General features: G+C 46.4%; 1 long non-coding RNA gene across 1 annotated transcript; it reads left to right on the plus strand.

The window, feature by feature from the left end:
• The first annotated feature begins 39,404 nt into the window (after nt 1–39,404).
• Nucleotides 39,405–85,532, plus strand: LOC138581970 (uncharacterized). Its single transcript, XR_011304910.1, has 3 exons — nt 39,405–39,494; nt 39,845–40,065; nt 85,209–85,532. It is a non-coding gene; the product is annotated as an uncharacterized lncRNA (long non-coding RNA).
• Nucleotides 85,533–144,179: the final 58,647 nt, after the last annotated feature.

Raw genomic sequence — 144,179 nt, forward strand, 5'->3', positions numbered from 1 at the left:
TTGGGAAGAAAGAAAGGTGGGAGCCTGTGCGCTGCAAGAACCACTGAAGCCTGCAAAGAAGCGGGCAGTGGAGGACAGCCCATGCTTTGACTTCTGCATCTGGCAAGGTGCATGCATTCCCAGATTGCATCTGCCTCTTGGCCTCCTGGGTAATAAAGCTCTCCAGTCATGACGTTCTTCAAGCCGCCAAGGCAGGTGCCAGGATTGAGAACACTGTGTTGTTGGGGAGAGAAGCAGCAATTGTGGGGCGAGGGGCATGACACTCTGTCTCCTCTCATCAAGCTCTGCCTGCTTGCTCCAAACTCTTGCTATTATAACATGCCACCTCCATGACAACAATTCCGGGCTTATTTATTTATTTTTTTTAAATGGTATAGTTTAATTTTTAAACTTTTAATTTGTCTCAGTTTTGCAAAAGTTTTTCATTTCAGTTTGTAGTATGTTTGTCTAGTTTTAGTATTTCTTGAAGAAATTGGCATATCGTGAGGGTCAGTTTGTTCCGGATTTATATGTCGGTCTCCTCTCCTTCTGGTTGGAACTGCAAGTGAGGGTTTGCGCATGTGTACATCTGGGCTGGGCTTTGATTAGTAAAGGTGGCCTGGATCATATAGGCTGGAAGGGGATCAGGATCACCCTACATAAGGCCTGGTAGCCATCTTGGAATCAGTTCCGATTATTGTGGATAAACTGAGGTATTTGAACAGTCACCAGGCCAGTATAGTGCATGGGAGTTTTCGGCTTTTGGTGGTGTTATCTTTCCTTGGTTAGTGCTCAAAAGGGCCTATGCAGGGGGCTTCATCACAGGCATTAAAGGAAAGGTAAGGGAAATAAAGATAATAATTCACACAACACCCAGTGGGACACACAAGCAGTCACAGGGTGTTAGCAGTGCTGGATTTTCCATTAGGCCAAGTAGGCACCGGCCTATGGGCCTCACTCCTTTAAGGGGCCACGCGACAATGGATCAGAATAAAGCAATACAGAAAATTAAAACGGATTAGTTGATCATTTGCGATGTGGGTTGCAACATTTCGACTGCCTAGGGCCCTCCACGGGTTTAATCTGGCACTGGGTGTTAGGAATTCAAAAGTGAACATTCTTTTTTTTTAAAAATAATTTTTGGGAAGACACAAAGGGAAAAAGGAACAGCGGAAGCCGAGGGAAATCTTTTTTGGATGTTTCATATGAGGAAAAGGATAGGTAAAAAGGAAAGATGGCAAATGGGGGCCAAAAAGTAAATAAACAGAAAAAGAGGGCTATGAGGGAGCAAACAGGTGTCAAACCCAATGAACTGCCAAGAAAAATACCAACCTCCTCCAAATCCATCATAACTCCTCTAAAACACAAGTTGTGGGCTTGCACTGTAAACTCCTACTCATAGAGCCTATCAAGAAACAAAAAGAGAAGGTGACAATGAACTGATCCTTTTATGGGGCTCGAGCCTTCCAGACCACACAAATCTCATCACGCGGTCCGGCAACTCAGAGAGGACTACGGAGCAGAACCCCATCTGCCCGTACTCAAGGTACGGGTCGGGCCACCATAATTAGCAGCCCGTGACTCATGCAGAATCCCTGGGTATACTGGAACAATTAATACTCAGGGGGCGTATTTGGTTCGCCTAGCCTCAACTCTAAGAGCATAACTGCCCTAAAACATAACTTTAATATGGGCATCATTACAAGTTGGCCGGTGCAGTAATAACGTGCAGGTAATAATGTTTACCAGCACGTTACGAAACCGGCCAACTACGTGTGTGTCGTTGGGGTACCTGATTTCCCTCTTGCTAAGAGCTGGAGGAAATTCAGGTTCATTGCTGGCAAATATTGCTGGTAGTACCGGCACCGGTATTGCCAGTGCTGGTAATACTGGCCAATCCACTCATGGAGTCCAATGGGACTTCATGGAATGGGTATTTACAACCATTGACACCACTTGTAATCAGGCGGTAACAGCGTCGGACCAAGTCGCAGTAATGGTAATACAGGTATCTGGGTGGATTTACCACCCAGATACCACCAAACACGTAATGAGGCCCTATAGATAAAACAATGGGCCTCATTACGAATATGGCCGTACAGTGACAATGGCGCCTGTAGTGCCCATTTTGGAGCCTCGCAGGACACCATTGAGGTTTTTGAGCATTTCTATTTAAAGAAAGATAATGTGGAGTAAATACCTCCAGCAAAGTGCCCATCCTACCTTGCAATATGTTGTTGCGGTGGAAAAGTGGCACTGATTATGTTACTAAGACTTTTTTACCATACAGACGTACTCGTAATAAGGCCCACTGTATAATACACCATTTTTACATGGTGCACTCCCCACATCCCCACATCCCACGTCAGGTTTAGGAGTTGACTTGGTGCACTCACTCACTCACTCTGTTGTGGGGCTGGTTTGACAAACATCACAAAATAAAAAGACAGAGCAGACTGCATCCTGGCAAATGTAGTACTGTGATGACTGTGTAATGTGTGAAGGAGCAAATCTTCTGCCATGCATTCAGGTTACTGAGGCATCTGATGGCAAATCTTCATATGTTATGGGAGTATCTGATATGATATGATGAGTCATGGGGCACGCCTGTACAATAGGCGCAACATGTGAGACTGTCCCTAGCATACAAGGACATATCGAGCATGAGTGTATGGAAAGGATGAACATGTTAAGCAGATGGGTGTGTAGAGCGGACGAGCATGTAGAGCGGATGAGTGCGTAAATACAGAGAAGCGAGTAGAACGCAGGAGTGCGTAGAACTGATGAATGTACAGAGCGGATGAGCATGTAGAGCGGATGAGCATGTAGAGCGGATGAGTATGCAGAGCGGATGAGTATGTAGAGCGCATGACGGATGAGCATGTAGAGCGGATGAGCATGTAGAGCGGATGAGCATGTAGAGCGGATGAGTATGCAGAGCGGATGACGGATGAGCATGTAGAGTGGATGAGCATGTAGAGCGGATGAGTATGTAGAGCGCATGACGGATGAGCATGTAGAGTGGATGAGCATGTAGAGCGGATGAGTATGCAGAGCGGATGAGTTTGTAGAGCGCATGACGGATGAGCATGTAGAGTGGATGAGCATGTAGAGCGGATGAGTATGTAGAGCGCATGACGGATGAGCATGTAGAGTGGATGAGCATGTAGAGCGGATGAGTATGTAGAGCGCATGACGGATGAGCATGTAGAGTGGATGAGCATGTAGAGCGGATGAGTATGTAGAGCGCATGACGGATGAGCATGTAGAGTGGATGAGCATGTAGAGCGGATGAGTATGTAGAGCGCATGACGGATGAGCATGTAGAGTGGATGAGCATGTAGAGCGGATGAGTATGCAGAGCGGATGAGTATGTAGAGCGCATGACGGATGAGCATGTAGAGTGGATGAGCATGTAGAGCGGATGAGTATGTAGAGCGGATGAATATGTAGAGTGCATGAGTATGTAGAGCGCATGAGTATGTAGAGCGCATGAGTATATAGAGCGGATGAGTGTGGATAGCAGATGAGTACGGAAGTGCAGAGAGTGTGTAGATCGGATTAGCGGATGAGTGTAGAGAGCGGATGAGTGTAGAGAGCGGATGAGTGTAGAGAGCAGATGAGTGTAGAGAGCAGATGAGTGTAGCCAGCAAATTAATATAGAACCGGATTACTGCACATTAGCGAATGACTCTATAGAGCTGATGAGTGCATATTGCTGTTGATTGTGTGGAAAGCTCGAGGGCATAGAGCGGATGAGCGCATAGAGTGGATGAGTGCATAGAGCGGATGAGTGTGGGGAGCGGACGAGTTGAATGCGTGGAAAGCACAAGTGCATAGAGCGGATGAGTACATAGAGCAGATGAGTGAGGGGAGCAAATGAGCGCGGAGAGCGGATGAGCGCAGGGAGCGGATGAGCGCGGGAAGTGGTTGAGTGAGGCGAGCGAATGAGTGTGGGGAGCGGATGAGTTGAATGCGTGGAAAGCACGAGTGCATAGACCGGATGAGAGCATAGAGCGGATGAGTACATAGAGCGGGTGAGTACATAGCGCGGAGGAGTGAGGAGAGCAGATGAGTGCGGGGAGCAGATGTGTGTGGGGAGCAGATGTGTGTGGGGAGCGGATGAGTGTGGGGAGCGGAGGAGTGCGGAGTGTGGAGAGTGGAGGAGTGCGGTGAGCGGAGGAGTGTGGTGAGCGGAGGAGTGTGGTGAGCGGTGGAGTGTGGTGAGCGGGTGAGTGTGGTGAGTGGGTGAGTGTGGCGAGCGGGTGAGTGTGGCGAGCGGGTGAGTGCGGGGAGCAGGTGAGTGCAGGGAGCGGGTGAGTGTGGGGAGCGGGTGAGTGCGGGGAGCAGATGACTGCGTAGGGTGGGTGAATGCATAGAGCAGATGAGTGCGGGGAACGGATGGATGAGCAGAGCGGGATTGTTGAGCTGAGCGGAAGAATGTGTAGAGTGGAGGACTGCTTAGAACAGACTACTGGGTAGAGTCAACAATTATATAGAACAGACGAGTGCAAATGAGCGAATTCTAAAAGAGGGATGCGTAGAGGGGTTGAGTGCGTAGAGGGGATGCGTGCATAGAGGGGGTGAGTGCGTAGAGGGGGTGAGTGCCTAGATGGGATGAGTGCCTAGAGGGGATGAGTGCATCGAGCAGACCGGAGTGTGTAGGGCACACAGGGACACATGGAATGAATAAATGTGCATAGAACGGACTGGCGCGCATAGAATTGCGTGACGTACATAGTATGGTTTGGAATGCAGGGAACGTTTGAAAGAGCATATAACCAATCATATGACACCCCACGCTTACTCTCTTCTTTACATCACCACTCAACTAGAACACAGAGATACTATGACACCATTTGGTATAACTGTTCTCATACCAACATCTGCCGCTCACTCCCCATCATTCTAAGTAAACACTGCTCGTTACACCCCCCCCAGCCAGGCGTTCTCCTCAGGGCTAACGCAGCCACATTCGGTCTGGATAAATCCTGCCAGAACGAACATATACTCCTGATCCCTCAACCACCACACCCACCGCTAAGAAGCAGCTATTACACAAATACCGCACCAGCTGCACACATACCCGGTGCGCACACGCGCCTTTGACGCTCTCTACTCTCTCTACTGGCCTGAACTTCGGTTCCCAAGGGCGTTCAACCTACCAGCGCCTTCAGACCATACCAATGGTATATAAGGCGCTATATAAATGCAAAATAACAGAACATAACATAACATTGAGCTGCTTAGTATGTGACGAGAGGCTGGGAATGGGCATTGCCCTACTGCAACCGGGTGTATTTGTTGCACCTGGATAAGTGAGGCTGCACGTGCCATGTGATGGTACGGCCTCTTCATATACATGGCTGCACCTAGTATTCAGCGGCAGCACATCTGCATGTGAGGTTGTCTACACGTGGCTAAAGGTGACCATGCAAGACTACCAAAAGTATTAAATAGAGCCAGACCTATTGGCTTTGTCAGTGCTTGTTTTCTTGTGGGATCATAGTGCAACCCTCTGAGGCATCTTGTCTCGACCTGGGGCCAGGAAGTCCGAAAACGTTGTTAATTGCTCCTTCAACCCTTCCAAATGTTTCTGGAGTGCAGGGTTTCAGGTTGCCTCTGCTGGTTCAAGTGGTCTTCTGCACTACATGAGGGAAACATTACTTGTGGCAACTCTAGGGACTTCCACAACACTCCCTCCTCCTACATGACATATGGACATATCCAGGGCCGGTAATTAACCATACATTTTTGAATTTTTAAAATTTATTTTGTTATTGTCATATGCTTAACAAAACTTAACCTTTAACAAGTTCAACATAAAAACACATACGTTTACATTAACATCACAGTACGTTTTGTATTCAATTCATAATTAAATCACACCTAATATAGATCAATATGTCACATATTAGAGTCAATTATGTTATATTTAAAATGTCTTTAAGAAAGTGCATTGCTGCTGTGAGCCAGTCATTTTGTCCATAAGAACTCATAGCCCGTTGCCACACTATTCCAGCTCCACCAACAGTACATTTTTCCAGCAAATGGTCAAAGTAATGAAGACGCCTGTCATTTAGAACCTTGCAGTATAGCAAAAGAAGTTGAAAGGTCTTAACTTGGTCCTGCTTCAAACAATGGCGACAAAACCTTAAATCCTACGGTTGTTGGGAATCGATCTTGGACCCTTTGTTATGAATTGGTACAACAATGGACTCCTTCCAAATTGCCGTAAATGATGCTCTTGATAGGATTCTCTCAAAAGGAGTACTCAGAAGCCGAGCCCATAGTTTTGGATGGAGTTTAAGGGCTGCGTTAGAGAGTCCATCAGGTCCAGGGGCTATGGAGTATCTACTACACACAATGATGTGCTCAATGGCTTCCTCATTGAAGTCCAAGTGCCACATCACTTCCGGGAGGACCTCCTCCGGATTGACATTGCTAAATGCCTCTCTATAGACTTCAGAGTAGTGGGTCACCTAGTCTTGCTCACTTATAGTTTTAATTAAGTCAAGTGAGGCAAGGATGGCCACACCATTAATTGCCTGCCAGAAAGCATTGATGTTCCTAGACTCAATTAAGTATAGCATCCTAGACGCATCCTTCAATTCCATCTCATACTTATGAAGACGCAGCCAGCGCCTATATGCAATCTTCAAGGATTTCCGATCCTGGGGAGTGAGGTTTTTACATTTCTAAGCAACCTCCTTAGGTCCCTTTTTTCAGTTGGACAACAGGATCAAAGGAATGATTCCTGACCAGCTGTACCCTGCGCTTCGGGCACGGCATTTCTGTGTATATACCAGCCAATATGTCCCGGTATGGGGTTGTAAGGAGCTGCGACTCAAGTTCTCCCTTGCCACATAGTTTCCCTAGAGTGGAGTGAACCCTCTGCATATTCTTAGCATTCCAAACAATGCTTTTCTTCCCACAATTTATATTCAGAGCCGGGCTATAAGAACCAGTAGGAGTTACCTGCATTTCCCCACTCCTGCTTAATTTCTGGAGATTATGATCACTCAGGTCAGAGTGAGCAATTGATAGGGAGGATACATTTTGAAAGATCTCATGTGAGGCAAAGAAGTAGTCTATTATACTCCTGGCTTTTCCCCTATGCCAAGTATAGTTGGACGGGACATCTTACGTGACATTAACGTTCAAAATGCGCAAGCCCCAGGTATCCATCAGAGCTGCCCAAGACGCACCTCTCACCTCCACAGCAGTATTTTGCGTGTTACGTTCCCCTAGTTCACGGCAAGTTATACAGGATGCATCAAGGTCCCCACAGACTAAAAACTAAAAATGCAGTTACAGATCTTTTTTTCCTGCCAAGAGTATATAATCTCTTCGATGGAGTCAAAAAAGGCTTCCTGTTGGATTGCTCTCGAATGCTAGCATATATTAAGGACTATGGAGAAGCCCCTACCTGTAAAGAGGGAACTATCCCATTCCAATTCCTCAAAAGAACCAGGCATTGCGAAATTGGAAGCTGAGATTTCAGATCATTACAAATCCCAAAAAGCAGGCCTGAGGCCGGTCTCCCTTTCTCTCCTTTATAGGTGGCATTAAGCAAACATTCATAACAGTCTACTGATCGGAGAGTTCTCAACCATGATTCCTGAATACAGAACACATCCGCCTCAAATATTAGTGATCCTGTAGAGGAAAACAAATAGGCAAAGGCCCTAGAGTTCCAAGACACACATATAAGTCAGAGGAGACTCACGCGGGCTTGTACAAAACCGTGCGCAAGAAGACTTCCTCCAAGAAATCCTGCAAGGAGTGATCTCAGGTGAGAAGGGGGGAATTCTGTGACAGTTTGAGACGCCAAACGACCGAAGTTGAAACCAACATGGAACAGGCGGTTCAGGATCTCATGCGTGGCATGCACGAATTAACGACCACGGTGCAGAATTTAAAGGTGGAAAACGCTGCATTGAAACAACTGGTTTTGTCCCGCGATTCTGCCACAAAGGAAAGCGTGCTACTGGGTGGCATTGTAGACAAATACGATGGGTCTGCAAAAACCCTTTGTGGATTCCTTGACTCTTGTTTAGTCCACTTTACATTTAAGCCCTACTATTTTTCAACTCCCAGGGGGAAGGTGGGCTTTATAATTTCTCACCTCTCTGGGAATGCACTGACTTGGGCTACTCCTTTAGTCAATTATGGAGATGCCCTCCTGGATGATTACGATGGATTCATACAGGCCCTTAAGACCATGTTTGATCACCCAGAACAGGTCTATAGTGCCCAGGAACGTCTACTTGACTTTCGGCAAGGATCCCAGGACATGCTTACGTATGTCACACGATTCAAACAATTGGCCAAGGAAGCAGATTGGTCTTCAGAAGCAAGCTTTACTCTTTTCCGAAGGGGGCTAAATGAAGAGATAAAAGACGAATTAGCCAGAGTGGCTCGTCCAAGTTCATTCCAGGCCCTTATGGATCATGCCATGCAGATAGACTTTCGTATCCAAGAAAGGAAGGCAGAGAGGAAAAAGACCAAGATGCCTTTCCAGAAGGTTTCCCTTGAGAACTCATTGAAACCCGACTCTACTCCAGTCTCTGGTTGCCATCCAGATCCCATGCAAATAGGGGCCTTCCGTGGACCCATATCCCCGCAAGAAAGGATGAGAAGGATCCACACGGGCTTATGCATGTATTCTGCCTCGGATAAACACCTAGTTAAAGAATGTCCTCTAGCCCCTCCACGGCGTTTGGGAAACGCCAGCTCCTGATCCTAGATGGAGCAAGGCTTCGGGAGAGAGATGTTTTCTCCACATCTATTCCATCCTTGAACTCTCCTGGGCAGAACAATCTAGTGATTCTACAAGCCTTCCTGTCATCATCCATGAATGAGACCTACCCTATTTTGGCCTTGGTGGATTGTGGGGCTATGGCAATATTCATTGATCAAGATTGGGTCTTTAAACACCACATTCCATATGAAACACAAAGTATCATGCAACCTGTGGAGGCGATCAATGGAAGACCTCTCTCTTCAGGACCTATATCCTTGCAGACCAAAGAAATCCAACTCTCGATAAACCATCACCAAGAGTTGATCAAAGTTGACATCATCAAGTCAGCCCATTACCCCATGGTACTGGGTATGCCCTGGTTGCAGAAACACAATCCTTACATCAATTGGGCAGCAGGATCCTTGTTTCTTGGTTCTGAGTTTTGCATGTCTCACTGTCTATTCCCGGATTCCTCCTTGACAACCTCTGAAAGCACACCAACAGACCAGCAAGGCCCACTCATGGTTTCAAACGTCATACAAGTTCCTAGGGCCTATCAGGAATACGCTGATGGGTTTTCAACTGCTATAGTCCAGGCCCTACCCCCTCACAGACCTGAAGACTGCGCTATAGATACAGAACCTTCAGCAGTGATTCCCTTTGGGAGGATGTTCATTCTATCCGAACCGGAAAAATACTTGGTTACCAACCTTGAAAATGGCACCATAAGACCATCTAAATCTCCAGCTGGAGCTTCGTTGTTTTTTGTTCCCAAGGAAGACACTAAAGAGCTTAGACCTTGTCTTGCTTATCGTGGGTTGAATCAGTGAACCCTCAAGGACCGCTATCCCTTGCCTGTAATCTCTGATATCCTAGAATAGGTGAGAGGAGCTGTAATCTTCACAAAGTTGGATCTCAGAGGTGCCTACCATCTGATCCGTATCAGGGAAGGAGACGAATGGGAAACAGCCTTTAGAACACCCTTTGGTCACTTTGAGTACTTGGTCATGCCCTTCGGGCTTGCAAATGCCCCCACAGTCTTCCAACGCTTCATGGATAGGGTGTTTTCTGACATGTTGTTCCTCTTCATCATCGTTTACCTGGATGATATCTTGATTTACTCCAAGGATCCTCAAAAGCATGAAGAGCATGTAAAGGCAGTTTTGCAACAGCTACGTGAACACAAACTCTTAGCTAAACCAGAGAAATGCCTTTTTCATGTCACTTCTGTTCATTATCTAGGATTTGTCCTTAGTCCAGAAGGAATAGGAATGGACCATTCAAAGGTAAAAGCTATACTATCTTGGCCTGTTCCCACTTCTGTGAAACAGATTCAATCCTTCCTGGGGCTTGCCAATTTCTACCGGAAATTCATACCATCCTTTTCTGAGATAGTTCAACCGATCATTACATTATTGAAAAAAGATACCCCCTTCCTCTGGACCATAGACCAGGACAAGGCATTCCAACGATTAAAAACAAAGTTTACTCAAGCCTCTCTCCTTGCTCAACCCGATATTAATCAACCATTCCTAGTGGAGACGGATGCCTCTAACTACGCCATAGGAGCAGTGTTAAAGCAAGAATTTGAGGATAAATTAGAGCACCCCATTGCTTACCTCTCACGAACCCTGACTTCCAGCAAGACTCATTACTCCGTATTGGAAAAGGAACTGTTGGCCACCGTCAAGCCTTCACTGAATGGCGGCATCTACTTCTGGGAGCTAAACATCCTGTCCAGGTCCGTACGGATTATCGAAATCTTCAAGTTCTGCAATCTATGCAATGTAGGAATAGCCGTCAAGCCCGTTGGGCGATCTTCTTTGCCCAGTTCCAGTTCCACATCCATCATGTCCCCGGATCACAGAACATAATTGCTGACGCTCTATCTCAACGTCCTGATTAGATGACTTTTGAAGATCTGGCCTACCCAAAGATGTTTCCTCACACAATTTTTGTAGCTCAAGCAGTCAGTCTCCTGGAGGACATTCGAATGCAAACCCAGTCCTCTGAAATCGGGAAGGAATTCACAGGAACAAATTGATGGAGTCTAAGAACTAGAGACGGATATTTGTTCAATTACAATGATAATATTGATGGCCCAAAATGAAAACAGACATTCAACTGTACATTCAAGCCTGTGCAGTCTGCAATCAAAACAAACAGGATAACAAGAAACCGGCAGGTCTCCTTCTTCAACCTACAATACCTTCAAGGCCCTGGGAGTTCCTCGCTACAGACTTTATTGTGGAATTACCACCATCTAGGGGCTATACGACACTCATGGTCACCATTGCTTTATTCACCCACATGGCCCATTTTACACAATTGTACAAATTGCCATCTTCCTCAGAACTCGCTGGCATTTTCCTAGAACATATATTTCGCCTTCATGGACTCCCTTCCAAGATCATATCAGATCGAGGACCTCAATACATCTCTCAATTCTGGAAACATCTATGTCGTATTCTAGGAATCCAACGTGCTCTCTCATCGGGTTATCACCCACAGACTAACGGAGCTACGGAACGTGTAAACCAGACCCTGGAACAATACCTTCCATGTTTCACCACCAAGGTACAGGACGACTGGTCACTCCTTATACCCGTGGCTGAATTCGCTTACAACAACTCTGATCATTCGGCAGTCAAGACCTGCCCTTTTTATTGCAGCCAAGGATTCCACCCATCAGTTCTACCTTCCATTCTCCCACATCCCACACCTGTACCAACAGTTGACTCCTGGATTGAAACTCTCATCAATGTTCACAAGGAAGCCAAAGAACATTTAGAAAAGGCCCGAACACACACTAAGCGTTATGCGGATACCAAAAGAAGACCAGGGCCTCCTGATGCCGTCGGTGATCAGGTCTGGCTGTCCTCGAAACTACTGCCTCGACATTTACGACTCAACAAACTAGCCCCCCATTACTACGGACCTTTTTCCATAAAGGAAATCATAAACCCAGTCTTATTCCGGCTCAAGTTACCAGACTCCTGGAAGAAGATTCATCCAGTTTTTCACACTTCCTTATTAAACTTTACATCCAATTCCCTCAGAAATCCTGCAGACCCAACCCCGTGGTTGTGGACAATCAGCTGGAATATGAAATATCCAGAATATGCGACTCCAGGTTTAAACGGGGTCAACTTCAATATTTGATCGAGTGGAAAGGATATCCTCCGAGTGAAAGAACCTGGGAACCACTTTCTTATCTGAATACCCCCCCGATTGCTCAGAAGGTATCATCTCATACATCCGGGCAAACCTGGTGGAACATGTTTTCGGAGGAGGTATGCTGTCATGATCCACAGAACGGCCCCTTTTGGACTTCCTGGTCATTGTCACAACGGGGCTTGCACTCTTTGATACTCCCAACATGGCTGTCTAACGTGGTACGCCTTGCACCAGCTTCCACGTCAGACGTAGCACATTCTACAAATAGACCACGCCCCTGCCGCCCCGCACGTTTCAACGCTATCGCTGGTAGTGATTAGACGTGTGCTCAGTAGTTCACTGAACTATTCTCCTGTCCTTGGTTCCCGGACTCGCTAATTTCCCAATTCATTCCTCCCTCATCTCTTACCTTGTTTCCCGGATTTCGTGTACCTCCTTCGTGTACACTTCCTCGCATCCTGGACGTCCTGAGCATCCGAGTATCATGGAACGCTGAACGTTCAGAGGAGACTCGCGCAGGCTTGTACAAAACCCGATCTGTGCGCAAGAAGACTTCCTCCAAGAAATCCTGCAAGGAGCGATCTCAGGTGAGAAGTGGGAATTCCGTGACAGATATTATTCCAGAATTCCACCTGGACAATGTCTGCTGAAGTACGATGCTCCAAGGATGGAATTTTTGTCAGCATCGTCATGACATGCCCAGGGACCACTCTAAAACCAGTGTCAAAGATGAGACCACCTTTTTGTTCAACGGTGTAATCGTCTGCCCTTTATGGAGACTTTGGGCCTCATTACGAGTTTGGCGGCAGCCATGGAGTTATTAGCTCCATGGCTGCCGCCAAACCGGGCTCCTTTACCGGGTTCCTGCAATGAGGAATAACCAGGTTATTCCAACATTGGAGGACCCGGTCATTCCGTCTTGCAGGAACCATTCCCCATTCCCATTTGAGCCTCCACAGGGCTCAATGGGGATGGAGGTAACAACGGGCACATTATGAGTGCCCCGTTGTTACCTCCTTCTTCCCCTCGCGGGACCCGGAAAGCACATCTGGTTTTACCAGCCGTGCAATCCAGGTTCCCGCGATGGGAAGCTTGGAATCAGCCCTGTCGGAATGAAGGGGGCCGGTCCCGTACCGGCCACCTTCATTTCGACACTTCACGGGTCGTAATGAGGCCCTTTGTCTCCTTCTACCTTCCATAGTAATAAAGTCTGAGGCTTCCCCAATCCCACACTGACAGGCGCCCTTTCGGAGCAATTGGGAGGCACCTCCTCAGATTCTTGCATCAGGAGCTGGATGTAAATTGTACCACCACCAGTGGGCTCCTCCTGGGGGGGAGAGGTTGTTTCTCCAGGGCCCTGGCTCGTAGTTCTACTCACAGAAGAGTTACCAAAAGCTGTCACATGCAGGGCCTACGATTGCCGAGCCTTGTCATCATTACCGGCAGCAGCATGGGGGAGAGGAGCGTTGCCCCCATAAAGATCACCTGCCTGTCTCGATTCTGTCATTTTCTCTCCCATCAGTTCAACTGTCGAAGCAGAAGTCAAAGTTATCACAGATCTTTTCCTGTTCTCCCGCAATGGTCGCAATGGGTTCGTGCAAACCCATTTTTTTCCAGGTGATATAGAGCCATGGAGTTAATTATTCTTCCAAGGAATTGTTTGGAGCTTTTCCCTGCGTTCTTACTTATGCCCTTCTTGTTTGAGAATTTTTTTCAAAGCTACTGGTAGAGCATTAGGGGTGTCCTACTTTTCTTGAAGTTTCACTCCCATTGTTGACAGTTTTTTGGTTTTCTTAATACCCGGTAAACTAAGATTTGCAAAAGTTCTGGTTGCTCCCTTTCCTTCCTCAGTCGGTAAAGAATTATTCGGTACTACACCCCTTCCTTCGGCTAGCAGTTCTTCAGCGGTGCGAAGCACCTCCACCTCTATGAGGGAGGTCACCTGGATCATCACTCCCTCTGAATTTTCAAAGAAACTCATTGCCGCCTCACTTAATGGCTGTAAGCAGCAGCCTCTGATTTTAGGCATAAACTCATTTAAGCATTCCTCCAGCCTCAGTAGTATAGTAGGAAGTGTGAGCGTGGCCACTTTAGGTAGCCCCTGTGTTGAGGGAGTCAGCCCGGCAGAGGGTCCTGAGAAAGTCTTCGACCAATGTCATTTTTTCCATCAGAAGTGCCAGACTATTGTGTAACTATTGTCCCTAGTGACAACCAACTGATTGCAATTCCTGCTGATCACTTCCGGCAGAGGCCCCTTTGGTGGTTTCCACCATGATGACCTTCAGTTATGCTTTCCGCAATTGAACAATCTTGTGCACCACGTAAAATGTTATGTGGCAAGATCTCCGCTGTAGACGGTTCACACAGCACAGAGACCGGTATCGGGCAATCCAGTGCTGGTTGGAGTGACAGAAACACTGGCTCCTTGTCATTGGGTCCCGAACCAATGACTGAAGTCGACTGCTCAATTGGAACAGAGCGTCCCTCAGTTAGCTGATCAGGAGAGACGACAGCCACCTCAGATCCACAAGCTATTTTATTTAATTCCAGATGCGACACGAGCACTCCCAGCTTCGTCACAGAAGCCCAGTTCCGAATCAGTGATTTCCCTTACGATTTCTATGTTCTCATTCAAGAGAGCTGGGAATGAATCGTCTGTTACCCCTGGTGGGGGGGTTCACTGGTCACATGGTCCTGGCGTTCAGTTAAACCTTTCTCCCAGGCTGGGCCTAACCTAGGTATCCGTGACAGGTCAGGACTTTGCTCCAGATACTCTGGGTTCCCACAGCAACGGGACCTGACAAAATGAAAGGCCTGAGTCGCTACAGAGTCTGAAGGCAGACTCATTTTGCCAGGTACAGATGCTCCAGGAGGAAGTTTGGGAGTGGAAGAGTTTCCGGAAGCATGGAAGCGGACTAGTTTCAGTGCTGCAGACAGTTGCAAAAGTGGAGACCCAATCAAAATACGATTTAACCATACGTCCCTAACCCACATGGTAAAGCCTTATGCTAGGCCCAGGGGAAAGTGAACCTTCCGGCTGTAGCCGCAGGGTACACAGTTGGTATATTTCTTTTGTCACGTGTTAGGTTTACTTAGGTGAATGTACAGTGAGACTATTGATAGCAGCACATTGTCGATATTCACATATGAAAACTTCTCTCATGGTACCTGGTGAGCCTAGACCTTGCAGGCCAGTAGTAGATAAACAAGGTGTGTGTGGTAAAGGCTATTCGGTCACCCTGCTTTTATTTTTCAGCAAATTTTCCTTTGAGTGGGATATATGAATAAATAGTTTCTATTCCGATTAGAAAAACATCTATTTTTTAGTTTTATATATCCACAGGTCTTGTATTATTCCAAATATAAAAATCACATATACAAACAACAGCTTATTCATATCTACAAATACATTTGCAACATAAAGCCTTCAAAACAATATTTGTGACACATTAACAATGCATTTTGTGGACACATGGGTGAGACCCTTGTGTTCTTCAGTGTCTTATTTTATCAAATTCTGTCTGTGTTGTGGGGCCTGCCCCGGTTTTAGCAGTGCTGATAGTTGTTTCTATTATGAAATCGATAGTTTTCTAAGCGGAACAGAAACTATTTATTCATATATCCCACTCAAAGGAAGATTTGCTGAAAAATAAGAGGAGGGTGACAGAATAGCCTTAACCACACACACCTCGATATTCACATGTGGGCCCAGAGAGCACAATATGAATACTTCCATCAATGGGCGGACTGTGGCCAACATTTTAAGGGCTATGTAAATTAGACTCGGGTAATCACAAACAACGCAAACAATCTCTTCTGTTCAAAAGTTAATGCTTCCCACAAAATACGCGCATGGGTGGGACATTTGCGTGCATTCCATAGGAATCCAATGCATTTACTTCAGAATAAAAATCAGATGTTGGGGGAAATGCATTTGAATTATTATTCCACAGCGAATGGAGGCAATGAATTTAAAATGTACAATCCATGCCCCCTCTCCAGCAGAAAAATCAGTCAAAATGTGTTGGTTCATTATAAGCAGGAGCAGGATTCCTTAACATGTCTTTGAATTTTTCATTACGAAGCGCAAAAAGGTGGTTTGACTGATTTTGCCTGTTTTATAAATTTTGGGGGAACTTTGGGTGCAAATTATTATTTTTTTTTTTTTTTTTTTTTTTTTTGTTTTAATCAAACAAATGATTTTTACAAATACTTCTCCGTTTGTCGATGTGTCGAAGTTTTATGGGTTCACTGGGAATTTCAGCCAACTCGTGGCCCTTTGAGTTTGACATCTTATGTTGAGTTAGTTTCTATTTTGTTCAGAGCGAACTGCAGTATTTTAGTAGTCGCGATTTGCCAGGTTGATCTGTCTCCACTAATCATCCTTGACCACCAACATGGTTCGGACTCCAGCGTTAGGTCAGATGTGAAATGTTGCATGTAACTGGACCTGACTTTGCCAGTTTCTGTGCAGTTAAGGAGAAGATGCCTTACTGTTTCTTTTTCGTTTGGTATTTTGCAAAGTCTGCAGTCATTAGTAGCTGTTAAGCCTCTAATAAAATTGATCTCGTTCGTTGGAAGCAGGTTTAGCCTGGCTCGCAAAAGATAGTTTCTTGCTTGCTTGTTCGGAAATTTTTTTACGTAGCCCTTTAGGTCGTTCAATTTTTTTATGTTTGGAGGCAGATGGAGCGTTAGTTTGTTTTCTGAGGCTTTATCCAATGTCCGAATCCAATCAAGATCTTTCAATTTTCTTAGGATCCTTGATGGGTTAGACCGCAGTTCCTCTTCATTACTCTCGATTGATTCCAGTAGTGTCAGCATCCTTTTTTTCCAGCGCTGGAGCGGTTTGTTGGTGCCCTGGTCCAGCTCCCTCTTTATTAACTTAAACAAGAAGGGGCTCGTTGGCATCAGACATTTTCTGTATAGTCTTAGAGAGCTACATTCCACTGACCCTAACAGGGACAGTAAGCTCAGTTCCCTACGAATCGAGGCAACAGGCGTAGAGGAGGGCAGTCCCAGGACGGTTCTCCAGTAGTAGGCTTCGAGTTTGTGCCAGATAGTAATCGGAAGCTGTAACATAGCCTCCACTCCGTATGTAATAGAGGGCACAACTTTGGATTTATAGAAGTTCAAAGCTGGAATCATCGAGAATCGTCCAAATTTTCTATCGATTGCTTTGCCTTTTGTTGCTAGTTTTCTCATTTTTGAAAGGAGCGCTTCCTGCATAGCTAGGTCGTTTTTTGTACTATCCAGAATCACACCTAGATATTTAAAGCTCTGAACTTTTTCAATCGGGCACGAGTTGTAGTACCATTTATTGTTGTCAAATTTCTTCACTGTTCTTTCAAAAACAAGGATTTTTGTCTTTTCCTTGTTTACCTCTAAGTTATTTGTTGTCACGTAGGAGTCAAGATTATCCAGCTGACGTTGCAAGCCCACTGGAGTCTGATCTATCAAGATTAAATCATCCGCATAAAGGAGTCTGCTTATTTTTTGCGCCCCCAGTTTTGGTGGGAAGGATCTTACCATAGGTTCGGTTAGCTGAAAATCTCCAATGTAAGCCAGAAAGATTGCAGGTGCCAGGGGGCATCCTTGTTTAACTCCTCTGTTTGTCGCGATAGCTGTAGTGAGAGATCCTTTACAGTTTAAGCGAATTCTAACCTGTGTGTTCGTATGGAGGGCTTTGATGGGATCCAAGATTTCTTTTGGGCATGCCCAAGCTTCAAGTTTTTCCCATAAGAGTAGTCTATCGACCCTGTCGAAAGCTTGAGTAAAGTCAATGAACGCCAAGTATAGCCTGGAACCTCCTTCCATCATTCTACTTTTGAGAAGGCTCAGTGACAAGATGTTAACGGTTGCTCCCGTGTTCTTCTTGAATCCAGATTGAAAATGGTCGTTGCATGGGGCTTCGTTGGCCCAGGTTTGGAAACGTTTCAGAAGCAGGGAGCCATAGACCTTTCCAATAGGGTCTAATAGGGCTATTGGCCGATAGTTTGCAGGATTGTTTGGATCTCCTTTTTTGTAGATGGGGACTATGATGGCCGACGTCCATGAAGCGGGAATCGTTCTAGAATCCGAACATCTTGCAAAGACTTCGCTGAGGAATGTTGTCCAGGCCACCGGGTGAGCTTTCAGGTCAATGTTGGTGATGCCCTCTGGTCCCGGAGCTCTTGAGTTTTTTAGCGACATTATTAATTTACAAATTTCATCTTTGTCGTCCAGTCTGGCCCACCTGTACACATTTTCTGTGGAAGTGGTAGATTGTCTGTCCGATAGTGATTTAAAGGTTTTTTCTATATGGATTCTCCACGCACTTTCTCCTATTGTGTTTTGGATCTTTCTAGAAGGCATCGATGTTGTAGCGTTTAACAGGGACCAGAATTCTTTGGAGTTCTTTGAACATATAGATTTGATGATTGCCTCAGCGTCTTGTTGATGCATGTTCAGTCTATGGGTTCGAAGCCATGAGCGGTAAGTGATTTTTGCGGCACGTTTTAGACTTTCGGCTTCCACGGAGTTTTGTTTTGATGCGTTTCTCACAATTTTCCGATAGATCCTTCGCTTTTCGACTACTTGGGTGTCGTAATTGTGATTTTTTAACTTTGGTGTCAACTGGGTCTTGGTACTGGGCTTCTCGTATAGTGTAAGTAGGGGACCGTAATCGGTCTTATTGGGGCGTTTCCTAAATTTGAAAGTTTTGTAGTTATCCGTCAGCTCCTTGATGTTTTCTGCTGAAAGACGGAGTCTGTTTCCTTGTCTGTTCGTTTCCAGTTGATAGCCCAAGATCTCCACGGGTTCGGTAGAGGTTTCCCAGGTAACTGATAGCAAATTATGGTCACTGTGTTTCGTTTTAATTACCTCAAAGGTTGAGATCAGATCCAGAAAGGCTCTCGAGGTGAATATGTGATCAATTGTTGAGCTCGTTGCTCCATTTGTCCATGTTGCAGTGCGGTCCAAGTTAGGGAAGACCAGCTCAAGGTTATGCAATTTTCTAGAGTTCATTAAGTTCTGCCATAGCATTCCTCTCTGATCCGCAGGGGTGCAATTTCTTTTAAGTTTTTGCGAGGGAGTAGTTGAATTTAAGTCTCCACAGATTAGTAGATAAGAGATTTGGTAAGTAGCCAGGATATCGTCAATGGCCATTTCCATTTCCTTCATGTATGTTCCAGCTTCTATTTTATCCGGGTTCCAATAGGTGTTTACGATTGCCACCGGCGATGAGTGCGTTTCGTTACCGGTGACTGACTTGTGTGTCCATGTTAGGAGTACCGTCAGTAGAGACTGGTTTGCTGTTAGTGTTTTGTCCATCTTTAATCCATGGCCAATGCGGATTGCTGTCAATAGACCAGATGATGGGCGGCCCTTAATACTCTTTTTCGCCGGGGCTAATGTTATTTCATAGCCGTCAAGTCTCGGTGGTTTGGTGAGCCAGGTTTCTTGTAGGCACAGGATATCAAAATCGCCCAAGTTTACATCTCCTGAAACAGTTAGATGGCTAAAGCCTCTAGTATTCCATGATCCAAGTCTTATATTTGTTACTGTTGGTTGCAGCCGTTCCTCGTCGCCCTCAGAAGGGGGTCTTTGTTGCTATGAGGATTTCTTTTCTGTGAGGGCTTTTGGCAGCCATGCCCAGAACCTCGAAATAGGCGTAGATTTAGGTTTCAACTTTTCATCCCTGGCGCCAGGTTGCCTTTCTTCTCTAATGATTTTCCCCAAACCAGAGGAGAGTGGCTTCGTTTCCACCAATCGTTGTGTGTTTGTGTTGTTTGTTCTTAAACCAGATTTTTCCCCTTTTATCGTGCGGCTCTTTAAAGATGTTGGCTGATCATAGTAACTATGCCGGGGTCGTAGGATCTCAGAGGTCTGTCGTTCCACGCTCTCTGATTTGGACAGTTTTCTGCCTTCTTTCGGGATGGAGAGATCGTATCCAAGCCGGAGCAGCTCTTCAGCTTCGTTAATCAGGAGATTTTTTATGGTTTCTGAGGTGATGTAAAGATAAGTTTGTGCTCTGCCCTTTATATGGCTAGGTTCCACAATCTTCAGGTCGTCAGTTGTTATTGTTCTCAGATTGCGCACATGGTGGAGCAGAGTTAGCACTGATCTCCTGTTCAGAGTTATGTCGTCAAAGTTTTCTTTAATTTGCTTCAGCTTTATTTGCCATCGCCATTTTATTTTTAGTTTTTGATCTTTATGATATTTGTCTGTCTGCGAATGGTATCGCTGGTCTGAAGAATAGGGTTTTTTTGAGTGGGAATTGGGTGACGAGTTTCTTGTTTTTTTTTGTTGTTTTGATGAATGACTGGGTGAGTCTGTGCTATTATTTGACCATCGGACTTTCTTTGCTGGGCTTTCTAGCATAGGCGATCGTTGTCTTTTCCCTACGGACTGCTGGACTTTTCGAGGCTTATACTCCGTTCTAGCTCCTACGCTTTCTATCGTCTTTGTTCTTAGAATTTTTTTGCGACGTTCTTCGATTGTCAAGAAAGCTTCGGGACTTTGGGTTCTGTTCTTGGTGGAGGACGTCGCTTTTGGGCTGTCAGGATAAACTTCAAAAGTCACTTTTCGAACTGGTGATAGATCAGGGTCGCCTAAGGACGGTTGTCCGGAGTCTTCTAGGTGCTGAGATAGGTTCATTAGGCTTTCGTTTTCCATGAAATCAACCACCGTCTTCGGTGAGTGTGTGACTTGGTCTTGGACTTTGTTTAGGAGCAGCTTGGAACAATGGCTTTCTTGCAATCCCGGTCTTAATGGTTGAGGGTCAGATAGTTTCTTCTTAGTTCCATTAGTGGGTTCTTGCATCTTTTTTTCTCCTGAGCAATTTCTCTCTATTGCTAGTACTTTTGCTGGGTCAGGAGCCTTTTTTGTAAAGATTTTAAATGGCTCGGTCGTAATGGCAGGTTGCGAAGTGTTGTTTTCGTCTATAATAAGAAGAACTTCCGTGCTTCTGCAGTTTTCTGCTGCCGTTACACATTTTTTTGCTGCTAGTGTAGTCCTTGACTTGCAATCTGAAGTTAGATGGCTTGGAGTTGTCAGGTCAATTTGCGTTGATTTTTCGTGAGGTTTATCCTTTACTAGTTTGTTTGCCGGACAGCCATCGTTTAACAGAGGTGGTAGGGCTGCTGAAGAACGAGTGGATAAGTTGCTGTTCAGGATTTCTTCCAGCTGTTTTTCCCGGTCTGTTTGGGCCGTTACGTATCCTTCTAGATACGTCAGTTTTGTGAGTATCGTGGCCTGAAGTGACGTATGGTCTTTTAAGGTATCGTTCATGGACTCGTAGAGTTTTATGAAGGGAGCTAGCGCAATTGTGATGGCTGACATGATGGTTGTCATGTCGGGTTTTTTTGTCGGGGTCTCCTTTACTGCGAGTGATCCCTGGGTGGGGGTCTTCCTTGGTGTAAGAACGAAAGAGTTTGTCGTACTCGGCGGTTTTTGTTGCAAATTGTTCCAAGAGGTATCGAGTGAAAGGCCTCTATGCAGATGTCGCTGGTGCCTGACGTCCGGTCCTTCTTCTCGGCCTTCACATCTTATGTGCCCAGAGTGGTTAGAGGCTGGCATCATTATGGATAGGGAGCCAGAAGTGGAAAGGGGCTCAGTAGTCTCTCCTGCAGTTGCGCCTGCCGTCCCCCTATCCAGCAGATTTGATGGGTCCCGTCTCCTGCTGGGTGGTCTGGTCAGTAGGGAACTATTGGATGCTTGTCCAGCTGTAAAACTGGGGTCAGGTATTTTGAGGGCAGGTTCTGGAGGTGGTTTCGTTGTCGATGCCAAGGGGACATCCTCCCCAGTTTGTCTCCCGTCTCTCTCGTGTTTTGAGCTAGTCGTTAGCGTTTTGGTTTTTTTTTGGGGTTCACAAATATGTTCCCTGTTTTGAGCTTTTTCTACCACTACGGGCGAGGTTTCACTTTCCTGTTCTTGTGTGGGCGGGACTGTTTTCCCTCTATCCTGCAGTTCCTTCGGGTTTAGGCACACCACCGAAGGGATCTGCTGCTCTTTTGACCCCACGTTAATTGGCTCTTTTTGCAGAGCTTCCGGTGCTAGCGAGCTTTGGGAAGTTGATGGGGGATCAAATGCCGCTTGTCGTTCCATCCTCCTATATTTTGACAGGGGTGGGTAATCTTTAATGGCTTCTAATATTTCCAGATCAGTTATTTCAGTGTTGGAAGGAATGCGGCCAATACTAATGCCTTTAAAGAAGCTCATTAAAGTCGGCTGGGAGGGCGGGTTTTCGTTCTCTTTCCCCTTTTTCATGTTCATATCTTCGGTCTCTCTGCCGGTGCTTTCTTTGGGGGTATAGTTTGTCGCTGGGCGTCCCGGCCTTAGGCGGTACTTTTTGCCTCGAAAGATGTTAACTCCGTTCTGTATAGAGAGGCCAGATGCTCTTGGTCTTTTTTTTGCGTTACGTGCAACCGCCAGGCCAGTTTCGATTGTAGTCGGTGTTTTCGGGAGTCCAGCGTCCACGCCGACTCCTTGGCCTATCTCTCTCGACTGGCCCGACTCCTTTCCTTTCATAGCTGGGGCCAGGCGTACCTCCAGCGGCTCCATCTGCTCGACTCCCGTGTGGCCATGGATCTGTGCCTGTACGGCGATCGGGGGGGACGGGTCCTCCCGCCCCTCCCCTACTTCCACTATATCTCCCTCCAACGGCCGAGCCCCTTCGTCCCCTGCGTCAGTGTCCGATGTTGCAAGCATGGCACTTCCTGAGGTTTCCCGCGGACCAGCTAAACCGGGAACCACACCACCAGGCCACGCCGACTTGGACCCCCCTCCGGGAGTGTCTGGTAAGCGGGGCAATGTGTGGGGGTTTCCCAAGTTCGTGATGATTGATGTTGGCGTCTCCGTTGTTGGGATGCACGAGTTTGTTGTTGTTCTCGAGGGAGATTCGGAGCTCTTCCTTAGCTCGTTTTCGGTCTCGGCCAAGGGCATGGCCGTTGTTGATGGAGGATTTAGGTGAGGTTCAATTGGGAAAAAACCATTAGAGGGTTTAAGCATGTCATGCTTAAGGGGTCTTCCTCGTTTCCCTTTTGGGCTTTTTGCGCCTACAGTTCTTTTGGTGGCTGACGAGTCTTTAGGCAGCGGTTCGTCAGAGTCCCAGTTGGGACGTGTACTGCGCAGCCTGCGCTTCTCCTCAGTTGGGGGGGAGTTGACGGCGAACGCAGCTCCCGCAGCCTCGGCTGCCATGACTGCAGGACTGCCACTCGCCGCCACTCCGCGTCCGCTCCGCGTCCCGCGGGGGTTCTTGTAGGTAGGTTTAGGTGAGGCTCCTCCTCCAACAATGAGAGGCAGGGAGGACAGACTCTGCTTGCACAATAACCTGCAGGACTGCCACTCGCCGCCACTCCGCGTCCGCTCCGCGTCCCGCGGGGGTTCTTGTAGGTAGGTTTAGGTGAGGCTCCTCCTCCAACAATGAGAGGCAGGGAGGACAGACTCTGCTTGCACAATAACCTGCAGGACTGCCACTCGCCGCCACTCCGCGTCCGCTCCGCGTCCCGCGGGGGTTCTTGTAGGTAGGTTTAGGTGAGGCTCCTCCTCCAACAATGAGAGGCAGGGAGGACAGACTCTGCTTGCACAATAACCTGCAGGACTGCCACTCGCCGCCACTCCGCGTCCGCTCCGCGTCCCGCGGGGGTTCTTGTAGGTAGGTTTAGGTGAGGCTCCTCCTCCAACAATGAGAGGCAGGGAGGACAGACTCTGCTTGCACAATAACCTGCAGGACTGCCACTCGCCGCCACTCCGCAAATTATGACAATTATGACAATTGCATGGGGATAGCTTTGCGCAAATCAGTGAAAATGTAAGCTGTCACCTCCTTGCAAATTGTCCTTTTTTATAAAAAAATAGCCTCTAAATTCAGTAGATGTAAATGGATACACTAATGCTATATTTGCTTGGGCACACTTTGTACATACATAACTGCAAACATTGATGGTGTGAGGAAGTCGACCAACCGCATGGTAGGCATGTGCTAAAAAACATATTTTAATCACGTGGAATAATGGTAGACCAACCTCAGGAAAATGTATGAGGCTGATCCTCACACATTTTCCTATGCTCAAATGATGACAAAGCATAGGCCTCTAGGCTGAACAACGCCTACAAGAACCAAACACCCCTGTCACAGTTATTTGAAATTTGACAGCCGAGGAGTGCACACTGCCATATCCAGGAAGGGGGAGGACCAACCTACCCCCTGCCATGGTCAGCCTGATTAACTGTCAAAGGCTCAAAGGATCCGACTTGCTCTTTTGTTAGGCCCGGCAACTGGTGGCAGTGATTATCATTCCAACAGGGGGACTTCAAACAGCCCCACACAGGTCCTGGCTGCAGAGGATAACAAAGGAGGCAGGAAACCCAACAACCTTTCATGTGCAACTCTGTGACACTGAAGCCAGCTCCTGACTTTGACTATTGATGGCAGTGGACTGTCATGTCTCTGTTGTTTACAGTAGGCCACCACACTAGGGAGATCCCATTCATAAGGTATAAGAATGTGGTTTGCAGGAGCCAGAGAGTCTGTTCTCTCAGCAGCTTCACGGGGGACCTCCCACTTTAACAGGGACCACACAGGGAGGACCATTACCTGAGAGACTCTTTGAACACAACAGACAGGAAAATGGGTGGGACTGTGAGCGGTTGGAAATATGAGGCAGACAACATTGTGAAGATTTTTCAAAAGATGCCATTTTATTAACTCAAAAGGTTGGATAAACGCCTCACATTCCCTACTCTGATAAGGATTTCCCTGCCTAAAATAAACTAAAGGAAACACTCTAACAAAAGGTTTCTGTCCCTCACACTTGTACATCCAACAACTCAATAAGGTAAGATATACTGAAGCAAATCATAAGAGCTAGATCCACAATTAGATATGTGTCTCTCCTTATAATCTGGGTGAATTCCCCTTCAAGCAGGATTCTGTTTAACAGTTTCCAAAAAATAAGGAAATCCTGTCATGTAATACAATTCCAGTTCAGTTCCTCGATTTCCAGTTTGCCAACAAATGTTCCAACACAGTTCTGTTTTTTTCACCTTGACAGCAAAAGTTCCAATAGTCCAGCAGTGGTTTTTCCTCCATTCCCCTTGTGACAAAGAATGCAAAACACTTTCTTCTCTTATTGTGAACATATTTCTGCAACAGTTCATAAACACTTGTTTCAGCAGTTGTATCCGATTCTGCACCAGTTCACACAACTTGCTTCAGTAATGTCAGGATGACTTATCAACCAATCAAAATAATTATCTTCATAGTTTTCTTCAGATTTCTAACTACACCACAGCATGTCAGTGAATTTCACCTGGTCTACCCTCCTGCCAGGCCTACCACAAAGTCCTCTGCTCTTGTGTACTCTCCTGCCAGAACAGGGAAAACTACTACACCTTATTCTGAATTGGTGTACTCACCTGTCAGACTAAAATAAATGACTAGCTGCAAGCACTTCCGGGGTAAAGGTTACCCTCCAGCAAATTAGTAATGCCTCTTGCCTCACAACATCAAGTTATAAAAACCTTAAGGGGAAACAAGAACCCCACTGTTGCTGTCTGCTACACCTTTGTGATTGCCACACACAATGCAGGTTATTCTCCACTCCCTGTGAATATCAGAAGGGCAGCCTTCCTGACACTCTGGATTCCCCACTTCTGCGTTGTTCAAATGCTGACAATGATTATTTCCCTCTCCTACACCTTTGTGGCTTTGGTTATGTGGGTGTAAGCCAATCACTCTTCTGAACGTCTTTATATTTCGGCAATCGACTATACAACCATTCAGATTCTCATTTGCCCCTTCTTGGATTTGGCAATGGTTGTTCTCTCTCACTTGACTGGTTATAGTTCTCTTTTGGCTTTGTCAATGGTTGTTCTCTTTCACTTGCCTTGTTATAATTCTCTTTTATCTTTGGAAATGGTTGTTTAGCTTAGTTTCTCACCTCACTGCCCCACCTGTTGTTGTTTTCTAATGAAGCTGATATACATCCAATCACAACCTTCTGCTCAAGTGATTATATTCGTATTATTCCACTCGCTCTTTCTGCAGTCAGCTTGCTTCACCAAATAATGCTCATTCTGCTTTAGATCGATTCAGCATTCAAAATATGTTTCCACTTAAAACTAATTTTGCTGGAATTATTTCTATGTTTTAGTCACCCGGTCTTGGCAAGCAAATGGTTATTCAGCGCTCTGGGGTCACAAACTCTTAGTGAACTCACCGGGTCTGGTATGCGTGTTCCTTCGCTTCACTGCCTCCACGTCCTCTGTTGCTGCTTTCCCTTGCATTCTGGAATCCTCCACTTCCCAGCTTCCTGCGACTCTCTCCGGTAACAAGAGGAGCTCTCCTTGCTCCAGCAGCTCACCGGTGCTCGTCTGATCCTGGACCCCCACTGACATAGGGAAAGGTTTTCCAATGCTGGCATCTCTGCAGCACGACCTCTGGAGATATAGTCCTCAGGGAAAAAGCTGTCAACTATAACGCTTCCCGCTGCGCTTCCTCCCAAAGACCGACATCCACTCAATGCACCAAAATGGTCCCAGCGTCTCTGCTCTGTTTCTGCTTCCACATGGAGGTATTACAACAGCTCCATCATCTACTACTGCTCTGCTCTATTGCCTGCACCTGAGGAGGCCTTTCATGCCTCTCAGCCTCCCCCAGGTGTGAGTCATTACTACCAATAGGCTCCACTTTTGCAGTCTTGGGCCTCTACAACCATCTTCTTTGTCCCAGTACTTTGGAAAATGTGGTACTTGAAATCCATAACATGAAAATCTGTTTTTCTAATCGGTCTGACTTTATAATATGCCATTAAACGAGTAGAGTCTCAGGGAAAATTACAGAAGAGATGTTCCCATTCTTCCTGACCTTTTCTCTCCCCCCACATGTGATCCTCCCGCAGACCACCAACCCTAGGGTTAGGATCAGCAAGTGTGTGCCTTTCCCTGGCCACATCAGAGGTTTCCCAGGTCTGGGCTTCTGGGGGAATCATATCTGATTCATCACAGAACCCACAGCTCTTTCTGATGAAAGAAGGACTTTGCCATAATAGTTCTGGGGCACACTTTGTTCCTGTTTTCACCCCTTTACCTTTCCCGTTTCAAAGCACTCTGATTATGAACTCACGCATACAGAAGATTGGTGGCATGGACCCCAGGATTGGCTCAATAAGGTACGCTTAGCCTGCACCAATCACTGTGTCCCACTTGGCTTTAAAAGAGGGCTTCACAAGACGTAAGAAAGAAGAACTCAACTTTGGACCTTGGATGAAGGTATAGTCTGCCTCACATCTTCTGCCAGTGAAGGAAGGCCAGGATATCCAAATAGGGAAGCAAGATCCCTCCCCTAAATATCGCCCAGGGAACGGAGGTAGAAACAGAACTCAGAGGACCCTCCAGCTGCTCCAGAACCAGTACCCATCCAGCACACAGCCAGTCCTGCTTGACTCTGCAGCAAGCTCCCTGGACAGGGTGTGCCAGAAGATCTCTGAACCTACACCCAAGCAAAAGGCAGCTGCCTGTCAAATACTCCACAGCTGTGGGCTGTCCACCTTAAAGGACTATACAAGCCCTAAGAGGACATTTTCGAGCCAGTCCAGTTCCTCGATCCGCTACCGACAGCAATGCTGACCGTTATCAAGTCACAGTCGCTTAAAGACATATGAGACGTCTCAAACAGTGCTTCAGAACCGCTGACCAGCACTGAGACGATTCCTGACCCCCAGCCACCGTGTAGGCCAGCCTGCAGCCATTCATCTAGCTTTACTGGCCGAACTGTCTTGCTACCTGTTACCAGCAGCTTTCTCCCATCTCAAACTCTGTCACCGAAGCCTGCAAAGTGCACTGAAGCCAACTCAACCCTGTCGAGCACCAAGAACACCTACAGCAAAAGGTAGATTGTGGTTCTGTCCCCCTGGTCCTTCCCAGAAGGCCCCTAGAGAGACGTTTTAAGACTCTTTGCTTCCTTTTTGCTGAAGCCAAGAAACCTTAGCAAACTGTTGTGGCTCGTAACTATACTGACTAATCTCCTGTCAGTATCCAGAGTGCATCCCTTTTCCTTCTTTGAAACATCCTGGCCCCTGCATTCTTTACAGGGTGGGTTGTATTTGTTATTTTTTGTTAGACTGTTGTGATAATAAGAAAGTAGATATTTGTATACAACTATGTCTGGACACTCTTTTTATCATTGAGTAATAATTGTAGTTTTGCTGTGTTGCAACTAACCAACGATCCACAACCTTAAGAGGAGATAAGCCTGCGGTTCCATCCACGATACCAAACTTGGACAAGGAGGTTTATCATTTTAACTGTATGCTTGTTTAATCCAATCTGTTCAGATCCATTCTGGTGCATTAGAGGTGTGGGCTGATGGATGGTTTTGAAACCAATATTCACCCCTGGACCACTGGTGCCCCCTAAATTGATTCGTCACAGATGGGCTCATTTTCGAGTCCCTGCATAATTCAGCGACGGGGACCTGTACACTTGCACTTCAGAATCCACAGCTCCCTGTTCTGAATTTGCATGGCCGAGTGCAATGGTCTTGGGCAAAAGGTGGCGTATAATCGTGTTTGCCACATTTTGCACTCTGCCGTGCAAATGAAGTAAACAGCAGGCGCTGTTTGCAATGGTCACTGTGGAGTCCACCAGGCGTTTAGAAGCCGCCGGTCTCCATGGGTATACCCAGCATTTGCACCTGCATGAAAACCCTTGCAGGGGATAATGCTGAATTATTTGTACGGCAGAGAGAAAAGGAGCGGCGCAAATGCAAATTGCGTTCCTCACCTCCTCTAAACCTGCATGCAAATGGACATAGCATGAGCAGAACGCGTCACCAACATTATATAAGGCATATTCAAAAAGAATCCCTGAATGTATAAAAGCATGGGCACCCACTGGCCACATTGGATAGATGTGAGAGTTAGTGAATCCACACAGTCTAGAAACACACAGTGGACACAGGTCGTTTAATGGTTTATAGTCTCTTCGGGTGGTTCCATGTGTTAAAATCACGCCAAAAATTGTTCTGGATGCAAAATATTGCAGCAAAAAGGCAGTGGTTTTGCCATCGCAATCCATGTAAACGATGCGGGGGACACCCCCGCAATCCCTGGACCCATTATACCATGTAAAGGATTCGGGGGACACCCCCGCAACCCCTGGACCCATTATACCATTTAAGGGAAGCTGGGGACCCCCCTGCAACCCCTGCTCCCATCAAATGGTATAATGGTGTACACCTTTACCGGGTCAAACCCCTGCATTTTTGCCATGATTTTTTGCACAGGCGACATTTTTGCCGCAATGTTATCACTGCGTACCCTTCGGGTAATGTTAATGTTAATGGTATTTATATAGCGCACCGTCACCAAAAAGCAAGGGAAAATATACTAGATATACAGACTGGGCAAACATGCAAAACACGCCATGATTGCTATGTAATTGTTATAATTATTTTTTATAAAATCCCTTTCACTCTCTTGACACTTGAGAACTGGAGCTTCTCGGCGGAGACATGCCCTTCGCATGGGACAAGCCACTGAATTATTGAAAGATGAATAGCTGTGATATGAGGAGAAATGCTAAGATCTACAGTCCAATATGGGTTTATGCCTCGCTGCTGTTATTACGCCGTCGCCGAAATGAAGTCATGTTTTTCAGAAAGATACAAAAGTGAAAATGGTGTGGTTAAATCATGCACTGTAAACATTAAGAGTGAAATGGGATTAATTGGACAGAGGCACTGGGGGGAGGCTGGAGGCACACACTTGAGGTATGCAGCATACAACACACCAAGAAGTATTGCATTGGTATGACAAGTCGTAATTGTGTGGTCAGTTAAAGTAAAACACACAAGTGCACAAAATTACTCGAAATGACTATTGTGGCATAAGGTATTTTTACTCTGGTAAATAAACCAGGTCTATGCATAATCCGCCCTCCTTCGTCCCATGTGTGGTTTGTTCGGGTATTTCGAGTGTAAATCCGCTACCGTATTTAACACCCCCCCCCCCGTCGCAGGGTTTAATTGACACTCAAGGCGCACGCCCAGCCATCCACCACTCAGGGTTCCATCCAACATTCGTGACATCACTCTGGCGTACAAGCACTCACCCAGGCATGAGCTGCTGTAGGGAATGCTTTGTGGGCAGTGGCATTTGACGGGGTGTGTTCTTCTTTGCTGCTCCCCAAGGAAGAGGAAAAGGCTTCTTTTACTTTAATTAGGCGAACCTCCTCATGCATCGGGGTCAGTATCTTGGTGTCTTTGCATGTTGGTCAGTCTGGGCGTAAAAGGGCGTAAAAGCTCCCTCCTTCGCTGCTTCTCGCCTATCCTATCTCTGGAAGATGCTCTATCTCAGGTTCTGGCACACTCTCTTTTGAGAAGTCTCTAATTCAGTGGTCTGCAACCTTGGGCTGTCTCGATGTTTTGGACTACAACTCCCGTTACCCCTACCCAGCATAGTCAATGTTGAGGAATCATGGGAATTGTAGTTCAAAACACCTGGGGAGCCAACGGTTGTAGACCCTGCTCTGAGTGTAGCTTGTACTATCTCAAGACATGTTTCTTGGCCTACTAATCACAGCAAGGTCTTCAAGAGTGGACCTTTCCTACTAGTGACCTCTTGTATTCTAGTTTGTGGTGCTGCCGCCGCCAGAGCTGTGTCCCAGTGCCAGTAGCTGTTTTTCAGCATCGAGCCACAGAGGCGATAACCTCATTTCCACTTTGCACTCCCGTTTGGCTAGGGAGTTACATACAATCTGTGTGGATCTCTGGTTCCGATGATGGGCCCGAAGACCAACTGATATCTAGCTCATAGAAAATCCAGTAACAGCAACGCAGAAATAAACACATGCCACTCTCATAAAACGTGGGTGACTCATGAATAGTAGTAGGAGCTTTCTTGTGGGTCTGGAATACCACCATGCATTTGGGATTTGAGTGCACGCCCAGAATCATAATAGAAATAGAAGAAATACCATTTTAAGCAGGCACATCTGAGCTACAAGTAGTTATCTGGTAATTCCTTTCACAAGTGTGGGTGGTCTTCTGCACTACAACTGCAATACATGTTATTTCTAGCACAGCCCTACCCATCTAGGAAGAAAATTAAACAATTGTAGGATGCATTGTGGACTTGTCTCGATCTCACATTGCAACATCATATTGTTAGAACCTTCTGGCTCTGCCCCCGAACTTCCTGTCTCCTATGAAAGCAACTGACCGCGTGCATTCATGAGAGTGCTTTGGTCGAGTGGAGTTAGGCTGGGAGGCAGAGAGGCAGTGAGTTTGAGCTCAACTCAGTTCTGAGTTGTCCTTTGTGTGCTACTTGATTTATTTGATCTTGTTTAGATACATTAGTTCTGGTACGGTCTCCAGTATGAGTGTCATGCTTTGCCTATGGAAATTCTGGCACCAAAGGTGGCTCCACTAGTTTGCTATTACGTTTTCATCTGCGTTTTGCCAGCGGTCTAGTGGTTATTGAAGATGGCCACCACCAGTTACTCCTGGGTTTTCTGGCATGCAACCCGATGCGTTGCAACCCTGTCTTTCGCCGGGTAAGATGCTAGTTTTGTGTTATGCTTGCATTGCCTTCTTGCTCCCTTACGCTACTCACAGCTTGTGTTCACTCTCCCCAAGGCAGTCGGCTCTCCTGAAGCACTGTCACTTTCCTTCTGCCTTTGTGTGCTCCTTGTCAATGCGGCTTCCCAGGTGCCGCGTCTTATCTGCTTCCTCCCATCTTTCGCTCACTGCCATACCATTCTTGGTATCACAGCAGTTTTCCATTGGGCTCAGTGTGTTTCTGTCTACCTTTGTTTCCCATTACCTCACGGCTTCTCGCTCCTGGCTTAATTCTCTCATCGCTTCTTCTGCACAACAGTGCCGAATGACATACCCTGTCATAACGTAGGGTACTGGTATCATCACTTACCTCAGGAATACCCTACCAGAGGAATCAAGCTATCCAATAATCACACAACAAACTTCAGAAGCAAGGAGAAATCTCTTCTGGAACTTGACAACTTTCAGGGTTTTAGAGCCACAAGGCTTTTTCCCTGACTGGGGCTTGCTCCCCGGGGTCGCTCTTGTCTAGAGTTCCCTTACCCAGTCAAGTTGGCCTCCAGCGGAGCTCGCAAGGAAAAACGATAGGAAAGGAGAGGAATCAAAGAAATCACGTGGAAGAAAGAAGACGGAAACGCAGGAAAGTTCGACGGAGTAATAAGGTGAGGAGGAGTCGGGAGAGGATTCTTCAGTGCATGAGAATGAGTTACTCCTATACTCTCAAATCAGCCATGCTTTACTCAGTCATTAATGCACCTTAGGCAAAAGTAAGGGCTCTTAAATGTCCAAAACACACTTAAATCCACTGCTAAACCTTTTCCGACGTGATTGGCAACCAAATGTCTTGAACCACTTCAGATATGCAAGAGTTTTGTACGCCTAAGTCTGCACGGCTCTCAGTACCTGAACCGATACAGCAAGTGGACAAGGCATGGACTTAGCTTGGTGTGATTGTTGATGTTCTTGATGAAGTGTTGATTGACTTTGCACACTCTGTTGTTGCAGAATCCACTTTGATCAGCAGTCATCCTCTGTTGATCTCTTTACCTGTACCACAGTCTGTCCATGGCTCGTTCGTTGTCTCTAATGTGGACGTCATAATACATTCTAAAGAACATGCCAATGTATCCCCATTACACTCTTAGTTGGACACTTTGGCCCAACGCTTTATATCTACTCATTATCATTCTGAGAATGTTATAACCAAGGACTCTGTTATTAGTTCGCAAACGTCCATTTGACAACCTGCCCCTCTGTCTGTAATTGCTCTGTCATCACCTCAAATAGCACCCGCTGTTACTGTCGATGCGGCTTCTGAGAAGAAGTTAAAAGTTCGGATGCACATGGATGACACTATCGACATGCCACACCTATGCCCTACGTTGTCGCACTCACCAATTCTGTTCTCCAATGTGTCCTCTTCCTATTCATCTTCTCCTCTAGTCATTTCATTTGCCAATCCAACGCCACATAGAATTTCTTTACCAAATCATGGCTCTGCTCCTCGGCTTGAGGTTACCTTGGGGGCCATGAACACAGCACTGACGTTGTTAACTAAATGTATGAGACTTTGGATGGGAAAATAAATTAAAATAACAAGTTACTGTCCAAATTACTTGCACAGTACGAGGCTAAAACAAATTATTCTTTAAAAGGCCCAAGCTATGAACCAAACAAAAGATATTATTTCCAACCAGGCTATCTACACCATCGACCTAGCGACTCCGGTAGCTCAGAGGACATATAGAAAAAACTGTTTCGCGTAGCGACAATACACTCAAACAATCTGTTCAACCACATCGGCTAACTCTGACCCTTTAGTTTTCCAGGCAATGCTAGCCTCACCTGCCACTAGTGAGCGGGAAATGAGCCAAGATGTTATCTGCATGACAACGAAGGATCAAGTACAACCCGTGGATTATGCTAAGAAGTGCAACAGCGCTTTTGTCCAATATCGTGATGAGATGGTACAAGAGCTCACTTTGACCAAGAGGCAGAAGCCATTGAATTCTAAAGCTTCTTGTTTGCCCTTTAAGAAATTTACTAACAGTACTTCCTCTCTCCCGAATTCTCAAATGGTGAAATAAACCTAAAACCAGAAACCCCCTCCTAAATCGCCCCTGACTAGATCTCGTAATGCTATTCAGTCCTTAACATACCAGGCTACCCAAAGCCAGACAACTAGCAATCAAATAGCAAAAAAGGCTGTCAAGATGGCTGAAGCAAGAAAAGCTGTGACAAATGCAAAGCTAAATACCATGCCAAAACCTTTGACATATACAGCAAGTAGAATATCTGGAAAATAAAAATACTTCTTATGAGCCATCTTGTAATACTAAGACATGTGCTGTAGAAAATGAAGAAGCGGAGACATTGCTAATTCACTTAAAGATTTTGGGATACCAAATCATCCTTACCTTACACTAGAGCAAGAAAGAATAAAAACAGTTACATTTCTTACAACCCGCAAGTCTTTTGAAAATTCAAAGATGCAACTACCTACCCGGCCTAATATGCCTGAGACATCCCAAAATGGGGCATCCAGAAGTGTTAATCACAATCATACCCAGTTAGAAATGCTTCAGAAAAGTTCTATGTCCATTCAGGAAGCCTACCAAGTCATCATAAAATCATCACTCTCTGCAACTGATATGTAGAGGAGGTCGCTTCCAAGCGTACCCTTTAAACAGAGCCAGAATACTATGGATCTTTAGTGATATACAAACACTTGAAGGCCTATGCTCGGCAGACATAACTCAAGTTGAGATTATATATGATGGGCAATTCCTGTTTGCACCTGTTCGGACCAGGAGAACTCAGGACCCAATCCCCTGCTCAGACAGCAGGTAACCATGCACCAACATGTGTTTTCTCCTTCTGTCCCCACAGGCCAGCCCACCCTTCTGGTCCCCTTGTGATGTTCCCATGTGCTCCACCCCTTCTCGCACACAGGTCTTGCCTGTTTTGCTTGATTCTTCTACCCTGCTTCCATGCCCCCCTCCAGGCTACTTCTGTTGGAGTCTGTCTTGATACATTCTGGTTTCACCATCAGCGTCTTGTGGCCAGTGATGGATTTGACTTTCATGGACTTCATTGATTCAAGGTGTGTCACCCTTTCTCATGGTGGCCCTGAATTATGCTTTTCCCATCATCATTGTGTATCCAGGCTTGCAATATTATGTGTTACTAATAACTTCTGCAATTGTATTCGCTCTCCCCTCTTGCTTCTCCACGCCTTTTGACTGCTTACTCTCTGTTCTCTCCTCCTCTCCCTTTCTCCTTTTCCTTATCTCCTCCCCTCCTCCCCTTACTTTCTTCTATGCACTTACCCTATCAGAATTGTCCCTGGACCTGGTATGATAGCAACCTTGTCTGTCTCCTCCCCCCTTCTTTACTTGTCCCCACTCCTCCAGCACTATCTGAAATGTCGTCAGGCCTAGTACAATATTCACTTGTTTTGTTCATACCCTCCCTTTCTGCACCCCTCTCCCTCACCTTTTGTTTTCTCCGGCTCTATCAGAAATGTCACCAGGCCTAGTACGGTAGTTGCCTCTCTATTTCCATTTCCTTCCCACTCTCCCCCTCCCTCCCTTATCTATGTCTTAGCTCTTGCACTATCTGAAATGTCATCAGGCCGAGTATGATAGTTAATTTCACATCCTTACTGTTCATGACCTGTAAGAATGTCATTGTATTTTCCCTTGTTCCCTTCCTTGCTTTGATGCACTTTGAAACACATTAAACTATCATATCATATCATATCATGATGACCTAACACAAGCTAGATTGTGGATTAAGTCCAGTATAGTATTCAACACTATATGGAAAGCAAAAGCAGACCTCTTTCGTATTGACAAGATGATAAGAACCAAGTACGAATAGCAGATGCAGGGACAGGGCCAGTGAAAACATGCATAATCAATTGGTTAAAATAAGAGCTCCAGCTGGCAATCTTGCAATATTGAATCTTCATTGGAATCATGTTGGTATCTCTGAGTATACTTTTCACCAAGATTTGGAACAGATGTTTGAACTCACTGTTTTAGATCCTTCCATTTGCTTTACAATCTTGGCAGGTGATTTGAATATACATTGTTTTTCGGATCCTCCCCTTAAGATAGATGAAATGATACACAAGTGGCTGACTATGATGTCGGATAGATAACTAGTAATGTTAAATGGAGCTTTGAAAGGGGATATTCCTCCGAAACACACCTGGAGGAGGGCCAAACAAACCGCCCTTATTGATTAAATATTTTTTGACCTTAGCATGTTTAATATTATCCAAGATTTTCAAGTACTTTCACAATTGCACAGTGATCATGACTTACTGGCGATGACATGGTCCTGGGTAACCTCATCAGTTAGTTGCGAAAGCTGTATTCCTGTATTAGATATTTCAAGTGGTGGTAATAGATTTTGGTGGTCTCCGGCTAAACTGCCTGCATTTGAGCGGTCTCTCTGAGTAGACCCCTGAGACCTTAATTTGGAACTGGGTTTGTCTGATCGTCATTATGTAGTGGTTATGTCCATGTTTAAGTTGTATACAAAAGGCTAGAAATCAGGGTGAGAGATCTGTAGACAGCTGTCTAGTTTATAAGCTATTTTCTTTTGCCTCCAAAACGATTTTGCACAGATAAATAAAATTAAATATTTACATGACTTTCGATAAGCACAAAAGTATAAGGACAGACGTTTTTTTAACAAGGAAATACAGGTAAGTATCGACCTCTATTTTTGTCGAGGTAAAGTTTCCAAAGTGATGCCGGGGACGTAGGACCAAGAAGGTAAGTTGGAGGGGGCGGGTGGGAGGGAGGGATGCTTGTTGCATTCTGCTTCGCTCTGGCCGGGTTACTAAAAGACTTTAGTATGTGAAACAGTCTTATCTTATCCGGGTTGCTGGTGTGGTGGATACGTAGTTCATAGTTTTCAAACATAGCAGCAATAATGATTAGAAATTGTTTTATGGCAGAGGCAGGTAACTTGTATTTTGTAGCAAAATCTCTAAAACAAATGGGAGCATTTTATGAGAAAAATTGGTTACAATATTTAAAAATTGATTTACCTTTTACCTTAATGAGGGGGTTATGCCAGATAAGAGGAGAGGTAAAAGTATACATTTTGGTCAGGGATGGAAACATGTATAGTTTGAGATAAGAAGCAGATTGACAGATACAAGAAAGTTTTGCGAGTTTATTTTTGTTCTTAATGAGATAAATATCCGACAGGGGGATTGGGGAAGTCATAGCTATCTCCAGAAGTACCCAATTGGGTAAATATTCCGGTTCATCCTGAACAAACCACAACTGTACTTGTTTGATAACAAAGGCCATGTGATATTTTCTAAAGTCTGGAAAATTGACACCGCCCAAAGAGCGAGGTTTTTTTAATTTGCGAAGTGAAATTCTACGCCTTCCCTTCCTCCATAGAAATCCAATTAGGCAGGAATCTAGGGATTTAAAAAAGGAAATGGGAAGGGGAATAGGTAACATATATAGAAGATATAGAATGACGGGGAGATCATCATCTTAATGGATTCCAACCGACCCCACCAGGAGAGATATAGGGGTGACCATGAAGTTACAAGTTCCATGACTCTGGTGAGTATGATATCAATTTTTTTTCTCCGCATATCACGAACAGAGGTGGAAATATTGCTGCCAAGATATTTGATGCCTTGAGGGCACCATTTAATCCCTAAAGATAGCATATGATGAGGTGTGTAATGTATGTTAAGTGGAAGGATCTAAGATTAATCGATATTAAGTTTATAACCAGAGGCTTTAACAAAATTGGAGATTACCTGTAAAAGATGTGGGCCACTTTGCTCTAGGTTTTTCAGAAAAAGAAGGACATCATCCGAATAAGCTGCTGTTTTAAAATGCAGGTGCTTATATCGAACTCCTGATATATTATCGTTCTGTCTTATAGTTTCTAAAAAGGGTTCAAGGGCTAGAATAAAGAGAATTGGGGAAAGAGGGCAGCCTTGACGTGTTCCTCTAGAAAGAGGGAAAAAAGCAGCTAGTTGACCATTGATGAAAATTACAGATGTGGGCATTGAGTAAAGTATGTTAATCAGGGATTTAAAAAAGGGGGCAAAAACCATGCCATTTAGGAGTTCTAAATAAAAAATCCCACTCAACTCTATCAAAAGCCTTTTCGGCATATAGGGCAACTGCAGCATGGGGATCTTTGATTGTTGTATTAAGTCTTTGATGTCTAGAAAGAGTCTAATGTTGGAGGAGGAGATTCTACTCTTGATATATCCAGCCTGATCCTGTTTAATGAGATTTGGGAAAAAGGGGAGAAGTCTGTTGGCTAGGAGTTTCGCATAAATCTTACAGTCAGTGTTAATCAGGGAAATTGGGCAATAACTTTGAGGAAGTTCAGGGTCTTTATTGGGCTTTGGAAAAACAATAATCATAGCTTCAAGAAAAGATCCTTGCATTTTCCCTTCTGATAAGAAGTGAGAGTAAAGATCACTAAGTTTAGGAACTAATAGCTTGGAAAAATGGGAGTAGAAATCAGTAGGAGAGACATCAGGGCTGGGAGATTTGCCTTTCTTAAGAAGTTTGATGGCTTGAGAAATCTCAGCAGGGGTAATTGGAGCATTAAGAGATTCAAGATCTATCAGGGGGTAAGAGTTCCTATGTAGATTGTGCAGCAAATCCTCAATGGAGGGATTATTAGGAGAAGCTTCAGAAGTATATAACTTAAAGTAGAAATTTTAAATGATTCTGAGAATATACGTATCTGAATGCTTTCCATTTCCTAGATGATCTTGTATGGTTACAACTCTAGATTTTCTTTTTTGAATTTGAGGTAGGAGGCTAAAGATTTGCCTGCTTTATTGGAAAGTTGATATATTTTTGATTTATATCTGAGCATATTTGCACTGGAGTATTGAGTTACAATTTTATTACATTGGAATCTTAACTTTAAAACTTCTTTCAGCATTGAGGGGGAGCCAGTACTGTCAAAACAAATCTCCAGAGGTTTCAGTTGCTTGAGAATAGATTCAGACTCCTGCTTCAGTTTTTTTTCTTTTTTTTGGAAGCAAATGATATGATATGGCCTCTAAAAAGGCCTTATAGCGGTCCCAGTTGTTTGAAGTTGAAGTGTCTTGATTTATGTTTATGGCAAAGTAATTGTTATGTTGCTGGGTGATAAAGGGTGCAAATAAAACATCGTTCAGCAGGCTAGTATTAAGTCGCCATCTATTTGAGGGTTTAGGGTTACAGGGAAATTGTAATTGGATATGAACGGGAGCATGATCAGATATCGTAAATAGACTCTATTTGGGATTTGTGGAGAAGATTAGCAATGGAGTTGGGAATGAAAATGTAATCTAATCTTGAAAAGGATTTAAGGGGTGCTGAATAAAATGTGAAGTCAGAATCAGTGGGGTGAAGTAAACGCCATGTATCGCTACGGCCTAGTTCTGATATAAAATCAATGAATTGTTTATGAGAAGTATTGTCAATGTAGCAAACGGTAGAATTCCTATATATAAAGTGGTCTATGATTTGATTACAGTCGCCACAAACTATCAAATTATAGGGATTTATCTGGAGCATGTGATTTCTAAGGGACCTCTATCTATCTATCTATCTATCTATCTATCTATCTATCTATCTATCTAAGTTCTTGTATTGCGCCACTAACCCAAAGACCTCAGGGCGCACACAGGAGAAAGAGAAGGACAGACCACAGAATAACAGGAACAAATAAAAGAAACACATGACACAGTAGAACCAAAATAGAATCTAGCATTCACAAAAGGCCTCCAAAAATTAGGATCAGTAGATGTTGGACCATAAATGTTGAGTACGGAATATTCTATAGAGTCGATGAGTAGTTTGAGCAGGACCCATCTTCCTTTATCATCAGATTAATGAGATAGTATGTTACATTTGAGAGATTTATTGATTAAGGTAATAACACCATTTCTTTTTCCATATGCAGCGCTAGAGAATACCTGACCGGCCCAATGCATCTTGAGTTCAGCTGCTTCCTCGTTGGAAAGATGTGACTCTTGGATGCAGGCAATTGAAGGTTTCAATCTATTTAGATGTGATAGTATTTTTTGTCTTTTGATCTGATTATGTAATCCTTTAATGTTACAAGAAACTATATTCAGAGGCATGAGCGTGAAGTACTATATATATGAATCATTGGGTATTTATACGGAGAGAATCTATAGAAAGGCAATGTTATGTAGACAGAGGTAGATGGGGCAGTCCAAAACATTCTATTTCATTTTTGAAAGGGAGAGAGAATATTAAAACGTGTCTTTTTCTGTTTCTTCCCCTCCTTTTAAATGGAGAAGTTCAGCAGGAAAAGGACAACAAGAGAACAAATACCATTATATTATTTTCTTTTTCTCTTTTTCTCCTATTTACTAGTATTGTGGAGAAAAGCGATGCTCCCATGATTTTCAGTGGGCCACGTCCGTCCCTGCAGCCGCACAGCTGACTAGAAGCGCCGGCTGCGCGACATACGGGATGACGCAGCTTGAGGGCCCAGCCTCCCGGAAGATATCTTCAGGATGGGACGGTAGCCGGAACATTTCCAAGCTTCATCGATCTTCGGGACCCGAAGGCGGAAAACCGAGGACAGATAGTAGGTAAATTGACCATAAAACGGGTGGGTAAATGAAAGTTTATATATAATACACGTTCCAGCGGAACTCAAAGGCTAGGCTGCCATCCCTCTCGGCGCCAAACGGCACACATTACATTTAACCTTAATCAGGACAGGAGTGATCTGCAATAGGATTTCATCCCTTCAGATGGTGAAAGTGGAGTGTGCTGAATGGTAGACCGGCTGCGACTATGGCCAATGTGCCAGCAACAGTGATTTCAATACAGAGATCAAAGCCAATGAAACACTCCGGGGATTATTAAATTAGAAGCCCGGACCTCCGGATTTAAGAGTCTATTTAGTATAAATAAGCCATTCAACTCTACAATAGTTGCAGAGAATTAAAGTATGGTTCTGCAAAAATGCCAAACGATTTGCATCTGTGCTCCACAATGAACGCCAAAGCAGAATCAGCCGCACGAGATATTCATGATGGCCTGAAACCAATGATTTCCAATGGAAATCATTGGAAATTGCTTGTTGCACCGGTAAAACTCTGACGGATTCCATAGGAGATCATAATAAATGCTGCTGGCCATGCGTGCAGCATGAGGTGTAAAGAGGCGGCTGCACTCAGTGGTGCAGATCATAACAAATGCCTGGCGGGGACCTGTTTGCATGTACATTGAATGGTGTGGGTCTACTTGACCTAAAACATTTGACCTAATCACATTTGATCTAATTTATTTGACCTTTTTATTAGTCTAAAATGCGGGGGGAGACCCCCCATAACCCTTCTCCCCACTTTCCCTCAACCTAATCTATACCCTTACCCACCACATATATATATTTAATTACAAATGTTTTTAGGTCAATTATGCTAATACCCATTTAATTGCACACAATATACACTGTTAAATAAAACGAGCTCCATTAAAATAACATCACCACTGTTTTAGTGGAGATTACCTGCATACCCCATTGACAACCCCCTCGGCACCCTCTCCCCCACCTTTACCCACCCCTATACCATTTACCCCTCAACACACACATAACCTTTATTACCAATCGGAATTTGGCAAAGTAAATGACCACTTGCACTTCTGTAACTGTATAAGTTTTGGCATGCAGAAATGGGGCTATCTGTGTACCATATATACTTTGGACCTTTGTTGTTTGACCTCATTATAACCTGTAGTGATATAATCCCTGGGCGCCAGACTGAATTAAATGTGTTGCCTAACTTCTAGGAACAGGAAAATATCCCCCCTCCCAGTTGTTTTTTTATTACCAAAGCAGCAGGTGTGCTCTACAAAGTTACTTCTACAAAAAGTGTGCTCTACAAAAACACTCTTTGTCTTTCTAACTCTGTGGGACACATGTCTGTTGTTGATAGCTACACATCTACAGTTACATATGGAGACTAAGTGAGTGGTCATTATTGCTTAGATCAGGGGCCTGCACTACTCGCATCTCCAGATGTTTTGAACTACGACTCTCATGATCCCTCAACATTGGTTATGGCCAGTGCTTTAAGTGGGATTGGAAATCGAGGGGGGCCCTCGTTATGGGGCGTGGCCTATGGACACGCCCCCTAACAAGAGCCCTCCCTCGATTAAGGCAGGTGGCGTGGGGGGTGGAGGGGGTGGTTGGTATAAGTTGGAGCTGGGGCACACTGGCATTAATACCTTTGATGCGCCCAGGACGCATCAAAAGGTGTGACACCAGAGTGCCCCAGCTCACACGCAGCAGGCAGCCCTTTCATTCAAGGAGCCCGCTTTAACCAAGGGCTCCTTGAATGAAAGGTCTGTACTTGAAACATGAGGAGGGCTGGACTGCCCAGGCTCTCCTTTTGTTTTCGAGTAACTAGTCATCAGCCAGCATCATGCTGGGTGATGACTGGTTAGTTACTCGAAACAAAAGGAGAGCTGGGCAGTCCAGCCCTCCTCCTGTTTCGAGTACATAGACATCAGGCAGCCCGCACTGCAAGGTTACGCCTGCTGCTTGCAGGTGTCAGCACTTCAGTTTAAAAAAAAAGAAAAAGTATTACCTTTTCTTTTTTCTAAACCGAAGTGCTGACACCTGCAGGCAGCTCGTATAACCGTGCAGCCTCTACACGGGCTGCCTGAGGTGCCATCTGTCTGGGGCTAGTCGGGAGTGGGCCCCGGCAGGACTGCTTGGGCCCAGCCCACTTAAAGCCCTGGCTATGGCTGTTGTGAGCTGCAGTCCAAAACATCATCTGCAGAGGCAAAGGTTGCTGACCCCTGGCTTAGCTAAATGCCCCCCGAACCCCTAAACTACGGACCTCAACATTTTATTGGACCACAAACTGGTGGCAGGTCATTATAAAGTGCCTAGAAGCAAATCATCTTTGGCGTGGGCAAAATAGGCCATGTTACTATTTACCTTTTTCATATTGCTTTTTGGCACAAGAGTTGAACTGCTTATATTATTTCGGCTATTTCTACAGTTTTCTGTTCCATCGCGTATGTTTCTGATCACGTGTGCCTTGCACTGGGGATGTTATTGTCCTGAGGCCTATAAAATGGCCGCCGCCAAATGCTGTCATTCGCGATAGGGAAAGTTGGTCCTACCATTGTTTTAAATGTGTCCCCTCGGTCCTCAAAGGGGTTATTATCAGTTTGCCCGTGTTTTTACTGAGGCTTGATTTCTATTACCTTCGCATGTTCTGCCATTTACTGCTTCAATCCCTCTGATTAATGTTAGATAAGTGTCTGTCTTTCAGTTGACTTTTCCCAGCACGCTGTACTTTGTATAGCTAAATCATAATTGTGCTTTGCATATTTACACGCCTTCACTTCTCCTGGAGCTGTATCTGCTCTGATAAGGTGATAGGGTTTGTGTTGTTGTCACCGGAGGCTTGATTTGTTGTATCTGGGTTCTGGCTGTAGGTTTTATGAAGCAGAGCGTGATTGGTGATTATTCATTTCCGTTTGCGTAAGGCAGAAATATTTCATGGATGAGTCATTCCCCTCAACAGAATCTTTTTATTTATTTTTAGCAATATTGTTATCGGTTTTCAGTGTGTTTAGCTTTGTATTTTTTTCCTCGTAAATTTACACAATTATAGAATTGACTGTAATGGCCAGACCTTTTAGCTTAACCTGGAGGCGCCCAGTTCTATGACAGCAAAGTCACATACATGGTTGCATACGATATATGTAATTTATAAGGCGCCTATACACAAGTGTTTCAAGGCGCGACTAGGCAAGGGAGGGGGTACAGAGGGAAGACAGACAACAATCTCACTAGGCCAGGTGTCAATCAGATCGCACAAGTGCAAGGGAAGGGGGGGCGAGTGAAAGGGAGAGGGGAAAGTGCAGTGCATAGGATAATAATAACAAGATAAATCAAAGAACGGCCAACTGGTGGCAAGCGCAGGGTGAGTGCAGGCATAAGTGCGGGTGCATGTTGTACTATTGATGGCCAATGCAGCTTCTATCTTGAGGGGAAGTACTTTGGTTGAGCTGCTCTTCTGAGAATATGTTTGTTTCTCTCTTCCAGAACGCAGTCTGGATTTGCCATCCGCACGCATATATTTTGCACAGAGGCTTTTTTCCCGGCTTTGAAAATTGCCAGCTTCAAGATGTATCTTTAGGCTGTAGCTCGGCTTAAAGTAAACAAAAGTTCACGGAGGACATGTATATCGAACAAAAGTCGTTTTCACGAAGACTTGTCGAATTAACACCCAGCTTTGCTTGTGGCTAGAACCGAATACGCTCCTCGGTGCTCGGTGTTCCTGCCGGACTCTGCAGCGGCCATGAATGGTCGCTGAACATGTCATGCATTTTGGGCTGCTCTGGGTTTTGTTCACAGCTCCAGTCAAAGTGCCCTATCTCCTGACGAGTGTCAGGGAGCTCTGGGAATGTTCGGGAGCTCCAGAAAAGGGATAATTCATTTTCACTTTCACTTTGAGGATTTTGGTAGGTCTATACGAGCAAGGGTCTACAAAAGGAGGCCGCGACTTGTTGGTTTAGAGGGGTCTGGTTGTTTCTGGAGGAGGTTTATCATCTTTCTGGCCATTGCATTAGAATTTAGTGTTCTTTCTTCTCTTTTTTCGTCCTTTTGTCTCTTTCTGTGTCTAAGTCCCCTTGTTGTCTTTACGTTTTACCCGTACCCTCCTTTCCCTTTCAGGCACCCCAAAACGTTCAAAAAGAAAAAATACCTTTCTCTTTTATTTTGTATATGCCCTACTATGGTCTGTGCAACTTTTCCCATCTGTTACCCTTAACTTTTTAACCCCAAAAAAGAAAAAAAAACACAAAACAATTCTTTTTTTGTATTTCCATTTGTTTTTGAAACCGAAGAACCTTCCAATTTACGTGTGAAGCAAAGAGTCCTTTCTGTTCCAGTCCCCTTATTTTGTGTGTCCAACTTTTTTTATTGGCATTTTGATAACAGCAAAACATCAAACAACATCCTCCACCTTGCCCCTCCCCGTGCGTAAGGAAAAGCACTTTGTGATGCATGACAAGGCGACAATTAACTTAACTTCAGGGATATAATGGTGAACACTGCAATGATCTTCCACATATGACGAACAACAGTTCAAAGGTCACGGATTGTGCCCGCCAGAGGTCCGAGTTGCAGCCAGGCATCCGCTTAACACCCAATGTCCCCAGCTTCTCAGCACCACCCCACCCACCAATCCCTTGACCAAATATAGTTCTAGCAACCTGTCACCTCCTGAGATGAAGAACTACTAGCAGTATCCTGCAGTGGAGGAGTCTCAGCATCCCCAGCCTTTCATTCTTTAAGTAGGTATAGCGTGTATGCGTCCCACATGTGTCTGTCTTCCCAACGATTCCCTTGCAGAGCCCCCCATCTAGATTCCATATTGTTACAGTAGAAAATATCCTCTGCCCACTGAGAGACCTTGGGCCCATATTTCTTACCCCACCCCAAAGGCATTTTCCGTTTTGCCAAGATCAGAAGGAGACCAATCAGCTTCCTGGTCTCTCTAGGTATCTGTTTGGTGTGCCCCTGTAAAGCCAACACAGGATCCGGGGCGATCCGGCCCCCCACTATCTCCCCAACCACCTCAAAGACATGCTCCCAATAATTTTGCAGTTCCACGCATTCCCATGCCACGTGGGGTAAGTCAGCTCCTGCGTGTCTGCATCTGATGCAGGCCCCAGTGCATTGAGGGAAATATACCTTTAGCTGGGCCGGAGAATAATAATACTGATGCAAAAACCTGAAATGAATCAATTTAAATCTAGTGCAGATCGTCCCCTTCCTGGTCATATAACAGCAGTATCCCAACGCAGCAGCCGATGTCTCCCAGCCCAATATCCGCTCCCACACCTCCCGTGGTGACGCAGCAGCCACTGATCTGTTTTTCAGGACCATTGCTTACAACACCAATGTTACTCGCCGCCCCCCAGACCCTGTATCATCTTATCAAGCATGTCTGCCATGCAGGGTTGCTCAGGAAAAGATGAGAAGAGCCGCTGCAGCGTCGCCCGCATCCTGTAATACAGGAATATATCCAATGCGAACAGGGCCCCTCTCTCCTTCAATTGATCAGAAGTTACAAACCTCCCATTCGGGAACAGGTCACTGAATTTGAACACTTCCAACCTTTTCATCATATCTACAAACCCTTTTCATTGGACAAGGGGACATCTGGGATATACGTAACTGGGAGTTCCGGTGAGTATAATACCTCCTCTCTAGCTTTCCGTTCCAGAAGGGTCCAGGCCCTACAAGTCTGGTCCACCATGTTCCGAGCCTTGCATGGTTGGTTCGGCGCAGTGAGAACCACTGCACGTAACAGCTTGGAGACACAATAGATCTCTCTATATCCACTTGCCAGCGTTCGGCCAACATTCCCTACTAGTAACATAGAAAACTAGCCTGAGCCACTTTATAATATAGTTCAAAGTCCGGCAGGGCCAGACCCCCTTCCCGCAGGGGTGCCAACAATGTGTCCCAAGAGATCCTTGCTCGCTTACCAGCCCAAATAAAGCTTGTCATCGCTGAGCGGAGATCCCGAAAAGATTTCCTAGGAACTGCAATGGGCGCATGCGCATTAAGGAACATGTAAAGAAACCGGGGTAGAATGGTCTTCATAACCACTGAGAGTATGTCCAAGTAATTCCTACGGTACACCACCCCTTTCTCCCTGGCTATCGTGATCCCCAAATATCGCGTACAATTTAGTTCCCACTGGAATCCACATTTGTCTTGGAATTGAGCAGTCACCTCCGTTAGCAGGAATATGACTGATTTACTAGCATTCACTGTGAGCCCCGACAATTCCCCGAACAGCTGGACATCAGCCATGATCGGATCTAGATTAACCTCGGGATGACGAATGAATAGGACCATGTCATCCGCGTATAGAGAGATGACCACTCGGTGAGTATGTAGCTAGACTCCCCCATGCAGATGCAGTTCCCTTACCCGTTCAGCCCACGGATCTATTGCTCGGACAAAAAACAGGGGGATAGCGGACCACCATGGCGTGTTCCACGTTCAAGCGGTGTCAACTCTGTTGTCTGTCCATTCACCCTCAACTTGGCCATCAAACCTTTGTTTAACAGAGATACCAGGGAGATAAACAGTGCACCCAACCCCATCCATCACAGCACCGTGAACATGAACGGCCACTCAATGGAATCAAATTCCTTGGTGGCATCCAGTAGGGCCGCAATCGTCGGTTCACTGTTTGGTAGTGCCACCATCAGGCCGAACATTCTGTGCAGCCCAAACAATATCGACCGCCCTGGAATAAACCCTGCTTGATCAGCCCTGACCAAGGTAGGCATCAACGGCACCAGTATATCAGCCAGCACTCTGTCCAATATTTTATTGTCAAGTTTGATAAGTGATATCGGCCGATACGAGGAGCAATCTCCGGGAGGTTTGCTAGATTTTAACAGCACCACCACCACAGTTTCCCTGTGGGATTCTGGGAGTCGTCCCTCATCCACCGCCTGTTGATAAACTTGCAATAGATATGGAGCCAGTTTGGCCACATAGATTTTGTAAAATTCGGCTGTGAAGCAGTCCGCGCCGGGGGACTTCCCGCCCCGTAGTGACTTAATAACATTTACCACCACTGCCAAGGTCAATGGCTTGTTCAGCCACTTCGGTTGCTCGTCAGAGCACCAGTATAGGCCCACCTCATCCAGATATGCCTCGATATCCGCCTTTGTGGCCTGTGACTGGGTGGAATACAGGTGACTGTAGAATTTATGGAATTTGAGGACTATTTTTACGTCCTCAAATGGATCCACCCCCTTTTCGCCCGTGATTACTGTTATTCTGCTTTCCTGCCTACTCATTCGAGAAGCCTTAGCAAGCGACCTACCTAGGGCCTGGCATTCCCCATATTAGGGAGGAGCTACCCTGTCCCACAGGTATTTCACCTCCCTCTGGGCGAGAGCACGAAACTCCTGAAGTCTCTGCATTATTTCCCCTTGCTGAAATTTATTGGGTGTGGGGCAGCTTCCTGCAAGTTACGAATCTCCTCCTCTTTTTCAGCTAGTTCTTTCCGAATCCATCTAATGATGCCCAGTTCCTTGGCTATACATTCCCCCCATATCACTCATTTAAATCCTTCCCACAGAGTGCACACTGATGATACTGACCCCTCATTAACCCCAAAATACGAGTCTATAGCAGCCGTCAGTTCCTCCCTAAAAACAGCATCTGTAAGGACCTCACCCTTAAACCTCCAGGGAGGTCTCTTCCCAGCTCTCCCCCTCAGCAAGATGGTCAGCACCACAGGGGCATGAACCGAGAGGGTACGAGCCAGTATCTCCACATCCCTTGTCAACCCCAGCAGCGCATGGGATACCAAGAAATAATCCATGCGCGTGGCCGAATTGTGTGGCGCAGAGTGGTGGGTAAACTGGTTCTCTTCCGGATTTCTCACTCTCCAAACATCCTCCATCCCCCACACCACTAACATTCCCCGGTTCCAATCAGAGCTTCTACTGCCTTGGCGTGGGGCATTACCCGTCCAATCCTGGGATAGGTCCAAGACCGTATTAAAGTCTCCCACCCGCATTATCTCTCCCTTCCGGGAGACCCCCCAGTTGCCTCTCGATCCACAGTAGAGAATCTGTTGTGTCCTTGTTAGGACCATTGTAACAAATTAATGTATATATCTTCCCTTGAAATACTCCTTGTACTATTAATGCCCTACCTTCCCGATCTTTCAAAACCTTGGTCAGTCTAAACCCTACAGAGCTATGTACCATGATGGCCACACCCCTAGAATAAGAGGAGAAGGACGAAAAATACCTACGGCACCCCCAACTCCTGCCAAATTTAGATTCATTATCCACCGTCAGGTGGGTCTCCTGAAGAAAGACCACCCCACCTGATGGCGTCTCAAGTATTGTAAAACTTTCCTACATTTAGGTGGACTGTTAAGACCTCTGACGTTCCACACCATAAGATTAAGTGTCACCATCGAGAATAAGTCTATCGGAAGTGTTTAGGTCGCCTCTCGCCTGTCTATGTTCCAGTGTTATCCATGTCACTGTATCCCCTCCAACCACCCCTACCAACAAACCCCCAACTTGTCGGTGTCTCATCCCCCTCATCAACACCCCTTACACCCAGTGCGAAGCCAACAAATCCCCCTCCCCTTCAGAATACCCCCACATTCCAATCCAATAACAACCCCAACCATAAAGGCTTAACAAGCTCTCGCTTTGGGGGCGGTTAGAAGCCGACCCTCCCAGCACACAGTAAACATAATGTAACCAGAACCATCCACTGCTGTGGACTACGGCACCTACAGGTGAATAAGACTATACCATGAGCCCAGAGATATATCACATATCTTCGTCTCGGGAACCTGGGGATAGTGGCAACATATCTAGAAAGGAGCCAGCCTCCTCCAGGGATTGGAAGAAGATTGACTTACCATTGTGTACCACTCTCAGTTTGGCCTGGAACAACATAGCATACTTCATGCCCTTCTCTCTCAATCTCTTCTTAACGGCAATAAATGTTCTTCTAGGCGCTTGCACTTTGTCAGAAAAGTCAGGGAAAAACCTTATCACGTCTTCTTTGTAGCTGATCGTGCCTTTCTCCCTTGCTTTGCAGAGGACCGTGTCCCTGTCCCGATAATTTAACAGGCGGGCTATTAATGGGTGGGGCAGAGCCCCCAGAAATGTCCTACTACCACTCGGAATTCTGTGCGCCCTTTCCACAACAAAAAATGATGAGAAGCCCTCGGGGCCCAGCTCCACCCGAAGAATCTCCTCCACCAGCTCCTCCATGTTTTTCCGGTCCCATGACTCTGACAATCCCACGATCCTGATGTTGTTCCGTCTGGAACGCAATTCCAAATCCTCCTGTTTCTCCATGAGTTCCCTCAAAGCCCTCTTGACAGCAGTCATGTCTCTAGACGTGGAAGCCGCCTCATCCTCCACTCTTGAGACCCTACCCTGAGCCTCATCCAGTCTCTCCCCCTGCTTATCTAGCCTCACTTGCATATGATCCACTTTGCAAGTCAACAAATCTAGTTTCCCATCCAGGGACTGTATACCCGATTGCAGTTGCGTAAACATTGCCTTGATATCCTGAAAGGCCGAGGCATGATCCACAGGGAATGCTGAGGTTTGTGTCTCCTGGGCCTCCTCATCAGACTTGTTACCCTTCCCCTGTGGTGCCATTTCGAAGTTCAGTTTGGCCTGCTGTTTACCACTCTTGGCAGTTTTGGACATATTGAGCTATGTCTGCCGGGGGGGCCCTCAGTGGTACCGGGAAGGGACCAGGCGCTGCCGCCAAGTCCCAAGCTCGGCCCCCTGATCTCCTCAATCTCAAGACACCGTCTGTCCGCCACCCCAACGTCCTTCATCCCCTAGACAACAGGGCGCACTGCAGTGTCCAAACTTGTGGATGATTAGAGCAGCCCGTCTCCACCCGGGTGCGAGTTAACACCTGAGAGGCATCCCCTCCCAGTGATCAGCGTGGTCGTCTGCTCCAGGACCAAGTTCTCAACAAGGCCGCTCTGCCGCCACCATCCGGTGCTCCTGGTCGCGCAATCCACCAAGATGCACCATTGACCAACTACGTGCCTCTGTGGTACCTGCGAAAGGTGAGCCTCGACAACCCCCAAGGCTGATGCGGCCCACAATCCCCTCTACTTTATGTCCGCAGGCAGCGGGCCCCCTCCACCCATGAGGTCAGTGTGCTCCTCGAACATCACCGGACGCCAGGCTCACCCAGGAGGTCCAAGTGTCACCAAATCCTTTCAGACTATGCAGGCAATCAGGGGAACACAAGGAAGGGGATCATATCCGGTGGGGGGTCCTCCCCTGACCCCCCTGTGGACCCCAGTGGATCCCACGCAGGTCCCAGCTCCCTCAGTGCTTACGGGGCAGCTGCCAGCAACAGGGTCCTGCATCCAAGTGACTTATTGCGGGCTGCACGTGTTCTCCATCCAGGCTGAAGAGGAGTGCTGCACAACACTGCTGAATGACTTGCTGATGATGGCACACTGCTGGGCGCCTCCATCTCCAGTGGATGTCTTCTCCTCACTGCTGGTCAAGCTGCACTTCGCCAGCGTTCCAGCAGGCTGCCGCCCGCACTGTTCTAGAGGTGTGTGAGGCCGAGCCTGCCTCCAGATCCGACCCTGCACCTTGATTCGGAATTAAGCCATCTGAAAAAGAGCGTCGGGGCCACAGAGATTCCTTCCCCGTGGACCTCCGAGCCCGCCGCCCGCTCGTGGTCCGGTTTGAAGCACAGGTCCTCTCACACACTGATCCACAGCCACACCAGTATTGGGCAAGTTCCACGGTCCGGGGGCAACCACTTGGGCACACAGTTGTCCAGAACCCGCACGGCAGCCCCGAATGGGCCGTATCGCCAGGAGCCGCTGTTAAGATGGATTTCTGAACTCTGACCTGGAGGGGCAGAGGTTCAGAAGGCCAGCCTAGTTTCTTGGAACAGGGTAACCTCTGGACAAGCCAGACCAATCTGGGTAGCAATGGCGGCGGTCAAGACTAAGGGCCTCATTACACAGTAGGCGGTAAACCATGGTGCTATGGTGCTATTAGCTATTTGCCGCCGGTACCACACCGGTTCCACCATAGAGGAAAGAGGAATTACCACCCCATTCCAAGGGTGGCAGGGTGGAAATTCCCCCTTCCTCCATGGCTCTTCCCCATTCCCATTTTTGCCCCATAGGGCATAATGGGAATGGGGAAGGAGCTAATTACGGTACTGCAAATTGCGGTACCGTAATTATCACCAAGGTCCCTTTGCGGGTCCCGACTTTAACGGCTGGTCTACACCAGCCATTAAGGTCGGGTCCCGCAAAGGGACCTCGTAGTAAGGTGGTAGGGGTTTACCGGTACCGGTGCCCTTACCGGTACCGGTAAACCCTTACCACCTACCGTGTAATGAGGCCCTAAGTCTCAAGAGGGGTGAGGGTGACGGAAAGACCTCAATGAGCACACAAAGCAAGGACACTTACAAATTACTCCAGACAGGTGTTATATTAAAAATGTAGACACATTTATTACAAGGCCTTTGTAACATCGACCATAGCAAAGAATCACAATAATATTAAAGTAAACCAACATATCACAATCAATACAATATACATACAAGACCGCTGGGTCTAAGGAGTTAGGAGCACGCAATAAGTAGACCACCTAGATGGGGGAGGAAAACAGGCAGTGCAAGTAATCATTAGACCCAGTTCGACATCCGAAATACACCTAACTAGGAGGAAGTCCGAGCACTACAAAGAGAGGAGCCTTATGCTCAAAAGTACCTGCACGCGCTGGTGCCAATGGACAAAGGAGGGCCTCTTCAAGGATATCAGGCAGTTCAGGAAGGTGAATGACGCGATGCAGAACAAGTCCCCACTACTCATGCAAGGCCTCCACTGGTGGGCAGAGGCAGGGTGAGAGTGCGGGATAGAGTTGCTGTATCGCAACAGCGGTAGTAGAGAAACTGGCTCCTGCGTGAGGGGCCACCGGTTGGGGTATGGACTACTCACCTGTCCCCGACGCAAGCAGGCCCAGACTTCTCCAGTTCAGTTCACGTTGCTGGCAGGTTCAGCTGTGATGATCAGGATGTCTCGACACCGTGTAGATTCTGCGTAGCAGGATGCAGGGTAGAGGGTGTCCCAAATGCAGCGGACGTGCACAGGTTGTTACCACAGCAGGGCAACACAGCAACCGCGTTTACTCTGATCCGAGCGCACTCGTCTCACTTCAGACCTGGCAATGCCAAGTGTATGCATTCGGTGTGAGGGTGCCGTGGACGCAGAGCAAGCAGTAGACCAAGTTTCGAGGGCTTCCCGAAATGGCAGCGGTGACAGAGTAAAGAGTCCTCCGTAAACTGGTCGCCCACTGGTTGGCCCAGGGACACTTCCGAAGAGGCTTACTTGCAGGGTTTGATGAAGGTGCCGGGAATAGTTGATCCCACTATTCCAATGGGTCGAAGCGCATTCGCAGACCTTCTAGGACGATCATATGCAGAGGGGTCTCGCAGGACGACAGCAGTTCAGGGTGCCAAACCTTCAGCGGGTCACCAGCGGTTCCTCGACTCAGCTTCTTGTTGCAGGATACTTGGCTTCTTATCCCTTGTTCGGTGTGAACTCAGGAGATCAATATGGTAGTGGTGTTTTCAGCCTCCTCTTATCCAAAGTTCCCTTCGCGCCAAAACGGAGAGGGCCCATTGGGAGATCTGCTCGCACTCACACCATATGTGGACCTATCACAGACCACGGTGGTCCCAGGCATTCAAGACAATCTAGACTCTCTGGCACCCAGGATGTCTATTGGGAACAGAGATCCCAGCCCACATTCTGGAGGCACACAGAAGGCATGCAGAAGCCCGCGAAAGCGTTGTGTTTTGCGGGAAAGTGCATGACCAAATAAGGACTGCCCGGGTCGGCTCAACCTGGGTAAAGGTGAAGGGGCAAGACGGTCAGCGGACAGGACAAAGAACCTCGTGGAATGGCCATTTTGGAGCCAGGCCACTCATTTGTGGCAAGCGCGGTAAGCGCGGATAACATGGCGAAAAAGGGTTCAAAACACAAGAGAAACGATAGCTGCCACCAGTCCCATCCGTGACACACTTGCACATTTCATAATAAGTCCAGTGAGAGTTTCTAGGGCCTTTGGAATGACTAGAGACCCAAGAGAGCGGTAATGTAAGTTACGGTGCACTCTTGTTTCATGTTGCTCAAAAGCTGCAACATGAGGAAAGTACTAAGGGAAACGAAGTCTCCCAGTACTGACTGTCTTAAGGGCATGTCAGTTTCCCCAGAAGAATTGAGCGAAAGCCCAGAGGAGTGCGGCGGAAGGCTGCGCTTCTCTGGCAAAGTCTAGATCAGGGTGCAAAACAACAGCAAAAAAGTTTGGGGGTTGCCACATGGAGGGAAAATTACATACAATTATGAAATTTTTCCTAACAGCCACTGCAGCCCTTCCCCCACCCGGCAGCAGCCCACAGTCCCTTCCAGCTTCCCGCTGCACACAGAGATTTGGGCTTCCCAAGCTCCGATTTTTAGAAAGAAACCACCCACCGCGTCCAGGCACCTTCCGCACTCCGGTACCAACGTCTCTTCGCCAATGGAGGTCTGGACAACGTCCGATTTGTGACCGGATTTCTGTGTCCTCTGGAGCTCTACGGGCTCGTGGCCATTTTGGTCGGGCTCGCTAGCGCCCCCGTGTCCAAGAACTCTTTGTGAAATAATTTGTTCTCCATACCAAGGTTCTGAAACCTGTGGCCCGCCAGGTGCTTTGGACTACGACTCCCATGATCACTCACTATTGACTATGCTGGCTATGTCTATGGCTAATGGCAGTTGTAGTCCAAAACATCTGGAGTGCCAAAGTTGGCAGACCCCTATCTTTACCAGGCAAAGTGAAATCATGAAGCGGTGGAGGGGTTTCGAGGATGTTGACATGTCAAGGGATGAGAATGCTGATTTCCAGGTCTTTGAGGAAATCGATATACCAGCCAGAGTAGACATTTTCTACAGTGGTAGAGTCATCGGGGGCACCTCCGAAGAGAAGAGCATGTGGGGCTGATCATGGGTTTGCCACGGTCACTAAGGAATGTTATGTGGGAGGATGCAGGACTAGCAAAGACAGGGGGTTTGTCACTGTCCAAGGAGACAGTGAAGGGGGAGTTGTGGAGGCAGGTCCCCCTCATGCCAGAGGTGCTGGGTATGACTGAGTACTGCTGGCAGGCAATATTTCACTTAACGCAGGAGAGCAGAATTGTTGTTATGAATCTACGAGTACTTGGACAATGCCTTAACCATTTTTGAAGATGGAGAGATGGTGGAGGTGGTGCAGCAGAGGTGTTTGGTCGCCCAAGACAAGAGAATGCCGAAGTGCAGGTGGTAGTGCAGGGGAAGATGGGATAGCAAGGCATGGAGGAGACGTTGGTTGCCTACCATATGTCTCGAGGAAGAGGAAGACACGGAGGTTTCTGCATCTGTACCTGTTCTTTCAGAAGGGACAAGGGTGGCACAGGCATCCCTTGTCAAATTTCAGGTGGTACAGGGGTCATTCCAACCCTGGACTGGATTGTGCCTAACTTGTCATGGGCCTGGGAGCAGCTTAAAGTGCCAAAGTGGAAGACAGTGAAGGGAAAAGAAGGCATAGTGAGATGCAACCTATTCAAGACACTTGTGAATTAGGATACACTAAGGAAGTGTTTCTTCGTTGTGATTGTGGCAAAGCACACGCTCATGGAAATGAAACATGGTCTGAAACAGAGGCGTTGCTGGGGGGGCTTAGGGAACTATAGCCCCAGGTCTTTTGGTTGTAGCCCTGGGTAGAATCTCATGGTCTACAACCAAATGCTAGCTATCCCTGAGCCCTGACAATCCTGACATTAGCGTAGCCCCAGAACCTTTCCAGACATAGCAACACCTCTGGTCTGAAATTACCTAATGTTGGAAAGTCAACTTCCATTGAACTCTCTTCCATAGTATGCTCTAAGGGTAGAGAGAGCAAAGAGGGAGTGTCCCCAGGCATACCGATCGCTTGTCCCAAAACACTGGTACAGGGTCCTCCCAGTCCTCCAGTATTCCCGGCCTGCCCAAACATCTCTACCTTCCCTGAAAACTATGCCAGTGGCATCATCAACCAGCAGGGCCTTGTTCCCAACAGCAGCCGCACTACCACTGCAGCTTGTTGTTCTTGGTAAACCTGTGGGTGTGCTGCTATCAGACAAGAACGGAGGAATGAAAGATGTATCATGCTGCCATGCACATCCTGTATTGCCTACATGGCCATTAGGCGGGGGAGCTGAAACACCCAGGCATGGCCGATGCCATTGAGGGGCTCGTACTCTAGCACCACCCTACTCTCTTGTTGCTGACTGATTGGGCATTGGGCGGGAGAGAAGAAATGAGCAAGTGAAGTGACTGCCCTCTTTGCTGGAATAATATTCCCATAAATGTTGGGGAAGTGGCTCTTTAGGTGAGCACAAGAGTCACCATAAGTTGCAGAATCTGCTTGGATACACCATGTCTCTAGTAATGAAAATGGACATAAATCACAGATAAAGCAGTTAATTGGATTGTAATCAGCTAATTCAGATCAAAATGAAATTAATGGATGAAATGTTGGCCTACCTCATTTTGATTTTTGAACTTAAATTGCTGGGGCTCTCCCAACACACGCAGATGGCTGTAATTCAATGAATTGTGTCCTATCTGCTCTTACTGTGCATGTTTACATTCGTCATCTGCATCCTGCACAGCTCAGCTAGACAGGAAAGAGTCCCTGGCTTTGTTCAATCATATGTCATGGATGGGAGAAAGGACAATGCGTATCTGACATCATATGGAAATCAAGGTGAACATTACAAGGGATACACGAATCAGAATTCAAACAGACTTGTTAACTATGCTATTAATACTACTTCAACATCGTTTTCAGCTATTTCAGCAAATATGACATTTTGTTGTCATTGATGGACAAGTGGCGATGGTGTGGCTAATTCGAAATAGAGCAACTGTTTAGATCGTTGCAATTATGGAAAGCACAAATAAGCATGTAGTGCTATTTGTAGAACACGAAAATGTGCCACAGCAAATTAGTGAATTTCAATGAGACATGACACGTGTTTTTGATTGTTGTGCTAGCAGGGACTGTAGTAGACACACAATGTCAATTCTGTTGCTCCTGCAACACAGGAAGAACTTTAAAAAGGGCCAGTGGCACTACTGTGTGGACAGCTGAAAGGTGGCTCTATGTTCATTAATGTGGTTGTAAAATAGCAGAAGCTGGACCCAAAAACATTACAATAGTAGCACAGATGGTAATGCTATCTAAAAGTAGCCAATCACGGCCACTTCAGTCAGCCACTAGAGCTCTGGGACAACACAAGAATCATTTGAGTTCTGGGACAACACAATCATTTTCATGGGTGTGGTGTGAATTCTCACCTCCTCCACCTACTTGCGCGAAGATAGTAGGCTACCAGCGATTGGGGTGGATGGGCTGCTACCAGAAGTTCCTGCGGTGATAGATTCATGGTGATGGAGGCCCCCTACTTGCCAAAAAGTGTGGCATTTCCTGAGCTCATCAAGGAAAGGCCAACTCCGGAAGAATGGACTAAAACATCCACGATGCACCATACCCTGATGAGCGAGTCTGCAATTTCCCCTCTTGGTCCAGGTATGGGACTGAAAAAGGATCCACATTCTAAGTGCATGCCCAGAATCTCAGCTAGATGAGAGCCCCTAAGATAGACTCAACAAGTATGCAGTATCTACCCAATAGGAGAGGGAGACAGAGAGGCTATCAGTCCAAGACTGCGAGACAGCTGTCTCTGTGAAACACTCGCCTGTCAAACCAAACGATCCACCGAGCGAAGGTGAGAGTAGAGGACACGCTTTCACAGGAACACTCAACAAAAACGCAGAATCGCAGGGGCCCGCTATTTGTCTCGGGAGGATAGCTCAGGGGCAACAAGCTCACCTTGGAAGCAAGACAACACGGAGCACCACAGGTTCGATCCCCGGGTGCACGTTTAGAAACCTCTGGGTATTAAGCACGTTATAAATAACCTATATTATCATATCAGTCACAATACCCTGTAACGGCAACCCAAGGATGACTCTGGCCTGGATAAAGAATATCTGGCTCACAAGTACCCTGTGCTGAGCACCTGCGGGTGGCAGGGTAAGCCCAGATGGGATTGTACACAAAATCTGAGGACATTTTTTATAAGCCAAGGCCTATGTTGAAATAGCCATGACAACCCCTGATCACAGACTACCAGATCCTGATTCCTTCTTACAGGAGGAAGCTGCATGACTGGGCTAAGTTGGAAGAGTCAAAGAAGGTCTCATTGCAAACTGCACTCATACAAGGGAGGATGTTCCTCCAAGGTCTTGACAGGGATCTAATGTGAGGGCCTTTTGTTGGTCGTCTCTTTGATCCACTGAGAGGTCAGAGGGAGGAGATAGTACATTTTAGTGCAAGGGGTGCATCTCAGTCGTCAGATACCAGGAATAGCATCCCGAGCTGGGAAGAGTCCACACAGCCAAGTCATAACGAGGACCGTGAGAAAGGACTGAAGAGGCTGCCGAGACAGCCTGAGAACAGCCAGACTGAGTACCACTCTGAGAGTCTTTCTATGGAGAGTATGATATGATGTGATATGATAGGTTATTTATAACGCGCTTAATACCCAGAGTTTTCTAAGCACGGACCCGGGGATCGAACCAGTGTTGCTCTGTGTCGTCTTGCTTCTAAGGCTTGCACGTTGCCGCTGAACTATCCTCTCCAAGGTACTCCCTCTAGTACAGCATGGAGGGGCCAATCTGATCTGCATCAGTAACTTGTTCCAGGGATAGCAGCAGAAAAAAGGGAAGTGTTTCTGCCCATCCTGTACCCCTAACAGCCTACCCCCACATATTCTGGGACAGGTACAATGTACTATTCTATACTCCAGTCATAGAATATTTGTGGAAAGGGTTTGATTTTCTTTGGAGTGCACATTTCCCACGTGACTATTACAGGATACCCTAGAAATTACAGGAGGTTCTTTTAAATGGAGTAATACCATAGACAATCCCATGAGCACAGGGCTTGTAGCTGGCGTTCTGAATGTCATAGGTGTGAGGAACCATGAATTAGACGCAGACAGAGAGGACTCATGGTGATTATTATACACTTTAATTTTAAAAAATAAATATGGTTTGGGAAATGCTTCTCTGTGCCTAATCTAGGAGCTATTTGCCTACCTCAACAAAAAACTCGCCTGTGTCAAGATGTCCAAAGCATAAAATCCTACCCTATCCCTCTCATTCTAAACACACGTTTTAAGGGTATTGTCTTTGTCGTGAAAAGTGCACAAATGTTCAAGTTCAATAAAAAGGTTTGAATCCACCCAAAGCCCAAATGGATAATGCACCACCATAACAAAATGTCAAAAGAATAACCAAGTTCTTGGTAGCCCAAGAGGATAACCCACTCCTCTTGCAATCCACTTCAGGGTAAACGACTCCATTATCCAGGTCCTTTCCACATTCAATGCAATGCAAAATCCCAACAGCATGAATCTTCCTTGGGATTCTCGGTCCCAGACCTACAAAACACCTGGCATACTCTCCTGCCAGGTACTCTCATATAGTTCCTTTACTTTCGAGATCTGCGGACATATACTTTCTCCCCAAGTTCCTCTTATCACTGGTATATTTGTATCTCTCCAAATATTGGCATTATGAAAATCAGTTTGTGAAGTAAGCTGTAGGAAATGTGCCTCCCGTTCCAATTAGGGAAGCTCTCTCCAGCTTCCTCCCGGTTACTGACCTTCCACTGTGGGCTCACCGGCTTTATGATGGCTTTCATGTCTTCTCTGACCCCACTAGAGTCCACCTCTGCTTCTGCTCTTTCTCTCCACTTTGGGCAGCACGTCTCTGCAGCAGATGGTGGTCTGCGCGTCGCTCCGGCTTCCCCTGCCAATGCAAATCTCCTCCTTTGCCTCGCGTCCCGCTTCAGCATCCCTCCTGCCTGTGAGAAAGCATCTCCAGTCCAGATGCTGCCTTCCCCTTTCTTCATACAACTTCTCTGCCTCGCTCATCTCCTCCTGGATTTGGAGCCTGAGCTGGGAAGTCTTCTCCATGATTCTCCAGTATCTCTTTGCTCGCCTGTCCACCTGCTTCCACGGCTGTGACTAGCCGGTTGGATCTCTCTGTTGCTCTCAGCTGTTCCATCTTTGAACTCCCAGTCCAAGGAAGGGAGTTGCCCAGAGCCAATCAGCTTCTTCCAAACACTAGACTGCTCCTTCTGTTCCAGCCTACTAATCTTCATTTGGGTAGTCCTCTTTCTCGTCTCAGTCTTTGTCATCCTGTTTGCTATAGAATATTGAAAGATACTGTCACCAGGCTATGCGGGTTGTTGAAGGGAATTATCACAGTATGTCATCAAGGCATGAGAAATGGAGGATATATCCCTGAAAGGGGAATGTGGATACCATGTCTCAACTGATGCTGCTTGTCCCTTCCCCTGAGCATTGCCTCACCCCATGTGATCCTCACTTGCATAGCCACCACCAGGGTCAGGATGAGATAGCTGCTGCCATCCTCTTGCCACATGAGGAGAAGCTATCTCTGGGAAAGTGGTGATGAAATAATCAGATTCATCACATATGGTTAACCTCATCCCATCGCAGATTTCTTGCTTTTCTGGCAAACATGGTATCCACTCCCTGCTCTTTATGGCTGGATACATGGAGTGCCGCACACTTTGGAATCACTGGATCACCTTTACGCCTGCATATTTCTAAGCATTGAACGTCATGTTGCACATACAACTGATCCTGAGGCTTGAGTCCTCTTATTGATGGAGACTTTGAGGTGTCACAGTAAAGTTGGCTATGAATTGGCAGAACCTGAAGTGACTTGAGCCAGTAACGTTTATTATAATGAATGATTATTTCACAATGTATTCGTTTGAGAGAATTGTAAGCTGCTCTTTGTTCCTGAATACCCAGCCATATGTCAAAGAAATACGTTATATATGAAATAAGGAATGTGGACGCTGAGTCTCTCAGAATATTGTTAAACTGATGATATTGATAGAAATCAAGAAACACACCTAAGTACTGTGCAGTTTTTAGTTTTATCTCATTGTTGCTTCATTTCCATAGAGTTGCATAAACATGAATACAAAGAATAAAAAGTATCAAGTGAAATAAAACATCAGATTGTTATGATGGATCAAATGTTAATGAATCGTGTTGATTATATGACAGCATTTTGAAAGGGCCTGTGAGCCACCTTCATCTGGATAGATTTGCATAGCCTTAAAGAGGGTGAAGAGAGAAATGTCTCTGATCCCATCGATATTGTGCCAACACATGTTTCGATTGGGGTCTTTATCAAGGCCAACAATTTATACTTGTATTGATTGTTATATTGTGGCTTCAAATAGTGATGGATATCCTATTTCAATTGTACATCCATGATTCATTTTTTTTTCTCTTTAGTTACTATAATGGGAACGAAAGAAAGAACGAGAACCCTAATAAAAACGATCATAAATTAAATTCTGAAGTATAATATTCTGCCAAATAATACGCTCCACCTATAATTAGCGCAATCTTACTGTACTAATCTGTAAATTACATATGTTGCCGGTGTTGGTACCTCAAATTCCTCTAAAGATTTCCCAAATTTCAAGATCCATAAGAACTTAATATTTTACTCTGAGTTGCTCGCATTACGGAAATTAGAGATTTCCCTTGTCAGAAAAGATTATGAAATCTCATAAATAATGATCTTAACCTTGCATCTGGAAATTTTTCTAAGTATCTCGGCAATTGGCCACATCTTTTTTTTTCCCTTGCAACATCGCAATATATTTTAGAATTCCCCAGGTTTGAGCACAAAGTAATCCAATCCCTTTCCCACAGTAGTTTCATAACTACTGAGGGGTTTCTACAAGTTGTTGGTAAGTACAGCATACCTCTTCTAATATAGATTTACCCTTATTAGCCCAGTAAAACACAATCCCTCAGGTTTTACTTACCAGCAGATCATTTAAAGTGCACAATAGGGATTCGGGAGGGGGATTAATCACTTTCTTACAAAGAAGTATCATTGTGCATACCATACAAATTTCCAGAGATAGCAGGCCAAGCTCATACCGAATGGCCACAAGTGACACACAGTTTGGTATACAGTTTCTTCTATCCCATCCATGTAATAACATTGTCTTAAGCTGTATGTCAATTTTGGGACCACTTTCATTGTATAGCATTTAATTATGCATTTAATTATGCAAAAAAGACCCTCCCGTACTTTCTGTTGATCTTCTTAATTTTTGGGATAAAACAATCTATTTTTAGTTGTAATCATTTTTGTATGTCACAGTTTTTCTGTTTACTATCAATGTTCCCAGGTACTTGACATTCTCAACTATTTCGATAGATGTATTCTTTAGTGTCCATGTAAATCTCATCTTCTTCCTAATACGTGAGAACCTCATGTTTTAGAATTATTAATTCTAAGCTTGTTGGCTATTGCATAATATTGTAGAGCTGCTTACATCTCCTGCAAACCCCTTTGGGTATAATCTAGCAATAGGATATTGTCCACGTAGGCTAGCCATTTAATTCTTCTTTCCCCCAGTAGTGGTGGGACAAGTGCGTGATTCTCTATGGCTTCACCTAAATCCGATATGTAGATGTTAAAAACACAGGGGGCCAGTACGCACCCCTGTCTCAACCCATTGTCTATGGGAATCATTTCTGATAAGTCCCCTGCCAAATCCAAACTCACTTGCATAAATTGGTTCCAATGTAGATGGACTAGAATGTTTAACAAACCTGAAGAAAACCCCCCATTATCCCATTTAGCTCTCAGCCTCTGCCGATTAACAAGGTCAAAGGCATTAGTAAAATCAGTAATACCTGCATAGAGATCTGAGGTATCCGGTCTAGTATATACATTTTGGAATTTGCTGGGAATCAATGAGTTAAGAGATGTACAAACCATTTTCCTGAAACCAGTTTGGTTTATACGAAGACGCCCAGACTTCACTGCTCAGTTTTCTACTCCTTTTTCAAATTAGGGAGTAGAAGATTTTACTCTCGACATCTAACAATGCGACTGGGCGCTAATTAGTTGGATCCAAACGGTTTCCTTTTCTTTTGTAAAGTAACAGTTAAATGCTGAATTAAATAAATAAACAGGGGCTGTACCCAGCATATAGTCCATGGGTTTAGTGTAGTCTTTTCCTCTCTCCCTTTCTCCCACAAGGGGAAATGGTGTGCCTTCTCAGAAAAAGAAGCAATTTTAAGAAGACATTATTATATAAATTGTATTCACATTGTAAACCTACATTTCTAATGTTAATTTCTAATGATTACTTCCAGTATATAATGACATCATAAAGGTACACTAGTCATACTGAGCAAAGTACATGATCAAAACCTAGAATCTCCATATTATCATTTTCTGCTACAAATCTATGTTTCACCAATATATCTGTGATACAGCTGCTGTATGCTTGTTTCACTAGCTTCTTAATTTACACAGGGATTGGAGCAATTATATTCGAACTGTATGCGTGTACCACAAAAAAAGTTAAAGGGCACATTTGAACAAAAAGAATGTGTAAGGGTAACCTCACATGGCGCCCTCACTTGCCGAAAAATGATGAAAATAATGTCACTCTCTATATGGTTAAGCTATGCATGCAATTGTGTGTTTTAGTGTAAACGATGACTCACCGATAACACTAATACACATGTTTTAAAGCGATGTGTGCCCAAAACGAAAAAAATATCCTGTTTAATTTGAATGCACAGTTGGATCAAAAACGTATTTTTTAAAATGTTATTTATTTATTTATTTATTTATTTATTCATTTATAGAATTCATTAAGCGCAGCGGTCGCCCTAGCTGAAAGACCAAAAGTAGCCAGCAAAAAACAGGATCAAATCTTATTTAGAAAGGTCGGGTTTCAGGGATCGGCAAAAGGAGAGGTGATTAGCTATCGAGCGAAGGGAGCATGGGAGAGAGTTCCAGAGCTTTACTGCAGCGACAGAGAACGCTCGACTGCCTATCCAGGAATATTTTATCGGGGGGGGGGGCCTGACTTGTTAGCGAAGATTGAGAGCGAAGAGCTCTCGGGGCGGGTGGACATAGGCACAGAATTGTTGATGTTGATGAGAATTGGAGATGTTCAGCCCCCAGTTTGTAAAAAGCTCTATGGACAATGCACAGAGATTTGAACACCAGCACACTTCTATGTATTACTATATTGTGTTGCTAATCCAGTGACTTTTTTTTTTTAAAGTTCCAGGCGATGTCTAGTCTAGCTTCAATGCAACGATTGCCAATGAAGATTGCAAGCCCTGTCGTGCTCCGCCCAGCCCCCCCTGACCTCTCTCTCCCAACCCCCACCGGCACCTCCTCTACCCCACTCTCTCCTTTTGGTTGCAGCCGGAACACCGCCGGTTCCTTTTCTCCACTCCCGCCACTGCATGTGGCCCAGCTGCCCTCTCGTGGCCAGTCCTTGCACGTGCATGAGGGCGGCTAGGCTGTGGGCGTGCTCACCATTCAGTTTGGACCTAATAAGGGCCCCCATCCTGGGAAGTCAAGAGAGTTGCGTGAAAGCAAACACCAGAGTTTCATGAGACAATATGTGAATTAGCACCTGCATAAAGCACACAGCTCAGCTCTAAGTAGGTGGGAAATATTCGCCTTTACTAATGCTCACATTTGCAAAATGCTTGTAAGCGTCTGAAACCAAATATGCACGTGTGTTAAGTGCTCAATGTATAGAACGCAATTTCGATTCTCCCCCTATTTTGCACTGCACAGGCTGCATAAAACACATAACCTTCCAAAGAGGTATGAGGGAAGTGTGAGGGTGTGACTTGCTAAGCGGAAGCAGGTGTGTTGGCCTAATTGCCATATTTGTTCTTGCTCCCAACAGGTTTGCGTTCTTCTGTAGCATTACAGCCCGACAGAGTGGATAGGGCTGTAACAGGCGTTATTGGCCCAGGGCGAAGCAGTCAGTAACGGCCTCGTAGAACAGGCTAATGAAAGCGGCAGTAATTAGAATTCATCTTTGTTATGCCTTGTTTAGATGGCATGAACGGATGAAACGAGAATGAAAGAAACAGACATCCGGCTGTCTCTAAGCCGGCACTTCCCCTTTCAGTGACATGAAATACAATCAGAGTAGAAGGGAAAACATGTGTCCTCATTTCTTATGTTACCTTTCGCATGTTGTAATATGCGTGCAGACTGCTTTTCCTGATAAATCACAGGTCTGTTTCATTTGCACTGAAACTGAGGTGGCGGCTGGGTCAGGGTAGGCAGAAGCCTAGTGCAACATGTGACAAGGTGTTGCCGCCGGGGAATTCCAATAGTCTGAGGGATTCATGGAATATTTGCCCAGTTCAAAGTGAATTTGCACCGCTGAAAAGTGACTTTGCACTGCCGACACAAACCCTGATTCATGGAAACGTGCAAAGTGTATTTTTGCAGTGCAAAGTCTGGGCAACGTCATTGTATAGTCATTTTTGCAGTTCAAAAGGACATTGCACTGACTTTCCACTGCAGAAATACACTTTGCACAGTTCCATGAATCAGGGTTTGTGTTGACAGTGCAAAGCCACTTTTCAACTGTCACTTTGAACCGTGCAAACATTCCATGATTTGAGCCCTGAGGCTCTTATTACAACTTTACACTTGCACAGGCACATGAATGGATAAATCCTCTGCATGGAAGGGTGACTATGGACATAAAGAATCGAGGAATGTAACAGAAAAAAGTTGGGGAACATCGCTCCAGACCGTTCCCGCTCACTTCAATCACTGTGTTTCATAGATGCTAATCTCCAGTGGTGGAAATGGAAAAAATGCAAGGGGGGATGCCACAAGGACCATGGTGGCGGTGGAGTTTGGAGGTAGGGGCAGAGTGCCGAGGGGGCGGAGTTGTGAGGAGGCAGAGTTGACAGTTGGATTCCACTCAAAAGAAATGTTCAAAATAATATTTAATAAATTGTGCAATTTCTTTCATGCTGCTTCTTTCCAAACTCCACACTTTACATCAATTCCACTTTAAATCACTTCCATGGCAGTTGTGCACCCAAATTCCTGTTGGTAATCCAGTGCTTTTTTTGTACATTAAGGGAGCCATCGACACTCTCTATGATATGATATCGTGGGATGTATTAACCCACTCTGCTATACTATGCGGCATCGCTCTGCTATCTATGGTGCAAGAAACAGCAAAAATGGTGGCAAAACTTTTGTGTGTGCCAAAACCTCCAAAACCGCGTTTTTCAACACACAAAAAGATGGCTGCACAACCTGCCACACATGATGCATGTGTAGTGGAAAAGAGCACACGCTGCAGAAAAAGTGCCAGTGGGCTCCATGACAAATAAACATAGAGTGCAGAGGGAGCAGCAGCGCTTTGCAAGTGAAACTCCAGAATTTGCCTGTAAATGACATTTACTTTGCTGCCAAAACTCCAAAATTCCTGTACATAACACTTCTCAACACTCAAAATCTTGGTTGGCGCTAAAATCCATTTAACCTAAGGAAGCACTGTGAATATACAAAGTCCTGAAATGTTAAGAGCAAAACCTCCTCAGCAAAACTGGATTGCCTGTGAATGACAGTTCCTGTCAAAAATCTGAGTGCATCACACCTGCTAATGCGAATGACAGTTTCTGTCAAATGGGCTCTCCTGATTAAGCTTTAAAGTTATTTAAACTAAAAGTCTGCTGGATTAGCAAATATAAAAGGAGTGTTGCTGAAAGAAACACAGATTTCAGTGTTTTTGATCCCACAGGTTTAAATCTAAGGAAGTAATTTATCTATGCCATTTGATGGAACACATTTGTTTTCTGCTGGATTTTAAATCATGAAATTAAGAATAAATTAGCCTGGCTGTGTCTGCAAGAAGTGGAAAAACAGGTTTCCCCCAAAGGGAGGGCATTCCTCTCAGCAGATACTCACTGAATATGTTAATTGTGGGGTAGGACAGACTTTTGTCTGCAGCCAGAGGCTGAACAATGGCAGATTCTCCAGGGCAGAAAATGAGCATGTGAAGAGGTCGTAAACTTGGCTTGCAGAATGTTCCCAAAGGTGGGGGTTACTCCTTGAGGTCCAGGGAGAGACAAACGGTGGACCATTTGCTGCTAAGAACATATAATGAACATTGTTTTGGAGAATCATAGCTTGTTATCAGAAATAGGGAAAAATGTCAAAAGGGCAGAATTGTCAGTCTAATTTTTGACACTACATTTCAAAATGTGGTGGAACTGCGCAGCATATTCTGAACAGGAATGGCGATATATGTCATTTTATGGAAACTGTATTTATGCTAGAGTTGTTAAACTTTACACACACATCCCTATGATAAACACACATATTTGTAGAAATTTGGAGAAAGTTTGAAAATTGTTTTCATGAAGAAATTGACAAAATGCTGCAAAAAGGCGAAACAAGGTCTCACAGCTGCATGATTTTGATGAACAGATACTCCATAAAATATGGAATCCTTGTATGTAATTTTCATAGAGGTTACAAATGTATAAATATATATTTAGGACAAAATTCAATTTTGATACTAGTGGCGAGGGGAGGTTTCTAAGGACTGTAAAAGCCAGATCAAACTCAGGAGATGAGTCTCCTGCAGCAAAAAACTGGCCCAATATTTCCAATCTAGGAAGGAAGCAGAGAGAGTCAATGAGGCTCTCTGTGAAAAGAATGAAAGGCTCCACAAACAGATAGCTGTGCAGGAGCAAATCATTGAGACCAGTAATGCCTTAATAGAGGAGCAAAAAGGTCAGATTTTGGCATGTCATCAGGGAATAGGGGCTGAAAGAGATGAGGTAAGATGGGAAAGAGAAACCCCTGAGCATACCCTCAGGACCCCTGTCATCAGGGACTTTAATCCCTTCAGTTCCATGAACTCTGCCACCATCATGTCCATTGGCTCATATGAACCAAGGACCACTGGGATGGCAGACTTCTGCACAATGAGAAATATGGGACTGACAGATCAGCACCTCCCAGAAATGGATGGGCGGGCATCGCTCTACAGATTCCCAAATATGATAGCTAGCCTCTCTGATCAGGAAGACTCCAGTGAGGGGAGAATCAGAGAAATGGATCCTCAAAAATATCACCTACCAAGGGATCAGTCTGTCAAATTTGGTGGGGAACTCCATGAAACTAGACCCACCAAGAGAATCTTAAAACCCTCTTCCCAGCTAGGGCAGTGGGGACTGGGGGAGGTACTCAGCCAATCCTGGGGGCAAGGGAGAGTCAGAAGACTCTTCTGAGCGCCAGAGGTCTCAAGAGACCAGGCCCTCACATTCTGCCAGCCATTCCCAAGCTCGCAGAATCAGGGAGAGCCTAGAGGATCAGATAGCCACCTCCTGTAGCAGTGCCTCTGAGTCCGAGGATGAGTGGACAAAGGTGACTAAGACGAAAAAGGCCAACAAAATAAAGAGGGCCCTACTGAAAGATCCCCTGAAGCAAATCAAGGCCAATAGGAGTGTCATAACTCCCTATCATAAAAATGCCAAATATTCAGTTTGGGAGCACCTCGAGTTGTATGAGCAAATGATGGATACTTTCCACCTCAAGGATAGCCAAAGTTGCATTCAATATGTCAACTGGACATTTTCCCCTAAATACTCCAGCTTCTTTGAGGGCTGGAGGATCAGAACCACTCAAGATGGTCCACCTATAGGGTGGTCATCTTAAAGCATTTCTCTATACATAGAAACCCTCAGGAGGCCCGCACGGTGGCCTAAAATCTGCAATGTGGGGAAGACCAGGACCCACAAGAATTTGTACAAGAGTTGAAACGTGCCTTTGCGCAGAATTGCGTTCTAGGGAGTTCATCAATACCGTCTTTCATCCACTCTCTAAATACATAATGACCCAGCTGGTGAGGGACTTTCATAAGAAGAGATCACTAGACTGGGTCATTGAACAGGCAACTCGTATTTATGAAGTGCAGAAACCGGTAGAAAATAAAAGTACAAATAAAAACCCAAAACCAACCAACACCCCTGCTGCTGCTAATGTGGCATAGGTTGCCCCCATTTTAGATCTGGAGATGGGTGGGCCTAAAAATATTCCTGTGCAAAATCCTCCTAACCAGTAATCCCACAAATGGGACCCCTAACTCCCCTGACTACATCAGCCCCCATTACAAGGGCAGCAGACCCATCCTGGGCTATGTGTGGACTCCTGGAACAATGGTTTCCAGATTAAGGAAACCCGCGTCCCCTGCACACTATCAACAAAGGCCGTAGCCTATATGGAATTTTATAGGGTACTATTGGTTACCTAATTGCTTTTTGCAAGAATAGTTTTACAATTTCAGTAATTTTCTTTGCTTTGCTATGACTGCAAAAGTGTTCTGGAATCTCCCAATTAATACTTGACAATTTCATCTGTGTATCAGAAAAACAGTAATTTATTCAGATTTTTAACAAAAGACATTCAAAAAAATATTTATAATTTGGCCCAACGCGTTTCGAGTATCAATTTTCACTCTTCATCAGGGGCAATGTGTTCTGAATTCTTTACATTAAGTTTAAACTCTGAAGAAAAAATACATTAAATGAATAATCTAATATTCATATTAATGTTCTTATGTACATTTAGAGCAAAAACAAGGTACTTCATTAATCAGTTAGAGGCACATATAAATGTTAATGTATACATCATTGATTCATTCATTGAAATCTATTCCAGTTTCATTGCTCTAACCAAAACCATTAAAGTAATGAGATTTGCTAATGCTATGAGCCTATTAAGATAACAGACAAACCCATCTTAAGAAGGAAATTGACTTTGTTCCAATTGTGGTTAAAAAATAATTGATTTTGGCTTAGAGCTCATGCTGTAACACACACTTGCTTAAGGAAGTAGACACTCTATTGATAGCTTCTATAATAAAAAAAGGACCTTAGTAGTGATGACTAGTGCAAGAGGTACTAATAAGAAGGTAGAACTTACTTATGCAAGTAATGTAGGACTCCACAGGCAGTCATCTAAGGCTTCTGTGTGGATAGGATGTCCTATTCTGTTAAATAAAGTGAAAAGGAGAGGATATATTGTGAAATTGAGCGAACATTGGCTGTGAGACTCAATGTAGTGCCAGAGTGGCATACTTACAAGTAAAAGAAGATGAAAAAGCAGGCTTCCTATAGTGAGAAGACTCTCCATCCACTTCCAAAATGAAAATGGAAGCGGATTGAGTATTTATAGTCGCGGGTGACGTCACCCGCGCATGCGCGTGATGACGTCACACCGCAGCCATGTTTACTGATTGGTTTACTGAATCTGATGACGGTCGCGGGTGACGTGCTTGCTTAATAGGCTCCTAGCATTAGCAAATCTCATAACTTTAATGGTTTTGTTTAGAGCAATGAAACTGGAATAGATTTGCATGAATGAATCAATGATGTATACAGTAACATTTATATGTGCCTCTAACTGATTAATGAAGTACCTTGTTTTTGCTCTAAATGCACATATGAACATTAATATGAATATTAGATTATTCATTTAATTTATTTTTTCTCCAGAGTTTAAACTTAATGTAAAGAATTCAGAACACATTGCCCCTGACGAAGAGTGAAAATTGATATTCGAAACGCGTTGGGCCAGATTATAAATATTTTTTTTAATGTCTTTTGTTAAAAATCTGAATAAATTACTGTTTTTCTGATAAACAGATGAAATTGTCAAGTATTAATTGGGAGATTCCAGAACACTTTTGCAGTCATAGCAAAGCAAAGAAAATTACTGAAATTGTAAAACTATTCTTGTAAAAAGCAATTAGGTTACGAATAGTACCCTATAAAATTCCATATAGGCTACGGCCTTTGTTGATAGTGTGCAGGGGACGCGGGTTTCCTTAATCTGGAAACCATTGTTCCATGTATCTTCCCCAGCCTAGATACCAAGGCTGAGCATCTCTCCCCTGCACCTCAAACAGCACTATACTTTTGAACTAATCCCTTAGAGCCATTCTTTTACTTACAAGAAAACATATATGAAGACTAGGTGTGCATGGTGATTATCAATCTTTCTCTATGTGTGGCCTCCCCCAGCCCAAGGGGGGGGTCCAACCAGGCAGCTGACATCCCAGGGAAACTCCCTACAGAATCCAGGCCGGAAATGTGAGTAATTCCAGATTTACATCCTGGATTCTGTCAATGCAAGGCTTTCCTGTGGAGGTCAGATATGGCCAAAACAAGAAGAGTCCCCTTGCGCAAGGTCTGACTGACTTGCATGATTGTGCCAGAGAAAACTGTCTCGAGGACGAAAGTCTTAAAATCAAGGACAACATGGAGGCATACCTTAATTCCCCACTCAAAGTCTATGAAGAAGACCAGTGTGAGGGAATGCCCACTGTCTATGTGGATGGGTTCTCCTACCATGTTGACAACAAGGGGGAAAAGGAATTGTGGCCGGCGTGGGGAATGCATGGGTGAATGATGCCCCAGAACCCTCCGCTGGGTACAAAATTGGTCCCCGTAGTAGTCAAGTGGCAGAGCTGCTGGCTGTGCATCAAGCCATCATCACTGCTGTCCAACACCAACCCCACAAACCGGTCATAATCACTGATTCAGATTATGTACGGAACAGGTTTGTGGAGCACCTGGTTAACTGGAAAACCAGATGCATGCTATATGCTAATAATAAACCATTAAAACATGGAAAATAAATACAAAATATTGATGATCTGGTCACCTCAAATGGGATGACCATCTACTGGAAAAAGATTAAGGGTCTTTCTAAAGTAGAGGGACCAGACAAAATTGGAAATGACCTAGCTGATCAGCTGGCCAAAACCGGAGCCATCCAAGGGGATCTACTTGATATTGAGTCCCTGTTGGGGGAAATCCAGATCTATCACTAGGTCCCAGACAAATGCTCAAAATAAATTCTCAACTGCCCAATCGAGTAAGGAGACCCCAGATGCTGATTTGATTACGGCTCAAAAAGGGATCCAATAATTGGCAAGTTTTATCAACACATTTACAACCCTGAGAACTTTCCCCTGACGGATACCGATTGCATTGGGAAAGAGGACCTCAGAGTGTTGATGAAATGTCCAAAAATGTTCTGAATCCAAGACGGTTTGTTGGTGAAGAGATCTATATCTGGCCATGACCAGTGGGTGGTCCCTACCTCATTCCGAAGCCAGATGCTAAGTCACTCCCATGATGCGGCCACAGCTGCTCATCGGGGGTTTCCTACGACATTAGAAATCGTACAAGAGGTTGCATACTGGCCACACATGGGGCAGGACCTCGACCAATACTTGAAGGGGTGTCTTGTGTGTGCGCAATTTTAGCCAACCTCACTCATACACTGTGCTCCCCTCCATAAGTGGAGGATGACACTGCCTTGGTTCGATTTGCAAGTCAATTTTATCGTGCCCGTGATTCGCTCCTCTAGGGGGAACAAGTACATGTTGACCGTAACATGCTTGTTTACTAAATGGGTGGAATGTCTCCCAGCCCCAAATTGCAAGGCCGAAACAGCAGCTGCCCTGGTGATCAATCAGATCTTCTCGCGTTTTGGACTGCCCCAAAGGATTGAGTCAGACCAAGGTAGTCACTTCACTAGCGAAGCGATGACAAAGATGTGGGAGATACTTGGGGTAAAAGGAAACTACACATCGCCTACCGGAAGTCCTCTAGTGGTGGAGTTGGGAGGTACAATAAAAATATTGTGAGCATATTAAAAAAGTTTGTGGCAGATTCTGGGCCAAGTTGGGACATTCGATTACTCCTTGTCCTGATCGCCATCAGATCTACCCCTTCTTCTGCAAGAAAAATGTCTCCATTTGAGCTGATGACTGGACAAAATATGGTGCTACCCCGGCATCTGCTCTACAGAACCCAAGAGCAGACCTTGATAAATGCCTCCACAACTCATGAGTATGTGAAAATCTGAGAAACACCTTCAACATGCTTTTGCCTGCGCTCAGCGGAATCTAGAAAGATCTGCAGACAGTATGAAGACCCACTATGACCTTAAAACAACTAAAAAAGAATATCAATTAGGAGACCGAGTCTACTTGTACAATTTCCAAAGGAACCAAGCCAAAGAGTGCAAATTCCTCCCAACTTGGCAGGGTCCTTTTGAAATTGTGGACAGAATCCCACCAGTCGCCTATAGAATCCGCATCCCCATGTGCAATTTGACAGAAGGGGAACACAAGTGGGTCCACATAATCTATCTTTAGAGTAGCTGCTTTTGAATTCGCAAGCAACCAAAGGAGATCCACAACTCATTATGAACTTATTGAGTCTGATATTGAAGAACAACTACTTTAGATTCCAAGGAAATTACTATCTACAAACCACGGGGACATCAATGGGGTCAGCGATGGCCCCGGTGTACGCCAATACCTTTATGTACAGGTTTGAATATACCCACGTCCTAGAAAACAGTGAGTGGTCAGACAAGATACTGTTATGGAAACGTTTCATCGACGATATCTTCGGGATCTGGTGTGGGACACAAGAGGAATTAACATCATTCTTCAATGACCTTAACTCAACACATCACAGTATTAAGTTTACCATGGAAAGAGGGGCCCCGTCTCTACATTTCCTAGATGTCTGCCTAGAAATCAAAAACAACCAGATCACCACGAATGTTTACCATAAACCAACTGACGTGAATAACTTATTACACTTCTCAAGTTTTCACCCAAAATCAATGTTGGACAGCTTGCCATACAGCCAAATCTTAAAGGCTCAAAAGAACCATCTCTGACCCAGCAGGCCTTGATGTGGAGTGTACTAAGCTTCTGGAGAAATTTGAAAAGAGGGGTTATCCACATACGGTTTTAACAGCGGCTAAAGAGAGATCGTCGGTCTTAAGTAAAGAACAATTGTTGACCGCTAAAGTTAAGAACAAGGATACACCGTTACTATATATCTCCAAATATTCTAGACAAAGTTTTCAAGTGGGGAGATCCATTAAGAAACACTGGAGCATTCTCCATAGTGATCCACTTTTGCAAGAGTTATTCCCAAAAACCCCTATGATGGCTTTGAAAAGGGGACAAAATCTTAGGGATAAGCTAGTGAGAGCCGAGAAGCCTCCGAAAGAAAAACAAATGCTGTTAAGCTCAAGGAAAAAAGGAACATATCCTTGCTTAGCCTGCTCACATTGTAACAATATAATGAAAGGAGAATATGTGACACACCCCCAGACCGGTAAAAAATATAAACTTAAGGATTTTGCCACCTGCATTTCTACAGGAGTGATATATGCTATCAAATGTTCATGCAGCAAATTGTATGTTGGTCAGACCACCAGGGCAGTGAAAGACAGGATAACGGAACACAAGTCTAACATCAGATGCAAGAATGTGAAATCTCCCCTTGCTAGGCACTTCTCACAATCTTTACACACAGTAGCCCAAGTAAAGTACATGGTCTAGGTGGTTGTCAAAAAGCCATACAGAGGGAGTGATTACCAATCAACCCTATCACGCAGAGAAAAATACTGGATAGTCCTTCTGGACACTCTCAGCCCCAGAGGACTCAATGAGGAGTTTTCCCTGAGATGTTTTATTTGAAATACATGTGACCAAATACATTTTTGCTTTTTGTTGACCTTTATTGGATGACAAATACATTTCCTTACTGTATGTGCTCATATTTGCATGTAGACTGTATTGGCATCATCCACCTATGGCATTGCATTTGCAGGATGTATTAATCTACAGTAGAATACCTGTTAAACCTAGGCAAGTCCGGGATTTGTCAACCGGTCCACTGGGTTAATGGGATTCTAAGTACAACATTGAATAACATATTAGGCATCATGAATCTCTTGACTTTACTGTCGCATTTAACAACTAAGATTATGCGTAATATTCACTACGCATCATGTTATTAACTTGGAACGTCACATACTACACAAATTGCATCTGTAACAAGCACCAACCCACAGTGGAATGTCATCATCACTGTATATTAGAGATACCATGAATTTCTTCTTACTTAGCACCACCAGTCAATGTGACCACTCTATAATCTCCACAAGCCGCTTATATTCTTATTGGGTTTCATACTTCTGTTTTGCTATGACACTTGTCACTAGCAGGACACTTGATATTTTGCTTTATACTCAGCACTAATACATTTGACCAATTCATTTGACATCACTACTTCAGAACGGTTAGTTCTATCGTGTCCATATTATGGACACATTATATTTCATTATGTGTATAAGCACTAGCTCTACCAGACTCCATCTTAAGATGGCACCCACGCACTACATCCTATTCCTAAGACTGCATGTTCACATAATACAGTGTATAGTCCTTCCTTTATATTGATTAGCCAAGCGTGATCTTTGTTATCAGTCACCTAGATACCGTTCCATCATCTAGGTAGGCTTCCTAGGCAACAGCGTAGCAGCGTAGCCAACCGCAACCCTTGTGAGCAACGCTTCGCCCGCAGTCATATACTCACGGCCGAAGCCTCCCCGCCTTTGAACTTCACGAAACTCAGAACGCTAGCGTGATTTGTGCCCGCAGCTTTCGAGTTGTTACTTCCGTGTATCCTGGATTGCTGACAATTTGCTCAGCTTGAATTTCAGCGCTGGGTAAGCACAAGAACCCACCATTTAGCACCTTTAAATATGATTGCCGCCTCAAGATATTTTCACAATATTCATTAGTGCTGTATACATAAGATAATTATGAGCCTTATTACGTTGTAGGTTCCACTCTTTAAAGCACTGGGAGTATTTACTGCGTCCTGAGGACTTATCCACTGTTGTACATCATCTTCAGCTCGCACTATATCTAAAAACACGTTGTCATCCCGGACCTGACTACACGCTAAGTGAGAGGTATGCCTTCTGCATTGACTCTCTGAGCTTTACAAGCTCACACTTGCCTGTTACTTAATAGTATTTCCTTAATATGTTACCGAGCGTACATCTAACATCTGTAGTCTGTTTGTGATATTCTGCCCCAGTAAGATTAAACACTAGCATTAAATCACATTATTGTTCTGTTCACATTTAGATTGCCGCCCTGGCTACAGGGAGGCTGGCCATCTTGCTGAAGTTTGAGGACCAATACCAATATATCACGCCTTAGAGGCAGTTACGCATTTTTTTCAAGAGTATCATAAAGGTATGTAGGTTTCCACCTTTGCTCAATATGCCGTGTTTTGGCATAATACCCGTTTAACTTTTATAATAGCTTTACGTGGATAATACACTTGGGTGTTTATTCCTTTATCATTACAGACACGCTTACTGTGAGGATTGTTTATTGGTCACAGTGACATTTCCCCCTATGGGATAGGTGCTTATTGGATCAAATGTAACCCATATAATGAATATGATTCATACTTTGGCCTGTTAATATTTAGCTAATCATTCCTCAATTAATGGATTTTGCCTTTGCCTAAATACATGCTTTACGAGCACTTGATCTATGATTATTTATTAGTCAGAAACCTGACATGCCTTTTTCATTTCATTTTCTCTACAGTTTACAATTTGTTTGGCTCAGGAATAAGGGATATGGATCCTGAAACCCGTCAGCCATTGTTTATTTGAATTGTAATTGTATATACTGCACATTGTTCTAAAAGGTTGTTCAACGTTTGTTTTTGGTCCCAGCATCATAAGATTCATTGACAAAAAATGAGCCTTAACAATTAAACTCTTTAATTTTAAGTATATGGTTGTTCTAAATATTGTATGATTGAATATTTACTTTACCTCATACATATGTTCTATGGAGATTGATTCTTAACCGTTATTATACGGGATACTAATAGCGTTCAGGGGACGGGAGGGCTCCTACCTATGGATCCTCTTTTTTCTCAGTATGGATAGGTATTTGTGATCCTGTGCCAGGGTCACGTTTCCTCCCCCGCACCTTAAAAGATTACTTACATCATTTACACATATTCCTTAAACTTTAAGATACTAGGTGCGTGCATCTACAACCCTTCCCAAAGTGGGTCCACATAAACCAGCTAAAGAGTTGCCATCCCAGGCATACTTTGCGGCAGATAGAAGGGATTAAGGGAAACCCAGGTGATTATACCTGAGAAAATTGGTAAATTATCACTGAATGATATGGGGAATATGGCCATTGTTAAGGAATCCAAGTGTCTTTCCCACTGCTGACATCCCCCGAAAATGTGTGGACACAGTAGTGGGAACATTTCCATAACCATGCTATGTTCTGTTTTCTAGCATTTGAACTAAGAATCATCCCAAGAATCACCAAGGAGGACCACTTGGGGACCGGGAGGCAAAACATAAGGAATCCGGAATATCGTCCCATCCCAACCCGAACCGGCGCGGAGAGTATGTTGCCTCAATCACTGACGGGAGAAGCAACTGAATTTCTCCACATGGACAGAAAAGAACATATCAATCGCCCGACTACCTCTCGACTGAAAGTCAAAATGAAGTTGTGAGGGGGATTTGGGGAATGTATTGACCCACTCTGCTATACTCTGCAGCATCGCTCTGCTATCTGTAGTGCAAGAAACAGCAAAAATGGCGTCAAAAGCCAAAACCTCCAACACCGCGTTTTTCAACACACAAATAGATGGCTGCACAACCTGCCATCCATGGTGCATGTGTGGTGGAAAAGAGCACACGCTGTGGAAAAAGGGCCAGTGGGCTCCATGACAAATAAACATAGAGTGCAGGGGGAGCAGCAGCGCTTTGCAAGTGAAACTCCAGAATTTGCCTATAAATGACATTTATTTTTCTGCTAAAACTCTGAAATGCCTGTACACAACAATTCTCAACACTCAAAGGCCCTCATTCCGAGTTTGGAGGTAAGTAACGTCCCTTTCCGGCATTGGTGTAAATAGCGTGTCTGGGCTGTCACCAGTCCGCTAATAGAGGACTTTCCGACTTTGCGGGCACAAGCTTTACGCCATGCCGGTAACGTCATTTGCGCCATGCCGTAAAAGGCACCCAAAATGCCCTAAGCGGCATCAATCATAGTGCAGATAACACTACCGACATTGTTCCATGCGGCATTAGCGGTGACTGTAAATACTGGTGACCGTTTATAGCGGTCACCAGTATTTACAGTCACCGCTAATAAGCGGAACCAGAAGTAGCGCCATTGCACGGGAACGGGAAGAAGCATGGTGGCCATCTTTAAAAACACAATCCGTTGCCATCCTCACCACACAGGACCCCTGGGACTCTGCTGGTTTTCGGAAAAGATACACCTCCAACACCACTATGCCCAAGGCCCTGAAGAATGGAGCTGCCGCCAGTGGAAATAAAGGTTCAGTGAGGATGAGCTGCAGATGCTGGTAGACACACTGCAGGAGCATGCTGCCACAGTGTTCTCAAGCAACACTAAGAGAGTGGCTGTACTAAAGAAGAAAGAGACCTGGGCACTTGTTGCCCAGAAGGTCAGTGCAGTGGGGAACACCCCACACACGAATAAAGACTGTAAACATCCTCTCAGTGAACCGCAGCCAGGCCACGGGAACAGGAGGAGGTCCCAGTTACCCGATCAAGCTCACCCCATGGGAGGACATCTGCGCCAGCGTGATAGGGATGGAAGGCATCAAAGGTGTTGGCGAGATAGAGTGTGGCGCCACAATATCAGGTGATGGAGGTGAGTGTCCAAAGTAAACATTGCAATGGCAAATCTGATGAAAGTCAACCAATATGTCAGTTCAAAGAGTCAAGCCATGGTCCCACACACACACACACACACACACTTGCAGCAAAGTCGGCTGATGCATTACAGACACATGCAGATGCCTGGTGCAAGGCAATATTGTACATGACACATACCACACAAAGATGTAAATGCCACGAGTCACACAGCGGGCATGGCCAAAATACTATGCATGTCAGATAGCACAGCTCTTGGGCAAAATGAGTGATGCCGACATATGCCTGCATAAACCACACATGTATCAAAGAACATGCTCATCCAAACACAAATGCCTATTTGCCCCAATTGTGTGGGTGAGCAATTGTCCTAATGTATATATGATGCCTATCAATACATCACTCATTCCGTCCCTCTCTTCGACCCCCACAGGCACTGACCATGACAGCGATGGGCAGGATGCAACCCCTGCACAGGCAACACCCTGGAAGAGGTCACGGGATGACAGCAACCACCCATCAACCTCGAGGGGACAACCCAGGGGGAGCAGTGTACCAACGGGCAAGCCACCCCAGGTACCCATCACACCGGTGCCACCAAGGCCCATAGAGGGCGAAGCACCACCATCACCACCACCACCCATTGGCCGTCCTGATGATACATGAGAGGCACAACACTCCGAGGAGTCGGGTTTGGCTGGGGAGGTGGCCGCCACGGCACCCCTGCCTGTGGAGGACACACAGGACGACATCTGGGTGCCCATGGAGGACTATGTTTCGGAAGTGGTCCATACCCCAACTCCACCGACATCTCCCCAAGTATCGTCGCTCGATACAGAGCATGCCACCACCCCGGAGCAGTCTGGTCAAGAGCAGACGGAGGGACACTTCAGCCCAATTTACACAACTACGGAGGCTGAGCAGGCTAGGCAGGACAGCCAGGGGCCAACTACCTCCACAGGTGCACCCGCTGGGCTGCAGCGGTCTGACCTGCTTACTGCACTTGTGCAGGAGTTTGTCCAGGACAACAGACTGGCCATAGAGGAGTGGCAACCGGATTTAGCCGCCCTAGGCAGGTCCATCACAGACAGCACTTCCTCCATGGCAAAAATCATTCACTGACAACACCAGTCTCCTCTCCGAGGAGGTCTCAGCTCTCCGGCAGGTGTTAGGCCGCATAGCAGATGCCATGGAGGCAGGGCATCCCCCTACACTATCACAGCAGGTGGCCACACCGTCTTCCTCCAGTTCTACTCAAACAAGCCCGATCCACAGGTCGGCACGTACCCTGCGCCGGCAAGACATGCCGCCCCCTGGACCAGGGAGTGCCAATTAATCGACACGGCAGCCTCTTGTAAGCTTTGGAGACTCAATGGGACTTGTGGGGGGGAGTTGTGGGGGTAGGGGGAGGAGTGAGGGTATGTGGGGAAGTTGTGGGGGGAGGGGGAGAGGTGAGTGTCTGTGGGGAAGTTGTGGGGGTGGGGGGAGGGGTTTGAGGTTGAGGTTGGTGGAGGGTTTTTGCACTTACATTTACATTGTTATATTTAATACACCCGTTGTGTAGAAAACAAGACCTGAGTGGACATTCTTCATTGTGCATGTATCATTTATTCATTTACAGTGCATAGTGTACATGTACCCCCACACCCAGTGCCCTCTGTCCAACCATCACGTCACCCTCTGCTGCCATGTGTGTCAGAAATATTGTGCAATCACTGACTGGTGCACAGCACGTCGCTCCTGTGCATCGGCACCACGATGATGTACACCCACATCTTCTCTTCACCTTTATCATCACCAGGTGGTAGCAGTTCAATGTCAGGGGGCAGGGGCACGTTCCGGCGGATGCACATATTGTGCAGCATGACACCTGCCATGATGATCTTGGCCACCTTCTCATGCTTGTAGAGGAGTGCCCCACCAGACCGGCTGAGGCAGCAAAATCGTGCCTTCAACAGGCTAAATGTCTGCCCGATGACCACACGGGTACGGATATGGGAACGATTGTAGTCCTCCTCGTGCCTGTTCTGTGGGTTTCAGACAGGGGTGAGGAGCCACGGCTTAATGGGATAGCCACTATCACCTGCATGAGAGGCAATAAAAGGTAAATGTTAGTCAATTAATGATGGACAGCTGTACTAGTCACATATGCCTGCAGTTTATCGTTGCCCACATGCACATGCTAATGGATGTATTTACGCCATCTCCAGCCCCTCAATGTGTCCTGTGGCATGGACTAATGGTGTGGGTTGCATCTTCAAGATGATACATGGTGTGCACTGACGTGTTGCGTATGCATCGTGTACGCATGCAGCTGTATTCGTGTCAGAATTCTGATGTGTTGTGTTCTGTGAGATTTACTTAGAGGGAGCGTTGGCAGTAGTCTGTGCAATATTGGGCAATCAGCACTGATCATTCCCATGGTGACATACAGCAGTCCTGTGGGTGTGCCGGCCCTGTGACAGACAGTGGATTCCCTAGTTTGTTCAGTTTGATGCACTCACAGGGATGCTTGTCCTGTGTGGTGATATGCTGGAGACAGCAACATAGTGCATATGCACTGCAAGTTGCTGGATGGCGTTACCGAGGGTGACGGCCGCTGATGAGTGGTGCACGTGTTGTGGGATGTGGGCTGGTTTTCTGTTAGTCATGTAGTGATGGCTGTCGACCTTACTTTATTCATATGGTATTTGGGTGTCATGTACAGTTTGTGATGGTTTGGGGAACATTGACAGCATGGTGGTGTGTGCATGTCTCCACCCATTTCAATGCCATGTGCCAGTCCTGCAACTTACCAAGCAGCCAGGCACGTCGTCCAGCATGTTGCTCCATGAAGCGTGGCAGCGTGGTGTTCCGCAGGACCATAGAGTCAAGAGTTGATCCGGGATATTGTGCACAACAATGTGTGATGATCTTGCTGGCGTCGCATACCATCTGCACAGTGATGGAGTGGTATGGCTTGCGGTTGTGGTACACCACCTACATGGCATGCGGGACCACCAACTCCACGTGGGTGCAGTCAAGGGCACCTACACAATTTGACATGCCTGCCAGTGCATGGAAGGCAACTTTTGTATCAAATATCTCCTGTGGAGTCCGTGGTAGGGATATGTAGTCCCTTGTGTGCTTGAGGAGGGCATCCAGCACTTGGTTCTGAATGCGAGAAAATAGGGCTTGTGATATGCCATGCATGTGCCCCACTGTGTGCTGGTAGGTGCCTGTGGCAAGGAAGTGGAGCACAGACACTACCTTCAGTAGAGTGAGGATTGGGGTGCGTATTTTGATGAGGCTCACTGTGTCGTGTATCAGGTCCACTATGGTGGTGATGGTGTCCCGGTCCAGACGGTACAAGGTGTGGATGTGCTCACGGGTTAGGTTGAAAGGACTGGCTCTGATGTGAGGGATTGGGGCTGCTGGCATGGTAACGGTGGCTGCACTGGTGGGGCATGCTGGGCCTGTCTCACCCTCCTTCTCCTCCTGCGTCTCCTCTCTGGTGCCGGCTGTTGTTGTTGTTGTTGATGTTGTGGCAATGCAAGCATGTCCTCCGGCTCCAGTAATGCTACTACTATTGGAATCATCTTGGTGTGTGGGTGTGCTCCTTTCGTACTGGGCCAGACTCCATTGCCTCCACCTGTGCTGATTGTGTGCACTTGTGGCAGTTGGGAACACAGCTCAAGGCATTTTACGGTAGGTCGGCGATGCCGGTATTAATGGCATGCCGGTAACCACTTTTTCCACCTTCTTGAGGCTGTTATTTGCATGTCCGCTTCACTTTGATCTACTCCAGTTCACGGCATGCCGCTATTGCCGGTATGGTGGGTCGTGTGCCCATGCCCAGATCGCTATTTACGGCACCGTACTTTACGATGCCGCTAATAGCGGTCGGGCTGGTCAGAATAGCCCGTAGTGGTAAACGATGCCGGTATTCCTTTAACAGCATCATTGTTCCCTTAGCACCAACCTCGGAATGACTCCCAAAATCTTGCTTGGTGCTAAAATCCATTTAACCTAATGAAGTACTTAGAATGTACAAAGTCAAATGTTATGAGCAAAACCTCCTCAGCAAACCTGGATTCCCTGTGAATGACAGTTCCTGTGAACAATCTGAGTGCAGCACCCTGGGCTACCTTTGAATGACAGTTCCTGTCAAATGGGCTCTTCTGATTAAGCTTTAAAGTTATCTGAACTAAAAGTCTGCCGGATTAGCAAATATAAAATGATTGTTGCTGAAAGAAACACAGATTTCAGTTGTTTTTGACCCCACAGGTTTACATCTAAGAAAGTAATTTATCTATGTCATTTGATGAAACAAGTTTGTTTTCTGCTGGATTTTAAGTCAAGAAATTAAGACTAAATTAGCCTGGCTGGGTCTGCAAGAAGTGGAAAAATAGGTTTGCCCCAAGGGGAGGGCATTCCTCTCAGCAGATACTAACTGATATATGATAATTGTGGGGTAGGACAGACTTTTGTCTGCAGCCAGAGGCTTAACAATGGCAGATTCTCCAGGCCAGGAAATGGATGTGTGAAGAGGTTGTAAACTTGGCTTGCAAAATGTTCCCAAATGTAGGGGCTACTCTTCGAGCTCCAGGGAGAGACAAAAGGCGGACCATTTGCTGCTAAGAACATGTAATGAACATTTTTTTAGCGACTCATAATTTATCAGAAATTGTGAAAAATATCAAAAGGGCAGATTTGTTAGTCTAATTTTTGGCACTACATTTCAAAATGTGGTGGAACTGTGTAGCATATTCTGAACAGGAATGCTGATATATGTGATTTTATGGAAACTGTATTTATGTTAGAGTTGTTAAACTTAACACACACATCCCTATGATAAACACACATTTTTGTAGAAATTTGGAGAACGTTTGAAAATTGTTTTCATGAAGAAATTGACAAAATGCTGCAAAAGGCAAAACAAAATCTCATAGCTGCGGGATTTTGATGAACAGATACTCCATAAAATATGGAATCCTTGTATTTAATTTTCATAGAGGTTACAAATGTATAAATATGTATTTAGGACAAAATTTGATGTTGATACTATTGGCTAGGGCAGGTTTCTAAGGACTGTAAAAGCCAAACCATATATATGACATCATCCGTCCTTGATCCAATCACTTGAGTGCAAGGCGAAGATGAGGCTCTGAGCCAATCCCCATCCACAGGGGCGAGTTTAGTCAAGCTGGCCCATACACCCATTTTTGTGATGTCGTTTGAAAGGATAAATAGAGACAGCTCACAACACATAGGGACTCAGTCTTCTGATTCCAGGGAATCACTCTGATCCAGCATTCAACATCCAGCATTCAACATCCTTCCAGATCCAGATGCCAAGGACCAGGCCAAGCAATAGCTGAACCATTTTCAGCAAGGCCTCAATCCTCAACTTATCCTTACAACCGAGTTAAGCATTGTGGTGTGAGAAAGCATCCTGAAACTAGCATCCTGAAACTATCTGGCTTGCTACCATAAGGCTTGCCTGATGAACTCGGTATTCTGCTGATTTGAAATACCCAGAAACAAGAAGGGCAGATCCTGTGCAGTTCTATTGACCGGCCTAGCTGATCCAGTGCTGCGCCTGATGTGCTGTCTTTCCTTGATAGATCCAATCCATTGACCAGAACCGTGACTGTCAAAAATCTAAAATCCCAGTGGATTGTGAGTATTAATAGGACGCTAGAGAACTACTGTATACCTTGCATTATCTTGTTCCTTTCTGATCTCTGAACTATCCCTACTTTCCTAGCCAGTAACAGTGTCAAAATCTTTAGTGCTATCTTATTCTGTCTAGTTGCTAAAGCGTCATTTTTATAGTCATCTTTATTTGTGTCACTCTGATCCATAAATCCCACTTTGAGTGTTTGGACTGGTGCCGGCGGGGAAGGTGATGGGGATCTGTTACTGAAGTCATGAATCAGTCTCAGAGCTTACTTCCTCCCGACTTGGTTGCCTAGCCTGAACGCTCTAGCCTTGAATGAAAGCATAAGACATATTTTCTGATTCTAAACTGAAGTCCTGGTTCAAATGCGTGTCTTTATTTTCAAAAACACCTCTCACTAAAACCTCTATAAATCCCTCAGCTTTTAGGATAGAAGCAGAATTTCAACTCCCACTTGTACCTAACATGCTCAGCTACATTCACAACTCAAAATCGCATTGCAAAACAGTGTGATTAACTCGTTATATCAAAAATCACACAAGTAAAAGTTGCCACAAATTGACATTTGGCAAAGTTTTACACGTGTGAATTCCCTTTAAATTATTTCCCACTCGGCCTTTGAGATCCCAACTGTTTCCTTTTGATTAAATCATTGCTTGTGTCGGCTTGTATCTGTTCAAAGTGGCTCCCGTAGGAATTTATAATAATTTAAGCATTTTTAACATATTTTGTTTTTTTGCTCAGCCAATTTCAAAGCCATACTTACAGTTGAAAAGTCAAATTAATTTTCTCTTGTGTTTAAGGGGGGAAGGTGGGATTGATATTCTGTTTGGTCTGCTGTATTCCTGAATACCAGCTCTCTACTCACATCTATTTAAATTGCCTATTGATGGGTTGAGGGGCTTTGCAAGGGGAACCCCTAACCATAGTGCTTTCTGTTCCAAACCAACTCAGAAGTATTATTTTCTTTGCTGCATTATTTTTGTGTTCATTACTTCATTCCTAGTGCATTAAAGATATTATTCATTGTTCCTGTCACCCCATTGGTGATTGTTGTTACCTATTAAAAATATATTGTGATTTTAAATTCTAAATACATAACCAAATAATTACCTTTAGAACTAGCCTGATTCCTGGTTCAGTGTAACCTGGGGGGTATTTTGAGGAGGGTGTGATATGAGTGGTATATCATTAAGAATATTGAACTTATAGATAAAAATAAATAAGGGTTTCATTTAGGCACTACATGCTGGGCGAGACTTGGGTGTGTGCCAGATTGAAATCACTTATAGCATGATATGATAGGTTATTTATAATGCCCTTAATACCCAGAGGTTTCTAAGCGCAGACCCGTGGATCTAACCTGTATTGCTCTGTGTTGTCTCCTTGACAGAGTAGCTCAGCAGGTTGAGAGACCATTGCTGAGATGTTATATATTCAAAACTGGTTGTTAATCATATGACTTGTTGCAATGCCTTATTAAAATACAAGTGCTATAAAATATGCTTGGCCAGGGGGTGGGTTGGACTGGTTGCTTGCTTACATTCAAGGCAGAGGTGGGGGTATTTCTGCCCCTGTGGTGAAAATTATTTGTGATTAAACAGTTTGACATGCATATAACATCTTTATATATATAACCTGTGATAAAACATAAACGGGAACACAAATTACAGAGTATGTGTGGTAGTATGACAGACAAAAAAAAAAATCAAAGAAAAGTTGTGAATGCAAGCAGCATTTTTCAGTTTGGAAATAACTTTTGTTTTTCTATGGAAGTTGAAATGCACCTTTGGAAAACAATAGCGTTCCCAGCATGTAGAAAGCCTGCTTTCAACAGTGATGCCCAGTTATGTTCATGGCCCATTGATTCCTGTGGTTTCCCTTTCAGGCCAAAAGAAAGAAAACAGGCTGAGACTGCAGACGCGCGAATGACAGCCGGTGAAAGAAGCAGAGCGCAGATTAGGTCACCAAGCTCCCAGCTTCTCTCGGCGAAGCTGAGGGCACGGTATAACCTGGTCAGGGCTGAAGCTGGCTGGGTCCTGAGACATCTGATGCCCGTTCTCAGACCCGGCAAGGGCCGGCCCATTGGTCAGCGCTGCTAATCTCTCTACCAACAGTACTGCATTAATGTATACAATGCCTAGCCCAATTCTGGCACAATCCTGCTGTAAAGTTCACGCTGTAAGCAATCAAATAAAATAATCCAGCCCTCTTTTGTATTTGCCTCCCAGAACCTGTGGGCCTGCATTTCCTGTGTAATTGGTAGATTAAAGACAAAAAGACTGGGCCTGCACCCTCCCCATGCAATGGTCATTTTGGCATGCGTGTTATATAGCTATAGATCACTAAAACAGTTTTATGCCAGAGGTGAATTTTCCCAAATGTTTTGCTCACTGTTCAAACTGGGCTTGAGGCAAAGGATAAGTCTCGCAGTCCTGTTCTGGATAAGTTGAAGAGGGCGGAGAGTAGAAGCAGGCAGATTTAGAAAGAGGCTGTTGCAATAGTCGAGCCTAGAGAGAACCAGACCTCTGGAGGCAGTGATCTTTTGGTGGAAGGAGAGGAGAGGAAAAATACCTCTGAGGAGGTGCAGCTGGTAGTGTGACTTCTTAGAGATGTCAGAGATGTGAGGAAAGAAGGAGAATGTGGAGTCTAAGATGACCCGAGGTTTTTAGCCTCACAGGTGGGCATAGGAAGAGGGCCAAGAGAGGCCGGCCAGAGAGTGGCAGGACAGGAGGGAGCGGGTGTGCTGATGAGGAGCATCTCAGTCTTACTGTCATTAAGGCAGAGTACATTGGTGGCACACCACTCCTGGATGGCGGACAGACAGCTAGAGATGAGAGAGGGAGAGGAGGTGGCTGAGTGTAGCCTGAAAATGAGCTGAGTGTCATTGCCATAGCACTGGAAATTGGACAGAGCACGGCAAAGCGGTGGGAAAGAAGTGCCAGGTATTGATTAAACAGCCAGGGAGAGAGGTTAGACCCCTGGGGAACACCACAGGTAGAGATAGAGATGGAGGAGAGGAAGGACCCAAGTTGAACCTGGGAGGTTCGATCAGAGAGCAAAGAAGTCAGCCACGCAAGGCCTGACCGGTGATACCCAGGTTATCATAGAGACGGTTGAGCAGGATGGCATGGTTGACCGTATCAAAGGCAGAAGAGAGATCAAGTAAGATGAGGACACAGGGGATGTTGGAGTCAAGGTTGGAGAGCAGGTCTTCACAGAGGTTCAGGAGAACAGTTTCCATGCTTCTGGCAGCTCTGAAGCCAGGCTGATGATCATGGAGACAGCCAACAGATTCAGTTTAAAGATTGAGCTGGGAGATGGCCAGCATTTACAGGAGTTTGCCCAGGAAAGGAGTGATGGAGATTGGGCGATAATTGGCAGGGAAAGACGGGTCGGCAGAGGGTTTCTTAAGAAGATGGTGCACAAGTGAGTGCTTCAGGGGGTAAGGGAAGATTCCAGTGGTGAAGGAGTGGTTGCAGAAGTCAGCCAGAGCAGGAGCCAGGGAGCCAATGTGGCCCTTGATGGTTTTGGAGGAGCAGGGGTGAACCTGTTTTGACGAGTCTGTCGTAGATCGGACTTGTCTGGAAACCTCGTCAGGGGAGAACAGAGGAAAGGCAGAGAAGGAGGGAGGAGAGGTGGCCACAGAAGGGCCAGAGGAAGAGCAGGGAGTACTAGGAGGAAGAGGAGAGGAAGAGAGAGAGGACAGGATCTCCTGGGTTTAAGAGATGAAATGGGAAGCCAGAGCTGTGCAGAAGGCCTGGGATGGGACAGGAGAGGTAGAGACTGTGGCAGGATTGGCCAGTTCCTTACAGATGTTAAAGAGTTCAGTCGAGTTGTTAGATGCCACAGAGGCTCGGGCTTGGATGTGGGCTCTCTTATTGGTGCGGACAGAGAGCCGGTATTGCCTTTGAAGCAGGTGGCAGGCCAGTTTGTCAGAGGATGTACCAGAAGCACGCCATTTCCTCTCAGCCACCCTGCACTTGTGTTTGTGGTTAACGAGGTCCAAGTCGTACCAGGAGTTGCACTTGGCCTTGGGCTTCAGGCGGTTCCTCATAACAGGGGAAGGACATTGAGAGTATCAGATATAGCAGAGTGGATCATGGAAAGGTCTGTGTCAGGGTGTGTGTCAGCCGAAGGAGGAAAGGGGAGAAGAAAGTGGTGGCAAATGCCTAAACTGACACGTGCTTCATGGGTCGCATGACCAAGAAGGTGGGTGGCAGTGATGTGGTAGGCTTAGCCTGGGGCGTAGAGAGGGTGAGATGGGAGGAAAGGAGAAAGTGATCACTCGAGTGGAGGGGAGAGGGGAGAGGTGAGAGGGATAGAATGGGGAAGGTCTGAGGAGATCAGAACATCCAGAGTGTTCCCTACAGAGTGAGTCAGGCCAGAGGGAAGAATAGTGAGTTAGAGAGAGTCGCAAAGGTCGCCAAAGAGTCCAGAGGAAGGACAGGAAGCATCCAGGTAGATGTTGAAGTCTCCAAGAAGGAGGAGTTGAGTGGTTGAGACCAGAAGGGAAGAGGCGAGGTCCGCCCACTCAGAGGGAAGGATGACATCTAACCAGATGGCCGATAGACATTAGCCACAGTAAGGGAATGGTTCGCAGAGAGAGAGAGCCTACAGACGAGGCATTTGAAAGTGGTGTAGGCCTGCGTAGGCATGACAGAGGCAGGAACCCACTCAGGAAAGATCAGGGCTACACCTCCTCCAGGACGGTTGGACCTGGGCATTGAGAGGATCTTTTAGCCGTCAGGGAATAGAGTGTCAAAGCTTGTGACAGAGCTAGCCATGAACCATGTCTCTGTGAGTGAGACTGAGGACATTGATGTCAAGTTCCTCCAGAAGGCGCCAGATGTCAGAGGAGTGTTTGACAGCAGAGCAAGAGTTTAGAGTGGCAATATGGAGAAGGTTGCCATCCTTGAAAAACTTCCGGGGAGGGGTACACATCAGAGGTACGCCCTGCATAGGTGTAGTGGAAGCCGTAGTGGGGGCAGAAAAGGAAGGAGGAGAGGGCAAGGTAGACAAGGAGGAGGGAGAGGGGACAGCATGAGATGAAAGGAAATTGATGAGATGTGGGAAGCGTCTACCGAAGAGGAGAAGGTTGGCCTGAGGCCCTTGGACCAAGACGGTGCCATTCGCATAAACATTAATGATGACCTTAGAGGAGTGGAAGGAGGTCAGGAGGGCCTCCCACTGTGTTCTGCTACATATGGGAGAAGAAGAGAAAGGAGAGAGCACAGAGACCATATGAAGAGTCCATAGGTCTGGTGAGGGAACAACAAAGAGGATGTTGGTGAAAGTTTTCCTGGAGGAGGCACTGGTATAGGTGTCAGCGATAGGGAGGCCTGGGTTGGAGACCATGATGTCCTTTTTAAGCTTCTTCCTACCAGATTTAGTTAGGAGAGCAGGATGGTCGATAGAGAAGCAGTTAGAAAAGGTGGGAGAGACAGAGAGCCCCATAGAGCAGGTAGGAGGAGAGAGGTGGAAGGGAGTGGGAAGGGGAGGGCACTAGGAAGGGACACTGGGCAGAGTGCAAGCAGATGAGACAGCCAGAGCAGACGAGAAAAGTTGACAATGGGCAAGATAACTGGCAGTAAGATATATAAGTACTTACACAATGCAGTTTCAACAGGAGTAAAACACACCTAAGTTTGAGAGTCCTGAATAGTGTGGAAAAAGGCCTAGGTTTCACAATGCAATTTTCAAATACTGACACAATGCAATTTCCAAACAGGAGTAAAACGCACCTAGCTTTGAGAGTCCTGAATAGTGGGGAAAAGGCGTAGGTTTCACAGTGCAATTTTTAAATACTGACACAATTCAGTTTCCAAACAGGAGTAAAACACACCTAAGTTTGAGAGTCCTGAATAGTGGGGAATGTCCTAGGTTTCACATTGCAATTTTTTAATACTGACACAATGCAATTTCCAAACAGGAGTAAACACAACTAAGTTTGAGAGTCCTGAATAGTGGGGAAAAGGGCCTAGACATCACAATGCAATTTTTAAATACTGACACAATGCAATTTCCAAACAGGAGTAAAACACATGTAAGTTTGAAAGTCCTGATTAGTGGGGAAAAAGGCCTAGGTTTCACAATGCAATTTGTAAATACTGACACAATGCAATTTCCAAACAGGAGTATAACACATCTAAGTTTGAAAGTCCTGAATAGTGGGGAAAAAGGAATATGTTTCACAATGCACATTTTAAATACTGACATGCAATTTCCAAAGAGGAGTAAAACATACCTAAGTTTGAGAGTCCAGAACAGTGGGGTAAAAGGCCTAGGTTGCACAATACAATTTTTTAAATACTGACACAATGCAATTTCCAAACAGGAGTAAAACACACCTAGGTGTGAGGGTCCTGAATAGTGGGGGAAAAGGCCTAGGTTTAACAATGCAATTTTTAAGTACTGACACAATACAATTTCCAAACAGGAGTAAAACACACCTAGGTTGGAGAGTCCTGAATAGTGGGGGAAAAGGCCTAGGTTTCACAATGCAATTTTAAATACTGACACAATGCAATTCTTAAAAACACACCTAAGTTTGAGAGTCCTGAATAGTGAAGAAAAAGACCTGGGTTTCGCAATGCAATTTTTAAATCCTGACACAGTGCAATTTCCAAACAGGAGAAAAACACACCCAAGTTTGAGAGTAACTATGAGGACAGGATTGTGGGGGGTGGAGGAGGGTCTCTGCCTAACACGGGCCACTCCTACCTTCCTAACTAGTTGCGGGGTGACGGCTGACTAGGGCCCTGCAGGTGTCTGAGTGGGCCGTGTGACTTTTCTACTGCCCACATGGGCTTTTCATGCAGTTATTGTTGGCAGAAATGTAGGCTCTATTTGTTTAGGTTGATGGTGGAATGACTTGACTTTCGAGGTCATCTGCTCATTTAATTTGGAATCATTGTATATATAGACATATATACACGTATCTTTCATTTTACCTTTTTGCTGTAAAGTCAAAGCTGCGCTCAATACAATTGACAATGATGACTCTATCAGGTCAATTGCCTTCCTCTTCTTCCACCCTGAAGTAATTGAAAGCTTAGCCCCAGGTGCCAGAAGGAGACTCTGCCAGGGGATTGCTGATCAGAATCTGGCAGTCAGCTGAGGATACACTATGTAGGTCACTCTTTGGGGACATGTCCTGCAACAGTCTCTCAGAAACGGCCCCTCCAGGGAAGGAAATCAACGATCACGCCGTTGCTTCGGACATAAATAGGTCTCTTACAGGAATGGAGTGATGAGATATAGGTCATGAGGAAACGCCCCCATTGCAAAGGGCGACCCATTTCCTATTTCAATGTGAAAGGCCTCCTTGGTTGTGGTGATGGTTTACAGCTGTCATCATATCAGAAATAATATGAATATGAATATATACATATACAGGCCCTCCTCCTTTTCCTCCCCTTGCCTGTGGGAAAATGGCTACTGCTGTCTGCATGACACCATCCCCTTAAGATGAGTGGGAAAGTAAAGATAATGAAAGTAAAAAAAAGACTGAAATGGCAAGGATGCACAAAAACTAACGATGATGAAGACAAGAGGCTGGCACTACTAAGTGGTGTAAATTTCCTGAATTATGCTGTCTTTATTAAACGAGTAATATACATTTAGAGGAGCAGACCTGTTGAAGAGATGCAGAGACACTAGGATCTAATATCTGTAACACAGAAAAAACTGGGTGGGAACCAGTCGCTCTCACTCTGTTCCACTTCCGGAGTTACTGGTAAGTTCAAAAAAGGTAAGTATGAGAAATGTCAATTCTGAAATATTTATGCAAATGGTTTCTTCAACTAATGTAAGGCTTCCAAAACCACTTGTAAGGTTTTCTTGCAACAAAAAATTAATTTTAATAACAAAAGTAAGGGAGTCCAGCTGTTGCCTCATCAGAAAGTAGGGGAGGCCAGATTTGCTGGCAAGACTCGAGTGAAGCTGCAGCAGTTTCAGAGCTTGGATTTCAGTTGATATTGAAGCACTCGTCGAACTGACATGAGAGTTTGTAGAGATTGACCGCTTGGTCAAACAACAAAGGGCTCAGCCCTGATGAAGGGGGATCGCCCCGAAATTCATTGGCTTAAGAGCGCTTTCTGATGAGTCAAGGTCCGGCTTCCCCTACTTTTGTTATTAAAATTTTAAGTTTTCTCCAGAAAACCCTACGATTGGTTTTGGAAGCCTTACATTACTTGAAGAAACCATTTGCATGAATTTTTCAGAAGGGACATTTCTTATACTTACCTTTCTTCAACTTACCTGTAACTCCAGAAGGCAAAATACTAATGATAACCACAAAAAAAAGACTCATGCAGCACTCAATGCACTTCTATGCATTCATATGTTTCCCAGGTTTCCATTCTCTTTCCTTTCCATGAAAAGTGTGGGCAAAGCTAAGGGCACACCTCTGTGGCTACATTATTTGCACAAATGACTGTGACAAAGCTTCTTGTGACACGAAACATGTCATCGACGTATAGCGCCCCCACACCGTCGGTGAATTAAATAACAAGTATCTGTCTTAAAAGCACTATGGTGATCTTTTGCGTGTTGTTGTTAGGGCTTTTGGAGATGGTGCCCCTTTCTCAATATATAAACAGCATGGTCCATCTGTTGCATTGTGGAGAACAGACATGCATCTAGTTCTAAGATAGGGATAATGGCCGACCACAGCGATAACAGAGCACAAATTGTCAATGAACAGCAACATCCATCTGAGCTGCAACCACCACATCCGAGAGGAGAAAACAGAATGATCGGATCAATAGTTATAGGACTTGCCATCTACGGAACAGTGGGTGGAGGGTGTATGAAGGAACGCCCAGCTACCATCGCAACAGGACAGTAAGCTCTGTTTGATTGATTTTGTTGTTCTTTTGGTCATTTGAACACACCCTCAAAAACGGCGGTTACATTCTGAGGTTCATCAATACAAGCATATCAAGAAGCTTATCCTAACTAAGGATGGTGTCGTTATGAACAATTTCACTGATTGTTGAAGCATCGGAAACATTTAAGGCTACATGTGAACCTTCAATATTGGAAACCTGATTCATAAATTGACAAATGCGTGATGCCTCAGGTCCGCAGAATCCTTGGCGCTCTTTGATGTGAAGCCGGGATGTAGAGGGCTATTGGGTCCACCAAAGAACTTGGTAATCAACTGATTGTGTAAGTCATGAGGAATTTGGAGAAATTTAAAAAACAAGAAGTTAGTAAGTGGTGGGACACAACATCATTACAGAACTACATTGTTGTTGGTATAATCCTGGACAGGCTACGCATTGTGACTATTCCATCCTTTCACAAATAAGATTCCGCCATGATGAATGAATGTGGGGAGGTAACACTGCAGTGTTCTATAAGGTTCTAATGTATCTTGGTGAAATATGCAAATAGGACCGTGAAAAGAACTGAAGATTATAGTGGCATTAGACCAAACTACCTCAACGGAAGTACAACCCTGAAAGAAAAACAAACTGCACTTTTCAATCAAATATATATGGCTGAAATGAAACAGGGCATTCCACTAATCCACTTATATTTCTCTGGCTCAAGTAGGATGATGAGCTTAGCAGGGTTTACACTTTTGCTAAAATATTCAACCATTTACATCAATCAACTCCTGCATTAGAAAAAGATGATGAAATAGTAATGAAGACATCTATAAAGAACCATCAATATCGGCAGGGGGTACCACTGTAGGGAAAGCGAGCAACAGCAATCAGATGGATTGTGTTTTTCTGGAAAGGAGTATCCTGTAATAGGAAGGCAAGTAAAAAATCTAAGGGCTGAGGTTGCTGATGCCTGAAAGGAAAAGGAAGAAACAACATGAGAGGATGAGGAGGAGAAAAGAATAAAGTAGTCAAAAAGAGATTGAACGCCTCAGGGCGACAATACACATTATGGAGACAAGAAAATGCAGATGAATGATGGATGAAATGCAGATTATAAATCTATCATAGCAGGAACCGAATGAAATAGAACATACATTTTAATTGTGTCCAACCATGAATCCTGACAATGCTCAAACTTAAATAGATTTCCACATTTATGTATGTATGGAAGATGAAACTCCAGGCATTTTACCTTAGCAGACCAGGAAACCGGATGTCAAAACATCAGTAGAAAGAAAATTCTGCTCAGCAGGGATCTCCCCACCATGATAAATTGAGGTGACCCGGCTCATTGCACTATGCTTCCCCAAAACGAAAATAGATGTTTCAGACTTTGACATGGCTAAAAAAAAAGTAATTTTATATACAAATCAAAATTCATTTGCACTTCTGATAATTGTGCCAATCTGAATAAATAAGAATGTAAATGCTTCAGTAATTTGAGAGCTGTCAAATCCTTCATTACTTATCCATTTGCTAAAATTGCTAACTCCCGAGCACAGACAAATAAGACAAAGAGGCTCTAAGTTCCCATCGGGAAAATAATTATTATATCCAACTAAAAGAGGGTCCAATCATTAAGATAAAAGAAGCATATGACCAAAAAAAGCATAGTATGACAATGGCTTCATTGATGAAGAACAAACGTTATTTCAGGCAATTGATCGCCTTGTGGTGCCCATACAATATGTTCTCTCCAACGCTCTCACCAACCTCCAGCGATCAATTGTAGTATTTGTTGAACTGCTATAGAATACCTCAGAACACTTTGATCATTGTTCCCAATTGTCACAGGGCTTCCCTCATTTTTAAGAGACATCAGTGCTCTTCATTCAAAATAAATAAAGGCGGATCGATGGGAAGACTGATACCTACTTGGACATTGTTTCATTGTTTACCTATATAGATCATGAAAGGGGGATCACAGCTTGTGAGCAGCTTCTGGTGAGTAAATCGTTGAATTATTTGGACCATATTACAATATTAACACAAATGCTGGAATTTTTCTTTGAGGGATCATTTTTCCAACATAACAGGTACCACCATGGGCGATACTTGTGCACCGTTCTGCAGTCATTTAGCAATGGGTTGGTGTGAGCATGAGCTTTTTTGGGAGCTGAAAAGAAACAATACACAGATCAAATTATACTATTATTGATAAGCTATATAGACGACCTGTTTGCAATATGGAATGGATGAGTGAGAATGTGGATGAACTTATCTTAAATTACAACTGCAGGTACACAGAGGAACACTGTAAATCATCATTAATATATAGAGGCACTGAACCTTTCATAGAGGACCAAAAGACACAAAATGGGCTTTACCAGAAACCAACAACCTCCAATTCAATATTTCAAGCTTTTGAAGACTGTCTTGGAAAATCCTGCAACGGGCAGGATTTTGCCTCAATCCGTGTGGTTCACCACCTGAACCCCCATGCCCTGTGCCTCTGCATCTACTCCCGCCCCTACCCCTTGTTCTCCTTTTCTCATTCCCCCAGCCCGAAGCTTTACCCTCCTTGTTAAAACACCCGAATGTCCACAAACCATCTATCTATACCTTCGTTTTCACCTTCTGGGCCCTCTGTGCCCTTTGCTGGCCCTCTTCCTGTGTGTTGAGGTATTTTCCAAGTGGAATTTTCCTTTAGAGTCGGCCCCGGAAGCACCATTCAAAGAACTGTGGCTCGTAAATGGATATGCTCCAAAAAATGGAATTTGGAGAACCAGCTAAATGAACTGCTGTTAGATTCACACAATGGGGCTACTTTAAAAGAGTGGGGGAAATTGCATACACTGTCAGGCCGATTCATGGAATAAATGTGCGCCGAAAATTCCGGCGCAGAGGGGCCTATACGTGCGCTGCGCCGAAAAATAGCGAAAAGCGCAGGGAAACCAGCGCACGTCGATTCATGGAAGTCCGTGCGTAAGAAAAGCATAGGACGTGCGCTGAAAAAGTGCGCGGCGCACGCCGGCGCACAGGTCAACCAACGGCGTGCGCCACGGCCACTGCGCTATCACTCCGAGCGCAGCGCACAGCTCTAAAGTAGGCGGAACACAGGGCGGGACACTCGGAATGGGGAATAAAATGGGGCACAACACTCGGAATGGGGAAGAATGTGGGCGGCACGGGGAAGTACAGGAGGCAAGTGCGCGGAACGCCCACACGCTCTCCGGCAACACGTATTCATGGATTCGAACAGGGCAAAACAGCGCTCGATCAAACCAGCGCACAGGCCCAAAAACGTACGCCACAAGTAAGCAGGCGGTAGCGTCCCGACGCACTCAACGAAAGTGCGCCAAAACCTGCGCCAACAAATACCACCCACATACAGCAATGGGCCATACCGTGACCCCAAAGGACTAATGATGTGCAAAGGTGTACGCCATTTACACGGACACCCCTGTTCAAAAATTCGCGCGTGTGTGTACAACGGGTTGCGCGAGAAGTCACTCGCGCGATTGCCCTGGGTACGTGTATCCCGGGGTGCGGGGAAGTCCCACACGCGATTGCCCTGGCCACGTCGATACCAGGGGTGCGTGTGAAGTTCCACACGCGAAAAGCCAGGGTACGTCATTTACAGGGGTGCGCGGGAAGTTTCACACGCGAAAAGCTAGGCTACGGGAATTCCAGGGGTGCGCGTGAAATCCTACACGCGAAAAACTAGGGTACGTCATTTACAGGGGTGCGCGGGAAGTCCCACACGCGATTACAGCAGGGTACGTGTATTTCAGGGGTGCGCGGGAAGTTCCACACGCGAATAGGCTGGGCGCGTGTATTTCAGGGGTGCGCGGGAAGTTCCACACGCGAATAGCCTGGGCGCGTGTATTTCAGGGGTGCGCGGGAAGTTCCACACGCGAATAGCCTGGGCGCGTGTATTTCAGGGGTGCGCGGGAAGTTCCACACGCGAATAGCCTGGGCGCGTGTATTTCAGGGGTGCGCGGGAATTTCCACACGCGAAAAGCTAGGCTACGGGAATTCCAGGGGTGCGCGTGAAATCCTACACGCGAAAAACTAGGGTACGTCATTTACAGGGGTGCGCGGGAAGTCCCACACGCGATTACAGCAGGGCGCGTGTATTTCAGGGGTGCGTGGGAATTTCCACACGCGAATAGGCTGGGCGCGTGTATTTCAGGGGTGCGCGGGAAGTTCCACACGCGAATAGCCTGGGCGCGTGTATTTCAGGGGTGCGCGGGAAGTTCCACACGCGAATAGCCTGGGCGCGTGTATTTCAGGGGTGCGCGGGAAGTTCCACACGCGAATAGCCTGGGCGCGTGTATTTCAGGGGTGCGCGGGAATTTCCACACGCGAATAGGCTGGGCGCGTGTATTTCAGGGGTGCGCGGGAAGTTCCACACGCGAATAGCCTGGGCGCGTGTATTTCAGGGGTGCGCGGGAAGTTCCACACGCGAATAGGCTGGGCGCGTGTATTTCAGGGGTGCGCGGGAATTATCACACGCGATTTGGCTTGGTACGTGTATTACAGGGGTGCGTGCGAAGTTACACACGCGATTAGGCTGGGTGGGTCCTGTCACCCTCGACGGCCCCTGCAGGCAGCCCACAAAACAGGGGACTACCCTGCACACCTGCTCATGTCTCCCACCACCCCCACCCCCCCAGTCACCAGGGGTACCCTCCACCAGGCCCCCACCCATGCCTCCCACCACCCCCACCCCCCAGCAGTGCAGGGGCAGCCTCCACCAGGCCCACACTCATGTCTCCCACCACCCCCACCCCCCCAGTCACCAGGGGCACCCTCCACCAGGCCCCCACCCATGCCTCCCACCACCCCCACCCCCCCGCCACCAGGGGCACCCTCCACCAGGCCCCCACTCATGTCTCCCACCACCCCCACCCCCCACCATCCAGGGGCACCCTCCACCAGGCCCCCACCCATGCCTCCCACCACCCCCACCCCCCCGCCACCAGGGGCACCCTCCACCAGGCCCCCACTCATGTCTCCCACCACCCCCACCCCCCACCATCCAGGGGCACCCTCCACCAGGCCCCCACTCATGTCACCCACCACCCCCACCCCCCCAGTCACCAGGGGCACCCTCCACCAGGCCCCCACTCATGTCTCCCACCACCCCCACCCCCCACCATCCAGGGGCACCCTCCACCAGGCCCCCACTCATGTCACCCACCACCCCCACCCCCCCAGTCACCAGGGGCACCCTCCACCAGGCCCCCACCCATGCCTCCCACCACCCCCACCCCCCCGCCACCAGGGGCACCCTCCACCAGGCCCCCACTCATGTCTCCCACCACCCCCACCCCCCAGCAGTGCAGGGGCAGGCTCCACCAGGCCCCCACCCATGCCTCCCACCACCCCCACCCCCCCGCCACCAGGGGCACCCTCCACCAGGCCCCCACTCATGTCACCCACCACCCCCACCCTCCCGCCACCAGGGGCACCCTCCACTAGGCCCCCACTCATGTCTCCCACCACCCCCACCCCCCACCATCCAGGGGCACCCTCCACCAGGCCCCCACTCATGTCACCCACCACCCCCACCCCCCCAGTCACCAGGGGCACCCTCCACCAGGCCCCCACCCATGCCTCCCACCACCCCCACCCCCCCGCCACCAGGGGCACCCTCCACCAGGCCCCCACTCATGTCTCCCACCACCCCCACCCCCCCGCCACCAGGGGCACCCTCCACCAGGCCCCCACTCATGTCTCCCACCACCCCCACCCCCCACCATCCAGGGGCACCCTCCACCAGGCCCCCACTCATGTCACCCACCACCCCCACCCCCCCCAGTCACCAGGGGCACCCTCCACCAGGCCCCCACTCATGTCTCCCACCACCCCCACCCCCCACCATCCAGGGGCACCCTCCACCAGGCCCCCACTCATGTCACCCACCACCCCCACCCCCCCAGTCACCAGGGGCACCCTCCACCAGGCCCCCACCCATGCCTCCCACCACCCCCACCCCCCCGCCACCAGGGGCACCCTCCACCAGGCCCCCACTCATGTCACCCACCACCCCCACCCCCCCGCCACCAGGGGCACCCTCCACCAGGCCCCCACTCATGCCTCCCACCACCCCCACCCCCCAGCACTGTGGGGAACCTGCCAGCAGGCCCCCACACATGTCCCCCTGGCCCCAGGTCCTGACGATACACAATCATGGCAGTAATGGCCAGCATACCCAGCACAAACACCCAGGCAAGGATTGCATCCACCCACATAGTGAATGCAATCACATGACACAACCCCAATGCCAAGTATGCAAAAGAACACATGTCCGTCACACACACATACACAATGGGTGCAAGTGAATGTCAAAACCCATATCATGACATGTAACAAACCAATGAGAAAATAACACAAGTGTAAGAAAATATAAAAAATGTATTAAATACCAAAAATAAGTGAATTTTTCAAACATACAACGATGTGGCTAAGTAAATAAATGGTCCATGTCCGAGAACAAAAGTGATAAACAAAAAAACAAAGGAAAAAAAAATTAAAATGAATTTGTCCAAAGCAATATCATGTAATAGGAAATTAATGAAAAACCATTACGTCATGGTGAAAACAATAAGAAATTAAAAAAATGCATCTCCCAAAAAAACAAACTATATACAGGAATGTTCCAGGGTCCATGAGCCCAACACCAAAAATGAAACCTACCACTAACTAATGAAAAATATATGTACAAAAAAGTGGCCATTGTCCGAGCGGTCCAAAATAATAAAAATAAATAAAGGAAACCTAGCACTAACTAACTAAATAACTATATACAAAGGCAGCGGGCAAGTCCTGCGGCTCACTTGGTGATGTTGCTGGCCAGGGCATCATCGAACTCCATGTCGATGTCCTGGAGGCGGGACTCTGTCCTGGCCCCGAGGTCTCGCAGGGACAACCCCATGTCCACCTCAAACTCCCTGCGAGCTTCCTCGAGGCACTCAGCCCGCCTCAATGCCCGACGCATGGAGAACTCCGCCCTGACCATGGCGAGCCGCTCCTCTTCCGCCCGCTGCCGCTCCGCACCTATCCGCTGGCCAAACTCCTCCCACACGGAACACACCACCATCCCAGGGTTGCCCTGCCCTCCGGCCGATGCCTGCCCCTCGGATCTTGATGGCCCCGAGCCATGATGCCTCCCACGTCGAGCCCGCTGCTGCCTCCGACGCCACTGCCTCTGCCAGCACGACGGCATCCAGGCTGATGGAAACCACCGACGCCGTCGTGCACGTGCCCTGCCCGATGATGCCGTCACATCTTCCATCTGCTGGGGTCCACTTGCTGTGTTGTCCACCCCTGCTGGACCTCCGACTCCCAACTGTGGCAGGGATGGGATCCCCACCGAGCTGGCTGCATTGGTCGGGGCAGGTCCACAGGGGGCCCTGGTGGCATCTGGGCCGGAAGACGGCAAGGAGAACGACCGGTGGATAGCCTGCACTGAGGAGGAGAGGGCCGTCAGATTGGCCAACACATGCAGGAAACCCCCGAACATGGCCGATCCCAATTGGGCCACGTCGGCACGGTGCACTTCGTGATGACGTGCGTGCTCCTCCCGGGAAGCACGCACGTCATCACGAATCACAGCCGTGCGCATCGCGACCCCAATCAGGACCTTCTCCACGCGGCCAGGGGTTACCACGTCCGCAGGTGGAGGGGAGTCAGGTGACATGGACATCCCCTCTACCTGCGGACGGGCCTGGGACGGGGCATCCCTGCTGGTGCATGGTGGTGCACTCACAGGGTCAGGGACAGTGACATGCACAGGCCCCTCCACGGTGACCTGTGCTGCCTCCTGCCCCTGGCCCTGGACTGCACCACTTGCACCAGTAGGGATGCTCCCACCAGGCCCCATGTGTGCACCAGTGTCGGCCTCCTCCTCCTCTGTGCAAACCACCAACCTGGATGGCTCCTCACCGTCTCCCGCCGTAGCAGGCCCCTGTGGGGGCTCACCCACCCCTTCCGCTGCAGCCGTGGGGGCATCCCCGCCGCCTTGCTCCACAGCGCCGTCTCCGCCCTCTTCTTCACTAGCCGCTGCGTAGAGGGAGACAAAGGACACAAGCATCAGGCTACTGTACAATGGTCCCCTAGACAGGAAGCAATAGCAGATGAGCACCACTGTCAAAGTACACTTCCATCATGTCCCTCCACAACACATGGGTCAGTCCAGGCAAAACACACACAGTAACAGGCATGGTGCATGCCATGGACATTTCCATGCATGTCCAATGGACTCTAGAAACATTCAATGATATGTAACTCACATGCATCATGGCTCATGCATATCACATGCACACACTTCACCTCAGTCACATCCATCTGGCCCCAAACACACCGAACACAGGCGAAACAAGGGTAAGTTGGGTGCGTCACTGAATCTGTGCATTGTCACACACATGTGTCATGCATCCATGGCATGCACAAGTCACAGACACGCAGGTCAGGCACACAGACATGGCTACCATATATGTACCTGGCATCAGCACCCATCCTTCACCCCCATCCATGTCCAGGTACAGAGACTGGCATGCTCTCATGTCCAAAATCTGCATAGGGCTCCCCATGCCGCATTTCAACACATGCAACAACCATGTGGGTCACACATCACTGGTCGCACATGCATTACCATGATGTCCCTGCACACATACATGCATACATGGCCCATGGCACACATACAGGCAATTATCATAGAACCAGCACACCGCAACATGCCCTGTCTCACACAGTAATGCTTGGACACATACCGCTCAACTCCAGACGGGCCTCCCTCTCAAGGACCTGGGCGTGGAGCGCTGGGCGTACGCGTTCCAGGACCCTCTTCTGGATGGAACTCATGCGGCCCCGGCCCCCCTCCACGAGGCGCCGGGCCTTCACAAGGGTCCTGGACCTCAAGTCCTCCCAGCGCTTCTTGATCTTCAGGACGTTGCGGGTTGCCACCCCCTCCGCGTTGATGGCAACCACACAGTCGGCCCAGATCCTCTCCCGTCCTTCCTTGCTGGCGCGGGACGATCCAAAGAGGGCATCATACTGCCCCAGGACATGCTCCACCAGGACACCAACTTCGGTGGCAGTGAAGCTGGTGCCCCTCTGCCCCTCTGGCCTGGGGTTGCCACTGGTGCCAGATGTGGAAGTGCCCGACATGGCAACCCCAGAGGCAGGTGTGGGTGGGCAACTGGGTCCTGGGGCTGGGCTGTGGAGCGATGTAATCCCAGTTGGGAGTCTTCAGTTCCAGCAGGGGTGGACACAGCAACTGGACCCCTGCAGATGGCTGATGTGCAGGCACCAAATGGCAGGGCACGGTGGCAGCAGGCAGGCAGGCAGGCAGGCAGCAGCAGATAGCACGTGGGAGGCTGCTCGGGGCACTGGGGGGCAGTAACTCGGCCTTCTGGGCAGGAGCGTGGTGTTCCGTGTGTTTTCGGGTGGCCAGCTTGATACGGAGTGATTTGGCACGTGAAAATCCTGCACGTCAGCGTGAAATCCGAGGAAAGGCCCTTAGCGCGTAAGCGCGTCAGCACGCATACGCGATTCTATTGGACCAGAGTCCCTCAGCGCGTAAGCGCGTCTGACGTGACCCGCACGGGCGTTCCCCACTCAGCACGTGATGACGGAACACACGTGGAAATACTGCACGTCAGAGTGTCATCGCGTGATTGGCCTATGTACGTGTATTTCATTGCGTGTAATTGGACAAAAGTGCGCGTACACGCGATTGGCCTATGTACGTGTATTTAATGGGTGCGCGGCCACTTACACACGCAAGTACGTCAGCGAACCTGTATCCCGTGGTGCGTGTGAATTTCCACACGCTATTGGACTGGGAACTGGATTCCAGGGGTGCGCGGGTCACACGCTGTATCCCGTGGTGCGTGTGAATTTCCACACGCTATTGGACTGGGAACTGGATTCCAGGGGTGCGCGGGTCACACGCTGTATCCCGTGGTGCGTGTGAATTTCCACACGCTATTGGACTGGGAACTGGATTCCAGGGGTGCGCGGGTCACACGCTCGCCTAGAACACGCGCAAAGCATAAAATTGCGGACTTTAACAATAACAAGCTCAGACGCCAGGATGAACATACCGTTCCTAGCAGCAGTGGCAGTGGGCTACCAAAGGAGGAGGAGGAGGATAGTCAGGGCCAGAATATTCACACCCAGAACCAGCCTTTTCGGGATGCCTGATGACCAGGTGTATGGGAGGTACAGGTTTCCACCACACATCATACTGGACCTGGTGACTGAGTGGGAGGATGACCTCACATCACCCACCCTGTGCTCCCAAGCACTCAGCCCCCTGGAGAAGGTCCTCAATGTACTGCACTTCTTAGCCACTGGATCATTTCAGCGGACAAGTGCCATAGTGGGTGGGGTGTCACAGGCCACCCAGTCACGCTGCCTACACCAGGTCTTGAACATCATGACTGCACGCCCATCAGTCCGCAGGCACATATACCTGCCCAGAACACCTGCAGAAAGGCATGCTGCCGCCCTGGATTTTTACGGAGTGGCACGATTCCCCAAAGTGCTAGGTGCCATCGACTGCACCCATGTGGCTCTACGTCCCCCCAGGGCATCAGAGCACATCTATAGGAACCGCAAGCACTGGCATTCCATCAACGTGCAGGTAGTATGTAATGCCAAGGGAATCATCACCTCAGTATATGCCAACTATCCCGGGTCCACCCACGACAGCTTCATTTACCGAATGTCCACCCTATGCCGGGACATAGATGCTGGGCGGCATGGCGATACATGGCTGCTTGGTGAGTATGTATGCCACTGCACATGCATGCATGTTGGATACTGAGCAAGGTCACAACCCCACCAATGATACCAATCACCACCTCCACAGGGGACAGTGCCTACCCTCTCAGCCCCCACATGATGACGCCAATTCGGAACCCCACCACGCCACCCCAGGTAAGATATAACACAACCCACATTACAACCAGGGGCATAGTGGAGCGCACATTCGGAGTGCTAAAGTCACGCTTTCGCTCCCTTGACCGTTCTGGCGGGCAGCTGTTATACGCTCCCCCAGTAGTGTGCAGGATCATAGTGGCAGCATGTGTCCTGCACAACGTTGCAACACGCCGGGGCCTGGCCGTGGACATGGTGGTGGCCCCACATCCCCAACCACATGCACAGCCGCTGCGCATGGGAGGGGAAAGGGCACGGGGGGAGGCAGCCCGTACACAGCTAGTGGCTAATTACTTCACATAGAAATCACACCCCTGTGGAGTGCACACTGCCCTGGCACATTCCATCTGACAATCAATGATGACTCAACCTGACACTGATCCTGAATGTCTGGAGGATGAACCGGGAATACCATGTCAGCCTGAGATTGTTCACCTGGAAGTGTCACAATGTGTGCATCCCTACCCACACAGACACCACCAATGCAGTTTTGTGAAGTTACACATTGAAGCAGCTAAAATGAATACCCACTTGCAAAATGCAACAAGAGGACAGTGCCATGTCAGCCAACCCAACCCCAGCACCGCCACACGACACACCGTGCCATGTCATGCTAATTGCAGGTAAACAAAGTAATCCCCACAACATGACATCAGTCTCACTATGTACAGTGGCACTATTAGAAACCTGCAACACCTGAAATGCTCACAGCAATGCCGGACCAACAACATACTTGAGCACGTAGTACCATTAACATGACATCACAAATGTTACATATTAGTAGTCTCACCACCTGGAAATGCCTGCACTCCCACCACTACCAACTGTGCAGTGTTGTCGCCATGTAGAGTTGTAGGTGCACTGCTGCCAACATGGTCCCCATCTCCAGACTACAGGTCCTTGTGTGGACATGAGGAAGGGACCTGCAAATTGGGAGGTAGACACAGAAGAAGAGTTACACATCAATGCAACATGCAGTGTACAACACAACAGCAATATGCACTATGAATGTATACACAGTATTGACTACAGACTGGCCACACAGCTCATGGGAGTCCAACGTCACTGTGTAATTCACTGTCACTTGGGCACACCCTTTGCAAGCCCATGGAAACGGGAAGCAGGAGGGGTGTGTGTGACTCAAACCCAAGCATCTGAACCAAATACATTACAAGCCTGCATGTGCCCAGCCACAATGCAGCGTATGCCCACAGGAACCACGGAAGCCAACAGATCGAAGCCAACAGATCGAAGCCAACAGATTGTCCCAAAAAAATTGGGAATAAAAGAAATAAAAATAAAAATAAAAATAAGAAACAATCAAAAATGGCCATTGATGGGCCCGGGGGGGTTGGGGAGGCCACCCAGGAGGTCCGAGGACAGGATGCACACCAGAACCCACCTGCGTGGATCCTGGGAAGATAAAACACCTCCATGGGCTCATGGCCCACACGGCTACCCTATTGTGGGAGTATCACTGCTGTCGCTATTATCACCCTGTGCAGCTGCATCCGGAGGTGGTTGCACTATGGGAGGCAGCCCACGCAAGGCCCAAGTCTGCTCCTCCATGGCTGCAAGCATGCGGGTGTGGTAGGTCTGGTTCTGGAGGATGAGTGTGCGGAGGTCCCCATGCAACAACTCACGGGATGGCCGGACCTCCGCCCTCGTTGCCTGCATCTCAGCTGAGAGCGTACGGGTGAGACGCTCCAGCTGCTGTTCTGTCCTTTGGTGTGTTGAAGCCTCAAGCTCAACAAGAGTCGTCCTGAGGTGAAGGAGCTCCTGCCTCAGGGCTTCCCTGTGGCCCTGGGACTCAATGGAGATGGCCTCCTGCAGAGTCGCCAGTGCCGCCCGCCTGTCCCTGTTGGACCCCAACATGTCCTCCCTGTGTGACTGGCAGATGGAGTCGGTTGCCTGCTCTAGTCGCTCCATCAGCCTTTCTGGGGGGACAATGGAAGTGGCCACCCTATCCATGGCCTGAGCCATCATCTCGGATGATGCAGCCTGTTGGGTAGCCATACCGTAAATGGATTGCTCCCATGCGGTATTGCCGGGTGGCGTACGGCCACCACGTCGGCGGGCACCACACCTGTCTGGGGCAAGGCGAACTGCGCCTTGCTGTGCCGGCAATGCCTGAGGCTGCAGGACTGCATTCCCCCTCTGATCTGCTGGCCCAGGAACAGGATCAGATGTCGCGGAGTGTGACCCTGCATCCGTAACCACCGAAGGCGTAGCTGCCAACACTGACATCCCCATGGAGGGTACTGACCCTGGTGCAGGTGGGTGAGACAGAACAGAATCCCTCCCTGGAACACTCACCTGCGACGGCACGTAGGTCTCATCCGAATCAACACCTGAGTACAGCTCGGGGGAGGTGCAGCCAGAGACACCCCTTGAGAGCACGACCTGCAGCACTTGTGGGTTCTCCCCCACCACCACACCACGTCCCTCACTGGTGGTTGGTCGGCCCTGGGACACCTCCTGGGTCTGCACCATCTCCACAACCCCAGCAGTATCAGGTGCGTCTTCCCCTGCAAAGACATGAAAACAAAGAAATGGAAACAGGCATTAGCACCATGGCACACATTGAGGGCTGAGAAGCAAGAGAACCAGTACTTGATTGACACATGTCCCACATGACTAAAACCCTCCCATGCATGCACCCTCACTGCGTATGAAGTGCAGGCAAATGGCACACACTGATGACACCAAGATGGAAGATGAACAAATTTTCTGCATGCTGCCTGGCAGTGGCATCACACATTGGCCTGTGATTGGCAGGTGAAACACACATGCCATCACACAGATGGCATGTACCATTGCTATTGAGTGAAGATGGAGAGGAGGGAAGCACCTATTCATTCAGTCCAGTTCCCGCATGTAATAGCTTTTCTGATTCTAACAGGTCAGATTTTTCACCTGGAGCTGCCAGTCTGAAATGGTCCAATTGCACAGGGACATGTGTGTACAAATGATATCCAGGTAACAAAGTCACTCCACTTTACCATACCCATGTCAGACATGTGACTAGTGGACAGCGACATGCCTAGTGAAAGTGGTGGAATGCAAACAAACTGACTGAATGAACAGTGAAAAAGAAGCAAATATGTTGTGTCAAGGTGACACTTCAAGGGCAACTGGCGTGCAGTTGTGCTAGATGTCTACTGTTGGCAGAAGGGATACTGCTATGGCCAAATGCAGCTGCGCAGGAAGGATTGCATGAAGCACATGGCTGACCCATACGACTCAGGCGCACACACTCTCACCTGGCACCCGAACAGAAGCCCTCACACACACATCATGCACATGGATGACACACACATGCATGTGCACTCACCGGACAATGCCTCGTAATCAGCCAGGTCTCCCACGCCTTGGATCTGTTCCTCCGTGACGTAGGTCCCAGCGACTGACTCATGTGGAGTGAGTTCCATGTCTACTACTGGAGACCCACCTCCAGTCACTGGAGTTGCGGCATGACTTGATTCCAGCTTACTCTTTGCCCTGCGCTTTAGGTCATTCCAGCGCTTATAGCAATCATTGGCTGTGCGCCTCACGATTCCAAGGGCACTTACGATGTCCGCAACGGTCTGCCAGTGTGCCTGGCGTTGTGCAGGTGTGGTCTTGGATCCTGCAACAATGACCATCTCGTTGTCATGTCCGGACACATACTCGACAAGTGCATTCAGTTCGTCATCCGTGAAGCTGGGCTTCCTGGACGGGCCGGACTGTGTAGCCGTGTCTGGGGCATCAGCCTGTGCCGGACGAGCACTCTTCCTCTTCCGCTTGGAAGGTGGTGGTGATCCTGAGTGTCCTGCGCCGCTCTGGACACTAGGGGCAGGAGCCCTGGTGGACTCTGTATCAGGAGTGTGGGATTGCACACTCAGCATGGGAGTTGGTGCAGGCATTGGCTCTAGTGTGATGGTGTCAGGGGGAATGTCAGCAGCATGGACTAGGACCGACACTGTCCTGGCTGGGTGTGTGAGGGCTGGGGTGGATGGAGCCGCAGCTGCCCCTGCAGCCTCTCCGCCCTGCCTCCTTGGTGCAGCAGATGACCTTGCTGCCCCAGATCCACGTGGCATGATGGCATCAACGTGCACCAGCGCACGTGTCGTAGCCCTGCTGACCTGGAAGTCAGCCATGGAGTCAGCCAGGTCTGGTGCCACAATGGGCTGGTCCAACAAGGGCTGAGCATGGATGGTGTCAGCCACTTCAGCCTCAACGGGAGGGGGGGGGGGGGGGGAGGGGGGGGCCTGGTGCAGGCTGCCCCTGCACTGCTGGGGGTTGGGGGTGGTGGGAGGCATGGGTGGGGGCCTGGTGGAGGCTGCCCCTGGTGGCGGGAGGGTGGGGGTGGTGGGAGACATGGGTGGGGGCCTGGTGGAGGCTGCCCCTGGTGGCGGGGGGTTGGGGGTGGTGGGAGACATGGGTGGGGGCCTGGTGGAGGGTGCCCCTGGTGGCGGGGGGGTGGGGGTGGTGGGAGAAATGGGTGGGGGCCTGGTGGAGGCTGCCCCTGCACTGCTGGGGGTTGGGGGTGGTGGGAGACATGGGTGGGGGCCTGGTGGAGGCTGCCCCTGGTGACGGGGGGTTGGGGGTGGTGGGAGACATGGGTGGGGGCCTGGTGGAGGGTGCCCCTGGTGGCAGGGGGGTGGGGGTGGTGGAAGAAATGGGTGGGGGCCTGGTGGAGGCTGCCCCTGCACTGCTGGGGGTTGGGGGTGGTGGGAGGCATGGGTGGGGGCCTGGTGGAGGCTGCCCCTGCACTGCTGGGGGTTGGGGGTGGTGGGAGGCATGGGTGGGGGCCTGGTGGAGGGTGCCCCTGGTGGCGGGGGGGTGGGGGTGGTGGGAGGAATGGGTGGGGGCCTGGTGGAGGCTGCCCCTGCACTGCTGGGGGTTGGGGGTGGTGGGAGGCATGGGTGGGGGCCTGGTGGAGGCTACCCTGGTGGCGGGGGGGTGGGGGTGGTGGGAGGAATGGGTGGGGGCCTGGTGGAGGCTGCCCCTGCACTGCTGGGGGTTGGGGGTGGTGGGAGGCATGGGTGGGGGCCTGGTGGAGGCTGCCCCTGCACTGCTGGGGGTTGGGGGTGGTGGGAGGCATGGGTGGGGGCCTGGTGGAGGCTGCCCCTGGTGGCGGGGGGGTGGGGGTGGTGGGAGACATGGGTGGGGGCCTGGTGGAGGCTGCCCCTGCACTGCTGGGGGTTGGGGGTGGTGGGAGGCATGGGTGGGGGCCTGGTGGAGGCTGCCCCTGCACTGCTGGGGGTTGGGGGGGTGGGAGGCATGGGTGGGGGCCTGGTGGAGGCTGCCCCTGCACTGCTGGGGGTTGGCGGTGGTGGGAGGCATGGGTGGGGGCCTGGTGGAGGCTGCCCCTGCACTGCTGGGGGTTGGGGGTGGTGGGAGGCATGGGTGGGGGCCTGGTGGAGGCTGCCCCTGCACTGCTGGGGGTTGGGGGTGGTGGGAGGAATGGGTGGGGGCCTGGTGGAGGCTGGCCCTGGTGGCGGGAGGGTGGGGGTGGTGGGAGACATGGGTGGGGGCCTGGTGGAGGCTGCCCCTGGTGGCGGGGGGGGTGGGGGTGGTGGGAGACATGGGTGGGGGCCTGGTGGAGGCTGCCCCTGCACTGCTGGGGGTTGGGGGTGGTGGGAGGCATGGGTGGGGGCCTGGTGGAGGCTGCCCCTGCACTGCTGGGGGTTGGGGGTGGTGGGAGGCATGGGTGGGGGCCTGGTGGAGGCTGCCCCTGCACTGCTGGGGGTTGGGGGTGGTGGGAGGCATGGGTGGGGGCCTGGTGGAGGCTGCCCCTGGTGGCGGGAGGGTGGGGGTGGTGGGAGACATGGGTGGGGGCCTGGTGGAGGCTGCCCCTGGTGGCCGGGGGTTGGGGGTGGTGGGAGACATGGGTGGGGGCCTGGTGGAGGGTGCCCCTGGTGGCGGGGGGGTGGGGGTGGTGGGAGAAATGGGTGGGGGCCTGGTGGAGGCTGCCCCTGCACTGCTGGGGGTTGGGGGTGGTGGGAGGCATGGGTGGGGGCCTGGTGGAGGCTGCCCCTGCACTGCTGGGGGTTGGGGGTGGTGGGAGGCATGGGTGGGGGCCTGGTGGAGGGTGCCCCTGGTGGCGGGGGGGTGGGGGTGGTGGGAGGAATGGGTGGGGGCCTGGTGGAGGCTGCCCCTGCACTGCTGGGGGTTGGGGGTGGTGGGAGGCATGGGTGGGGGCCTGGTGGAGGCTGCCCCTGGTGGCGGGGGGGTGGGGGTGGTGGGAGGAATGGGTGGGGGCCTGGTGGAGGCTGCCCCTGCACTGCTGGGGGTTGGGGGTGGTGGGAGGCATGGGTGGGGGCCTGGTGGAGGCTGCCCCTGCACTGCTGGGGGTTGGGGGTGGTGGGAGGCATGGGTGGGGGCCTGGTGGAGGCTGCCCCTGGTGGCGGGGGGGTGGGGGTGGTGGGAGACATGGGTGGGGGCCTGGTGGAGGCTGCCCCTGCACTGCTGGGGGTTGGGGGTGGTGGGAGGCATGGGTGGGGGCCTGGTGGAGGCTGCCCCTGCACTGCTGGGGGTTGGGGGGGGTGGGAGGCATGGGTGGGGGCCTGGTGGAGGCTGCCCCTGCACTGCTGGGGGTTGGGGGTGGTGGGAGGCATGGGTGGGGGCCTGGTGGAGGCTGCCCCTGGTGGCGGGAGGGTGGGGGTGGTGGGAGACATGAGTGGGGGCCTGGTGGAGGGTGCCCCTGGATGGTGGGGGCTGGGGGTGGTGGGAGACATGAGTGGGGGCCTGGTGGAGGCTGCCCCTGGTGGCGGGGGGGGGTGGGGTGGTGGGAGACATGGGTGGGGGCCTGGTGGAGGGTGCCCCTGGTGGCGGGGGGGTGGGGGTGGTGGGAGAAATGGGTGGGGGCCTGGTGGAGGCTGCCCCTGCACTGCTGGGGGGTGGGGGTGCAGGGGGACATGAGCAGGTGTGCAGGGTAGTCCCCTGTTTTGTAGGCTGCCTGGAGGGGCCGTGGAGGGTGTACAGGGAACACCTGTGAGGACCCACCCAGCCTAATCGCGTGTGACTTCCCACGCACCCCTGTAATACACGTACCCAGCCAAATCGCGTGTGATAATTCCTGCGCACCCCTGTAATACACGTACCCTGGCTAATCGCGTGTTAAACTTCCCGCATACCCCTGTAATACACGTACCCTGGCCAATCGCGTGTTATACTTCCCGCGTACCCCTGTAATACACGTACCCTGGCTAATCGCGTGTTAAACTTCCCGCGTACCCCTGTAATACACGTACCCTGGCTAATCGCATGTTAAACTTCCCGCATACCCCTGTAATACACGTACCCTGGCTAATCGCGTGTTAAACTTCCCGCGTACCCCTGTAATACACGTACCCTGGCTAATCGCGTGTTAAACTTCCCGCATACCCCTGTAATACACGTACCCTGGCTAATCGCATGTTAAACTTCCCGCATACCCCTGTAATACACGTACCCTGGCTAATCGCGTGTTAAACTTCCCGCGTACCCCTGTAATACACGTACCCTGGCTAATCGCGTGTTAAACTTCCCGCGTACCCCTGTAATACACGTACCCAGCCAAATCGCGTGTGATGATTCCCACGCACCCCTGTAATACACGTACCCAGCCAAATCGCGTGTGATAATTCCTGCGCACCCCTGTAATACACGTACCCTGGCTAATCGCGTGTTAAACTTCCCGCATACCCCTGTAATACACGTACCCTGGCCAATCGCGTGTTAAACTTCCTGCGTACCCCTGTAATACACGTACCCTGGCTAATCGCGTGTTTAACTTCCCGCGTACCACTGTAATACACGTACCCTGGCTAATCGCATGTTAAACTTACCGCATACCCCTGTAATACACGTACCCTGGCTAATCGCATGTTAAACTTCCCGCATACCCCTGTAATACACGTACCCTGGCTAATCGCGTGTATAACTTCACGCGTACCCCTGATATGCACGTTACCCGCTTTGCGTTCCTTGTTTGGCAGCCCTGTAAACTGGTCCAGGGTTAGCGCAGCCCTTTGCGATGATTTAGCGATTTTGATGGCTTTTCCTTGCGCGAGGGCGTTCTTGGGGGCGTTACTGGCGCTGCTGCAGGGTCGCTGCGATACTCTGCGCCACGGCTGGTTTGGGAGCCTAAAATCCATGAATACGCTGTGCGCCGGATTCGGTTTTGGCGCACGCGGCTGGCGCAGACTATCGCACGCGCACGCTGTGCGCCAGCCGCGTGCGCTACTTGTGCGCTGAATTCTATGAATTACCCTGTAAGTGTGCCCTTGGCCATAAAAGATTGATAGATGACAAAAAATGAAAGCAATAAATGGAATGAAAGGAATGCAACAATATTGATAAAATACTTAATCAAGAGATCAAATAAGGTGAAAGAGTTGACTGGATGGTATTTTTAAAAGATGAAGGCCTTGAGTAGTTTCTAGTAAAAAATGGGTCTATGACATATCACAAATTGATATCTCTGAAAGAGTTTTTCTTCCAAACAATAGAGGAAGTGACTAAAACTTGACTACCTATCAGGAATACTGATAGGTAGTAATGTAAGTGCAATTAAATGCCATGTAAATTATGTAAATTATGTAAATTATGCCAGTATGCTACGGCAAGAACTGAGTATGCTGACCCAATGAATAATAAAAGTACTGACTGTAAACATAGAATTACATGTGAAACAGCATATGTTCCATATTCTCAACTGCACATGTAAAACATGGTATTTTGGTAGCACCATCTGTGAAGCGTAAGTAAAGACATCACAACACATCTGTATCATTAAGAACAAGGGTCAAACATAAGCCATGGGCAAAAATCTGGAGAACATGCATAGAAGTAATTTAAATCATGTCTGCTTCCTTGACATAGATCATGCATTAGAACATGCAAGAGGGAGGTAACAGAGAATAACCTTGAAGGTGAATTGAATCAAGTGGAATGATTGGCCTCAACAGTGAAACTCCTAATGGCCATATGATCGATGAGGAGCTGTGAAGCTCTGTGGGTTATTTCGATTTCATATGACCTGCTCTACTGTGCTGTTATTTCCTATTTATTCTCTACTTCTCAATTCTCTTTCACATGATGTTACAAAGTTGCCCTCTGCCCTCTGCAATTTATCCAGAACAGGACTGCGAGACTTGTCCTTGGCCTCAAGCCTAGGGATCGTAGCTCACCAGGACTGAAATCTCTGCACTGGCTCCCAGTGGCTGCAAGGATTAAGTTTAAAACACTTTGCATCGTCCACAAATCCTTCCGGGGCCTGGAGCTGCAATGCCTTCAACTCCCTCTTCCCAAATATCTTCCTTCTCAAGCTCTTCGCTCATCCGCCTCCAACTCCCTCAGGGTCAGTCTCTTCTCCAAGCAACGAGTTGGGGGTAGATCTCTCGTCTCGGCTGGGACCTCTCTCTGGAACAGCCTTCCTGCCTCCGTGAAACTTGAGGAGAACCATCTCTGGTTCCGGAAACACCTTAAAACCTTCCTCTTTGCTTCTGCTTTCTCTCCCCCTCTGCCCTGCTGAAGTCCTGGCTAATACTGCACTGGCTACATGGCTGTCCTTTGTGACCTTGGGACCAGGCCCCGCCATTTGCACACCTGCACTGCCTCCCTGGCAACCCCACACCTGGGGACTGTATTCTGTATCCCTACAGTCCCCCACCAGCACTTATGTCTGCTCTTACCTTGCACTTGCCACCATCCTGCCGTTACTTATCTTATTTATTCTAATATCCCATGTACTGCACTTTACCCTCTCCCATGTACTGCACTTTGCCCTCTCCCTTCCCCCCTCGTACCTTTTCCTTTCCCCCTTCCTATGCACTTGCGCGATCTGAATGACGCCTGGCCTAATAAGATTGTTGTCTGTCTTCCCTCTGTTCCCCCTCTCTTGCCTCATGGCGCCTCGAAACACTTGTGTATAGGCGCGTTATAAATGCCATATCATATCATATCATTTGTAAGAGTGTGAGTCTCCATGCAAAATATTCCTTTCTTGAAACATTGTGCTCATGTAACTGTTAGTAACCTAATTTCTTCTCTAAGTTAAAGCGGCATTGTATTTTATTTTGAACTGCTCGGACCCTCACTTTATCTTAAGTTTTAGATTGAAACTGAAGTGGGGAGAATTATAATACACTTTTTGCTATGATGAGTTTAATGATGTATGTTATTGTAGAAATCCAATCAATAAAGTTAACTCACTCACTCACTAAGGAAAACCTAGCTTTAGAGCAGTTTTACCCCATCAAAGATCCCTGTAACTTGGTCTTCTTTAGTTACCTGTCTCCTTAAAAACCTCCCTATCCCATTTTAGGCACATTTAAAAGAAACTTGAGGAACCCCACTCAGTAATTAAGATATCCCCATTTTATGAGGTGGAAGGAACAATTCTGTACTATATTATTGTCTGTCAACAGTGTGATTGTAAAAAGGCATGGTTTCCTCTTGGATCTAGGGAAAGCTCAGTCCAGCATTACTACTGTCAACATAAGAGAGCTTGGCCTGAAACAAACTTTGCTTAACGTTTATATTTGTATGAAAGAGAGTTAAACTCAAACTAATTGCCAGTAATGGATTCTAAAGCAACCATAGCTGAGCCAATGCCATGGCAAAACAATCATAACTTGGCCACTGCCATTGCCTGGTCGTAGCTCACTGCGCTGGTGCACCCACATGCTTTTACTAGCACATGGGCCATGCAAGGCCCACAGACCCATGGGACAACCTGCGATCTCCGTCTTTCCGTTCTGCAGGCCGTCAAATTAGTCCACAAATCCGCAGAAAAAACACCCTTCTTTGCTAGTTTTAATCACTGTTTAAACCCTCGCCCTGTCACCTTCCCCAGGGTGATGTTGACCACCTAAAGGTGGCAAAGTGCCAATTTTGCCCATTCGTTCAGCACAGGTCCACTAAAAGTCTATAATCCATGATGGCAACTAATTGATAAATATTCCAAGCCCTCAAGTAAACTGACTGTTTTCCAACTAGCCAGTCTGGTTGCAAGTACTAAGGATGCAAACAGATCGACAAGTCACATTGAAGAATATCCCCAGAATCAAAACCAGCAGAGCCAGTGAAGTGGCGATTGCGCAATATGTGAACCCAGCAATAGTTAACCAATGTTTGTTACTTTTGGGCAAACAGTGAGACATATGCATCACATTTCTGAAAGCGCTCTTGCTGAACCAGATGCACACACCTCATGAAGGTTTGGCGTAAATCCTAGTGGATCAGTCTGTAGATAGAACCAAAAATGGATTGAGGGAGAAAGAATGGGGAAATGTAAACTTTGGAACTCCCCTATAACTTTGATCCTGTTTGATGCAACCACAGAGAGCATTCCAAAAAATGTAAGTCAAGTCTATATTCTATAAATTTAAAGCAGATTCGTTGAATGGCACATAGGTCATATGCTGTCCAAAGATGCTCTTCCCATGGGGAGGTCAACTTACTTATAACTACAGCATTGCTCTCATCGACCAAGAGATACCCTCATTTGGGCCCACCCTATTAAACTGGGGATGCATGGCACTGTGGTTTCTCTTTTCCTTCTGCATGTTTTCTAAAGGGATTCTGTTGAACCCCTTATTTTATCAGAGTCTTTTCCCTTCTTTTTCATAAATTGGGACACTGCTTTGGATGTGTCTAACACTAGCCTCGCTGATGCTAGCAGATGCTCACTGGGCTAAAGTGTCCCGCCTAAAGCCCCTTATGATCTCAAACTCTACAATCTTTTCACTCACCTTCAAATATAATTTATACATTACAGAATCAACGCCAGTCTGCAGTCTGTTTCTCATATGCAGTAGCACCTTGGAGCATATCTTATGTGCAGAATGGAATTACCATAATAAATGACCTCAGACCCAAATAACTGGACAGACTCAAAGAATATGGACAATTACTGCTTTATTGTCAGCTTAAATAAAGTAGGGAAATCTGGTGACTGTACAAAATGGAGCTCTCATACTCTCCGTTACTTTTCTCTTTCACCCAGACTTTATACTTTGATCTAATCAGCTATGACGTCATCCTACGTGGCAAACAGTAAACCCTATTGAGGAGAGGGATTGGTTAGGGTAACAAATATACCTATAGTATGTATAACTGTTAATAACATGAGTGACTGCCCCATATCTAATAGGCACGCCTCAAAATACGTATAATACTGATTATAAAATTAATAACAGTGGATTGGCTTCTGCAACATAGTATAGTATGTTGCTACATAGCCACTCAAGATTGCTTGGCATACTCTCCCAACCTTGGACACTCCACTCACTAGCAGCATATGAACAGAACAAAACCCAGGTTTAGAGAACAACGTCAGGCCACGGCTCACATTGGTCAATTAGCCTACCATCTCTCATCAGCTAGACCATGAGCCAAGGCTTCTCCTTTGTAGTTTGCCTTGCTGGCTGTTTTATTCTCTGGGATTTTTAAGGAAGTCAGGGTACACCACTATGTTTGTCTGAGGCTTAATGAATATACCTTGTTTTTGACTTCTGAGTCACATGCGAGGAGAGCATGATTTTGTCCATTTCAACCTGTTATTTACTGTTATTTGATTTTAATTGTACTGGGTGCTATTACTCCACTGGGCACCTGGAGACTTTGTTGCTCTGTCTTACTTGTGTTTTCTGTAATCTTGATTGTCCAATACTTGGTAACTGCAGATGTTTTCGCTTCTGTTTCATTTTAAGAGAAATGTGCTCTTCGTTCATAGCTTATCCTGGTTAAATCCCTGTGTACTTTTCAATGATGCCTTGCTGTGTCCCTTTAGTCTTAGTAAAACAGATATTCTTTGTTCCTTGCAGGAAACTGTTTTCTGCAGTATTTCTAATTAGCAGGCCTGGTTTGTCTCTGAGGTTGTTTTGACATGATCCGTCATCCATCTTTCCACCATGGGCGCTTTACTCATGTTCTAGTTTCTACTGCAGTAAACCTTCATCTCACTTGTCTTCTCGACATAGATGATTTCTTCATCTCTTCATACTTGATTACTTTGTTATTTGGTTTACACCTTCATTTTTTATTTATTTATTGTGCATTTGTAAGGCACTTATACATCAAGTAAATTGTGTTTCAAAGCACCCACAGGGCTACGTGGAGGCAACATGGGAATGAAAGACAAATTTAATAATATATATATATATATATATATTTTTATTTAAGTGTATTTGGTTTATTACAAACCTTTCACAATCAGAAAAAGAAATATTTGTTTTTAACAAAGAGATCAAGCTTAATAAGAAAACAACGTAAGAAAATACAGAGGGGTGATCAAAAACCAAGCAACAAACCCTTAATGAAATAAATAAAACCTAACTTGATAGAGACCTTTAAAATACATTACAGATACTTAAAGAATCTTTAAAAACAAATTTTGAACAGATTTTACGATAAAACAGTATATCTTCCTAACTATACCAATTAGCTTTTTTGCATTACATCTTCTTCATCGCAAAGGTGTAGCTTTTTAAGGGTTTGTTCTAAAAATTTGACCTTTACAAAGTTTATTCTTGGAGTTCGACAGTCATATATTAGACTCCACCACTTAAACTGCATAAATCAACGATGTTGCCGTTTAGATACAAATTTCTGAGATCTCTTAATTTGGGGCAAAATAATACCAAGTGACTGAGGGATTCTTCAATTATTTTGCACAATCTCCACATTGTGCATATCTTTCCTTTGGTATATCTTGCCTTTGTTGTTTTGTTTAGGAGGACATTCAATCTAAAACGCAACAGTAGATCTCTTTGCTTGCAGTTTGGAAATTTTCTCAAGTAGTTCGGTATAATAGACATTACACCCCAATTAGTTTTCGAGAGTGTATGGGTTTTTGACAGTGCTCTTTTTGTTTCCGTATTTGACCAGTCTTCGGCCCATAACATTCTTTTGACAGCTACAGGATTTTCTGCCAATGTTCAAATTTCCAGAGTTAGTTTTTTTAGAATTCGTTCATTGTCTCTTTTCCAGTCTTCCACTACCTTCTCTTCAAAATTGTTGTTTTCACAGAATATTTCGAATTGAGGAGGCGGCAAGTTGGTCATTGTTTTTCTGTACCACATCAGTTTATTGTGGCAGATGTGTACATATAAAGCAGTCAAGCCAAGTTCATGACGAATTACCGTCATTGGTGCTGCTTTTGGTATGAGTAAGATATCTTTCCAGAAAAGCCCTTCTAGGGTGTGCCAGAATTCTTCCGGAATATTCGTACAAGTTTCTGCTCCGTATGTTAATGTTGGTATCACTTTAAGCCTGTAGAATGTTATAACAGGTTGGAGGGAGAACTTTCCGTACCTTTTATTAATGATTTTCGCTTGTGCTGTTAGTTGTTTTGTTTTCATCTTTAGCATCCTTCTCCAGGGCTCTTTGTTTTTTATTCCACTTAATTGGATGCCTAAGTATCTCATTTCATTGCATGGTTTTATTAGTGTTTTATTCACTACCCATTTCTCGTTCTTGCTTTTTTCCCATCGTTTATCACCGAATATCAATATTTCTGTCTTGTCTGCATTTATTTCTAAATCTTTTTGTTCTACATATTTTTTGTCCTGATTTAGCGCTCTTTGAAGAACAATTTTTGTGCGGTCTAATATTCTCAAATCATCTGCATATAGCAGATGATTGACCGGTCTGCCATTTAATCTTGGTGGGAAAGTTCTACTATTTCCCAGGCAGTATTGCAAATCTTCGATGTAAAAGCAGAAAAGAGTGGCTGCTAGCGGCCATCCTTGTTTAAGGCCTTTTGTTGTTTTTATGTCCTTTGACAGAGTGCAACTTTGATCTAATTTTACTCTTATGGAAGTTTTGGCATGCAGTTCTTTGATTGCTTTCAACAGGTCTGTGGGGCAGCCTTTAGAGGCTAGTTTTTCCCAAAGGCGATTTCTATTTACACTGTCAAAAGCTTGACGTAAGTTAATGCTGGCTGTGTATAATTTTAGTTTGTTTGTATACACTCTTTTTTTCATCAATCCTAATATCAGAAGGTTTAGATTACACCCTACTTTTTCAACGAAGCCTGACTGCCGTTTATCGTACATGTTTGTGTCTTTGATCCATTTTTTCAGTTGATTTAGCAGGAGGGTGGCAAAGATCTTCCCGACACAATCTAGCAAGGCGATTGGGCGGTAATTTTTGGGTTCCATCCAATTTCTTTTTTTGAAAATGGGAACGACAATAGCCGACTTCCATGAATTAGGGATTTGTCCTCGCATAACATTTCTCTTGAACAGTCTTTCACAAAATATTGGCCATTTCTCGGGATCTTCTTTTAGTACCGCATTCGATAGGCCATCTGGCCCTGGAGCTCTTGAGGAGTTTGCTTTTAGAATTAACAACTTTATGTCTTCCTTATCAAATGGGATATTCCAGGCTCTTGTTTCATTTTCCTCTGTGTTGTTTTCGAAGTTTGATTTTTCCGTCTCATTGAACAATTTTGTGAAATGTTCCATCCAAGCAGTTTCTGATATTGGGTTCACAAACGCCGCTGCTGTTGATTGTTTTTCGTTTAGTAAGTCCCATAATGTCCTGCTGTTTGTATTGTTCATGGCTTTTTGCATGTTTTCAGCATCCTGTTGATACAGCTGAGATTTATGGGATTTCTGCCAATTTTTGTATTTTTGTTTCCTTTTTTGAATCAGTTCTTTTATTCCTTCACTCTTTTCAATTTTTAGTACGTATAGATCCTTTCTCAGTTGTTTCTTTTGTCTCATCACCTCTGGGTCATGTAAATGTAGTTTTTGGACTCTCGGTTTTGTGAATTTCCCATTACTTTGTTTGAATATCTGTAGAGATGTATCATATTCTACGGACCTTTTTTCTTTATCTTGCCACTTTTCCAGATTTATCAGTACAGTGTCAAAGTCAGCCTTAACCGATTTAATCCATGTTCCAGCTCGATTTTGATATCCCATATCGGATTTGCTCTGATTTTCCAGTGAGAGATCACAGCGATAATTGGTTCGTGATCGCTGTGAGTTGATGGTGTTACTTTGAAACTTTGGATTTTCGCTAACAGCTGTTCAGAGACAAACATATAATTCAGAATGTTATTCACATTGCCATTAGTCCAGGTCTTTGATGGCGGTATGTCTCCCTTCATGTTTCCATTTAATCTATGGAATCTCCTCGCTCCGATTTCATCATTCCACATTTTCCCTCGCTTGCATTTTTGATTTATTCCATTTTGTGTTGTTTTTTGATTTTCAAAGCAGTTGACATTGAGATCACCACAGATGATAATATTCAGATCTTGGTGTGCTTCTCTTTTGCTATCCAAGCATTCCATTATTTGATCTATGAATTGTTCACTTTCATTTGTTACAGGGTTTCAATAAACATTCAATATTAGCAATCTTTATGTGGGTTTTAGAGTTTCCGACTGCAATTGCACTTCAGTAGCCTGTATATTCAAGTTGATGTTTGTGGATTCTAGCACCGTTATTCCAGACCCTTTTTTAATTAGGATTAGTAAACCTGCAGAGGGTCTTCCAAGTAGGCCTCCTTTTGCTGGATTACATAACGCAGTATATCCTTCCTTACAGGGTGCAATTTTGAGCATATTATTTCAATGTTATTTAAGGATGAGTTGAAATCATTAAAAAGGTGACGGAATCCTCTGGTATTCCAACTTCCTATTTTCCATTGATCTGCTTGAACATTTTCGGATGGCTACAGTTTCGGTTTTATGGCAAGAGTACCAGCTAGCCAATTCCAATACTTCGGGTCCCCTTTAGGTATTTGTGTTGTATTATTAGAATCAAGCATTTTTTGAGTTCTTTTATAGTTATTTTTATTTTATTTAAATGTTCCTTTTCATGCTTTTGAATTTGTTCCTCATTTCCATCTTCCTTTGTTTCTCGATTCCTTGGTTCTGTGATTGGTTTTGCTGGATTATTGCTGCCAACCAAATGACTCTGATTATATTCAGAGTCCTCTCTTTGTTTAGGCTTTACGATCTCCTTTCTTAGTTTGTTGTCATTCACTTCCTCATCTTTAAATGGGTCTCTGTTGTAATGCTCGTTTTTATTCATTCCACAAGCCCCTGCCTCTTCATCGGTAATGTGATTTTCAGCTGGTTTTGTGATCTTAAAGCCCAATATTCTGAAGTTTTCGTGGGCCCCTAGCATAATAGAGGCAAGTATAACCGAGTTTGTCACAATTTCTATAAGGTCAACACGAGCTTCATCGGGGAAACTTACCGACAAAATTTCCTCAGATTTTATCATTTTTAATTGAGGAATATATTGTAGAAGTTTCATAACTGCTGATCTATTTAGTATCAGCCCATCTGAGTTTCTTACCATTTTCTCGAGTATCACAACCATATTTTTAATGGGTTTATGTTTTTGCTTCATCAATTTGTTGTTTTGACCAGTTTTTCTTGAGAATCCTTGGCTTTCGCTCGTTGTTCTTTGCTCGTTTCTTATATCTTTCTGGTGATCATTCTTTAAATTTTCAGAAGGTGATTCTTTCGGTAAGGAGATTTCCTTTTGTCCTTTAATTTCAGAGTATTTATCTGTGCGTTTCTTTAGTTTGTCGTTTAGGGTTAGAGAATGTTCTTCATTTGGCGCCTTGACGTCAATACATACTTCTTTTGCTTCATATATATTGAAATCCATGATCACCCGTTCTTGGGTTTCGTCTGCTTGCGAATTTTCATCGTCATAGACCGAGCAGTCTATAAGTTCTTGTAGGCTGCCATCAAGTATGCTCGAATCTTCAGAAGACACAGATACAGCCGAGATCTTATCTGAGACCGATTTGGGCGGGGTCTTTACAGATTTACTTTTAGGTTGAGGCACAGCGGAAGTACTTGGCATCTCATCTTCTGCTGGTACTTTTAAATTCCTAAGGAAACTTCTAGACCCACAGTTCGTTTTCTTTTCTTTGATGTTCACATTTTTTGTTTTGCATATGCTTTTGCGTTTTTCTTTTGTATGTTTGTTGATTTTATTTCCTCTGTCTTTTTGGTTGCATTTGGGTCAAATATTGAGTAGGCACTTGTGACTGCTTTGTCTGAATTTTTCATCAATTTGTCGGCGATCTCGCATGGAATTTGTTGGCTGTTTCCATTTTCAGTTTGTATTGGCATTTGAATCGTTTCTGTACATGATGTAACTGCGGAAGCAATTCTTTGATCTTCGTATGCAATACGCTGTGTAGTATCAGATTCAATCACAGAGGAGTCACACAGGGTGGTTCTTTGATCTTCACATATCGTTGGCTGCCTAATATCAGGTCTTGATTCACCACTTTTTGTTTGAGGTGTTAGAGTCATGATGATTTCTCGGATTCCTTCTAGGAAATGATGTTTATTGGATTTGGCATCCTGAAGTAAATCTATCAGTGTTTTTAGAATAATCCCATTTATTTCTTTCTCTCGGTTTCGCTTTTCTTTGATTGCCTCCATGGCTGATTCTATATAGATCAGTTTGCTGTTCATTAGGGCAATCATTGTTGACTCATCTCGTTGGTTTTCATTTAAACTTTCATAAAGTTTTAGAAATGGAGCCATGGTTATTGCTACTGAGGAAATAATGGCTTCCTCTGATTCTTTCAACCACCACGTTTCTTTCGAAGCCCTATTGATTGTGAAGTTTTTGAGCCTTTGTGGATTAATTCCTTTGGTTCTGGTGCTCTCGTTTCAGCCATACTCCGATGATGATGAAGAGGAGTCATCCAATGGTATAGTCTCCTTTGGGTGGTTATTCGTGTGAGGTAGAACATTTTTAATTTGTTCTTGTAAAGCTTTTATTTCTTGGGCACGTTTTCTGTTTATCTCTCCCTCTTCGAATAACTGTAGCCTTAGACTTTCAGATTCAAAGCTGGTTTTGTTTGTAATGCCAGTTGTCACGGCTACTTCTATCGCAGGCTCTGGAAATTCACTCTGTGTGTTTTCAAAAGTGCTTTGAACAGGAGAATGTTTTCGCTGGCATTTGGGAGCCCATGACTCAATCCGTGGGTCTTCCGCACTTTGCTTTGGTATGTCTGCTTTTTGAATTTTTTCATTTGGAATTTTTTCTGTATTGAAGATCTTAGTACTGACTTTTTCTGGGATCAAATTGACTTTTGCAATTCTATTATCTCCGCTCTGTTTGAAAGTAGATCACCAGCTGTTATTTCTAAGGTGACATTTCCTTTTGAGATAGCACTTCTGTCATCTGGTACTATTTTTTCTGATGTGCATTCTTGGTTTTGGTTTCCTATTTGCATTTTGCCCTTATTTATGATTTTAGTCACATCAATTGAAGCTGGTTTTCCATTAAAGTGCCATCTTAATGTTCCTATCTCGGAACTAGAATGGCACCTTTTTTTTGCATGTTTGATCTGGTTTTGAATCCCAACTAATTCCAGTCCTTTGGATTGTACACTTTCTGTATAAGTGTTTTTATTTTTTGTACTGATGTTTTTTAGTGTTTTGCTGTTCATAGTGTCTTTTTGTGTTTGCATACATTCAACTTTATTTTTATGTTTGCTTAGGGCTTCTTTTGTGAGTGTATTGTCAGGTTTTTGTAGAGATACAAACTGAGTTGTTATAACGTTTGTAATTTCTGATGTATGCATATTTTTTTGGCTTTCAACATATGCAGGCAGTGAGGCAGTGTTTTCCTCACTGCAAAGACTTCCCAATCCCTGTTTCTCAGGGATAGCACACTCGCCGGTTTTAGTTTCATACAATAGCGGGCGAGGTTCGCTTACTACGCCTGCAGGAGGCTGGGCTGACTGGCCTCCGGTGCCGGCTCCTCCCACACCAGGAAGCAGGCTGCTCACCGGCTCGGCGCATGGGAGCTCGCCGGCCACTCCCTCTCCGCTGCTCGCCCCCTCCCGCTCACGGCCCGCTTCAGAGAGCGGGGGCCCAGAAGCTACTCCCTCCCTGCAGGGCACCCCCTCCCGCTCGCAGAACACTGGTCCGCAGCACGGTGCGGCCGGCGGTCCCTTCAATGAGATCGCGGGCATCGCGGCTTCCATGGAAATGGCCACGCCTCCACCCGCAGCGGCCCCAGCACGCCTGGCTCACACTGGGTCTCACACTGGGCGCACAAATCACCCCCCGCTCTGCCTGCACACGCCGCGCCACAAGCGGCGCCAGCACCGCAGGGGGAAAAAAAGACCTCCTCATAACGCCCCTCCGACTCCCCGGATGCCTGACAAGACACAAGCGTCGGAGAGGAACAGATTCCAGGTAGAATTGGCGACAGTGTTTGGTTTATATGCAAACCGTGACCTTTGTTTAAATGTGGCTTTATATATGTATTTGTTTTTTTAATTTGTTTTTCAAAGTCTTTCTTGGCAGTCTTTGTAGTGGATATGGCAGATGATGGGGCTAATGGTGGGGAAAAAGTCTGCTTTTCAACGGGGGTGCCAGGGGTGTCTAAAGCACATACCTTACTCCTGGTTCTTGAAAACATCTCTCCTGACGTTTCATAGTCCATTTGCTCGCACATCGGCGAACCCTTCGGCAAACACTCCACTACGCTCCGCGTCTGTGAGTGGTCTTTATGGGTTCCAATGATAGAAACAAAAAACAGACTCCAACAGACTTTCTTCCTTCAGGGTAAGGGTAACAGAGCTTCTCCTTCTCCACTGCCAAACACTCGGCAAACACTCCGCTGTTGACATATACATAAATTCCCGTTGAGATACAGGGGAAGGCTTGGTTTAGTCCTCTACATACACATCTGACTAGATAATAATGATGAAGTAAAAGAAAGAGGTGGTCCTACTAGGCCTTGTGTGCATCCAGAACTCACAAGTGCAGTGAGAGAGAAAGGAAGAGGTAGGGGGATAAGGGCTGGGAGTTGAACTGAAGGAAGTGCTAGGGAGTAGGTTGTAAGCAGCTATTAAGTGCCTGGCAGAGATCACTACCTATGAGTGGTCAACTTCCGATGCTGTAAGTGCAGGCCTGTGAGACAGCACAGGCCAGTGGGTGCCCAAAGGCAAATTCTGGGAGTGGGTGGAAGCTGAAGGCGATCGGGGGTGGAAGGCTAGGACCTAGAGTGACACATAAGCCCTGGTCTCCAATCACAGTGATTGTGGTGATTAGGAACTGAGGTAGAGGGGGAAGGATGAGGTTAAAAGGAAAGTCTTGAGGATCTTGCAGAATTTGATGAGATCCGGCTCAAGATGGAGAGGAAGGGGGAGGCTGTTCCAGAGGAGGGAGCCAGCCGAGGAAAGAGATTGTCCGCCAGTATTCTTATATTGTTTATGGACATCATCTCTTCTTCCCTTTATGACGTTGCTTTACCCTCATCTGTTCACACCTACAGCTCTTCTATGCCTGAAGGTGTATGCTGACATCCTTCTACCACTTTAATGTGAGGGTACACTCAATACAGTTGTCTGAGTAGTTAAAGTCTCTCATATCTTCGGTGTAGTATTGGTACGATATGACAGAGTTAAGGGAAGGAGCACTAGAGATGACGTCATTTGCTCCTCTACATTCCCCTCTCTGGTCGAGTCCTTGACCACCTTCTCAATCTTCTCCACCTTCTCTTCACACAGTGAGTTCTTTAGGATCCATATCTCCATCACCCCTCTTAGGTGACCTGCATTCTTTATGTGTTCATCCATACTCCAAGTCTTATAGCAGCACTCGCTGGTTGGTGGACAGAATAACCAGCGTCCTACATATTTCTCATGATCCTTAGGGTGATAGAAATTCATTCCTGGGGAGCTACAGGACTTCCTTTTATGTACTCACTGATGCTGCTCTTGTTTTGCATGTGTTCACCAGTTTCAGCATTTATGCCGATCACTATCTTAATCCCAATAGCTTTCTTTGCTGTCTTTTGACATTGTCCAATGATGATTCTCACAACCCGGGAAACCTGCAATATCAACGGTTTAGTTTGAAAGCATTTGCCATCCAGGTTGGAATCCATGAAAACAGGGACAAGAACCAGTCATCTCCTTCAGTCTCATCTACTTCTACCACCATTTTCACATGCAATGTCGACAGCATAGTTATTGCTTCTGTCAGGGTTCCAGTTTCTCCATCATTGGCGAATATGAATGCTCTAATCAAATCCAAGACATGCCTGTTATGGAGGCATGTCATCAATTGAATGGCCCTTAATTCTTCTCAAATATCGTTGAATCCTTTTATAGTTGTGTTGATTGTCTGTAGCAGCTCCTATCTGGTGATTCCTAACCACTTGGCATTCACTGCTGCCCTGGCATAAATATAGATGTAATTGTCATTGCCATCTTGCCAAATAGTTTATGCTGATCTGAAATACTATCATAAGCTGTTATTGATTTTGCTGAGAAGTAGTTCTTTCTTTTCAGTCGAAGGAGGGTCATTGACACCTTCTTTCTCTGATGTTCACCCATTTTCAGAAAGCTTTCAATCTGAACATCCCTTGGGGAATCACTAATTCAAGAACGTGCTTGATTGCTGTAGAGCATATTCCTCCCCAATTTTCAGGTAGCTGCATATAAGGTCTATATCCAGAGGTCCGAAAATGATCCATTAGTACAGCAGTTCCACCATTCATTCCTGGTACTTTGAGTACCTGTTTCCATCCTTTATTTTATCCAACAAGAACCTGGCCTTTCTTCCTGAAGCATGTTGTCACATTCTGTATAGGTATTATGGACACCGGTCCTGCTTCATTGTCAACCCATGTTAGTAACTTAGAATACTTAGCCCATGACTTTAGGCATATGTCATTTACTATTTGCACTATGCTTACTGATTCCTTCTTCAATAAGTGTGTGGAGCAAGATAACATTCCTTCTTCCCATCCTGTACTGGTGGGAACTCATCCATATACCAATAGTTGACATCTCTCCAAGCATCCTGGATCTCGTTATTTTTCCAGTTTGTCTTAACTATCCAGCCTCATCATTCTAACAACCTTTATTTGTCTCCAGTCAGGGATGAATATGTAAGCATCTTGCTAATCCAGCCTATCTCTTTATCCATCTTTTGTGTTTTCACATACGTATCTCCATATGAAAATGCTCCCCTTAATTGCCATCATAGGATTGTCCATCTTCTTTGAAATTGTCCTCTGGTTGTGCATACAGCTAGATGGCTGAGACACTTCCCATTTTCTGCAGGTATTTCTCTTTCAATGAATGTTCTGGCTGCGTTCATGGCAATGGGGATGAGAGAACACATGTAGCAGCTTTCATCTGACGTTCTCTCTCCCACCTCTATGTTGATAGCATAGGTTATTCTTTATCTGGGCAGAATTATCAAGATACAAGTTTATATCCTCATTATATTCTGCAGGATCTCTCTTTGCTTGAACAATTTGTTCATTAATATTGGGGAAAACATTGTCTGTACCTTTACCACGGATAACCACAGAAGCATCATCACTTAATGTTTTATCTGTATTATTAAGAGTCAACTGTCGAAAAGCCATAATAATGAGGTAGAAAAGACAATTCATTATACAAAATGACAATATAAGCATCAATATGAACTGATTGGTCTTCTCACTGCACGGTACCTCTTCTACTGTGAAATATTCTCATTCTCTTTTTCTTTCAATGTGTGTTAAGGTCACGTTTATATAGTTCATTTTTTTTACAGCATATATTGTAGAATAATTGCAATAATAACTCTGAGAATGATAGGGATGCTTTTAGGATTCCCCAAAAATGTAACTGCATCCACGTCTTGTCTTACTAGAACTGGGTAAGACTGGGGAATATAGGTGAAAAAAGCTTGCAAGAATGTACGCAATGTTACTTATAGGCAACATGAATTAATTTTTGTATATATACGTTGTTGCTTTGTTTCTGGCACATTGTTCCCTAAAAATTATTCTGAAATTGCTGTGATGTTTCAGGCAAACTATGCTGTGCAATCTTTATCTCTTATTCTTGATGTATTATCTGTCTTCAGTTCAGCTGAAAAGGGGTTCTGGAACTGCGGCAAGTACATTCTCATTGGGGAAATGTCCATTAGTTTCAGAATATTCTTCTTAATCCATCGATTCTTTGGTGGCAGATCTGGTCTGCATGCGCAGAACTTCTTCTCTTGCTTTTCACAGTCAGCAGTTGTCGGAGGGGTCGGGGTCTCGCCTCTGTAGTGCTTTACGTCATTCAGGTGCAGACAGGCTCTTCTTCAATTCAATTTAACAGCTGTGGGTGTATCCTCCTCTACTGGGTACAGTCATTCAAAGCAGGGCTTGTTCCAAGTGCACCCAAAACCTCCCGATAGCACCTGGTCCCCTGGGTACAAACTAGGCTGCTTTAATAGTTTACTCAGATCTCCATTTGGGCTGTCTTCCTCAATCGCCTTCGGATCTTCTCTCTACTGCTTGATCTGTTGAGAAATGAAAGAAACACTAGTGGTCTTATTTGCCAAATAATCATTTATCTCACTGCCTAAAGCCTTCGCTTCACTGTAGGACCTGAGTTCCTATTCTAGTGGGAGGAGCAAGAGGCATTATCATGGGACATCCAGTCACCAACTCATGAGGAGGCTCATTGTGAAAAAAGCAAGAGGCAGACAGCAAAGCCACCCCTTCTTCACAGTCATCTTCAATTGCAAAGGAGTTGTAGGCCCAGCCCCTTCATCAAGTACTGCCCGGAAGCACTGGCTCTGTTCATCACAGTATTTATGAATGCCTCCTTCTCAACAGGCCCAGTACTGGCCAGCCTCAAAGAAGCATGGGTCCTCCCCATCATTAAAAAGCATCACTTGAACCTGCTATACCCAACAGTTAATGACCCATCACCACTGTCCCCTTCCTGCTAAAAATTCTTGACAGAGGAGTTTATGTCTAAATTCAACATCACCTAGTGATTAACCATATCCTTGGTGTCCGGCAGTTAAGATTCTACCCAGGCCACGGCACAGAGTCAGCACTCCTGGACCTGAAAAATCAGATTGATGAGATTAGGGAGTACACCTGCCTTACTGCTCCTCCTAGACCTTTCCGCTGCCTTTGACATAGTTGACCATAGCACACTCTGGGACACACCTTACAAGGGCAGCCTCTTTCTCCCCAGAAGTGGCATCGTGGGTCCTCTGCTTTCTAGAAAGCATATTAATGAGAGGCTTGTCCTCATCAGGTGTGGGGTACCTCAAGGGTGATGTGTCTTGCCAACACTGTACAACATATGCACTATGGCACTTTTTGGCCTCCTGACTCTCTTTGTGTAGTCTATACTAACGGCGCTGATCTCTGGCAATTACATTAATGATGCTTCCACATAGAACTCAACCTACACTACCCTCCAGGCCTGGAAGGCGACTCATGGGCTCTGTCTCAACAATGAGAACACTGAACTTCTCATCATTGGACCAGCAAATTTGCAGAACAAACTCGACCTGAACCTCTCAGCCTTCATCATTTATGGCACCCTTATCTCAGTGTCACCCGTGGTCAAAACATTAGGGGTCTATCTCTCTACTCTCCTTAAACCAAGTGAATGGCATCTGCTCCTTAGTGGCCTACTCAACCAAACTGCTCAATGCTGCTAGACATTTGCTCTCTACAGAGAGCTGCCTCACATTTGCCCGGGTGGTGGTGGGCACCAGGTTGAACTATCGCAAGGCTCTATCGCAAGAACATATTTCAGCCGCCCGAAGAGCAGCACACTGGCTTCCCATCCACGAAAGAATCTCTTTGAAAACTCTCACTATCGCTCACAGGTGCATCTCTAACTCCGCCCTGCCTTACTTGGTACAAATAATTACTAAGACACACTCTTGCAGAATGTGATGATGGAATGTGAAGGAGGGTTCTTCCTAGGCATGTATAGGTTCAAGAATGTGCAGAAACGCAGTTGGAGGAAGACTTGTGCCAGGAGGGTTGGAGGTCTTTATTCCTGTAAATAACTTAGCAATAAATCCTAAATTATCAAGATAAAGGTGCAGACCTCCATCATTACAATGGCGACGAGGATCTATGAAGGAACCTGAAAGACCCCCAACTCAGAAGCTACTCTGCGTTTCTATAGGAGAACTAGAGGAGTGGATTGGTTAAATTGAGGTGAACAGTCTTCCCCTAGGATATGGTGTGTTGCCCTAAGGAGGAGAGAACAGTGGGAACACAACAGTGGCAACAATCGAGAAACATGCACGCCCACTCCCCACTCGTCGGGCGACTAGGTAAGCCGAGAGGGAGAGTGTGGGTGCTTGCGTATGGATCACTGGATGTGGAGGGATTGCGATAAATCTCTTTAAATCATTTATACTAAATGATACCGATTCCGATGCCTCGCAGGTCTCGGATATCAACGGCCTGCTGCGCTTGACATTCTACGTTGCCAGGGTTCTGTGAAAGCAAGGTGACGTCCCAAGTTACGGTGTGACAGCTCCGGAGATTGAACCGCTCCGAAGGGGTAAAGGAATCCAGCACCGGGCGTGGCGCACAGTGCAGCAAGGTACGTCATCTCCCGAAGCGCCGATAGGAGCAGGGGTTTTCATAAGCCGCACAGACATTGACGGAACGGAGCATCAGCTTATTGCTGGAGTCAGCTGCTTACGATATTGATATGAGCACGCAGGAGGCGTGGAAGTTAATGAAACCTCTCTGGTGCGGTCTGCTACGCGGATGATCTATGCAGAGTATTTCCAAACAGTCGTGTGTATCTAGGGCCCAAACTGGAAGGGTACACACGTTATAATCTGCTTGATCATCATGGAGATATTTTAAAAGGTACCTTGTTGTAGCGTTATATACAAGGCAGTGATACATGTGAAATAAAATGTCCTGCACCGTTACGTTGGGGGCATCCAACTGCAAAGGACGTTACAGAATCAGTGATTTTTGGGGGAGACTTGGCCTTGCTCATATTAGCTCCAAATATGAATGTTTTATGAAGGCGGGATCTTAAACTCTGCTTCTTGGGAGCAGTAGTGCCAGGGGAGGCAGTAGTGATAGCAGAGGTGGGCATGTCATGTTTTTCTCCAGCTATATCAGCAATATACACTATATCGACACTCTCTGTTATATCACCCTCATCCCCCTCAACTTAATCCGTGGCCACCTTGACCACCTCAATGTCAATATCCACTTCAACAGTGGTGGAGATCAAGACAGCCTCCACCACTTCAGCAGCCACAGCGTTAATCCCCATTGCCCTGTCTGCTGCCACTCCTGCTCTGTGGCTGTTCAGAAGATGGGGAAGTGTATGTATGGCCATGCGTCAGCTTCTCATCCTTTTAATCTTTTCTTGTCTGCATGTTTATGTTTGCCTGTGCCCTGAGGCCTGCGGGCTTTGGCGCTATATAAATACAAAAAATAAAATAATAAAACAAATGGAGATTCCGGGCAAACTGATGCAGAGTACTTAAAGGATAGTTCCGGGACTTTTTTTTTATTGTTCCTATGGTTCGGCCATGTGTTTTTAAGCATAAATCGGTAGATCGTAGAAAACTTTCCTATGGACCTTACCCGACTTTTCGTCCATTAACGCACTCGAAATCAGCCGCCATTTTCTGATAATCCTATCATTTCCCCCCATCGCCCTGGCTCACCTGCTTTTGCGGCACTAAATCAAATCCCCCGCCCCTGAGCCTGACATCAGCAGACACGTACCGCCCATTTCCCAACGCCAAAGCACGTTTCGTGTCAACAATCGCTGCGCCTCAGCTAATGAAGTGTCGCCATGGAAATGGCAGGACGCCTCTTTCCTCAATAAGTATAAACACACCGTTTCACAAGACACAGCAGCAGATTTTCGATTCCATTACTCTCTCTGTGTTACTTTGAGTATTCTGTGACTCGTTTCTGTGCTCTGGTCAGCTACCTTCGCTGCTTCTAGGCCTTGTGAACACCTGTACCATCTCTGTAAATTATTTTACTTTCTTTACCACACAATGGCTACAATAATGCCGTATATGTACGAGCCCGAGTACACCGAGGAGGAACTACTGGAAAGGCAAGCACGCGAAAACGATGGGGATTCGGACGGCAGTTGGGAGGACCAGTCAACGGATGAAGAGCCTGGACCATGTCGCATGGACGGCGTCTCCACCTGGTGCACGTGCAATCGGTGCGAGCTAATGCCAACTGAGGCGGAGAACTGCTGCTGCCGTGAAAATTCCGGGTGCTTGGCCTACATTTCGGAAGGCGAGCCAAGTCCGCAATGCATCACCGAGCTGCCAGAGTTCAGGGAAGCCTGCCTCTCACGGACCGTGTTGAGGATGATGATGGTGCTTATGCACGAACTTCGCGGCACTGTTCGTCCGCGTAATCCGAGTAACGAGTAAGTATACTCTGGTTGTGATGTCAGTGATGCCACTACTATGTCATGGTCGTCTCCCACATATAAAATTACATCTACATATCATTCGAATGCATGTAAATTGGTTCCATATTGTGCATTTTCTAGATAGAATTTTTTTCAAAGCAGAATGACATTTTTTACCTGAATCGACAGTGATAAGAAAGTTTTGTCATTTTAATACAGTTTGCATCTTTCATTTTCACAGGTGGTACAGGCTGGTGGCCTATCGTTGCTTCACTTGGTGGCTTCACGGGAGGCTCGGACACCGCGTTCGGAGAGTAATACCTGCCTGTGCGGTACTTGCCATTAGACAACATTTCCCCAGCGACAGTGGACAATACCGCGGATTTTCCCTGGATGTGCTGCAACCGGAACTTTATAATGTGTAATGTTTATTATTTATGTTCAATTGAAATTAAGATCTAAAATAAAACCCAACATATATTTTAACAATGGTTGTTTTGATTTTTTAAATGAATCTAGTGTGTCTCCATTGAATAGTCTTCCTGTGCCTTGTCTTGTCACACCACATGTCTCCGGCCAGCATCCTCCCTCACGCTGGCCGCCCACCTTCAATCCACATAACCGTTGAACCCATATGCAGCAGACATACATATGTTATTTTGCGGGTTGGCATCAAGCCTCCCGGCCTTGCCTCCTCCCCCAAAAATACTTACCACACCACTTTGTTCAAGCGTTGGCAATAAAAGGAAGGCCGTTGGATTTTATTGACACAAAACATGGTTATAGGTAAATAATCAATGTGGTTGATCATAATAAATCATCCTTTTGGGCACCGGGTACAGAGATGACCCCCTCTGGCCCGTGCCGCCTTGCCACCACAGGCCAGCCTGCTGCTGACTAACTGCCTAGGCATCCAGGGTCTCCAGGGTGAACTGCACCCATATATTCTCCTGGGAGGGTGAGGTATTTATAAACTCACCCCCTGCCTTCCATGTACTAGATCCTGCAGCCTGCCTCTTACATGTAGTTAGATGGCCTCTCCTTGGTGAGGCCCTGCGGCAAACGAGTCTTGTCTGCACGACCACCGCCCCAATCCACACCCCGCCCTATCAAAGGCAGTTCGCACCGGGGTACTTGTGCTGGCAAGTGGAGCTGTCAGGGAGCGATAAAGGCCAAGAGGTGCCAAAGACCATGTACACTTCAAAGTGGTCTATAGAGCATGGGTTGTTGTTCCCATGTCTACCTCCAGACCCCGTGTCTCCTGCCAAGCATTCCCCTCACGCTGGACGCCCCCCTGCAATCCACATAAGTGTGTCTCCATTCACGAGTCTTCCTGTGTCTTGTCTGCACGACCACCGCCCCAATCCACCCCCCGCTCTATCAAAGGCAGTTCGCACCGGGCTACTTGTGCTGGCAAGTGGAACTGTCAGGGAGCGATAAAGGCCAAGAGGTGCCAAAGACCATGTACACTTCAAAGTGGTCTATAGAGCATGGGTTGTTGTTCCCATGTCTACCTCCAGACCCCGTGTCTCCTGCCAAGCATCCCCCTCACGCTGGACGGCCCCCTGCAATCCACATAATGCCACGACATATACACGTCATTCATTCACAAACACACCCCTGTTTCGAATCCTTTATAACCCACTTCATATTTCTAATGAGCACTTCTTTGCGCTTTGCTAGTCAACCCGTGAAGGTGCTGGTTATCTGCTCTTCGTCTCTGTGAACTTCCGTGACCACTTCGAGGAAACTCCTCAGTTTGCAACCTGTGAACTGCTCCCTGTTCTACGACAAGAAACTACTGTGATCCCTGCATCTAACTGTTTGTTCGTCAAGGTAAGGCCATGTACCATAATCATTTTGCGTTCAATTTCTTTTCGTTCATGACAGTAAATGTAAGGAACTAGTCACATGTTCTGAGTTTAGTCAAATTATCTTTCTATTTTTTTAAAGTTATTCAAATACTTATCCGCATGTGAATAACGTGTATAGTTCCAAGAACCAAAACGAACCTTGCATTGAACCTTTTATGTGTCATTTAATTTTTTAACACATTGGTATTCATAGAGAATTGTTGATCTTTACTTTTCAGAACTTTCCACAATGCCTGCCTGTTCCATTGGCGGTTGCCCTTCGAAGACCCATAATAAATCTGAAGGTACTATAATGCATGTTTTCCCTAAGACAATAGATCAGATAAGAGAATGGGTCCGATATTGCGGATATCCACCGTCTGAGCTTGAAAGTAGAGTCCTAGAAGTCTTTGCGGACAAGAGGGGTGATCGATACCGCATCTGCAGCAGGCACTTTAGCTCAGACATGTACTCCACATCATTGCTAATAAAGAAGAACACACCGCGAGCGAGGCGAAAATTGCTCTCAACCGCTATTCCCACTCTATTCGTCCACATCCCTCCACTGGTGAGTCAAGTTTACGTATTTATCTCTCGGCCTTGCGGTAATGTGTAGCATTAGCTAACAATAATTTCCCGATTTATGAATCCACTCAATATGAAGGCGGAAGATTCTCCATCCGTGTCGTTATTGCAGTCATCAGCCACTTCAAGCGCCTATCGGGTAATCTTACTTGGCTATTCTGCCACTGACTTGTTTTAGGCATGTAAATCAATAGTTTTAATTTATCGTGTAATTATTTTACCTAATGGTACACCCTTGTACTCATCCTCTAGTCTTTGTTTTCAGTTATAATTATTGTTATCCAAAATAATGCAAGTACTGTCTTTCAGGGAGATGCTGAGGAGTCCAACGTATTGACGACTACCGTTGATGTCACTCAGATGCTCGAGGTACGTTTCCGGACAGTTCCATCGATGGAGATCATCAGATCTTGCATTCTTGTAGCGTGATTTTTACACACAATGTTTCTTTTGTTTTTAGCCATTGATATGTCCTTCTGTCGTCGCCCTCCTATGTGTCTTCTTTTTTCAATATTGTGTTCATTACTAATGAAAGTCCTATGTTTCAGGGAGTCGATGGAGCATTAGTCCAAGAAGAAGGGGGAGCATGCAGTTACGGTTCGGCGCAACAGCTTGCAGAAGTGTGCACCGCAGTTACATCGTCCCTTGATGTTCTTATGCATTTCGAGGTATGGATACTGACAGTTCGATCAAGCGAAATCATATGACGTGATTACATCCGCTATACTTCCTTCTTTATTAACGCAAGTACTATGTTTCAGGGAGATGACGGACCTTCTACAAGAACATCACCCCTAGTAGTTGATGCAGATCTCTGGGTGGTGACACTTCCAACGATCGAGCAAATCGAATCATATTTACATATCCATTATTTATTTTAGACAACTGATCATTTGTGCAGGTCTATTTAGATGAGCCGTTGACGCCTGCACAAAGTTTCTGTTCTTTTTATCAAAATAGAAAACCATACTAATGCAATTACTGTGTTTCAGGGAGTCACTGAAGCATCATCTTCTATAATATCATCAATGGAAGTCTATGAGGAGCCCGAGGTATGGATCTTGACAGTTCCATCTAACTAGAACAACTATGCGTGAATAATTGTCGTTTGAATGTTCTACACAAAGCGTTCATTCGTGTTTTGCTATTGAGATGTACGTGGGTATTGGTCCCCAAGTACATTTTGTGTTTTCGATATTATTATACATACTAATGAAAGTTCTATTTTTCAGGGAGTCGATGGAGCGTCAGTGCGTGATGGATGTGCTTATCATGAAAATATAGTCGTTGCAGCGCAAGAGGAAGTGGAGACATGCACACACGAGTCGGAGCAACAGCGTCCTGATGTTGAAGTTCGAGGCAAGAAAGTTTCAAAGAAAAGAAAGCAAAAGAAGGTTAGTGTCCTGGTCACTATATTATGTTGTTTTTCACTGTTAATAGTTCAATACTGTAAATTGTGTTTAAACTGAACATCCCTTTTCCAATCTGTTCTCTAGTTGCGAGTGGGTGTACGAACTAGATCTACACAGACAGTGAAGCGAACGAGAGATGTTGCTTGTCAAACCTTTTGGCAGGGACTTGAGACTGGAGATGCATCGTGCCAATGGGAAGAATATGAAGTGATTGACAACGGAGCTATACCAGCACCAGCCATTGATAGTGAACGTCCTCCTGGTAGTTCGGATGCAGTCGGAGATCAATTCACAGAATCCACACCCGCAAAAACTAAGACCGCGAGAAAGTTGAAGAAATTGTCTTATTCACCCATCGCCGGAGAAGGAACAGATGTTGCAATGGAAGAGAATGAAGTGGACTACAATGAAACACCATCAATATCACTGAACATAGCGGAAGACGATATCGGAGATTCTACCTTTCATGTGAGTGACATGTCCTCAACGTTACAGGCCGAACCAGCTGGGATGCAGAGTGACAGTATAAGGAAAGAGGCCAAATTCATTGTATTCGATAGTTGTTTGATTGATATTATTATTCGGTTGAAATGTGGGCATTCGGTAGGTGGGGAAGTATGTGGGGAGCCATTGATTAATGTGACTCGTGCAATTCGAGGCACTAACCTTAAAATACATGCCACCTGTACAAAATATCATCCTTTCTCATGGTCTGCACAACCCATGCTGGGACAACTGCCAGCAGGCAATCTACTTTGTGCAGCGGCTGCACTTTTTAGTGGTTCAAGTTTTAAAAAGTTAGAGTCTTTCTTTCAGTTTGTGGGAATCCATTTCATTGCGAAAACTCAGTTCTACAAATACCAAACCGATTATCTATTTCCAGCCATTAGCGAAGCTTGGAGAATGGAAAAAATGTCTATTGATAGTACATTCGCGGGCAAACGGTTCAGGCTAGCCGGTGATGGACAGTGCGACAGCCCAGGATTTTCAGCCAAGTACTGCACCTACCACTTTCAGGACATGGAAAGTAAGAAAATTGTGAGTTCGGTGGTCGTGCAGGTGTCACAAAGTACATCCTCAGTGGCCATGGAGAAAGTTGGCTTTGTAGCATCATTGCAAGAACTACAATCGCGGGGAATGGTGATCGACCTGATAGCCACGGACAGACACGTTTCAATTGCCAAGACAATGAGAGAAGAGTACAAAAATATAAATCACCAATTTGACGTTTGGCATCTTGCAAAAACAATCAATAAAAAAATGTCGGCTGCAGGTAAAAAAAAAGAAATGCAAGGTATTTCACAGTGGTCCAAGTCAATCAGCAACCATCTTTGGTGGAGCTCAAAAACATGTGGAGGGTCGTTGGAAATTCTACTTGAAAAATGGCGGTCAGTAATGCTACACTGTACAAACGTTCACCCTTGGAACACAAACCAACATTTCCACAATTGTGAACATGGCCATTTGTCCACAGAGGAGGCACGGAAGAAGAAGTGGTTGATTCCTTCATCACCCACTCACAAAGCCATTGAAAAGATTGTATTTGATAAAAGTATAACAAGAGATTTGAGGGGACTCACGGAATTCTGCCACACAGGAGATTTGGAGGTGTTTCACAATATGTGCCTAAAGTACAGGCCAAAACGATTGCATTTTGGCATGGAGGGCATGATAAATCGGACTCTTCTAGCGGTCTTGGCACATAACCATAATGTTGGCCGTCAACAAAGTAGGACGACCGGAACTTTAGGGACGCTTCGCTACAATAAGGCCTTCACTAAAAGAAGTAAACAATGGGTGATCAAACCAGTGTTTGAGGATATGCAATATGAGTTTATTGAGAGACTTATTGTTGACGTCCTAGATAGGCACATAAATGGAATTGTGAACGAACCTGTGCAGGGGACAACTGCATTGCCACCCAACATCGCCTCTGTTCCATGTCCACCTAAAGAAGAGCTCATTGAGAAATACACATCACGGTTTAAATGATTGTAATTTGATTGTCTGTTCTCTCGAGTCTCCTCATGTCGCAGGCCCATTGAATATGTGTATCTATGTAATGTGTAAATGCAAAGATGGAGTGTAAATTTCAAGTCCTGTGAGATGGCCTTACACTGAATGTAGCTAACTAGGAATGTGTGCTCGTTCAAAGTGAAGGTCAGCTGCTTTGATTTTTTGCTCGGGTGCCGGAATGGCCCACGACTCAGTATAAGGTTCTATTGTTATTTGACCTTGACAGGCCGGGACCATCCCGAAAGACTTCTTTTTGGGGGTGTGGGGCAATAACGTAAGAAACGATAATGAATATAATTTCAGAAACGAAAGCCATTTCATGTTCGTTCATTAGAAGAAATAACGTCGGCATAGAAGGAGTGGTATTTCGGGGCTGCCCTACGCACAGACACAATGGAAAATGCAAATATAATGTAAGTAACTCTTTAGATGAGTTTATACCGCAATTTAATTACTATACAGTACCTTTAAAGACGGGTTAAGTTGTACTTGTTCGTTCTATGTGGCATATTGTTTTGTACCGCGCACTATCTTGAGGAGAACCATCTCCTTTTACGGAAGCACCTCAAAACCTTCCTCTTTGCTTCTGCTTTCTCTCTCCCTCTCCCCTGCTACAACTGGTCCACTGTCTGCGACCTCGGTCCTGGGCCCTTCCACTCTCCACCTGCACTGCCTCCCTGTCAACCCCTGCACTGGGGGATTGTCTCAGTATCCTACAGCCCCCCCTTGATGTATAATACCCAGTTGCACTGTCCTAGCTATGAAATAATTTCCCGACCTAATATATAAAATGAATAATTTTAATAAAGATCTGATGGTGAGACTAATTTCATTTTTTATGTTTTTCAAACAGGTACATCATGCATTACTGCATGTGTCACGAGTACCAGACACCGGCGGATGGTTTTTTTAACCGCCAGTTGCTTCTCCGCGTGAACAACGTTACCACCCTGACCATTTTATGGGACGATCGCCAAGTACAAGTATGCCCTTACGCGGTACTAACGGCTAGATGCAACATACATACCGTTGTGGTGGCCTAGTGCCTCGTTGTTGGAACAGCCATGCAATTATCAGTGCGACCGCTGAATATTCAAATCGCTGAATATTCTCAAAACATTTGATGTCAAATAAATGTACTTTGCCAAATGTACAATCTTGCCGTTTGCTTTTAAACCACAGTTTCATATTCCGAATTGTGGCGCTGTATTGTGAGATGATCAAAGACCATGTGTACAGCAAAGGAACATCGTGTGCCTCAAAAACGAACTTTTTGGAACGTGAGCAAATAAAAATGCAAATCGCTGAATATTCTCAAAACATTTGATGTCAAATAAATGTACTTTGCCAAATGTACAATCTTGCCGTTTGCTTTTAAACCACAGTTTCATATTCCGAATTGTGGCGCTGTATTGTGAGATGATCAAAGACCCTGTGTACAGCAAAGGAACATCGTGTGCCTCAAAAACTAACTTTTTGGAACGTGAGCAAATAAAAATGCAAATCGCTGAATATTCTCAAAACATTTGATGTCAAATAAATGTACTTTGCCAAATGTACAATCTTGCCGTTTGCTTTTAAACCACAGTTTCATATTCCGAATTGTGGCGCTGTATTGTGAGATGATCAAAGACCCTGTGTACAGCAAAGGAACATCGTGTGCCTCAAAAACGAACTTTTTGGAACGTGAGCAAATAAAAATGCAAATCGCTGAATATTCTCAAAACATTTGATGTCAAATAAATGTACTTTACCAAATTTACAATCTTGCGGTTTAATTTAAAAGTACAGTTTCATATTCCCAATTGTGGCGCGCTGTGTTGTGTGAGCTCATCTGTGTTGATTTCCTGGTTCTGTGTGGAGTCGCGTAGAAGACGCCTGGGCGCGTTTGCCTACGCAGCTCAGTCACGTCACGGATAGAGGCGGGGAATATGAATGTTTTGATCAAGTCTGTTTCAGGGGCGGGGGATTTGATTTAGTGCCGCAAAAGCAGGTGAGCCAGGGCGATGGGGGGAAATGATAGGATTATCAGAAAATGGCGGCTGATTTCGAGTGCGTTAATGGACGAAAAGTCGGGTAAGGTCCATAGGAAAGTTTTCTACGATCTACCGATTTATGCTTAAAAACACATGGCCGAACCATAGGAACAATAAAAAAAAAGTCCCGGAACTATCCTTTAAGTGCTTGCGTTGCGATAGGATCAGTTTTTCATCATTTCGGCATTTTCTTAGCAGACACAACTGCTTTTCCAATGGTTGCAATAAGATCAATAACTTGTCTTCTTCTTTATAAAGAATGAGATATGAGTGCAAAATTCAGTAGGCTGAAGCATATCTCTTACCAACTGCCTTCACCACAGGAAATATGCCAGGAAATAATCCTAAATTTCTCCCATTTCCCAGATGCACGGAAACATGAAACACACAGCGGCACACTGCTGCGCTCTGCTGATACCAAGGCAAATGTAGAAAAAGCCACCACCTCCTTCCATAAACACAGAGGTAAGACTCTGCTCAGTTGCTAGGCTAACTCCATTCGATCCACCCCTCTGAACAAAACACCGCTGCACATTATACTGCAGAGAATAGCCCATCCCCCCTCTTATTACCTGACAGTTTTGTTGCATGCCTCCTCTAATCCTGCACGTTCGTCTATGTGTCCCCTTCTCCCATAATTCCAACATTGCTGCGGCTGTCCTCCATTAAAGCCTCCTCCTCCTTGGGAGTTCTGAATTCCCCCTTGTCCTCCTCTGGGTGTGCTCCCTTTGCCTCATGGCCAAAAGTTATATTCACCTTGATATGTAGGATACCTTACATTGCTTGACTGCAGTGAGTGTACTCCTTATGTTGCCAACCCTTCGCCACTTGTCAATATTGCTCCTTCTATTGCAACAATTATTTCGGAACTAACTTTGCTTCTTTGTGCTTTCTGCCCAATAATGTAAAATAGTCAACTATGTTTCTGGCCAAGGCTTCACTTCATCCGTACCTGTTTCTTCATCTGCCTTTGCACTGGATGGAGCAGTCCCTGACACAAAATGTCATAAAATAATGCCACTGTTTTATCCCATGGTTCTCTCGTCTCGAGCCTCCAGTGCTCTTGAATCTCTTGAATAAAGGCAACAGGGTCTTCATCCTCCCACATTTTCCTTGTCATAATCGTACCCATGTCTGATATATGGGGAATTGTACTGTAAGCGCTCTCCATATGTCTGCTCTGCAATTATTAAATGTGATCCATCATGTGTAGTGGTCTGTGCAGTTACATTTGCATACCCTGCTCATCTCCAAATGTCATCAGTTCTCTCTCCTAGGATGGCTGCTAGCAGGCTCTTGATGTCACCCACTCCTCACATCATTCCCACTGTCATCCATTCTAACTCAGAGATCCATTTTCCCGCAACTGCAGTGAAATTAGGCAGTTTACATTTCAAGATATCTTTATCCATCTGTGGCCATGGTATATAGTGCAGTCGTCCTCCCCTTTCTCTAATGGAAATTGCATATACCCTCACCCATAATTGTACCCACCTACACTTACCATTTTCCAGGAAGTCTGTCTTCGTGCTGGCAGCGACCTTAATCTGCTCACATATGGCAGGGATATACCCCTTCCACTGCACAATCATGCTGGTGGTCATTCAGAATATGGTGTCAGGTCCGTTGTTTTCTCTTTGGGGTCTTCTAAGTCTGACCATTGTACTCCTTTTTCATGCTTCTATCGAAAAACCACCTGCTCCCTATCTCTACCTTCTCGTTTTTGCTCCCTCTCTTTGTCTGACATCATTATACCCTAGCTTGTATGCCTATCATCCCTGTCCTCGTCATTAAGATCTAACCCACTTACGGACAGTGCTCTATGTTTGTATACCATTATATCAACCAATTTGCTTCCTATTCCTTCTGATAAAGATCCCTCATTAGTCCCTTTAATTAATAGACCTTGTTTTCGACTTCTGAGTCACATGTGAGGAGAGCATGATTTTGTCCATTTCGATCTGTTATTTACTGCTATTTGATCTAATTGTACTGGCTGCTATTACTCCTCTTGGCCTCTGGAGACTTGGTGCTCCGTCTTACTTTTGCTTTTGTACTCTTGATTGTCCAATACTTGGCACCTGCAGATGTTTTCGCTTCTGCTTAATCTAAGACAAAATGTGCCCTTCGTTCATAGCTTATCCTGGTTAACTCCCTTGTACTTTCCAATTATGTCTTGTTCCTAGCTGGAAGCTGTTTTCTGCAGCGTTTCTAATTTGCAGCCATGGTTTGTCTCTGAGAACGTTTAGACACAATCAGATATCCATCTTTCCATCATGTCCGCTTTACTTATGTTTTAGTTTCTACAGCAGTCACTTCTATTTAACTCATCTACCTTACGTTTCTGCATATAAACATTCATTGAGCTTCATCTCACTTGTCTTCTCGGCATAGAGAATTTCTTAATCTCTTTATATTTAATTACTTTGATTACACCTTCATTCTTTAAGTATGCTTATATCGTTTCTGTGCATCATCTTGTCTTCCCTTTATGATGTCACTTTGCTCTCATCTGTTCACAGCTATAGCTCTTCTATGTCTGAAGGTGTATGCCGACATCGTTTCACACTTCAGTGGAAGGGTGCATTTGATACGGTTGTCTGAGTGCATAACGTCTCATCTCTTCGGTGTGGTATTAGGACGGGCAATACCTGGTGCCATGCACAGAGTCTTCTGAGGACTGCACAGAGGTGAGGAGTCGGGCACTAGAGATGACACCATCTGCACCTCTACACTCACATAGATAGAAAGTGCATTCTGGTCCTTGAATTCTTGCCCTCACTCCCACTAAGGAAACACTATGTTCAGAAGGTGGAGTTCTCCTGGCTTGTAACTGTATCACTACCATAACAAGGCCCCTGTTTCCCCTGTGGTGTGGGGGTCCTCAGGGCAAGAGAGGGGCCTGATGCTGGCCAGTCACACTGCTGGGGCTGCGGGTCACCGGCTAACCCAGCAGGAGTATGTGGACTTATTTCAAAGTGAGTTTGACCATGCTTCAGTGAAAAGAGGAAGCATGCCCAAATTCCCGAAGAAATAGCACCAAAACATACATAAACCCAAAACGATAGGGAGAGAGTCACAATCCAGATACCCAGACCCAGAGAAGATACCTGAAGCAGTTAGGTGTGGCCTTGAAGGTATGTAAAAAATGTGTATGCTTGTATGTTTGATTTATTGCAATGTGTTTGTTCAAGATTGTGAATGTGCATGCACAGGTGTATGCGCATTGTGTGTGTTGGTGTGTCTGTGTGAGACCTGTGTGTGTGCCGGCTGGATGTGCTTGGCACGTAGGCGAGGGGGTGCTATCACACCTTTACAGTGACAATGCGGACTTATTTTTGTTTGTGGAAAGTCATCAAAGAGCTATATTTAGGTATAGCTTGTGGCTGCAGATTCACAGAAGTGATTAACAGTGGCCATACTGTCATTGATTGTGGCTGCAGCTTCATGAAAGTGATTTACAGTATCAATAAAGGCATAGATTGTGGCTTTACTTTCATGAAAGTGAGCTACAGAGACCCTACTGGTGTATATTGTTGCTGCAGCTTTATTCAATTAATTTACAGTTACCATCATGGCATAGATTATGGGCACACCTTCATGAAAGTGGCTTTCACTGAAAATGCTGACTACGTTGTCGACACAGACAATATGAAAAGGTTGTGAAAGGCTACTCTGCACTGTTGGTGTCATAGCATCTAGTGGATTTTTCATGTGTTACCCTTGAGAATCAACTGTGAATTGTATGGCTTTTAACCACACTTTTCTGAAAAATGAATCATTTGAAAAACTTTTTTTAAAAAAAACATTCTCAGGTGCGAATCCCCCGGACGGTTCTGTATCACTTAGGTTCCCTCACTTGAATTATTAAAGCCCTTCCACTAAAAATATTCTCCTGATGCCATTCACCTTGAAAGTTTGACAATACAAGAAAGCCCTCATCTGCTGCTGAGCTCCCTGTCACCAAAAGCTGCCTCCGATACTGGCATGCAAATAGCTGTTTAATGGCTGCCCACATTGGCCGCAAGGTTCCGCGGCCCCTTGCTCCTACGTTCGGTGCACGATGCATGGTTTAAGAAACGTCCTTACATATTTCACCTAGTGCTGCACGCCTCGGGGGCAACATGCGCATGCGTGGTGGGAGTCTGCCGTGGCCTGTGTTTCTTCAAGGAGATTGTGGTTTGCCCTCTGCAGGGCTCACAGGAGGCTCCCGCGCCTCACTTATTACACCAGTGCACTTGCTCTGAGCAGCCTTGAGACCCCTCTGATCGCGTGGCTGATTTTCCGTTAATTGTTCACGCTGGGACTGTCACACTTACTGCAAACCATTAGCATCTTCCCTGCTGCTTTTGCCGTTTTGCGTATAACCCCGTTCCAGTGTGTTCCTGCTGCAGTTCAGCTTTTTGGCATCATCTTAGGTGTGGCACCAGACTTTCAACCCTTCCGCCTGTTTACCTTTGTGTGATGCTGTTTCCCGTTGCCTCTGCCTTTCTTGTTGCACAACCTTGCTCAGTATTCTGGTGTTAATGATCCTCTGTAGTAAGGTAAACAATGCATTAATGATCCGTTTGCTTCATCCATCACTTGGCCTAGGGTGTCGCTGCTTCTTTTTCTTGTATGACAGAACAGGTTTTTAAGACATAGAATTGCTCAAGCAAGAGCCGCTGCTGTGCGGCTTACTCCTTCACCAGGTGGTCCCTGAGCCCCTCTCCTTTTGCTCTGTTTGGCCACTTTGTTCAATCATCCTTTTCACGTTGGAAGGTTTCCTAGTCATTTCACACGATGCTTTGATTTCTGTTAATATTAACAAACCCTGTTCTGATTGAACTAATGTCTTGAACTGTCGCCCATAGCTCTTTCACCGTGTGTATCTAAGTTACTGGAGGAAAATGTTAGTTCACTACTTTCGGACTATTTTATTTGCCATGAAATGCTACTCCCGTTAGAATCCGCCTTCCGTCCAGACTGCTTTACAGAAACTGTTCTTCTTTGCAGTGTCTGCTGCTATT

Source organism: Ambystoma mexicanum, chromosome 3q, assembly GCF_040938575.1.
Source record: "Ambystoma mexicanum isolate Mex_15411 chromosome 3q, UKY_AmexF1_1, whole genome shotgun sequence".
NCBI lineage: Eukaryota > Metazoa > Chordata > Amphibia > Caudata > Ambystomatidae > Ambystoma > Ambystoma mexicanum.